The sequence below is a fragment of the Coregonus clupeaformis genome, chromosome 20 (genome assembly GCF_020615455.1).
Source record: "Coregonus clupeaformis isolate EN_2021a chromosome 20, ASM2061545v1, whole genome shotgun sequence".
NCBI lineage: Eukaryota > Metazoa > Chordata > Actinopteri > Salmoniformes > Salmonidae > Coregonus > Coregonus clupeaformis.
Window position 1 is genome coordinate 65064944 of NC_059211.1, and position 144179 is coordinate 65209122.

General features: G+C 43.9%; 3 protein-coding genes and 1 pseudogene across 3 annotated transcripts; all 4 read right to left on the reverse strand.

The window, feature by feature from the left end:
- The window catches only part of LOC123481152, a 6754-nt pseudogene extending 4560 nt beyond the window's left edge, over positions 1–2194 (reverse strand).
- Positions 2195–29046: 26852 nt separating this feature from the next.
- LOC123481514 (pancreatic secretory granule membrane major glycoprotein GP2-like) lies at positions 29047–31932 on the reverse strand. The gene is made up of 6 exons (XM_045205849.1): positions 31757–31932; positions 31196–31349; positions 30798–30949; positions 30046–30291; positions 29653–29812; positions 29047–29127 (listed from the first exon to the last, which is right to left on the reverse strand). Exons 1-6 carry the CDS (start codon positions 31930–31932, stop codon positions 29047–29049), a joined length of 969 nt encoding a protein of 322 aa, XP_045061784.1.
- A 32220-nt stretch (positions 31933–64152) lies between these two features.
- Positions 64153–80346, reverse strand: LOC123481515 (pancreatic secretory granule membrane major glycoprotein GP2-like). The gene is made up of 9 exons (XM_045205850.1): positions 80244–80346; positions 77051–77692; positions 76561–76749; positions 76209–76414; positions 67125–67276; positions 65955–66200; positions 65568–65727; positions 64680–64755; positions 64153–64546 (listed from the first exon to the last, which is right to left on the reverse strand). Exons 1-9 carry the CDS (start codon positions 80308–80310, stop codon positions 64527–64529), a joined length of 1758 nt encoding a protein of 585 aa, XP_045061785.1. The 5' UTR covers positions 80311–80346; the 3' UTR covers positions 64153–64526.
- Positions 80347–83135: 2789 nt separating this feature from the next.
- On the reverse strand, positions 83136–113069 carry LOC121532883. Its single transcript, XM_045205851.1, has 13 exons — positions 113007–113069; positions 109923–111713; positions 109460–109633; positions 106580–106723; positions 101789–101838; positions 87103–87252; positions 85707–86516; positions 85544–85594; positions 85191–85378; positions 84930–85087; positions 84496–84738; positions 83280–83439; positions 83136–83183 (listed from the first exon to the last, which is right to left on the reverse strand). Exons 2-13 carry the CDS (start codon positions 111197–111199, stop codon positions 83136–83138), a joined length of 3453 nt encoding a protein of 1150 aa, XP_045061786.1. The 5' UTR covers positions 111200–111713; positions 113007–113069.
- Between the last annotated feature and the right edge of the window lie 31110 nt (positions 113070–144179).

Genomic DNA, 144179 nt, shown 5'->3' on the forward strand with positions numbered 1-144179 from the left:
TTTACAAATCTTTGAATCTTTATTCGGAGCTGATATTTCACAGAGTTTGTGAAAAACGTGGTCACATAAAAAACGGAGGTAGATTTGACTGAAATTCTGTTACCAAACTTTGCATCTGCACAGTTCTTCCAGTAAATGTGTTTTTGTAAAAATGTCTGTGTAAATTGTTTTAAGTAGTCATTGTGCATAGAGTTGTATGGTTTGTTCAACTTTGAAATATATATATATTTTTTGGCATACATTTTAACGTAAACCGTGGAATTGCCCAGCAGCCTATAATTTTGTCTGTCAAAAAGGGGTGTTCTCTTATCAGGGGTGTTTCTATACTCTATTATATGGGGAGGCCAAGGGTGGGACCAAGAACCAGTCAAGGGTGTCCATGGGAAATCACCAAATTGTTTCATGAATAGCGATGAAAATTGGCTTAAACTACAATGCATTGTATTGAATAAGTTTCAACTGTTCATTTGTATCTGCCCTAATTTATTCAAATAAATCCATTAAAATAGAGAAAATATTCAAGTTAGATACAAGTTCAGTGGTAACTCCCCCCTCCAAGGAATTATTTTTTACCTCAAAGGAAGTTTTTGAAGCTGATTTACTGCATTTCTACACACACAAAAAAAAGCTTTAAATTTATATTTGGAGAACATCAAAAACAAGCAAGAATTACTCCAGCCGTCATCACCTTGGTTACTGTCACTTCATTCACCTCAGTTGATAAGGGACATAAATAACATTCGCGGACAAACGCATGCAGCAGGGTTAGGCAACTAGATTCAGCCGCGGGCAAATTGCCACAAAAAGAGATTTGTATTTGAAAATAACAATAATTTCATAGCTGTTCAGTGTTCCCTCCCTGCAGTGGCTCTCTCCATAGTTCTAAAGCCAGCCAGCCAATCACAGCTGTCAAATCAGCTGATTTTGACCAGTATACACCCAAACCACTCTGTTGTTTCCTAACAGGCCAAGCAGGAGAAACAAAAAAAAAAGCTGCTTTTTAACATCATTAATTATATTTATTTGTACGGACGTTTAGCTATTTATTTCATATTGTAATTCATTTTAGGGGAATATTTCATAGAAATCTGGAACACTGGACAGATATTTTAAATAGGAAGAAATAGGCTCCATCAAAAAGCCCTCTTGTTGTTAGTTAAGTCTAATTAAAATGAAGACGGCTGAAATGAATTACTGCCACCGTACACAGCACAGACATTGGTTAGGCACCACAAAATAAACCTTACAGCCAGTGGAGCCTGATGAGGGGAGGACAGCTCATAAAAATGGCCGGAATGGAGTAAATGTAATGGTATCTAAAATGTTTTTTTTTTCTCATGAGTTTGATACCATTCCATTCACTCCATTCCAGCCATTTACTCCATTCCAGCCATTATTATGAGCCGTCCTCCCCTCAGCAGCCTCCATTGATTACAGTGTAATGTAGCCTAGTTTTATTTACACCATCCCAGCAGCGCAAAAGACTTGGGAAGGAAGTACATTTTCTTAGAAATATAACTTTGCTCTGTGCCTCTCAGAGCATGCACCTCGTATAGCCTAGGCCTATAAGTCTATAAACTATGGATAATTTGATTGAGACCACACTAAAAAGCCTGTAGGCGAACTTCATATTTTGCGGCCAGTGGAGAATCAGAACTGAGGGGTGGCATCGGGCACACATCGCGATATAGCCTAATAAGCAACTAATTCTAAAACACTGACAAATGTTGAAATGTCATCAATTACAAATTACATGATCCTCCTCTGGACTAGATGTAAAAAAAAAAAACACAAAAAAAACATCCCCCTCACTGAAATTTTAAAAGCATGGCCCTCCCCATTTTCCTCCAGGTCCCCGTTCTGTAAATGTAGAACCGTCCCTTGTGATAACCATAGGCTGAGGTCAAAAGTAGTGCACTATATAGGGATTAGGAAGCCATTTGGGATAAAAGCTAATCTCTCTCCAGAATTGAAACATTGGCAATAAATCATCCTAAACTTGAGAATAAAAGTGCTGGGCAATAAATAAATAATACAGTGAGATAAAGGAACGAGGCGTCCGCTCACGGAACATGGCTGTTTTGGGTGCAGGAATAAAGCAAGCAGCAATATTCTGAGTGGAGCTCTCATTCCTTTACCTAAACGTGAATAAGCCAATCAACCCTTTACCTGAGCTGTCTGCAGTAACATGCATAAAGAACAGGAGCACCAGCAGAACACCCAGTGACATCATTCCATTCAGCATCTCTTCAGATCAGACACAGGACTGAGAAAAAAAATTACCAAGAAGTGTAAAATTGTGAGGAGCAAACTGAAGTGAAGAGGAAATTCAACAACTCTTGGAGGGCAGTGGAAACTAAACCCCCCCAAAAAATATTGCTGAATATACCAAAAACAAGATGAGAAATTTGATTAACAGCAACTCAAAGCTTGTCAAAGGTCTTACCGGTCTGGAGTGAGCCTGTGTGTGGTATTGTCTTGATGCTTACGTTATGGCCTCTGTCTCCTAGAGTATGGTAGAATGTACCAAACCTGCTTGATTTATATACAAATGCCGAAGAGGGGAGTGATCGTTTCAAAAGACCAGTGACTGACATTAAAGGTTGCCCTATTGCCTTGGGCAAGTGAACTGAGCAGTCACGCAAGTTGAGCCTGCTCCGAGGTTGACCCATTGGGCAGGTGACTTAAACAAAACAGTAGCTGGCCGTGTCTGAAATCTGTCTTGCCTACCACTTACTTAAACTACATACTGTGTACTAATCCTACTACTTACTTAAACGACATACTGTGTACTAATCCTACTACTTACTTAATATACATAATGTGTACTAATCCTACTACTTATTTAAACTACAGTGAGGGAAAAAAAGTTTTTGATCCCCTGCTGATTTTGTACGTTTGCCCACTGACAAAGACATGATCAGTCTATAATTTTAATGATAGGTTTATTTGAACAGTGAGAGACAGAATAACAACAAAATAATCCAGAAAAACGCATGTCAAAAATGTTATTGTCACAAGCTGGGCTAGAACTCCGGTCTCAGATGTGGAGAGCTGGGGGTAATACCCCTTAGCCACAGAGGAGGTGTAGTAGGACCCAAATGAAACACCCAAGGCAATACTCCAGGCAAGTAGATTTAATGTAAAAACAAAGGTTCTTCGCACTTCACAAATAGTCCAACAAAAGTTCTTCTCAGAAAGAGGTATATTAACAAAACAGGAGGCAAACAAAATAACTCCCATGGGAGAAAAACAAACTAAAGATAACTTAGAAAACCTTACTTGGAAAAACACGGTGGAACAAAGCAGGAGACACATAGCCAGGACTCAATAACCAAGTGAGAAACAAGGGGAAAACACACAGCTAAAATACACAAGGGGAAACAAGGCACAGGTGACCTGGATCAAGCTAATTAGGACACACGAGGAAGAACTAAGGCAGAGGGGAACACAGATGACCTCTAGAGGCCGGAGACAAACAGGAGGCAGGAAGCTGACAGGACCCCCTCCTCTAGGAACGACTCCTGACGTTCCTTCCAGACACCCCGGCCCCAGGGTGCGAAAATCTCGGATCAAACCTGGGTCCAGGATGTCCCTGGCTGGAACCCAGGAGCGCTCCTCTGGCCCGTAGCCCTCCCAGTCCACCAGATACTGCAGAGAGTTCTGGACCCTCCGGGAGTCCAGTATCCGGCGGACTGTGTAGGCTGGCTGGCCGTCAATGATCCTGGGAGGTGGCGGGGGTCTGCGTGGGGGTGCAAAAGGAGAAGACAAGACAGGTTTAAGGAGTGAAACATGGAAAGTGGGGTTAACTCTAAGGGAGCGAGGCAGAACCAAACGATACGAAACAGGGTTAACCTTTCTAGCTATGCGGAAAGGGCCGATGTATCTCTGGGAAAGCTTCTTGGAATCGACCCGGAGGGGCAGGTTCTTAGTGGCCAACCAAACTCTCTGACCAGCTCGGAAACTAGGGGCCGTCCGGCGGTGTCGATTAGCCTGACTTTGGTATCTCTGGGAGGTCTGAAGGAGGATACACCTGGCCTTCTTCCAGGTCCGCCTACAGCGTTGGACAAAGCGCTGGGCCGAGGGAACACCAACTTGCGCCTCTTCCTCTGGAAATAATGGAGGGTTGTAACCGAACTGGCATTCGAAGGGGACAATCCGGTGGCTGAAGACTGGAGGGTGTTGTGGGCATATTCAGCCCAAATGATGTAGGTGGCCCAAGACGTGGGATTACTGGCCGCCATACACGCAGGGTGGTCTCCAGATCCTGATTAATCCGTTCCGTTTGGCCATTAGACTCTGGATGGAACCCTGACGATAGGCTGGCTGTGGCCCCAATAAGCCTGCAGAAGGCCCCCAAAACCGGGGACGAGAATTGGGGACCTCGGTCAGAGACCACGTCCAGGGGAATGCCAAATATCCGAAGACATGGTTCATGAGGAGCTCAGCAGTCTCCTTAGCCGAGGGCAGCTTGGGCAGGGGAATAAACCGGGCAGCCTTGGAGAACCGGTCAACGATCACTAGGATGACGGTGTTGCCCTGGGATGGAGGGAAGTCCCGTAACAAAGTCCAGAGAAAGGTGTGACCATGGCCTTCGAGGAATAGGTAAGGGATGGAGCAGTCCCCTGGGGGTCGCTGGCGCGTCGACTTTCCCTGGTTGCACACCGGGCAGGCCTCAACATAGACCTGCACGTCCTTCTTGATGGCCGGCCACCAAAACCGCCGTCGGAGGAATTCCAGTGTGCGAGCACTGCCTGGATGGCATGTCAAGGGCGACTCATGACCCCACTGCAAGACGCGGGCCCGAACAGAGAGAGGAACGTACAGGCGACCCGGCAGGACCACCGCCTGGATCGGGCTCCTGGACAAGGGCTTCTCGTACCCCTCTTTCTAGTTCCCACTGAAGAGGTGCGACGATCTAGACCTCGGAATAATCGATGCCAAGGGCTTCTCTTGTACCTCGGGAGAATAGGCTCGAGACAGGGCATCCGGCTTGACGTTCTTGGTGCCAGGTCGGTAAGACAGGAGGAACTGGAATCGATTAAAGAAAAGGGACCATCGTGCTTGCCGAGGGTTCATCCGCTTAGCCTGTTGGAGATATTCCAGGTTCTTGTGGTCTGTGAGAACCTGGAACGGGTGCTGAGCCCCCTCAAGCCAATGGCGCCACTCTTCCAAGGCCAGTTTTACTGCAAGCAACTCTAGATCCCCCACGTGGTAGTTGCGCTCGGCCTCAGACAGGCGGCGAGACATGAAGGCACAAGGGTGTAATCTCCCATCCTCACCCCTCTGTGACAGGACGGCTCCCACCCCTACCTCTGAGGCGTCCACCTCCACCACGAAAGGTCTTTCTGGGTCAGGAGTCACCAGAATCGGAGCAGACGTGAAGCGGCGCTTGAGATCCTCGAAGGCCCCTGCTGCTTCCGGACCCCAGTGAATCTTGGTCCCTCCTCCCTTGGTAAGCGTCGTCAAGGGGGCTACCACTGAGCTGAAATTCTTGATGAACTTCCGATAGAAGTTAGAAAAGCCAATGAACCGTTGAACCTCCTTGACCGTGGCAGGTGTGGGCCAGCTGCGGACCGCCTCGACCTTCTTGGGATCCATCTCTAGGTGCCCGAGAGTGACAATAAACCCGAGAAACTGAGTCTGAGAAACATGAAATTCACACTTCTCAGGTTTAACATAGAGGTGATTGTCAAGGAGCCTCTGGAGAACCCGGCTAACATGCCCCTCATGCTCCTTCAGTGACCTCGAGAAGATGAGGATATCGTCCAGGTACACGAAGACGAACAGATTAAGCATATCCCGGAGAACATCATTAATCAGGGCTTGGAATACTGCAGGGGCATTGGTGAGCCCGAACGGCATCACCCGATATTCATAGTGCCCCGTGGGCGTGTTGAACGCCGTCTTCCATTCGATCACCTTGCCGGATCCTGCACGAGATGGTAAGCATTGCGGAGATCCAGTTTAGTAAAAATGGAAGCCCCTTGAAGCAGCTCAAAAGCAGTGGCCATGAGAGGAAGAGGATATCGATTCCGAACCGTGATCTTGTTGAGTCCCCGGTAATCAATACAAGGCCTAAGACCCCCGTCCTTCTTTTCAACAAAAAAGAAGCCCGCCCCAGCCGGGGAAGTAGAGGCATGGATGAGGCCGGCTGCCAAGGACTCCTTAATGTAGGTGTCCATAGCTGCGTGCTCGGGGGAGGACAAGGAAAATATCCGACCTCTAGGAGGGCAGCACCCAGGGAGTAGATCAATGGCACAGTCATACGTGCGATGAGGCGGTAAGGAAGTAGCCCGGGCCTTGCTGAACACAGCCTTGAACCGATGGTAAACACTGGGGACTAGGGAGACGTCAACAGACTCTTGAAACTGGGTACTAGGGGCTGAGGGACTCTGAAGCATGCAGGTGAGTTGGCAAGTGGGACCCCAGCTTAGAATGGTGCCAGTAGACCAGTCGATCTGGGGATTATGTCTGCATAGCCAAGGGTGACCCAGGATGATAGGATACTCGGGAGAGTCAATGAGATAGGTTTCCTCCTGCTGGTGTTGAGAGATGGTAAGTCGCAGGGACTGAGTCGCCTCTGTAACCTTTCCTGGTTCCAGAGGTCTGCCATCTAAGGCTGTAACTGCCTGGGGATGAGGAAGTAGTTGGGTAGGGATCTTAAGTTCCTTAGCCAAGGTTACATCCAGGAAATCACCTGCGGCACCGGAATCGATCATAGCCTGGACCCGATGCTGTTGGCCCTCCCAGGACAGAGTGGCTGGAATAGCCAGGACAGCGTTAGTAGGAGGAGCTCTAATTCTCCCCATCACAGCCCTCCTGTAGCTGGGCGGGGACTGGCGTTTCCCGAGCTCGGGGCAAGTGGAGCGGAAGTGGCCGGCAACCCCCGCAGTAGAGGCACCGACGCTCCCTCATGCGACGTTCCCTTTCATTGGGAGAAAGCCTGGAACGGCCTAACTGCATGCTCTCCGGGGAATCCTGGAGCAGTTCAAGAGCCGGGGAAGCTCTGAATGACGGAGTCCAAACAGGAGAAACAGAGCTGCTCCGAGGAACTTGGGACTGAGACACCTGGCGGCGAGCCGTTCTCCGCTCTCTTAGACGATTGTCAGGCGGATGGCCAAGGCTATGAGGGACTCGAGATCTCCAGCTGGTTCTCGGGTGGCTAACTCATCTTGAAGGGGCTCAGATAACCCTCCCTGAAAGCAGACCCTCAGCGCTTCATCATTCCATCCGCTCCTTGCTGCTATGGTCCGAAAATCAATGGCGAAATCTGCCGTGCTTCGGGAGCCCTGACGGAGAGACAGTAGGCGCTTGGAAGCCTCCCGCCCACTGACAGGATGATCGAACACCCGCTTGAACTCTTCTACAAATGCAGCGTGGGAGTCACAACAGGCCTCCTGGGACTGCCACACCGCAGAGGCCCAGGCGAGCGCCTTGTCTGAAAGAAGGGTAATGATGTAGGCAATCTTGGAACGGTCTGTGGGAAAACTTTTGTTTGTGGGAAAACATGTTTTTCTAAGTTATCTTTAGTTTGTTTTTCTCCCCTCGAGGTCAGACGTTTTTTGTTGTTGGCCACCAGGTTTGCACACATCTCAGGAGGGATTTTGTCCCACTCCTCTTTGCAGATCTTCTCCAAGTCATTAAGGTTTCGAGGCTGACGTTTGGCAACTCGAACCTTCAGCTCCCTCCACAGATTTTCTATGGGATTAAGGTCTGGGGACTGGCTAGCCACTCCTTTGTTGCCTTGGCCGTGTGTTTTGGGTCATTGTCATGCTGGAATACCCATCCACAACCCATTTTCAATGCCCTGGCTGAGGGAAGGAGGTTCAAACCCAAGATTTGACGGTACATGGCCCTGTCCATCGTCCCTTTGATGCAGTGAAGTTGTCCTGTCCCCTTAGCAGAAAAACACCCCCAAAGCATAATGTTTCCACCTCCATGTTTGACGGTGGGGATGGTGCTCTTGGGGTCATAGGCAGCATTCCTCCTCCTCCAAACACGGCGAGTTGAGTTGATGCCAAAGACCTCGATTTTGATCTCATCTGACCACAACACTTTCACCCAGTTCTCCTCTGAATCATTCAGATGTTGGTTGGAGCTCGAAGGGTTGGAGCTCGAAGGTGAGGGAGCATTGGGTGAGGAAACCCTGGCAAGAGCTTGGATCCCCAGAAAAGGGCTTGGGAGGTGGTAGTCGGGGCTCCGCCAACCGAGAAGGCCTGTCGTCACTGGGAGGTGACCTGGGGGAAGGGAGAGGACCAAGGAGGAGTTCAAAGAGCTGGTGAAGGGAACTCATCATTTCGGCCAGGAGTTGAGAATGTCTAGCCATCAGCTCCTCTTGTCGGCTGAGAACGGCTTCATGGCGCTGGAAAGAAGCCTCATGTCGAGTGATCACCGCCAACAGGTCCTGGGAACTGAGTGTTTCTGGGTCCATGATTGACTTGGTTATTCTGTCACAAGCTGGGCTAGAACTCCGGTCTCAGATGTGGAGAGCTGGGGGTAATACCCCTTAGCCACAGAGGAGGTGTAGTAGGACCCAAATGAAACACCCAAGGCAATACTCCAGGCAAGTAGATTTAATGTAAAAACAAAGGTTCTTCGACCTTCACAAATAGTCCAACAAAAGTTCTTCTCAGAAAGAGGTATATTAACAAAACAGGAGGCAAAACAAAATAACTCCGCGAGGGGAGAAAAACAAACTAAAGATAACTTAGAAAACCTTACTTGGAAAAACACGGTGGAACAAAGCAGGAGACACATAGCCAGGACTCAATAACCAAGTGAGAAACAAGGGGAAAACACACAGCTAAAATACACAAGGGGAAACAAGGCACAGGTGACCTGGATCAAGCTAATTAGGACACACGAGGAAGAACTAAGGCAGAGGGGAACACAGATGACCTCTAGAGGCCCGGAGACAAACAGGAGGCAGGAAGCTGACAGTTATAAATTGATTTGCATTTCAATGAGGGAAATAAGTATTTGACCCCTCTGCAAAACATGATTTAGTACTTGGTGGCAAAACCCTTGTTGGCAATCACAGAGGTCAGACGTTTTTTGTTGTTGGCCACCAGGTTTGCACACATCTCAGGAGGGATTTTGTCCCACTCCTCTTTGCAGATCTTCTCCAAGTCATTAAGGTTTCGAGGCTGACGTTTGGCAACTCGAACCTTCAGCTCCCTCCACAGATTTTCTATGGGATTAAGGTCTGGGGACTGGCTAGCCACTCCTTTGTTGCCTTGGCCGTGTGTTTTGGGTCATTGTCATGCTGGAATACCCATCCACAACCCATTTTCAATGCCCTGGCTGAGGGAAGGAGGTTCAAACCCAAGATTTGACGGTACATGGCCCTGTCCATCGTCCCTTTGATGCAGTGAAGTTGTCCTGTCCCCTTAGCAGAAAAACACCCCCAAAGCATAATGTTTCCACCTCCATGTTTGACGGTGGGGATGGTGCTCTTGGGGTCATAGGCAGCATTCCTCCTCCTCCAAACACGGCGAGTTGAGTTGATGCCAAAGACCTCGATTTTGATCTCATCTGACCACAACACTTTCACCCAGTTCTCCTCTGAATCATTCAGATGTTCATTGGCAAACTTCAGACGGGCATGTATATGTGCTTTCTTGAGCAGGGGGACCTTGTCACGAGTTACAAAGCCAGAACCCAGAAGCAGACCAGGACAAGGTAAGTTGAAACGAAGGTGAGTGTTTATTTACAAATTCACGAGTGATGCTGAATAATCCAGGGAACAGAGCGGGCGGCGTGGATGAGTTGTTGAGGGTGCAGTTGTTGGTCCAATGATGGCTCGGCAGCCGCCCGACCATCAGGCAGAGGTAGGGTGAAGGTTCCGGACGAGTGACTGCAGATGGAACAAAACGGAGGTAAGTGAACAACAAACCAACAAGGTGCAAAACAACAAAACTAACGCTAGAAGCTCTAAGACTGATACTCTGATAAACCTACTGTTCATGGCTAACGATCCGGCAGGGAATGGATGTTAGGCCAGAGCCTAAGAAGGGTGATGATCAGGACCAGGTGTGCAGATTGCTGATGGGATGCAGGTGCGGAAATCAAGAGAGCTCCCCGGAGCGTTCCAGAACCCTCGGGAAACTGGAGATCCCGAGCAGAAAAACTAGTCCACAGACAGGACCCGACTCAGACTGCCGGGATCGTTACAGTACCCCCCTCCGGGACGCCACCGGGCGGACTCCCCGGAGCGCCAGGATGGAGGCGGTAGAAGTCACGGATGAGGTCAGCATCTAGGATCTGTCGCCGCGGAATCCAACTCCTCTCTTCAGGACCATACCCCTCCCAGTCCACGAGATACTGGAAACCCCGGCCCCGCCGTCTGGAATCCATGATGCGTCGCACCGTGTAGGCAGGACCACCTCCGATCATCCGAGGAGGAGGAGGAGGAGGCGGAGGAGGCAACAGAGGACTGAGGAAAACAGGCTTGAGGCAGGAGACATGAAAGGTGGGATGGACTCTGAGCGTCCTCGGGAGTTTGAGTCGAACTGCCACCGGGTTGATCACCTTCTCCACCACAAACGGACCAATGAACTTCGGTAACAACTTCCTAGACTCAGTCCGTAAGGAAGATCCCGTGTGGCCAACCAGACCCTATCTCCGATGGTGTAGGTGGGAGCGGGGATCCGGCGACGATTCGCCTGGAGCTGATACCGGTCCGAAACTCTAAGGAGTGCCCTTCTGGCCCGATGCCAGGTCCGGTGGCAACGAGCGATATGGGCCTGAACAGAAGGCACTGAGAGCTCCTTCTCCTGAGAAGGGAACAAGGGAGGTTGGTAGCCATACAGGCACTGGAAGGGAGACATCCCAGTGGCAGATGTAGGGGAGAGTATTGTGGGCATACTCAACCCAAGGCAACTGAGAGACCCAGGAGGTGGGGTTGGAAGAGGCCAGGCAGCGTAGCGTGGATTCCATCTTCTGGTTGGCTCTCTCCGCCTGACCATTAGATTGGGGGTGAAAACCAGATGTGAGACTGACTGTAGCTCCAATGGCCAAACAGAAGGACTTCCAGACAGCAGAGGTAAACTGAGGGCCACGGTCGGAAACGATATCACTGGGCAACCCGTGGACCCTGAAAACCTCCTAACCAGGATCTCGGACGTCTCCGAGGCAGAGGGAAGCTTGGCAATTGGCACAAAGTGGGCGAACTTGCTGAATCTGTCCACGATAGTCAGAACGACCGTGTTCCCCTCAGAAGCGGGCAACCCAGTGACAAAGTCCAGGGCCAGATGCGACCATGGTCGCGGGGAATAGGAAGGGGGTGAAGTAGTCCAGAGCTGGGCCGATTGGTACCCTTATTCTGCGCACACACTGGACAGGCAGCAACATAACCCCGAGTATCCTCGGCCATGGCAGGCCACCAAAAAGCGTCTGCGAAGAAACGCCATCGTCCGAGCCACGCCAGGGTGACAAGCCATCTTGCTGGCGTGGGACCATTTGAGGACCGCAGGACGAACCGACTCAGGCACAAACAACCGACCCGGGTGGACCGTTACCGGGACCGGGCTGCGTCCGAAGAGCCGCCATCACCTCCTCCTCAATCTTCCACCTAACAGCTCCCACGACGCAGTTCCGGGGGAGAATTGTCTCGGTCTTGGACCCACCCTCCTCCGTCTTGGAGAACATCCGAGACAAGGCGTCCGCCTTGCCGTTCTTAGATCCAGGTCGGAAAGTCAGGGAAAAAATTGAATCGTCCGAAAAACAACGACCACCTGGCCTGACGGGAGTTGAGACGTCTAGCCGATTGCACGTAAGCAAGATTCTTGTGGTCAGTCCAGACAATAAACGGTTGCTCCGCCTCCAACCAGTGGCGCCACTCCTCCAAGGCAAGTTTCACCGCGAGAAGCTCCCGGTTACCCACATCGTAATTCCTCTCCGCAGGCGAAAGGCGACGTAGAGTAGTAGGCGCAGGGATGGAGTTTACTGTCCGTGGAGCATCGCTGCGACAGGATGGCGCCAACTCCCACATCAGACGCGTCCACTTCAACGACGAACTGACGGGCCGTGTCCGGTTGAGAGAGAATCGGTGCGTTGGTGAATCGCCTCTTCAAATCCAGAAACGCTCGATCCGCCTCCGGATTCCACTTGAAGCTCCTGATACTGGAAGTCAAGGCAGTTAACGGAGCGGCCACACGGCTGTAATCCCGGATGAATCTGCGGTAGAAATTCGCAAACCCCAAAAATCTCTGGAGCTGCAATCTCGTACCGGGCTGGGCCCATTCCAGAACCGCTCTAACCTTCTCCTGGTCCATCCTAATCTCTCCCCTGGAGATGATGTACCCGAGAAAGGATGTCGTGTGGGCGTGAAACTCGCACTTCTCGGCCTTCACGAACAGGCGATTCTCCAACAATCGCTGCAGAACCTGCCGGACATGCTGGACGTGGTCGGAAGGTTCCTTCGAGAAGATCAGAATGTCATCCAGGTAAACAAACACAAAGAGACCGATCATATCTCTCAGGACGTCGTTCACCATACTCTGGAATACCGCTGGAGCATTGGTCAGTCCAAACGGCATCACCTGATACTCGAAGTGACCCATCGGTGTATTGAACCCCGTCAACCACTCGTCTCCCTCTCTGATCCGGACCATGTGATACGCATTGCGTAGGTCTAGCTTGGTGAACACCGTAGCACCCTGTAAGGAGTCGAAGGCAGAACTCATCAAGGGCAGGGGATACTTGTTCTTGACCGTGATGTCATTCAACCCCGATAATCAATACACGGTCGAAGAGAGCCATCCTTCTTACCCACAAAGAAGAATCCTGCCCCCAGGGGTGATGACGAGGGACCGAAACGAGACCAGCAGCTAGGGACTCCTTGATGTAGGTCTCCAAAGCCTCACGTTCAGGGCGGGAGATACTGTATAACCTTCCCTTGGGGTAGACAGCTCCAGGGAACAGGTTGATGGCACAATCATATGGTCGGTGGGGAGGGAGTGACAGAGCCTTCTGCTTACTGAACACTTCCCCCAAATCGTGATATGTCTCGGGAACCAGGGACAAATCTGGGGGTTTAGCCTCAATCACCTGACTGGGAACCGAATGGGGACAGGCAGTCTTGAGACAGTTAGCATGACAATCAAGGCTCCAACTCGTTACCTTGCCCGTCACCCAATCGAACGTGGGATTGTGTTCCTTCAGCCAGGGGTATCCAAGGACCAGAGGAACATGGGAAGACGGCAGAATGAAGAATGAAATCATCTCCGAATGATTCCCGACAACAGCATCTTAACCGGTTCAGTCCTCATCGTGATACGTGCCAGACTACTGCCGTTCAGAGTGGTCGCTTCAATGGCTTCCGGCAATTGCTCCTTGGAAAGCCCCAGCTGTTCCACCAACTCGGCATCAAGAAAGCTTCCACCGGCACCTGAATCGATAAAAGCGTTAATCGCTAAGCTCTGATTCCTGTTCACAAGGGTAGCCGGGAAACGGGGTCTGACAGAGGTACTGAGAGGTTGAAACTGGCTCGCTAAAAGTCCTCCCAACTTTAGCGAGCCGGGCAGTTTGACGACCGCCGGGAACAAGTGGAGATGTAATGTCCCGAGCTACCACAGTAGAGGCAGCAGTTGGTCTTACGTCTATGTTGACGCTCCTCCTTGGTTAACCCGTGCCGCCCCACTTGCATGGGTTCAGAATCGGGAGAGAGGACCTCTCCACTAATCCTTTGTGGTGGAGAATGATCGACGTGTTCTGGTCCACCACCCGACCCGACTGGGAACTGAGAAGCTGATCGACTGGACGGACCCCATTGCTTCTCCCTCCTTCGCTCTCGGACTCGATTATCCACCCGAATAGACAAGGCTACCAAGCTGTCCAGGTCACTAGGCTCCGGATAGGAGATCAGCTCATCCTTGAGCTGCTCCGACAGACCCTGGTAAAAGGCCGCTTGCAGAGACTCCTCATTCCACCCACTCTCCACAGCCAACGTCTTGAACTCGATCACGAAGTCGGCCACGCTGCGAGTTCCTTGGTGGAGCGAAAACAGGCGCCTAGCTGCGTCCCTCCCTCGGACGGAATGGTCGAAGAGCTTCCTCATCTCGGCCGTGAACCCCTGGTATGAAGCCATGCAGGGGTCTTGTCGTTCCCAAACGGCTGAAGCCCACTCCAGCGCTCGACCACGCAGCAACTCAATCACAAAGGCTATCCTAGCCTTGTCTGTGGCATAAGAGTAGGGCTGTAGATCGAACACTAACCCACACTGCATAAGGAAAGAACGGCATCTTCCCAGCTCCCCTCATATTTATCCGGCGTCGGAACCTTGGGCTCACGGAAGGACACCGCTTCAGGCGCGGCAGGCGAGATGGGTGAAACCGGTAGTGGATCCTCCACCGGAAACTTCCGCTGGTTCTGGACCTCCGTCAGACCGGTAGAAAGGTTCCGAACTGCCAAGCGCGATCTCCTGTAGCTCCGTGCTATGATGGCCCAACATCTTCTCCTGATGGGTAATGGCATGGCGAACAGAGTCCAGGTCCGCTGGGTTCATTACTGGCCGGATCGTTCTGTCACGAGTTACAAAGCCAGAACCCAGAAGCAGACCAGGACAAGGTAAGTTGAAACGAAGGTGAGTGTTTATTTACAAATTCACGAGTGATGCTGAATAATCCAGGGAACAGAGCGGGCGGCGTGGATGAGTTGTTGAGGGTGCAGTTGTTGGTCCAATGATGGCTCGGCAGCCGCCCGACCATCAGGCAGAGGTAGGGTGAAGGTTCCGGACGAGTGACTGCAGATGGAACAAAACGGAGGTAAGTGAACAACAAACCAACAAGGTGCAAAACAACAAAACTAACGCTAGAAGCTCTAAGACTGATACTCTGATAAACCTACTGTTCATGGCTAACGATCCGGCAGGGAATGGATGTTAGGCCAGAGCCTAAGAAGGGTGATGATCAGGACCAGGTGTGCAGATTGCTGATGGGATGCAGGTGCGGAAATCAAGAGAGCTCCCCGGAGCGTTCCAGAACCCTCGGGAAACTGGAGATCCCGAGCAGAAAAACTAGTCCACAGACAGGACCCGACTCAGACTGCCGGGATCGTTACAGACCTTGCGGGCGCTGCAGGATTTCAGTCCTTCACGGTGTAGTGTGATACCAATTGTTTTCTTGGTGACTATGGTCCCAGCTGCCTTGAGATCATTGACAAGATCCTCCAGTGTAGTTCTGGGCTGATTCCTCACCGTTCTCATGATCATTGCAATTCCACGAGGTGAGATCTTGCATGGAGCCCCAGGCCGAGGGAGATTGACAGTTATTTTGTGTTTCTTCCATTTGCAAATCTGTTGTCACCCTCTCACCAAGCTGCTTGGCGATGGTCTTGTAGCCCATTCCAGTCTTGTGTAGGTCTACAATCTTGTCCCTGACATCCTTGGAGAGCTCTTTGGTCTTGGCCATGGTGGAGAGTTTGGAATCTGATTGATTGATTACTTCTGTGGACAGGTGTCTTTTATACAGGTAACAAACTAAGATTAGGAGCACTCCCTTTAAGAGTTTGCTCCTAATCTCAGCTCGTTACCTGTATAAAAGACACCTGGGAGCCAGAAATCTTTCTGATTGAGAGGGGGTCAAATACTTATTTCCCTCATTAAAATGCAAATCAATTTATAACATTTTGGACATGTGTTTTTCTGGATTTTTGTTGTTGTTATTCTGTCTCCCACTGTTCAAATAAACCTACCATTAAAATTATAGACTGATCATTTCTTTGTCAGTGGGCAAACGTACAAAATCGGCAGGGGATCAAATACTTTTTTCCCTCACTGTACATACTGTGTACTAATCCTACTACGAACTATTTAGCACGTACTGTTTAGTAAAAAGGTATGCAATACTTATGTCATGCAATAAAATGCAAATTAATTACTTAAAAATCATTCAATGGGATTTTCTGAATTTTTGTTTTAGATTCTGTCTCTCACAGTTGAAGTGTACCTATGATAAAAATTACAGACCTCTACATGCTTTGTAAGTAGGAAATCCTGCAAAATCGGCAGTGTATCAAATACTTGTTCTCCCCACTGTATGTATAAACTGAAGAGTCACCTGAAGCTTGAGAGGAATGGCAGATGCGTTTTGCAGTGCTGAGGCAGAGGGCTTGTAATGAGGATGACTGGCTACTACTCTGAACTGTGTGTGGTGAGCTTTCTGGCGCCCAGAGCTGCTGAGGCATTACATTTACATTTACATTTTAGTCATTTAGCAGACGCTCTTATCCAGAGCGACTTACAGTTAGTGAATACATATTTGTTTTATACTGGCCCCCCGTGGGAATCAAACTCACAACCCTGGCGTTGCAAACGCCATGCTCTATCAACTGAGCTACATCCCTGCCGGCAATTCCCTCCCCTACCCTGGACAACGCTGGGCCAATTGTGCGTCGCCCATGAGTCTCCCGGTCGCGGCCGGCTGCGACAGAGCCTGGATGGCACCCACACAAGTGGGTGCCATTTGTTGTGAAGGAGAAGAGCCAAGGGGCGGCACACAATTGGCCCAGCGTCGTCCAGGGTAGGGGAGGGAATGGCCGGCAGGGGATGTAGCTCAGTTGGTAGAGCATGGCGTTTGCAACGCCAGGGTTGTGGGTTCGATAAAATAATGTATGTGCTAACTGTAAGTCACTCTGGATAAGAGCGTCTGCTAAATGACTAAAACGTAATGTAAATGTAAATCTGGTAGTTACACGACTCAGGCTGGTTCCCAGAGTAGCCCTCTACAAGATCGTCACCAGACTCCATCTTCATCAACCGTCTCCCTGACCACCTTCCTCTGATCAAACCATGAACTGTCCCTCTCCATCTTTGGAGGATGCATGCACTCAAAGAATGGCCTGTATTTGTTGACCTAGCCTACTATAGCTAGGCTACTCATGATGATGTATTTGTTGACCTAGCCTACTATAGCTAGGTTACTCATAATGATGTATTTGTTGACCTAGCCTACTATAGCTAGGCTACTCATGATGATGTATTTGTTGACCTAGCCTACTATAGCTAGGTTACTCATGATGATGTATTTGTTGACCTAGCCTATTATAGCTAGATTACTCATGATGATGTATTTGTCGACCTAGCCTATTATAGCTAGGCTACTCAGGATTATGTATTTGTTGACCTAGCCTATTATAGCTAGGCTACTCAGGATGATGTATTTGTTGACCTAGCCTATTATAGCTAGGCTACTCATGATAATGTATTTGTTGACCTAGCCTATTATAGCTAGGCTACTCATGATGATGTTGAGATTGTTATGAAAAGCGCTATAGAATGCAATCAATTATTATACCTAAGATGGTTTATTTAGTTTAGTAGATCAAAAAGCTCTAACAAAGGCCAAGAGGCCGACACGTAATCTTCAATAGAAAAAAGGGACACTAGCAAGAGCAGTGTGCACCTTCATGTTGAAATGTTGAATGTAAAACACACCAAAAAGGACTTCACCAAAAACAGTAGACATTTTTTAAATTAATAGCTATAAATAAAATACATACAACAAACCTAAAAATCATGACTTCTAAAATGGCCTTAAGTCGTGCCTCCCTGGCAGTCACCTCCTTCTCCCGCTCCTTCTCCAGCCTCCACATCTGGACCCTTCTGGGAGGGAGAGGAGGAGATGATGACCGGTGGGGTGATGGAGTGGCAGCCCCCCCAACGCCTCATCCATGACCACATACCACTTCCAGGATGCGGTTGTGGCCTCCCGTCCCTCCTTGCTGACTCCGGTGGGTGGAGCTTTCAGCTCCTGAAAAAGATGGGAAAAAGGATAGCTTTCAGCGTCAAACATACTACCTGTAAAGCCCTGTAAAAGGTATTATGCCAATTGCAGGACATTTCTCTGGAATACTTCCACCTTTTGAACATGTCTATCTTCACACATGAATGTGCCGGTGAAGCATAGGAAATAGATGGGAAAGTGTTGTTGCTCTCTGAGAAATGGGGAACTTTGTTAGCGAAGTACAGCACAGCAATAAATGGCAATACAACATACAGTAGCGTAACGTGTATTTTTACTTAAGGTTCTCCCACATTTTTCAACCATGCAGGTGACAGCTGCCGCTCCAGCTCACACTTTGGAGTGCCAAGGTGAAACAGTAATGAGTGCAGCTTACCATTACTTTCACCATAACAGGTTATGTGCCATGAAACTAGCTAGACCCATTCAGGCTGTAGCTGTTCAGGTAGAAACTAATATTGCATAGCATTTACATTTACATTTACGTCATTTAGCAGACACTCTTATCCAGAGCGACTTACAAATAGGTGCATTCAACTTATAGCCAGTGGGATAACCACTTTACAATGTATTATTATTTTTCTTTATTTTATTTTTATTATTATAAATTTTCTTTCTTTTTTTTCTTTCTTTTTCATCTTTTTCTTTTTTTTCTTTTGGGGGGGGTAGAAGGATTATTACAATCAGCTCAACACAGATAAACCGACATGATAAATCAGGAGAACTAGAAGAAAAGAGAAGTGTTGGGACCAGCACCGCTGTAGAAATAGCAATGTAGGCTACCATGTTACTAACGTTATAGCTAGTGCATAGTGAAGTGGCAAGAGAGTTAGCTATGGCCACATGACTTACTCAAAACCTTTTGTGCGGTATTTCTCCTGCCGGTGAACAAGTGTTCACGAATTGATCGCCACTGAATTAAATGCCTGGTATTGTCATCAGACTCTGCAACAGTTTGAACACAAGCCCTGGTATTTACAACAAGTAGCTAGCTAGCTAACTAGGCTAACGTTAAATATGAAGTTGACGCTCAATTACACGTAACTCTGTAGCAAACGTTACTGTTCAAACAGTTACAGTGAGGGAAAAAAGTATTTGATCCCCTGTTGATTTTGTACGTTTGCCCACTGACAAAGACATGATCAGCCTATAATTTTAATGGTAGGTTTATTTGAACAGTGAGAGACAGAATAACAACAAAAAAATCCAGAAAAACGCATGTCAAAAATGTTATAAATTGATTTGCATTTTAATGAGGGAAATAAGTATTTGACCCCTCTGCAAAACATGACTTAGTACTTGGTGGCAAAACCCTTGTTGGCAATCACAGAGGTCAGACGTTTCTTGTAGTTGGCCACAAGGTTTGCACACATCTCAGGAGGGATTTTGTCCAACTCCTCTTTGCAGATCTTCTCCAAGTCATTAAGGTTTCGAGGCTGACGTTTGGCAACTCGAACCTTCAGCTCCCTCCACATATTTTCTATGGGGTTAAGGTCTGGAGACTGGCCAGGTCACTCCAGGACCTTGTGCTTCTTCTTAAGCCACTCCTTTGTTGCCTTGGCCGTGTGTTTTGGATCATTGTCATGCTGGAATACACATCCACAACCCATTTTCAACACCCTGGCTGAGGGAAGGAGGTTCTCACCCAAGATTTGACGGTACATGGCCCCGTCCATCGTCCCTTTGATGCAGTGAAGTTGTCCTGTCCCCTTAGCAGAAAAACACCTCCAAAGCATAATGTTTCCACCTCAAAGTTTGACGGTGGGGATGGTGTTCTTGAGGTCATAGGCAGCATTCCTCCTCCTCCAAACACGACGAGTTGAGTTGATGGCAAAGAGCTCGATTTTGACCACAACACTTTCACCCAGTTCTCCTCTGAATCATTCAGATGTTCATTGGCAAACTTCAGACGGGCCTGTATATGTGCTTTCTTGAGCAGGGGGAACTTGCGGGCGCTGCAGGATTTCAGTCCTTCACAGCGTAGTGTGTTACCAATTGTTTTCTTGGTGACTATGGTCCCAGATGCCTTGAGATCATTGACAAGATCCTCCCGTGTAGTTCTGGGCTGATTCCTCACCGTTCTCATGATCAATGCAACTCCACGAGGTGAGATCTTGCATGGAGCCCCAGGCAGAGGGAGATTGACAGTGCTTTTGTGTTTCTTCCATTTGCGAATAATCGCACCAACTGTTGTCATCTTCTCACCAAGCTGCTTGGCGATGGTCTTGTAGCCCATTCCAGCCTTGTGTAGGTCTACAATCTTGTCCCTGACATCCTTGGAGAGCTCTTTGGTCTTGGCCATGGTGGAGAGTTTGGAATCTGATTGATTGATTGCTTCTGTGGACAGGTGTCTTTTATACAGGTAACAAACTGAGATTAGGAGCACTCCTTTAAGAGTGTGCTCCTAATCTCAGCTCGTTACCTGTATAAAAGACACCTGGGAGCCAGAAATCTTTCTGATTGAGAGGGGTCAAATACTTATTTCCCTCATTAAAATGCAAATCAATTTATAACATTTTTGACATGCGTTTTTCTGGATTTTTTTGTTGTTATTCTGTCTCTCACTGTTCAAATAAACCTACCATTAAAATTATAGACGGATCATGTCTTTGTCAGTGGGCAAACGTACAAAATCAGCAGGGGGATCAAATACTTTTTTCCCCCTCACTGTATAACTTCTAGTCCTACTAAAGCACATAGCTAGATAAAGGCACAGCAGGCAGCAGGCTGCAAATCTGTTTTCAAAGATGTACAAAAACAACTTACATTTGAACACCACCGCAGAAGCTTCGCTATTCGCCATCTTCCAAGTTGTTTCCTTGAAGAGCTCCAGCTATCAACAAAGGCTCTAGCTGTGTGCAGCAGATTTTACTACATGAAAAGCAGAAATGAGTATAACATCCTGGCATTTAAAGCATACTCGATTTTTGAAAATTCATATACTATCACACTTATTTTCACATACTGAGAATGTGTCATGCACGAATGTGTCGTTTTCCCGCTATTCGTTCATTTCGGTAGAACATCCCCATTTCTAAGAGCATGGCACTTCCAGGGTTGTGGGTTCGATTCCTTCGGGGGACCAGTACGAAAAAGAAAGAAAATATATGCACTCTGGATAAGAGCGTCTGCTGAATGACTAAAATGTAATTATCAGCTGTTGTCAAAGCCAAAATGAGTATGACATCCAGGTATTCAAAGTACACTTGATTTTAGAAATGTTACATACTATATATACATTAAAAAAACCTGCATGTTCATACGGCCTACTATTTAGCACGCCACTGTGTGACCGGATTCTTTTCCCAATAGTTAAACAACCGCACCTTCTGCACATGTGCTAGTTGGGCTGCCCAGAGGTGGAACAGGCTACTCTGGTGAATTTCAAATTGTTAGGTGTTGCATAATCATTGAGAAGCAAAATAACAGTTGTATGTGGTTAAAATGCAGAATGATTGCACCAATGCAATGTGTAGACAGGGATAGGCTATATGTTACATGTGATGTTGTCATGTAGGCTAAATGCGTTTGGTTTCACCCCACATTTAGAATAAGGATATTGCAACGGTCGTCCAGCCTCTGCCTTTTCAAAAACTGAAAACAACCAAACTGCAAAGAATTCCAGTACCCTAAAACTGATCTTTCTGGTTCCTGTTTAGGTAAAATAACAGAAAATGGCAGTTGCTCAAGTTGAGCCTGCTCTGAGAATTTTCTCCTGATAACAACCAACATTCAAAGAATTCCAGCACTGGTCTTTCTGATTCTTCCCCTATGTGTAGTTGAAAGGCAGGCAATTAAATGAGTTTTTCTGTGTCAATTACATTTGATCTACATTTCAATCAGGCTTCAGAAAACAGCCTGGCGCTACTACTGCAGCAACAAAAGTAGTTAATGATAGAATTGATAAAGAAAAGGAAAGCCGCACACTCTAGGAGCTCAGATGCAATAATTTAATATCCTAATAACCAACGTTTCGACAGACAAGCTGTCTTCATCAGGGTATAATGACAAACACTGCGGGTCACTAGTTTATATAGTGTCAAAGGACACACACAGGGAGAGGATCAAGAGATTCAATCATAGAGATCATACTGCTGGTGTCCTTTACAAAGGAGGGGAGCTGTTCTGCGAGAGGACAAATAAAAAAGTCAACAAAGGTCGATAAAGGGGCTGTTACTGCATCAATGCCCGCTACAATAGGGCGCCCTGGAGGTTTTGTAACATTCTTGTGTAATTTCGGCAAAGTATAGAAAGTGGTAATTTTAGGGTGTTGAATAGCCCAAAAATCTTGTTATTTTATTCCAGAGAACAGTTTTTTGTATGTTCTGTTTATCTGTGAATTAACCAATGCTATTAGGCCACACCCGGCCATGATTACAGACACCTGCGTGTGTCCTTTGACACTATATAAACTAGTGACCCGCAGTGTTTGTCATTATACCCTGATGAAGACAGCTTGTCTGTCGAAACGTTGGTTATTAGGATATTAAATTATTGCATCTGAGCTCCCAGAGTGTGCGGCTTTCCTTTTCTTTATCAAGTGTTCTACTTCTTTATCAAGTGTTCTAGCCAGCACCTCGCCTAAATAGGTGTGCGTTTCTTTCGCCTCTATATTAATTATAGAATTGATGCCATGGACAAGAAACAGCACTATGTCTCCCTTTTCATTGATCTGTCAAAGGCTTTTGACACCATTGATCATGACATCATGTTGCAAAGACTTGTCAACATAGGATTATCTGATCAGGCAGTCTCATGGTTCAAGAGCTACCTGTCAGATAGAACTCAGTGTGTCCAGTTTGATGGCAACTCTCCAGAAGGCGGTGCCACAGGGCTCTGTTCTTGGACCCCTGTTGTTTACTGTCTATATTAATAAAGTTGGTAAAAATGTGTCAAACGCTAGTTCATGTTTATGCTGATGACACGGTTATTTATTGTGCAGCAACACTGAATAAAGGCCTTTGATGAACTGCAATGTGCCGTTACTGTTGTCCAGGCTCAGCTCTGTCAGCTGAAGTTGCTTTTCAGTTCAAATAAGACAAAGTTGATGGTTTTCAGAAAATCTAAGATGAAACCTCAGACTCTTCTATGTATAGTCACTATGCAGGACATGCAGATAGAAAGGGTATCAACTTACAAGTACTTGGGTTTCTTGTTAGATGAGTGTCTCACCTTGAAACCCACATAGAAGGTCTTGAGGAAAAAGCTTAGGCTCAAGTTGGGGGTTTATTTTATTTTATAGTCTTTCTTTTGAAGTGAGAAAGGGACTTGTTTCCACCATCTTCTTGCCTGTAATTGACTATGGTAATACCCTGTTCATGTTTGCCCCTGTGGCGTCTTTACCTGTGATGGAGACTGTGTACACTGTGTTAAAACCCCTTAGAGTCGATGTCCACGCCACTGCGGAAATGTAATTAACATCATAAAAAAATCACCATCAAAATCTGTCTGTTTAAGCCAGAGATATCTGTTTTTTTTGCATGGGCTGCTTCTCAATCCATCGCATCCGCCGATGTCGGCCTTCCGCTTCTGAAAGGTGAAAGGTGGCAGAGCTACAGCGGTGTGTGTCAGACCATGAATGGAAGTATGCTGAACAAAAATGTAAACGCAATATGTAAAGTGTTGGCCCCATGTTTCGTGAGCTGAAATAAATAGATTGCAGAAATGTTCCATATGCACAAAAATCGTATTTCTCACTCTCTGTTAGTGAACATTTCTCCTTTGCCAAGATAATCCATCCACTTGACAGGTGTGGCATATCAAGAAGCTGATTAAACAGCATGATCATTACACGAGTGCACCTTGTGCTGGGGATAATAAAATACCAGTAGTGGTATTTGTAGCTGGTCCTCTGTAGCTCAATTGGTAGAGCATGGCGCTTGTAACGCCAGGTTAGTGGGTTCGATCCCCGGGACCACCCATACATAAAAATGTATGCACACATGACTGTAAATCGCTTTGGATAAAAGAGTCTGCTAAATGGCATATTATATTATTATTATTATACCACTCTAAAATGTGCAGTTTTGTCACACAACACAATGCCACAGATGTCTCAAGTTTTGAGGGAGCGTGCAATTGGCATGCTGACTACAGGAATGTCCACCACAGCTGTTACCAGAGAATTGAATCTTAATTTCTCTACCATAAGCCACCTCCAACGTCGTTGTAGAGAATTTGGCAGTACGTCCAACCGGCCTCACAACCGCAGACCACGTGTAACTACGCCAGCCCAGGACCGCCACTTCTGGCTTCTTCACCTGCGGGATTGTCTGAGACCAGCCACCCGGACAACTGATGAAACTGAGGAGTATTTATGCCTGTAATGAAGCCCTTTTGTGGGGGAAAACTATTTCTGATTCAAATCAAATCACATTTATTTATAAAGCCCTTTTTACATCAGCAGATGTCACAAAGTGTTATACAGAAACCCAGCCTAAACCCCCAAACAGCAAGCAATGCAGATGTAGAAGCACGGTGGCTAGGAAAAACTCCCTAGAAAGGCAGGAACCTAGGAAGAAACCTGGAGAGGAACCAGGCTCTGAGGGGTGGCCAGTCCTCTTCTGGCTGTGCCGGAGGAGATTATAAGAGTACATGGCCATTAAGGCCAGATTGTTCTTCAAGATGTTCAAACGTTCATAGATGACCAGCAGGGTCAAATAATAATCACAGTGGTTGTAGAGGGTGCAACAGGTCAGTACCTCAGGAGTAAATGTAATTTGGCTTTTCATAGCCGAACATTCAGAGGTCGAGACAGCAGGTGCGGTAGAAAGAGAGAGAGAGAGAGAGTCAAAATAGCAGGTTCCGGGACAAGGTAGCATGTCCGGTGAACAGGTCAGGATTCCATAGCCGCAGGCAGAACAGTTGAAACTCGATCAGCAGCACGACCAAGTGGACTGGGGACAGCCAGGAGTCATCAGGCCAGGTGGTCCTGAGGCATGGTCCTAGGGAGAGGGGAGGGAGAGAGGGAGAGAGAGATAATTAGAGGGAGCATACTTAAATTCACCCAGGACACCAGATAAGACAGGAGAATTACACCAGATATAACAGACGGACCCTAGCCCCCTGGCACATAGACTATTGCAGCATAGATACTGGAAGCTGGGCCTGGCTCCCCATTGGCTGGGCCTGGCTCCCAAGTGGATGGGCCTATGCACTACCGGGCCCACCCATGGCTGCGCCCCTGCCCAGTCATGTGAAATTGGTCTCCATTTTGCTCTATGTCCCACAAGTTTCATGGGACTCCTCTGAAGGTAACCGGTAAAAGTTTTAAAATGAATGGAAGTATGGAGGTAGTTTTGTGCCTACCCCAAAAAATCGGGTTAAATACATGTAAAGAATATACATATATATATTTCCTGAGCTTTTTTATATCTCCTAGATAAAGGACAGACAATTCAAAAACATATTCATAATGATTTTTTAAAAACTGTCTTTTTTCCCCATTTATGAATGTGTTATTCAATGTGTTTCTATGGGCTTTAGTAGTCAAAGTCCAAATTCAATATTTTATCAAATCATTTATTTATTTTTTCGGGATACCTAAAGTTCAAAATTCAAAATCAAATAGCTAAAGGATCCATGGTATGAACATCTTAAAACAATTCCATATGTTAGCTTTGAACCCCCAAACGGCTTAGACTCTTAGGAATTAACCTGTCTCCTCCCCTTCACCTACACTGATTTGAAGTGGATTTAACAAGTGACATCAATAAGGGATCATAGCTTTCACCTGAATTCACCTGGTCAGTCTGTCTTGGAAAGAGCGGGTGTTCTTAATGTTTCGTATACTCAGTGTGAAAATAAGGATATACATTCCTGAGGCACTAAAGTAAAGGCACTAACGTAAAACTGCTAAAAATGTTAGCAAATAAATTAACTTTATATATCTGAATACAAAGCTTTATGTCTGGGGAAAATCCAACACAACACATCACTGAGTACCACTCTTCATATTTTCAAGCAAGGTGGTGGTTGCATCATGTTATGGGTATGCTTGTCATCGGCAAGAATTAGGGAGTTTTTTTTTTTAAGGATAAAAATAAACAGAATACAGCTATAAGCACAGGCAAAATCCTAGAAGAAAACCTGGTTCAATCTGCTTTCTAACAGACACTGGGTAACGAATTCACCTTTCAGCAGGACAATAACCTAAAACACAAGGCCAAATCTACACCGAAGTTGCTTACCAAGATGACATTGAATGTTCCTGAGGGGCCTAGTTACAGTTTTGACTTAAATTGGCTTGAAAATCTATGGCAACACTTGAAAATGGCTGTCTAGCAATGATCAACAACCAACTTGACAAAGCTTGAAGACTTCTTAAAATAATAATTTGTAAATATTGTACAATCCAAGTATGCAAATCTCTTAGAGACTTACAAAGAAAGGCTCACAGCTGTAATTGCTGCCAAAGGTGATTCTAACATGTGTTGGCTCAGGGGGTTGAATACTTACATTGCATTTGGAAAGTATTCAGACCCCTTCCCCTTTTCCACATTTTGTTACGTTACAGCCTTATTCTAAAATTGATTAAATTAATTGTTTTCCTTATCAATCTACACACAATACCCCATGACGACTGTCACGCCCTGGCTCTGGGGACTCTAGTATGTTGAGCCAGGGTGTGAGTTTTCATGTGTGTTGGTTCTAGTTGTTGTATATCTATGTTGGCCAGGGTGGCTCCCAATCAGAGACGGCTGTAGCTCGTTGTCTCTGATTGGGAGTCATACTTAGGTAGCCGTTAGGCATTCATTCATTGTGGTTTCTTGTTCGTGTTGGTTTGTGTTTGACCATTGACTGTCACGTCATCGTTTTGTTGTTTTTGATCGTGTGATCATTATATAAATAAATATGTTCGCATTCAACGCTGCGCCTTGGTCCTCCTCTCTTCCCGATGAGCGTGACAACGACAAAGTGAAAAGACGTTTTTAGAAATGTTTGCACATTTATTAAAAATAAAAAACAAAATACCTTATTTATTTACAAAATAGACCGCTGTACCACTCGGGAGAATATAATGACTTTTAAAGAGATTAAGAGATTGAAAACATGAAGAAAGAATATTAAAAGCAGAATTCCCCCACTTTTCAACCTCATATTAATTATCTCCAGCACGATGTCAGTATCTACGTACAGTGTGGTCCGAGATTATTGACACCCTTGAAAAAAGATGATCAATTATGACTGTATAAAATAAATAATTCAAATACTGAGCTATATTGTATGCAAAAAAAATTGGGGAATGATGTAAGGGATAAACGCAGACGTTCTGTACATTGCCTTGGAAATAATGGATGACACAGCGGGACGAGACAGAGCCGAGTTTGATTGCAAGGTGTCCCAATATCTTATTTTTTAAATCTTATTTTTTTCAACTGTCTCATTATCTGGTTTTAATGTCCATTCTAGAATGCCCTTCTAGCCAATCAGAAACTAATATTCAACAATGCTGTGGTATAAATAATGTTATACTTATACAATTGCTCAGATACAAACAAATATTTTAACAAGTCATACTTTTTCTCTCAAAAAGGTAATTAGTGACACCCCTAAAGATTCTTATCAATAAAGTAGTCAAAAATGTAGTATTTGGTCCCATATTCCTAGTACGCAATGACTACATCAAGGTTGTGACTACAAACTTGTTGGATGCATTTGCAGTTCGTTTTGGTTGTGTTTCAGATTATTTTGTGCCCAATAGAAATTAATGGTAAATAATGTATTGTCATTTTGGAGTCACTTTTATTGTAAATAAGAATAGATTATGTTTCTAAACACTTCTACATTAATGTGGACGCTACCATGGTTACGGATAATCCTATATGAATCGTGAATAATGATGAGTGAGAAAGTTACAGAGGGTCAAAGAACATACCCCCAAGACATGCTAACCTCTCACCATTACCAATAACAGGGGAGGTTAACATGTCTTGGGAGTATGGGACAAAATACTAAACTTTTGACTACATTATTTATAAGAATCTTTAGGGGTGTCAATAATTTTAACCTCTACCGTTTTGAGAGAAAAAAGTATTACTTGTTAAACAAAATATCTTTCTCTGAGCAATTGTATCAGTAAAAAAATATATAATTTCCCTTTTATTTTGGCATAAAATATAGCTCAGTATTTGAAATATTTATTTTAAACAGTCATTATTGCTCATATTTATCAAGGATGTCAATCATTTCGGACCCCAGTGTGAAAATGGCGTGTTTCTATGATCTGTGGTTAAAAAGATAAGAAGAAAGGTCCTAAAAAACAGTAGGATCTAAAGTTTAAAAAACCCAGGGTTTTTTGTAGCCAGAGGGAGGGTATATTCTTGCTCCACACCTCACCACAAATCTCATAGTATTTGAAAATCAATGTTTTTTAAAATATCTAAACTTTTGTTGATGTCATCGGGTAGAACTTTGTAACTTTTTTATTTATTTTTGTTGCAAAACTTAGAAATGTGCAGTTTTCACATATGTAGACAGTTTGTTTCCTCTTCCTAAGTCTGCTGTTGTGTGTCGTGATGATGCAGACTTCTACCAGTGTTTTTGTGGTAATACTGACGCCTACTGGTTCGTCATTGTCTTGACTGATCCCAATGAGAAAGAACCAAGCTATAGCAATGGTCCAGTACATGCCCAGTACACTTGACTGATCCCAATGAGAAAGAACTAAGCTATAGCAATGGTCCAGTACATGCTCAGTACATTATTCAAACATGAATACATTGATACATACATTTATCATCTTTATTAACACTATTAAATTGCTGCACATACAAAGCATTTTAGAGTAATAGGATTACATCATATTTTCTTTAAAATAAAAGTTATTGCTGCAGTGCAAACTAGAAAAGGGAGATGTGTGTCCAGCACATACACTTTCTGTCCTCAAGCCTTAGTTTAAGGTTCAACAATGAATTTGTGTTGGTTCAAAAATAAATATTTTCCCAATTATTCTAGCCATACAAGAAATATAAAAATAGCCTTAAAATATACTTTTTTATAACTGGATATGAAATATGAAATGGTTTGGTTTATGACATAAATGATGTATAGGTGAGATAGGTTTATGAACTTCACATAAATCATTTAGATAATTGGATGCATTGTTTATTTACGATACAGGAAGCATGACAGGGATTCAGGAAGATCAATCTTCATTTTGGGACCCTGAATGTCAAAAACAAATACACAGTTAGTTAGTTAGTTAGTTAGTTACCTGAGTGTCCATCACTGACATCAAAATAATTTGTTTGATTGACATCTATTAACTTATTGGTTTTGAGTAATAACTTATGAGGTCATACTAACAGGTGATTGGTCCGATGGTGAGTGGTTCGAGGGGGACGGAGGAGGTGACAGAGCGGTATTTCCTTTTGGCGCACACCTGAGGAGAGAGACGAGAAGGAGTCAGAGAGACCAGAGAGAGACAGAGAGACTCGAGAGACATAGAGACTCAGGAGAGTCAGAGAGACCAGTCACTGAGACAGAGAGACTCAGGAGAGTCAGAGAGACCAGAGACTGAGACATAGAGACTCAGGAGAGTCAGAGAGACCAGTCACTGAGACAGAGAGACTCAGGAGAGTCAGAGAGACCAGAGACTGAGACAGAGAGACTCAGGAGAGTCAGAGAGACCAGTCACTGAGACAGAGAGACTAAGGAGAGTCAGAGAGACCAGAGACTGAGACAGAGAGACTCAGGAGAGTCAGAGAGACCAGAGACTGAGACAGAGAGACTCAGGAGAGTCAGAGAGACCAGACACTGAGACAGAGAGACTCAGGAGAGTCAGAGAGACCAGACACTGAGACAGAGAGACTCAGAAGTGTCAGAAACCACCACACACAAAATGAGTGAGACCAGAGAGAGACCACAAACTGAGTGGATGAGCCAGCGGGAAAGATGCAGGACTCACTGGAGTGCAGGAGGTACTCCTCTGGTCACACAGGCTGAGTCTGCAGTGCAGGAAGACGTCCCGGTAGTCCCCCTGGTACAGGAACAGCAGAGCGGAGAAGCGAGCCCTGAGGGACGAGCCGCTCTCCTCCACCCTCACCTGACGGAATTCAGTCGGACATCTAGGAAACAGGGTCAGGGTTTAAGAGTTAGATAACGCATCACAAAATACACAAACATTAGGGGCCGGTTTCCCAGACACAGATTAAGCCTGGTCCTGGATTAAAAAGCATTCTCAATGGAGAAGCTCCATTTAAAGTGTTTTATAGTCCAGGACTAGGCTTAATCTGTGTCTGGGAAAACCTCCTCCATATGTTCCTTGAGTATGAACCAAGACACACACACACACACATACTTGTTCTGAATGATGTAGTATCGCATGATGTCCTCAGGGTCGGGGGATTGCGTGGCATAGCAGTCCTCCAGAACGACCACAAAACGCTCAGTCTCGGACTCCTCTACGGACACACCCACGTGCAGCACGGAACCCACCGGCAAGGTGACTCCGCCCGCTGGGTAAGCCTCTGTGAAGTTGTCGTTGCGGTACAGAGTCATGTTGGAGCCCACTTTGGAGCCCTTACCGACTTTGGCATCCTTCAGCCTGTCAAAGGGGTGAATAGGAGATTTAGTTAATAAGAGATGCAGTCAGAGATGATGAACGACAAACAAAGTGCCTTGGGTCTGACAAATGCACTTTACAGGATAAATACAATTAATAATAATAATAATAATAATAATAATAAATACACATTATTTTTGAAGCGCTTTTCAAGACACCCAAAGTCACTTTACATAGGCAAGATAATAAATGATTATTATTATTAATATTATAAGCTAACACAATTACACAGCCAGCTTCAACTGAGTATTTTCGTGGAATAACAAGAACAACCAGTACTGTGATGAGTGGACGGAGGGGCAAACCTCTTAACTATCTAAAGGATCATCAAGAAACACAGTTTTAGAGTAATAACTGTCTATGCATTAACAGAATACTGACAGTTCAACATGTGTTAGCCTACATTGTTCTACATTGTGTGTTACATTGTGTTACATTGTGTTACATTGTCCATGTTCTACATTGTTTACTGTAACGTCTCCACTTACGACAGGTAGGGTTTGATGGCCACATCCAGGCTGGTCTCTGATTCCAGAGGATAGGCACAGGAGAAAGGCACGCTCACGGGTCGGGTGAATGATACATTGCGAATGTGGTAGACAAATAAACTGTTGGAAAAGATGGCGTCAGTTCCGTTTGTCTGGGAAAAGGGGGAAAAGGGAAGAAGATTAGAAGCTAGGAGAGGACCTCTCACCAGTTCTCAATACAATTCTTGGACAATTGGATTTCAGTTAATCAATTAATCATTTTCTGTTGATGGCAACATGTCTCACATCAAGTGTTCTCTGTTGAAAGTTTTGGTGAGGAACGGGTGAACTGGTCGGGGGGGTTCTCACCTCGAGAGTGTTTCCAAGGTGCCCTCCATGCGCTCCACCTGGTACCATACCATGCCGTCACGCTCTTCGTGAACGTTGCACCGGGGGTCGGCCAGGTTAGCAGTGGTGGCGTCTAGACCAGCGGCCTCCAGGTTCGTCCTGTTGAGACCCACCTGTATCAGGCTCCGCCACACACCACCTCTGGGCGGAGCAAAACAGGCTGATCTGTAAGAGAGAAAGAGAGGGAGAGAGGGTTAAGAAAAGACAGAAAACAGGAAAGAATGTTATTCAAGAACCCCAAATGAAAAGAAGGAATTACACATTCTCATATACACTCTTAGAAAAAGGGTTCCAAAAGGGTTCTTCGGCTGTCCCCATAGGAGAACCCCTTTTTGGTTCCAGGTAGAACCCTTTTTGATTCCAGGTAGAACCCTTTTTGATTCCAGGTAGAACCCTCTAGGGAAGGGGTTCTACTTGGAACCCAATAGGGTTATACCTGGAACCAAAAAAGGGTTCTTCAAAGGGTTCTCCTATGGGGACAGCCGAATAACCCTTTTAGGTTCTAGATAGCACCTTTTTTCAAGGAGTGTACATAGGTCCTCAATCAGGTGTTTTCTGAGGACTCACTTTGCCTCTCACACCACCAGGTGACGCCATCATTGCTCACGCAGGTCTCCCCCGCTCTGCAGGTACCACACATGGCTTTTTGGGCGTAGTCATGGCAACCTGTGACTGCGTTGTTGTTGTCGATGCGATTGTTGTCTACTGGTGTTTTTGTCGAGGTGACATCTACTGGTGATTTTGTCATAGTGATGTTTCTTACGGGTGTTTGTGTTGCCGTGGTGATCTTAACAGGTGTTTGTGTTGTTATTGTGTCTTTTACAGGTGTTTGTGTTGTCGTGGTGACCTTAACAGGTGTTTGCATTATCGTGGTGATCTTAACAGGTGTTTGCGGTGTCGTGGTGATCTTAACAGGTGTTTGTGTTGTCGTGGTGATCTTAACAGGTGTTTGTGTTGTTGTGGTGTCTTTTACTGGTGTTTGTGTTGTCGTGGTGACCTTTACAGGTGTTTGCATTATCGTGGTGATCTTAACAGGTGTTTGCGGTGTCGTGGTGATCTTAACAGGTGTTTGTGTTGTCGTGGTGATCTTAACAGGTGTTTGTGTTGTCGTGGTGATCTTAACAGGTGTTTGTGTTGTTGTGGTGTCTTTTACTGGTGTTTGTGTTGTCGTGGTGACCTTTACAGGTGTTTGAATTATCGTGGTGATTTTAACAGGTGTTTGCGGTGTCGTGGTGATCTTAACAGGTGTTTGTGTTGTCGTGGTGATCTTAACAGGTGTTTGTGTTGTTGTGGTGTCTTTTACTGGTGTTTGTGTTGTCGTGGTGACCTTTACAGGTGCTTTTGTTGTTGTGGTTGTTGCAGTTGTTGTTGTGACTGGTTTTGGTGTTGTGGTGAGAGCTGCCACATCTGGAACAAGGAGTTAAACAGGAGACACAGTTATGAGGGAACATTCATCGCTCATGTTTTGAAATAACTAGTATGCTGGTATTACTAGAATCATTCAATAGGCCTATATGAATGTACTGGATGAATATGCTGAGTACCGTTGATATCTAGGGCCATAAGAAGAACATCATGGTGTATATAACCAGCTTTACTAAGCAGTAAACAGTAAAAAATAAAAGCTACAATAACTTCAATTCAAAAGGCAGAACAACAACAAGCCAAGCCCCCCTCAGAACTTGGAAAAGCAGGCGGCTAAACCTTACATGCACAATAGGCGAAGTAGCACCCGGGCGGCATGACGAACTTGTACACAAAGTAGTTCCCGGGGCAGGCCTTGACGTGGATGGGCTGAGACTGCACCCAGCAGCATACCCCTCTGAAGCTGGCGCACACTGCACTCCGGACAATCGCATCCACCTGCTGGGGGGGAGGGAACGCCAGCCACAAGGGAGCCTGGGTGCCGCACATGAACGACTCCACGCACTTGTCCGGCATGGACACGCTCTGGTTACCGATGAACATGCGGTAATAGCCATCCCAGTGGACGTTGCGGTCGCAGTGCTTCTCGCCCTCATTGTTGTTGGTGGAGCGCCACGCTTCATTCAGCACTGTGTATCTCTTGCAGGGGTCGGCGCACTGCTGGATGCCGTCGACCGTGATGCAGTCCTCCCCGTCGGCGCACTCATAAAAGCCGCAGCTGAACCGGACATGGGCAAGGTTGCTGTTGGAGGTGGGATAGGAGCGGCGGACACGGCGAGGGGCGTGGTGGTCGGCGCCGGCGTCGTTGTGGCCAGGTGTGCAGATGAGGCCGTCGCCGGAGAAGCCCTTCTTACAGGTGCATGTGATGTCACCTGCCATGAGTGAGGTGTGGTAGCAGACGGCTTGTTCGTGACACGCCTCGCAGCTGGTGACAATCGTACCTGTGGGAATTTGGGTATATATGGGTTCATCTTCTTTTTAGGTTGTGGTATCATGATACACCTGAATTGTTTTGATGCAACCATTTTTAGGTTCTGAGACTAAAGAGCAGAGAAAATACAGAAGTAAATTGTGTGGTGGGTTATATACTATTATACTGTATATAAATACTTAGTAAATACAATACTTAATACATAATACATGTATCCCTATACTGTCAACTCTAACCAAATATATTTTATCTCAATATGGCAGAACTAAAATAACACACTCAAAAAGAAAATCAAATTTAGAAAATGATGTATTGTTTGTCATATATAGTATTCATTATGTAATGTACATAACTTTTTAGATGTATTAAATATATAGTATAATTGCCTGTACCTGAGGTATGTCCAGTGCTGGACAGAACCAGTAGAGGCCCCAGCAGAGCTACCAAGATCATCCTCATCAACAGGAGTTACTTATACAGGGGCAGAAACGGGGAACACAACCTGAAGGAAAAAACACTTATTTTATTCATCCACACTTTATCCACAATTTACCTATACTGGAAAGGCAGTCACTTTTAAATGCACTCTAAATAAACGTTTGATTTGATTTAATTGTATCTATACAGGTCATCTATGTGATTTAAAATATATATATATTTTAAAATTAAATAAATTGGTCATTTAGCAGACGCTCTTATCCAGAGCGACTTACAGGAGCAATTAGGGTTAAGTGCCTTGCTCAAGGGCACAGACAGATTTTTCACCTAGTCGGCTCGGGGATTAGAAACAGCGACCTTTCAGTTACTGGCACAATGCTCTTAACCATTAAGCTACCTGTAACAAGACTGCAATAAACCACGTTAAAAAACGAATGTTATGAAACATCAAATATATACATTTTTGCATAGTAAGCATAAACATACAAATTCTCTGGAGGGTATTATAACATTTCAAACTTATAATAATAATAATAATAATAATAAAAACTTAGTCAGTTCAGATATACTCATTTCACCAAACCAACAAGATCTAACTTTGTTGAACCACACAGTATGACTAGTGATCTGAGAGGAGTACTGACTTACCAAATCTGGATGCTGCCTGCTAGAACCCACCTGTTAGCTAGTCATTTATACACTGGTTACAGGGGAGTGGGGAAACGTGACACATTGTGCAATATTCCCAGAGACAATACCCTAGCCTGGGTTCCAGTCTGTTTAGCTGTCATTCCACTCCTTGCCACTCCTTGTCACGACAAACAGTTTGGCAATGACACAGAGTACAAGGAGTGAAATGTTAGCAGAAACTGACTGGATTTCAGGCTAACAATAGGCCTGGAAGAGGTTGAATCACAACCATCAACGTTCATACGTAAGGAATGCAACAATCGCCTGATAACCATTCAAACCTGGGCTGTGATTAAGCTAAAGTCTATATGCTTTGTTGGGTAGCGTGTCAGATAAATTGGATGTTTTCAAATGGATGAAGCGAACTTAAAAGAAATCTCCAAAACCTTAAATCAACAGGACAGGTGTGGTGGCTTATTGGTGGCATTAAGGGCAACACCAGAGGATATATGAGGTGAATAATGCCTCACGATAACCCAGAGAACCACTTAACATTTGGCTGACTTCTTACCCCCAAGACATGCTAACCTCTCACCATTACAATAACAGGGGAGGTTAGCATTTTTTTTTTTGGGGGGGGTGGATATGATATTTATGCCTCTGTAACTTTCTTACTCATTATTCACATTTCATTCAGGATTATCTGTAACCATGGTAGCATCCACATTAATGTAGAAGTGTTTAGAAACATATCCTATTCTTATTTACAATAAAAGTGACTCCAAAATGACAAAATATATTATTTACCATTCATTTCTATTGGGCACAAAATAATCTGAAACACAACCAGAACAAATGTATGTATGTCATATGTCATTGCGTGCTATGAATATGGGACTAAGTACTTAACTTTTTACTACTTTAATACCCATAAGTGAATTTGTCCCAATACTTTTGATCCCCTAAAATCGGTTGACTATATACAAAAGGTGCTATAATTTCTAAACGGTTCCCCCGATATGGATCAAAATACCCTCAACTTAAAGCTGACAGTCTGCACTTTAACCTCAAAGCCAGTGAATAATTTCAAATCCAAAGTGCATAGAGCCAGAACAACAAAAACAATTGTCACTGCCCCAATACTTTTGGAGCTCACTGTACATCTACAGTTGAAGTCGGAAGTTTACATACACTTAGGTTGGAGTCATTAAATCTAGTTTTTCAACCACTCCACACATTTTTTCCTAACAAACTATAGTTTTGGCAAGTCGGTTAGGACTTCTACTTTGTGCATAACACAAGTAATTTTTTAAACAATTGTTTACAGACAGATTATTTCACTTATAATTCACTGTATCACAATTCCAGTGGGTCAGAAGTTTACATACACTAAGTTGATTGTGCCTTTAAACTGCTTGGAAAATTCCAGAAAATGATGTCAGGCTTTAGAAGCTTCTGATAGGCTAATTGACATCATTTGAGTCAATTGGAGGTGTACCTGTGGATGTATTTCAAGGCCTACCTTCAAACTCAGTGCCTCTTTGCTTGACATCATGGGAAAATTAAAATAAATCAGCCAAGACCTCAGAAAAAAAATTGTAGACCTCCACAAGTCTGGTTCATCCTTGGGAGCAATTTCCAAACGCCTGAAGGTACAATGTTCATCTGTACAAACAATAGTACGCAAGTATAAACACCATGGGACCACGCAGCCGTCATACCGCTCAGGAAGGAGACGTGTTCTGTCTCCTAGAGATGAACGTACTTTGGTGCGAAAAGTGCAAATCAATCCCAGAACAACAGCAAAGGACCTTGTGAAGATGCTGGAGGAAACAGGTACAAAAGTATCTTTATCCATAGTAAAACGAGTCCTATATCGATATAACCTGAAAGGCCGCTCAGCAAGGAAGAAGCCAATGTTCCAAAACCGCCATAAAAAAGACAGACTACGGTTTGCAATTGCACATGGGGACAAAGATCGTACTTTTTGGACAAATGTCCTCTGGTCTGATGAAACACAAATAGAACTGTTTGGCCATAATGACCATCGTTATGTTTGGAGGAAAAAGGGGGACGCTTGCAAGCCGAAGAACACCATCCCAACCGTGAAGCACAGGGGTGGCAGCATCATGCTGTGGGGGTGCTTTGCTGCAGGAGGGACTGGTGCACTTCACAATATAGATGGCATCATGAGGAAGGAATATTATGTGGATATATTGAAGCAACATCTCAAGACATCAGTCAGGAAGTTAAAGCTTGGTCGCAAATGGATCTTCACAATGGACAACCCCAAGCATACTTCCAAAGTTGTGGAAAAATGGCTTAAGGACAACAAAGTCAAGGTATTTGAGTGGCCAACACAAAGCCCTGACCTCAATCCTATAGAATATTTGTGGCCAGAACTGAAAAAGCGTGTGCGAGCAAGGAGGCCTACAAACCTGACTCAGTTACACCAGCTCTGTCAGGAAGAATGGGCCAAAATTCACCCAACTTATTGTGTGAAGCTTGTGGAAGGCTACCCAAAACGTTTGACCCAAGTGAAACAATTTAAAGGCAATGCTACCAAATACTAATTGAATGTATGTAAACTTCTGACCCACTGGGAATGTGATGAAAGAAATAAAAGCTGAAAGAAATCATTCTCTCTACCATTATTCTGACATTTTACATTCTTAAAATAAATTGGTAATCCTAACTGACCTAAGACAGGGAATTTCTACTAGGATTAAATGTCAGGAATTGTGAAAAACTGAGTTAAAATTTATTTGGCTAAGGTGTATGTAAACTTCCGATTTCAAATGTAATTGTTCTTGTCATGTTCCCTTTATCTTTCAGTGTTTTGTCTTCTGTTTGTACTATAGATATGCCTGTTTCAACTGTGCTGCGCTCACGTAATACATCTCCAATTAGGTCACGCTGAATCAGCGGATTAATAACAAGAAAAGATCTGACTTACTACCTAATGTTCCCAACCCTTTTCTCTTTGCTTTAGATTAACAACAATAGCCAGTTGTCACCATGATGACATTATGTAAACTACTCACGCTGAGGGAAAGGTGAACTGCTCCCACTCATCTAAAAACAGCCTCAAATGGCACCCTATTCCCTATATGGTGCACTACTTTTGTTTACTAAGATGGTCAAAACTAGTGCACTATATAGGGAATAGGGTGCCATTTGAGACAGAGCCATAGTGTTCCACAGGCATTGTCCCTCTCTCTATGGCTTTTAGACGATACAGGAAGTGTTTTGTTAAGTCACTTCTACATGCCTGAACAATTTGAGAGCTAGGTATTCAATGTTTAGAGTCCCTGTGAATCCACGAAACTCATGTATGAAGTTAGCACATACATTTAAAAAAAATGGTTGTACCCTTATATTTTCCGTCGAGAAGAGGGCCTGACAACACTTCTTCTCTCCCCAGGAGGCTGAAAAGATTTGGTATGGGCCCTCTGATCCTCAAACTGTTCTACAGCTGCACCATTGAGAGGATCTTGAATGGCTGCATCACCGCTTGGTATGGCAACTGTGTTGAGGCACAGATCTGAGAAATGTGATATTTCAGTGTTTTTATTTTTTAATACATTTGCTAAAATGTCTAAAAACCTGTTTTTGCTTTGTGGTATTGTGTGTAGATTGATGAGAAAACCCCCAACATTTAATCCATTTTAGAATAAGGCTGTAACGTAACAAAATGTGGAAAAAGTAAAGGGGTCTGAATACTTTCCGAATGCACTGTATATGTAAATATCTACCTCTATTACCTCGTACCCCTGCACATCGACTCAGTACCTGTAACCTGTATATATAGCCAAGTTATCGTTACTCGTTGTGTATTTATTATTACTTTCATTATTACGTGTTTTACTCTTCTATTATTTCTGTATTTTCTTTCTCTCTGCATTGTTGGGAAGGTTCCGTAACTAAGCATTTCACTGTTAGTCTACACCTGTTGTTGGGAAGGTTCCGTAACTAAGCATTTCACTGTTAGTCTACACCTGTTGTTGGGAAGGGTCCGTAACTAAACATTTCACTGTTAGTCTACACCTGTTGTTGGGAAGGGTCCGTAACTAAGCATTTCACTGTTAGTCTACACCTGTTGTTGGGAAGGGTTCGTAACTAAGCATTTCACTGTTAGTCTACACCTGTTGTTGGGAAGGGTTCGTAACTAAGCATTTCACTGTTAGTCTACACCTGTTGTTTCCGTGACGAATAAAATGAGATTTGTTATGTTTTGTTTTATTGTTATGTCACTTCTACATGAATAAAGAATTTGAGAGCTAGGTATTCAATGTTTAGAGCCTGTGAATCCATGAGAAGAGCTCATGGATGAAGTTAGCACATACTTTTAAAAAATGGTTTCACCCTTATAAGGGAGTCAAATAACATTTAAGCCTGATCAATCAATTAGAAAACCTTAGTAAATAACTTACTAAACACCTTAGCAACGGGCCTACGACCAAATATGGTCATGTCATGTAGCCTTCTGTACATCATAAAATAAATGGGTCTGGCATTCTCAAAATAGGGCCAACAAAAAATACATGAACCCTTTAATTGATGAAGAAGGAAGCATCACCCTCTTAATGACTTAAGTCCTGCTGTTTAGTCACGTTAACTGTGAAACATTAAGTAGAAAATAAAAGACATGAACAAGATGAAATTCTATCAGAACCTCAGCTTAACCCTAGCTCTGCTTAACCTTACGTCAACAGACATTGATATAATGACACAACAGACTGATATAATAGTAAAAGGTACAGTTCACTTTATTATCTCATCATTGTTCAGATACAGAAGCTCTCTGGTGTCCCATTGCAGGGCTGTTTGGTTCACTCTGGCCATTTGGTCCCTAGAAGACAAACAGTGAAAAGACAAGGTTACCAGTGAGGTGTGTGTGTGTGTGTGTCTGTGTGTGTTAGGGCTGGGAACTGCCAGGGACCTCACAATACGATATTATCACGATACTTAGGTGCCGATACGATATGTATTGCAATTCTCACCATTTTCACGATTCTCCAGGTATTGTGATTCGATACTGCGATTTTATTGCGATTTGATGTTCCAAGCATATTGCTCACTATATATCTGCAGCAGAGGGACAAGAGAGAGCCATGATCAGTCATGGAAATAAAAGTGTTGAAAACATGTTGGCTCACTATTTAAAAAGAAGATGGAGAAAAAGCTATAGGATGAAAAATACAGGCATTTTGGTGGAGGTACAGTCGACTAGCGCTGCTAACGCTATCTAGCAAAAGAAGTGGAGCCAAAGTATCAATTTAAGTCAGATGTATTATATAATGTTAATGTGGCTTATCATGACAGCTTGAGTTGTGGTCCAGTGTGGCTCAGTTGATAGAGCATGGCATTAGCAACATCAAGGATCATGGGTTCGATTTGAATGTAAATGAAAACCAGGAAACAGAAATGAAAAATTACATTTGGCAAACAGTGTGTAAACATATCATATTTCTCACAGGTAGGTCTGACGGCTACATCCAGGCTGCTCTCCAGGGGATAGATACAGGAGAAAGGAAGGCTCACTGGTCGAGTGAGGGAGTCAGAAGCTTATTAAACAAATAAGCTGTTGGATTAGTGTCGTAGAAATTCTTACTCAAAGGGAAGAGAGACTGCAAATTCTTCAAACAACAACTTTATTATAAGATTTGCAAAAATGGAGCAGTTAACCATGCACTGTTGAAGTGCATGGTTAAGGCCCAATGAATCATAGCTGGGTCTCAGTTTTTATAGAAAAAGTACAACCTCTTTTGACTACGTGGCTGTTAGCAGATGTGCAGAAACAGGCCCTGGGAACAGAGTTGTAAAAAGTAATTTAACTTGTCTGTGTAGATCAATATAGCTGATATCGCCACCATTTCTCTGTTCCTCCCTGCACTTCCCACATAGCTAAGTTCCTGCTGATTGTAAACACAGGAGGTCACATACTGCGGTCGCACCCAAACGGCTCATAAATCTGAACGCTCAGATTCATGACTAAGTCACACAAGACAAGCTTGTATTGCCAAAAAACCATAGCATCAATCAATGGACAATTCTCTAAGTAGAAAAACAGCATCGTATGTCTAATTAATTAATTTCCTCCACAGTAGACAGCTTGGCTGGCGTTGGTCTGGAGAAAAGACAAAAGGCCATAAGATAGATTTATTATTTGCATAGTCAGTTACTCCTCCATTGTTGCATCATCTTTTGCATAGTCAGTTACTCCTCCATTGTTGCATCATCTTTTGCATAGTCAGTTACTCCTCCATTGTTGCATCATCTTTTGCATAGTCAGTTACTCCTCCATTGTTGCATCATCTTTTGGCACAAATTGAGGTAATTTGTTCACACTTCCAGAGTGTTCCAACCTGGTACCACACCGTGCCGTTAGCCTCCTCTGGGTCGGCCAGGTAAGAAGAGGAAGCGTTCAGACCAGCAGCCTCCAGGTTAGCCCTGTTGAGACCCACCTGTACCAGGCTCCGCCTACACACTAGCTCTGGGGCTGCGATAGGTTGCCCTTTAAGGGGACAGAAGGGGAGTGGAGAGAAAAGTTGAAAGAGAGGGAAAGAGAAAAAGATGGAGAGAAGGTTACTATCAGCCAAGGTGAGCATGCCTACTGTCAAAAACACACATAGGAAGTTCTGCCCACACACCATCTCTGGAGCTAAACGATAAACTCAGCAGGTAAAAAACACCAAAAAATTAAATAATAATAGTTACATCAAATATTACAAAATACAAAAATTATATCAACAGCTTAAAGTGAAACTGACAGCTTTTTAGCTACTTTGCAGATATGGAACTTTTTTTTATTTTTTTATTTCACCAGGTAAACCAGTTGAGAACAAGTTCTCATTTACAACTGCGACCTGGCCAAGATAAAGCAAAGCAGTGCGATAAAAACAACAATACAGAGTTACATATGGGGCAAAACAAACAAAGTCAAAAAATACAACAGAAATACATATAATATACAGTGTGTGCAAATTTAGCAAGTTATGGAGGTAAGGCAATAAAATAGGCTATAGTGGCAAAAAAAAAATTACAATTAGTATTAACATTGGACTGATAGATGTGCAAGAGATGATGTGCAAATAGAGATACTGGGGTGCAAAATAGCAAAATAAATAACAATATAGGAATGAGGTAGTTGGGCGGGCTAATTTCAGATGGGCTGTGTACAGGTGCAGCCCATCTGAAATTAGCCCGGGTAGGCAGTAGGAACGGAATGATCTCAGCTAGACTGCTAGTTTGATTGTATTGACACTCCCAGAGTTACATTTGTCAATTTTAATATCAGTGAAAAATATCAAATTCATAGTTTATGCTACAAAACCATCTTTATAACAGGTTTTTGAAATAGGTTCTATTTGACTCCAAATTCGATGATGTTGTTGGCAGAATAGATGGATGCAGTTCAATGCATGGTTAATATAATTCACCAATACATGTATTGGTAGTCCAACAAATATTGCTGTTGTATATCAAATCAAATCAAATCACAGCTAGCCTGCTACATTGTTTGCTTCTCCCAGCCATTGGGGATGCACTGTTTCAGTTTCAATTACTCAATATTTTGGACGAAAATTGACAAATGTAACTCTGGGAGTGTCAATACAATCAAACTAGCAGTCTAGCTGAGATCATTCCGTTCCTACTGCCTACCTTGCTGCAGGGTCGGCCATTGCCTGTCCCCCAAAAATATTTAAATATTGATAATTTATTTGACAGAGACGGGCGCTGACCAAAAGATGCACGTTTATAATTAGCATAATAACAACATCTCCATCAACATATGTCGGTTTAAACTAGAAATATCAGTTTTCAATCCACCGCATCTGCCTATGTCGCACTTCCGCATCTGCGGTGAAAGGTGGCAAAGCTAGAGCGGTGTTTGTCAGACCATGAGACATCCCGAAAATCGGTCTTCTCACGATAACGTCTGTAGCATCTGAACGGTTTGGCCTACGAACATCCGAACATCACACCTGCGGGACAGGTACAGGATGGCAACAACAACTGCCTGAGTTACACCAGGAACGCACAATCCTCAACCTCCCGAGTGGCGCAGTGGTCTAAGGCACTGCATTGCAGTGCTAGCTGTGCCACAAGAGATCCTGGTTCGAGTCCAGGCTCTGTCGCAGCCGGCCACGACTGGGAGACCCATGGGGCGGCGTACAATTGGTCCAGCGTCGTCCAGGGTAGGGGAGGGTTTGGCCGGCAGCTATGTTCTTGTCCCATCGCGCACTAGTGACTCCAGTGGCGGGCCGGGCGCAGTGCATGCTGACTCGGTTGCCATTGGTATGGCTGGCTTCCGGGTTAAGCGGGCAGTGCGGCTCAGCTGGGTTGTGTTTCGGAGGATGCACGACTCTCGACCTTCACCTCTCCCAAGTCCGTACGGGAGTTGCAGCGATGGGACAAGACTGTAACTACCAATTGGATACCACAAAATTGGGGGGAAAAGGGGGTAAAATACCCACACAAAAAAAAGGAACGCACAATCCCTCCATCAGTGCTCAGACTGTCCACAATAGGCTGAGAGAGGCTGGACTGAGGGCTTGTAGGCCTGTTGTAAGGCTGGTCCTCACCAGACATCACCGGCAACAACGTCGCCTATGGGCACAAACCCACCGTCGCTGGACCAGACAGGACTGGCAAAAAGTGCTCTTCACTGACGAGTCGCGGTCAGGGGTGATGGTCGGATTTGCGTTTATCGTCAAAGGAATGAGCGTTACACCAAGGCCTGTACTCTGGAGGGGGATCGATTTGGAGGTGGAGGGTCCGTCACGGTCTGGGGCGGTGTGTCATAGCATCATCAGACTGAGCTTGTTGTCATTGCAGGCAATCTCAACGCTGTGCGTTACAGGGAAGACATCCTTTGTTTTGTGAATTTCTATCTCTAATTCAACCTACGCTTGAATCATTACCAGAGGTTGTAAGGCTCTGGTTTTAATCATAAATGATTCAAGGTCCATAACCACGAAGAAGGATTTTTTGTATTTTTATTCATGGAGAGCTCTGGCGCCAAAAACACATACATACTGTTTTTATACCTCTTGACAAACAAAGGCACTATGCTCCTCCCACCTTTAGGTGGCTTTCTTAAACAGTTTCCGCCTTCTCCTTCACCCTTGAATGTTTAGTACCCCCTCTGTTAGTGGGTTGACACTACATGATAATTCGAATATCGTATACACATTTCTACTGTATTTGGGGTGAAATCCTTTAGTCATTATTCTTAATACACAAATTAATCTATCATCCTTCCTGCAGGCTCATCCTGACATGACCCTCCAGCATGACAATGCCACCAGCCATACTGCTCGTTCTGTGCGTGATTTCCTGCAAGACAGGAATGTCAGTGTTCTGCCATGGCCAGTGAAGAGCCCGGATCTCAATCCCATTGAGCACGTCTGGGACCTGTTGGATTGGAGGGTGAGGGCTAGGGCCATTCCCCCCAGAAATGTCCGGGAACTTGCAGGTGCCTTGGTGGAAGAGTGGGGTAACATCTCACAGCAAGAACTGGCAGATCTGGTGCAGTCCATGAGGAGGAGATGCACTGCAGTACTTAATGCAGCTGATGGCCACACCAGATACTGACTGTTACTTTTGATTTTAACCCCCCCTTTGTTCAGGGACACGTTATTCCATTTCTGTTAGTCACATGTCTGTGGAACTTGTTCAGTTTATGTCTCAGTTGTTGAATCTTGTTATGTTCATACAAATATTTACACATGTTAAGTTTGCTGAAAATAAACGCAGTTGACAGTGAGAGGACGTTTCTTTTTTTGCTGAGTTTATCTCGGGTTTCTGCGTCTGGCGAATTGGAATGGAAAGTTGGCGGGTGCACAGTGCACTGTTAGGATGCTGGATTGCCCTAAAGTAAATTGATGTTTCGCACAAATTATATAATTACTTCTGTCTAAATAAAATCATTCAAAAGACTTCACCAGGGCATCATGACTTAGCCACAGAGGATCATATGTTTTTTTTTTTTTTTATAGCTGTGGATTGTTTCAAATCACAAGTGTGTAGGCCTATGCTTATTTGGGAAGAGAATTTGGGTAGTGCACGTGGCATTAGGTCTAGCTCATTGAGTTGCGGCTGTCAATGAAACGCGTCTAAAATATGTGTGAAGATAATGTGTCTTGAGCATAATTGAAAATGTTGCATCAAGAAGAAGGGGAGGGGGGTGTGGCGAAGATATGGTGCGTCTCTGTCCAGAACGCATGAATATGTAGGAAATTGCCCATTTGGCAATGTCTCATTTCTGATTGTCTTAACTCACCACATACACCACTAATAAGTAAACATTGCGCATGATAGTCCCTCAGTATTTGAAAAATCTTTCCAACACTCCCGGTCTCGATAATCACCAAGCCTCGGTTTGAAATAGCAAAATATGATCCGATGATCCCATATCCAGTGGAAACGTCATAAAAAATAGCTGTCTGTCCCGAGCTCAATGGCGCAGGAAACTCTGAGGGCCCGGAATAGGCTAGTTGATACAATGTTGCAAGTTCGCTAGCAACAGCTTCGGGCCAGACCCAGTGATGATTTGATGATACAATGTTGCACTTCACTAGCTCAAGTCAAGACAGATAGAAAGGGAGGAAGACAGGTGGAGTAGAGAGATGAATGTGATTGAAAGAACCAGAATTTTCATCAGGATATTTTCTACTGTTTTTATGTGTTTACTTAGTTGACAATGGAAGTTATAGGCCTACTGCTGCATTGGCCATAGGCTATTTCTGAGTTCTATGCTCTCATTTATTTTGCCACCAATGGCAAATTGATCACAGTGTGTCAATGTGTCTATATGAGGGTGGTTAGTTTAATTTGAACTTTTAGATACCCCCAAGACGGCTGGCTATCTCACTGGCAAATTCTTCCTGACATTTTTCCTGTCAGAGGGGCGCTAGAGAGCTGACTACCTGGCTAGAGCTGGCTACCATAGCTGTCAGTTGAACGAGTATAGTGACAGGGTGGCGCTCTTGAGGAGTCTCACTGACATGTAGTTACTAATATGAACACAGTTGGGCACACGTGAGTAGCCAGTTGTTTTTGATTACCTACTTATACCATAGAAGAAGAAGCTAATGAAAATGGCACATTGTTATTTTTAAATTTTGAATGTATTGTTCTGGAAGAGACTGTTGTTTTAAACCTCAATGGAAGAGACAGGGCAGGATTTGGTAGGTACGGTTAATTGAAAGCTAAAGTAGTTATTTAATTAGATGTCAATACAATTAAAAGGCAGTGCTAGGATGAATTCTCTGTAGAAAATGGTAAGTTAATGTAATGTAAATGTCAAGTGTATGAAAATCAGTGTACATGAACAGCAACTAGCTAGCTATGTTATTCTACTGTATCTAGCTAACGGTCATTATACATAGCTACAGGCTTTGTCTCTTAGTAACTATAGCAACCCATTTAAAGACAGCCATCTTGTTTGCTTTTTGCTGGAATTTCAATAAAAGTATCCATCCAATTTGTGACAGATTTTCATGCGAATATTTTAAAATCTGCATAAAACAATATGCACATTTTTCCACCAGAGATGTTTCCATCAAACATACTTTTTGCAGATAAAAAGCTGTGCGTGATGACATAGTGCACATAAAATAACTTTTGCCGTTGAATTCCCATAAAATACAAGTTAAATGGGTTTCCATCGCATTCTTCCATCGCATTTTGTCACAAAAACTGGTCTTGGCACATGCGCTGTAGCCAACAGCTCACAGATACAGTGCGGGTAGGCTTCCTTCATTATGAGATTATTATGAACAAGAACGATATTATTTATATTTGTCAAACGGCAGCCAAGCATCGATCATCATGTCACCAGAATAAGACCCTCGATATTTATTGGAAAGGAGCATCAAGCTCATCACCGTGCACATTCACCACCCTGTGAAGTTCATCTTCATTTATTTCATCTGTAGCGTAATAAACTGCATGCTTTCCCGAGTTGTAGTCGGAGGACCACACAACATATAATCGTGTGACTCCAAGTTTACTCGGATATGATGGTTATATCAATATTTGCGCATAAAAGAGTTTCCACTGCCATTTATCACATAATGTATAATACAGACACAAAAAGATCCCACCACGTCGAACTAACAAATTGTCTGTCAGCATTTATAAAGTTGTACCAGCATTTCATGCTTCCATCAGCCCGGTCGTGACTTTTTTCATGTGTCAGGTAATTCATCCACATGAAATGGAAACTGTGGCTCTTTACCTGAATTGTTAGGATTTTCTTGTGATCACAACACTACTTATTTTGCTCAAATAGAGATAGAATTAAATTGTGTTTTCTTTGAAAAGAGGGGCTTGGCTGAGATGAAAAATACATTAAGGGGAAAGGATCCACAGAGGCTGAATATCTCTTTAACCTGCCAAACTCAGGACATTGAATGCTACCTGAATTGACTCAGAAAAGTAACATAAATTAGCTTACAGTATCACAGCGAGGTCAAACAGGTGTGTGTGTATTAGTCAGTCAGATTGTCCAGTGTCCACAGCAACACTATTATTCCCTACACCAAGTGCATGCTTTCACTAACCCCCATATTTTCTCCATCTCTCCTTCCGGAGGGCCTGAGGCTCTTGGACTGCAACTGAGGACACCCTGGCCTGACACCTGGACGTGCCTGGCCCAATCCACCTGGCCCCCCTCTACCTGCTACCTGCCTGGCCCAATCCACCTGCCCCCCCTCTACCTGCTACCTGCCTGGACCAATCACACCTGGCCCCCCTCTACCTGCTACCTGTCTGGCCCAATCCCATCTGGCCCCCCTCTACCTGCTACCTGCCTGGACCAATCACACCTGGCCCCCCTCTACCTGCTACCTGCCTGGACCAATCCCATCTGTCCCCCCCTCTACCTGCTACCTGCCTGGACCAATCACACCTGTCCCCCTCTACCTGCTACCTGGTCCAATCTCACCTGGCCCCCCCTCTACCTGCTACCTGGCCCAATCCCATCTGGCCCCCCTCTACCTGCCTGTTGCTGCCTCCACTGGTTCTTTCTCCCCCTCAAGTCACTCACCCAGAAACTTGGATTCCATTACTTACCATGACATCTTTATGAAAAGCCATCTGACCATAGGGTCTTGAATGTATACTTTTATACAGTTTGTATCTCTGTAGAATAGCAAGTCAAATATAGATTAGTGCAAACTGGAAGTTTGACTTCTTTCCCCAATGATTTCTTAATGCTGAGGCATTTAGTCAGTTGTCAGTTATTCCATAACAAGGCTAGATGAGTGTGAATGGCAACAACACCACACACAACTGCAATGTAACTAATTAACCTCATTGGTACATGACTGTTCAGTGTGTTGAATAGTCCAACAATGAAAATATGGATTTCTTGGCTGAATTAAGGTTTTATTAAACCTTCAAAAAGGACACACATACACAATAAAGGAAGTTTATAAAATAAAGTCATTGACAGGAAAAGTAATTTACTACATCAAGTATAGTCACAGACTCTCCTCTTCATTTGCTTAACTGGGGGAATGGGATGGAGAAATGATTTACAATAGGCAGGGTGGGGCTCAACAGGAGGAATGGGATGGAGAAATGATTTACAATAGGCAGGGTGGGGCTCAACTGGCAGAATGCGTCCCAAAGGGCACCCTATTCCCTGTAACTTTTCTCTGTATAGAACCCCACCGTGGAGGTGTCATAATACCCATAAAACCTAGCTGTCAAACAGGAAAATGGTTCCAATTGTTTTTCAACCATTCATTTTTCCCATACTTAAAATAAGGGCTGTGTTTCGTGTAGGCTTAGCCTGGCGTGATGTTTTGATAACTGTGTAAATCTCTCTATGACAAGGTGACTTTTATCAATATATATTCAGCTCTATTTACTCTCAGAATAGAAAATGCTAATTAGCATCAAAGTAAACATCATGCAAGACTACAAATCCCTGCAAGCTCCTGCACGTCATCTCTAGCTGACACCTTTGCTAACAGGTATTGTGACAATTTAAAACTTGCCCAAGACAGTTCACAGAATTGTCAATTTAAAGAAATGTAGCCAATTTATTCATTACTACATTTAGCAAACAGATAGTTAATCCAGAGATTCTTACCTTTACCTCGATTCGGTAGTCTCGTCCCGATCATGTCATTTGTAGTTTTTTTATAATAGCCACATTAGCAGCTAATTAGCATTTCATTTGTTGGGGGTAAATACAGGCCAATATATTGATAAAAAAGTAACCTTGTCCTAGAGAGATTTACACGGTTATCAAAACGTCACGCCAGGGTAAACCTACACGAAACACAGCCCTTATTTGAAGTGTTTCTAAGATCCCTTATGGGAAAAATGAATGGTGGAAAAACGATTGGAACCATTTCCCTGTTTGACCACTAAGTTTTAAGGGTATTATGACTCATACTGTAGTACTCTATAATACCAATTGTCCACCCCTCTCCTCATGGACATCCAAGCATTGGATAGGTGTAAGCATTGGCTTGAGCTACTTTACACCATTGTTAAAATTTGCAAGTCCACACTTTGGGAGAAGGACAGACAATGTTAATGGTCACACACCTTTGAGTCATTATTAAGAAAGGGTATTCTATAAAATGACAAATAATTGACAGAAGTTATTTCAGTAGTACTGTAGGTAAGACAATGGCTCCAGAGCTGTATAGGTTAATTATGGGGGGGTGGGGCAGGCACATCCAGGTGTCAGGCCAGGGTGTCCTCAGTCATGGTCCAAGAGCCTCAGGCCCTCCGGAAGGAGAGACAGAGAAAAAATGAGGGTTAGTGAGAGTATGACTAAGACCATGGTACACCACATACACTGGGGCTAGAGAATAATCAATAGTGTTGCTGTGGACATTTGATAATCTGACACACACACACACACCTGTTTGACCTCGCTGTGATAGTGTAGGCCAGGGCTGCCCAACCCTCTTCCTGTAGATCTACTGTCCTGTGGGTTTTCAGTCCATCCCTCTTCCTGGAGATCTACCGTCCTGAAAGATAATCAGCCTCTGGATCCTTACCAACATTTATTTCAATCTTTGTTGAGTAAAATAAGGTGTCTCGCTTCAGTCCTTGTTAAGTTTTCACTTGTTGTTACCAGGTAAATAACCAACAACCATGGATAACCACAAGGAGAATAAGGTGAGGAAACAGTCCATGTCAGCCAGGGCCATCTTTTTAAAGAAACACAATTTATTTAAATCTATAGTTGAGTAAAATAAGTAGTTTTGTTCTGGTCACAAAATAATTCAGAAAAATTGCGGTAAACAGCGCCACACTCAGGCAGAATGTTATATTCTCAACCAGGCCCAATTTTTCAAAGAAACACAATTAGATTTACATTTTAGTCATTTAGCAGACGCTCTTATCCAGAGCGACTTACAGTTAGTGAGTGCATACATTTTCATACTGCCCCCCCCCGTGGGAAACGAACCCACAACCCTGGCGTTGCAAGCGCCATGCTCTACCAACTGAGCTACAGGGAGATTCTATCTCTATTTGAGCAAAATAGTGTTGTTTTGGTCACAAGAAAATCCTAACATTTCAGGTAGAGAGCCCCAGTCAGGCAAAACAATATATAAAAATGTTCTATCATAAAGTGAAACAATTAGTTTCCGTGGCTGATATGGCTGCTACTTAGAAATACTATAACAGTAAATGAATAGATGACATTCTCTGCTACAAACCTGTCTCCATTATATCAGCTTAGTTTATACAGACCCACCGCGGACCTTTGACAAATACATCTCCATGTGAAAAGGCGTCCCATTGTCTGTTTTGTCAACGAACTCAATGTATTCCAAACACTGGTGGTAACCTGATGATCCCAATAATTTAGGTAGCCTAGTAAACGATGCCCCCCTCTGGTATGTTCTAGTGCGAACTGTCTGAGACTCCTTGTTTCCCTGTTAACTACTCAAATATATTTGACTTAAATCACCACACTGGCTCAAATTAAGCAATGCATAAGGTGAATGTAAAACAAAGCTATCTTGAACATCAGTGTCATTTAATAAATATGCATGAGTGTTACAGTTGTATGAATTTACCACAATGCATAAAATATCGCAATGCAATATTAGCTTCACAGTGAAACACTACTATTGTGGGTATTTATCGTTCTTAAACAGGTAGCAAAATATCTTATTTCGTATTTTTTTTGGTGTCAGCTTAATTCACTAACAGAGAAAATCGATACTATTACTTGTTATTTGTGTTAAATATTCCCATTCTGGGATAGTTGTTGTTCCTCTTCTTCTGTAAAGGTTTATGGCAGACTACACCTATTGGTGTATTGCCACCACCTACTGTATGGAATATAAAAAAAATATATATATATATATTCCATTGCGGGAGGACGCGGGGGGGACCCGACATAATACAAAATACAAAAATAAATCAAACCATCCCACTCCTTCAGTCACAGTTCAAATTACATTCCTACACAGGACGGATCATTCATCGACAGGATTCCTTGCAATGCCTGTTCCGAAAAATTAGTGAGTCCGAAAAAAAGCTCAGCCGCACTCACAATTATGCCCATTTTCTCAGATTTCCTCTCCGTTTGCGTTGTGCAGTCGATAACCAAAGTAATAAACGCTACAAAGTCCACCTTCTTAACATGCAACATTTCATGATCCCTCTGTTGATATTATCCATTGTCTCCACTCCTTTCTTCCACTCTTCTCACCGCCTCCGGATAGGACACATTCTGGACAGTCCTTATTCTTGCCACCTCGGTCTCATTCACCGTAACAGGACACTTCAGGAATTCGGGTGCATGTTCACCACCACAATTGCAGCATTTAGGCTCAGGTGGCATATAATACTCCTTCAGTCTACATACACTTGACACATGACCAAATCATTTACATTTCTCACACTGCATGGGTTTGGGCACGAAGGCTCTCACAGGGAATCTCATATAACGAAGGGAGAGACTCTTCATCAAAAAACAATAGAATGGATGGAGCGGGCTTCCACATGCAGGTCAGTTGTTGTGCTCCAACCACTTGATCCAATTATTGATGTATATCCTTTGCATTTACTTCTAGCGCCACACCCTTGATAGGCGCCCTGCTTCGAAGATCCACACACGACACATTCCAATCCGACATCTTCTTGAGGCGCAGAGCACGCTCCTTCTGTTCCATAGAAACACAAAAAACCCGAAATAAGCCAACTTCTCGTTACTCTCATCGACGCCACCTCATCCAACGCATCCACAATTTTAATAGAGACTTCAAACGGATCTCCCAGGTAGCAACATCGATCCAAAACCCTTATTCCAACCAAAAAATAATCAGAACTAGGCTTGGATTTCCTAGTTTCCATTACCACTTTATTTCTCTTATTTAATGTTGCATTCGCCACTGTCATCCAATTCTTCTCACTCTCATGTCCACTGGACACGCCATCTGATTCAAACCAGTGTTGCCAACTCCTCAGTAAGGAAAGTAGCTATTGGCTGTCCTAAAAGTCGCTAGAAGACGTCATCACCTAATTTGCATAATTGGCCATGTGCATGTAATTGTGATGGACGCTGTAGGAGAGAGGAAAAACGTTGTGGAAGAGACAAAAAGTGAGTAAAAAACACCCTACATTTACATCCCGCCCTGAATGTAAGCCAGGGCGGGATCAGCCAGCGGCGGCATCCCGCATGCGCGATTCATTTGCAGTCTGGACGTGGAGGGGTGAACATCTCCTGCTCTAACTGCAGCTGGGAGGGACTGCTGCGCGAGGACTGGGCTGCCTGTGAGTGCTTTGGGACGGGGGTGGGGCCCACGGCAGTACCCGCTGCAGCACCCGCTGCTCGTTGAGAAGAGTAAGAACGATACGTGCTTTCACGTCAGTCTCCAAAAGTCTCCAATAACACCAGAAAAAGTCGCTAGATTTGTCGCTAGTCGCTTTTTGAAAATGTGTCGCTAGAAGGGTCTGAATACTTGCTAAATATAGCGACAATGTCGCTAAGTTGGCAACACTGATTCAAACAGAACATCCGCTTCCGCCATTTTCCCAACCAGCTAGCTCTCCCTTCCTCCTCCAGTCCGATCCCACCGGAGGACACGGTTCTGGGATAGTTGTTCACTGAATTGCTAGCACTATTTGCTCATGCTGCTACATTGGCTACAATATAAACAGACGTACCTAGCTAGCATGAAAACTAGCTTTTGTTGACGCCGGCCGCGTGATGATGCAGTTTCCTGTTTAGGTTGGAGGTCACGTCGAAGTACATTTAAAATGTAACAGATTTTAAGCGATCTGCGTTTTCCGATACTAGACAGTATACTCTCTGGTTGGTTAACATGTGTGCACAATGTGGGATGCCAGGACTGGTGGTTAGTAGACCGGCGACATCGAGCACTGGAGGGAGGGAGCAGGAGTAGGTATGACAAGAACAGGAGAATGCAAGTGCGCATTTTGGAACACAGCCAATGTTTTTAACATGTTTTAACTTTTGATGATGTCATCAGGTAGAACGTTTTAAATGTATACATGTATTTGTTTCTACAAAATGTAGAAATGCGCCGTTTCCACATATGTAGACAATGGTATTGTGCTGGAAATAATGAAAATGAGGTTGAAAAGAAGTGGAATTTTCCTTTTAATTAATTAATTGCGTAATTCATTGGAATTATAACATTTGTTTCCTCGTTCTAAGTCTGCTGTTGTTTTGCCGTGACGATGCAGACTTCTACCAGAGTTTTTGTGGTAATACTGACACCTACTGGTTCATCATTGTCTTGACTGATCCCAATGACTACAGCCGAGCCAGACTACTGCCGAGCCAGACTACCCGAAGGGAACTCGTACAACGCTCGCAATAGCTTTAGCTAAAGGAAAGTACTTATTCCCAGTGTGTGAGTGTGATCAGTATAGCCCCTCATTGTGCTTCTAGTGTTTCCCCGCCAGCTGCTGTCGGGAAACACCGACTCAACGCCGAAAACTTCGGAACTCAAGAACTCAGATACCTGTGTCAACACCTGCTACCAACTAGCCAGCTAGCTAGCTAGGTTGCAATGGAGCCCACTTCGCCTGGAATAGCTAATGAACGTTTCCAGAGCTGTAGAAGCTGTGTTTATTTTACGCTCTTGTCCGGGACAATATTGACAATCCGGAGTTCCAGTGCGGAAATTGTTTGCTAGTGGAGGACTACAGGAATGAGGTGGCTATGCTTAGCAAACAAATCTCAATTTTGCACTAATTTATGGGGGAAATGCAAATGAGAACTTCCTCGTTCTCAACTCCTATGGCAGGACGCCGCTCGGGCCTGATGGATGTTTCCCAGCCTTGTCATCTGTCCCTATCCGAATGGCCTGTGCTACCTGGAACTTGCCTGCCAAGGAAGTCGTCTCCATCTGCATCTCCTCCTCCATCCTGTAGTGAAGTAGACGGAGAACAGCAAGAAGGTTGTTCCAATCAGCACTGGTCCCATGTCACAAGTCGTGGGATACTGCTAAGCGGACCGGAGTGACTGAAAGAGGTTCGGAGCAGATTGACATAAGGAATAGCTTCGCTGCACTGGTGCCTGATCTACCTGCGCCTTCATCGCTGGGACTGCCTGTGTCAGCGACAGCGGTGCTTACTCCAACTAGGCTGACTCCAGCAGCAGCTTCGTCGTACGAGTTCGGCTCTGATATGAGGTTTTTATAGTGTTATGATGTCATGTCATAATATCGTGGGGACCAGGTTAGAGTTACTACTACTACATTCCGTTATGTCAAAGGAGATTACTGATGTTTATGATAGCATGATGGATGGACAGGATATACTGACTTGGGGTAAAGAGTAATAACATCAAAGAATGGGAGTGCCCATGATGATTACCAGATGTTTGTGGAGAGACTTGTAACAGAGTGTATATATATAGAGAGTGGATCTTTGTTCTGGAGAGAGGGAGATGAATGAGGCAAAGCTCTGTTATTCTGTTATAACTAACCATGCACATATTAAATACTAATATGAACTCCCCATCAAAAGTGTCTAAGTACATCATTACATTCGTAATCACTTGATACCCTAGAAACTCATCATAACAGGCTCCTTTCCCTCTCTCTTGTCTGCCGGCTGTGGGAGGTCTGGACCTATCGCCGTGAGCGGCGGGCGTACACTATCCTCGTTCTCGTTGTCCTGGGAAAGGCTCAACGAATTGTTGGAGGGGTGGGAATGGGTGGATTTCTCAATTCCCTTCTGCGGCCGTTGTATTGGGCAGTCCAATGGTGAGACATGTCTCTGTCCCTGAAGCAAAAACTTTGTGCTATCCAGGAGCATGAGTACAGGACATCAATAAGCTGCTCCCAAACATTCTAAACCAGCATCAGGACATTGAGTCTATCATAGTTCATGTGGGATTCAATGACTTTTAAAGAACTGATTGTTGGTGTCAAGAAGTGACCCAAACACCCCATAATATTTGTGTCACGAGTTACAAAGCCAGAACCCAGAAGCAGACCAGGACAAGGTAAGTTGAAACGAAGGTGAGTGTTTATTTACAAATTCAAGAGTGATGCTGAGTAATCCAGGGAACAGAGCGGGGGGGCGTTGATTAGTTGTTGGGGGTGCAGTGGTTGATCCGATCATGGCTTCGGCAGCGCCGACCACCAGGCAGAGGTTGGATGAAGGTTCGGACGAGTGACTGCAGATGGAACAAAAACGGAGGTAAGTAAACAACAAACCAACAAGGTGCAAAACAACAAAACTAACGCTTAGAAGCTCTAAGACTGATACTCTGGTAAACCTACTGTTCATGGCTAACGATCCGGCAGGGAATGGATGTTAGGCCAGAGCCTAAGAAGGGTGATGATCAGGACCAGGTGTGCAGATTGCTGATGGGATGCAGGTGCGGAAATCAAGAGAGCTCCCCGAGCGTTCCAGAACCCTCGGGAAACTGGAGATCACGAGCAGAACAACTAGGTCCACAGACAGGACCCGACTCAGACTGCCGGGATCGGGCACAGTACCCTCCGACGAACGCCACGGGCGGACTCCCGGAGCGCCAGGATGGAGGCGGTAGAAGTCACGGATGAGGTCAGCATCTAGGATCTGTCGCCGCGGAATCCAACTCCTCTCTTCAGGACCATACCCCTCCCAGTCCACGAGATACTGGAAACCCCGGCCCCGCCGTCTGGAATCCATGATGCGCCGCACCGTGGGCAGGACCACCTCCGATCATCCGAGGAGGAGGAGGAGGAGGCGGAGGAGGCAACAGAGGACTGAGGAAAACAGGCTTGAGGCAGGAGACATGAAAGGTGGGATGGACTCTGAGCGTCCTCGGGAGTTTGAGTCGAACTGCCACCGGATTGATCACCTTCTCCACCACAAACGGACCAATGAACTTCGGGTAACAACTTCCTAGACTCAGTCCGTAGAAGGAAGATCCCGTGTGGCCAACCAGACCCTATCTCCGATGGTGTAGGTGGGAGCGGGGATCCGGCGACGATTCGCCTGGAGCTGATACCGGTCCGAAACTCTAAGGAGTGCCTTTCTGGCCCGATGCCAGGTCCGGTGGCAACGACGAATATGGGCCTGAACAGAAGGCACTGAGAGCTCCCTCTCCTGAGAAGGGAACAAGGGCGGTTGGTAGCCATACAGGCACTGGAAGGGGAGACATCCCAGTGGCAGATGTAGGGAGAGTATTGTGGGCATACTCAACCCAAGGCAACTGAGAGACCCAGGAGGTGGGGTTGGAAGAGGCCAGGCAGCGAAGCGTGATTCCATCTTCTGGTTGGCTCTCTCCGCCTGACCATTAGATTGGGGGGTGAAAACCAGATGTGAGACTGACTGTAGCTCCAATGGCCAAACAGAAGGACTTCCAGACAGCAGAGGTAAACTGAGGGCCACGGTCGGAAACGATATCACTGGGCAACCCGTGGACCCTGAAAACCTCCCCTAACCAGGATCTCGGACGTCTCCGAGGCAGAGGGAAGCTTGGCAATTGGCACAAAGTGGGCGAACTTGCTGAATCTGTCCACGATAGTCAGAACGACCGTGTTCCCCTCAGAAGCGGGCAACCCAGTGACAAAGTCCAGGGCCAGATGCGACCATGGTCGCCGGGGAATAGGAAGGGGGGTGAAGTAGTCCAGAGCTGGGCCGATTGGTACTCTTATTCTGCGCACACACTGGACAGGCAGCAACATAACCCCGAGTATCCTCGGCCATGGCAGGCCACCAAAAACGTCTGCGAAGAAACGCCATCGTCCGAGCCACGCCAGGGTGACAAGCCATCTTGCTGGCGTGGGACCATTTGAGGACCGCAGGACGAACCGACTCAGGCACAAACAACCGACCGGGTGGACCGTTACGGGACCGGGCTGCGTCCGAAGAGCCGCCATCACCTCCTCCTCAATCTTCCACCTAACAGCTCCCACGACGCAGTTCCGGGGGAGAATTGTCTCGGTCTTGGACCCACTCTCCTCCGTCTTGGAGAACATCCGAGACAAGGCGTCCGCCTTGCCGTTCTTAGATCCAGGTCGGAACGTCAGGGAAAAAATTGAATCGTCCGAAAACAACGACCACCTGGCCTGACGGGAGTTGGAGACGTCTAGCCGATTGCACGTAGCAAGATTCTTGTGGTCAGTCCAGACAAAAACGGCTGCTCCGCCCCTCCAACCAGTGGCGCCACTCCTCCAAGGCAAGTTTCACCGCGAGAAGCTCCCGGTTACCACATCGTAATTCCTCTCCGCAGGCGAGGCGACGAGAGTAGTAGGCGCAGGGATGGAGTTTACTGTCCGTGGAGCATCGGGCTCGACAGGATGGCGCCAACTCCCACATCAGACGCGGCCCACTTCAACGATGAACTGACGGGGCCGTGTCGGTTGAGAGAGAATCGGTGCGTTGGTGAATCGCTCTTCAAATCCAGAAACGCCGATCCGCCTCCGGATTCCACTTGAAGCTCCTGATACTGGAAGTCAAGGCCGTTAACGGAGCGGCCACACGGCTGTAATCCCGGATGAATCTGCGGTAGAAATTCGCAAACCCCAAAAATCTCTGGAGCTGCAATCTCGTACGGGCTGGGCCCATTCCAGAACCGCTCTAACCTTCTCCTGGTCCATCCTAATCTCTCCCCCTGGAGATGATGTACCCGAGAAAGGATGTCGTGTGGGCGTGAAACTCGCACTTCTCGGCCTTCACGAACAGGCGATTCTCCAACAATCGCTGCAGAACCTGCCGGACATGCTGGACGTGGTGGAAGGTTCCTTCGAGAAGATCAGAATGTCATCCAGGTAAACAAACACAAAGAGACCGATCATATCTCTCAGGACGCCGTTCACCATACTCTGGAATACCGCTGGAGCATTGGTCAGTCCAAACGGCATCACCTGATACTGAGGTGACCCATCGGTGTATTGAAACCCGTCAACCACTCGTCTCCCTCTCTGATCCGGACCATGTGATACGCATTGCGTGGGTCTAGCTTGGTGAACACCGTAGCACCCTGTAAGGAGTCGAAGGCAGAACTCATCAAGGGCAGGGGATACTTGTTCTTGACCGTGATGTCATTCAACCCCGATAATCAATACACGGTCGAAGAGAGCCATCCTTCTTACCCACAAAGAAGAATCCTGCCCCAGGGGTGATGACGAGGGACGAACGAGACCAGCAGCTAGGGACTCCTTGATGTAGGTCTCCAAAGCCTCACGTTCAGGGCGGGAGATACTGTATAACCTTCCCTTGGGGTAGACAGCTCCAGGGAACAGGTTGATGGCACAATCATATGGTCGGTGGGGAGGGGAGTGACAGAGCCTTCTGCTTACTGAACACTTCCCCAAATCGTGATATGTCTCGGGGAACCAGGGACAAATCTGGGGGTTTAGCCTCAATCACCTGACTGGGAACCGAATGGGGACAGGCAGTCTTGAGACAGTTAGCATGACAATCAAGGCTCCAACTCGTTACCTTGCCCGTCACCCAATCGAACGTGGGATTGTGTTCCTTCAGCCAGGGGTATCCAAGGACCAGAGGAACATGGGAAGACGGCAGAATGAAGAATGAAATCATCTCCGAATGATTCCCGACAACAGCATCTTAACCGGTTCAGTCCTCATCGCGATACGTGCCAGACTACTGCCGTTCAGAGTGGTCGCTTCAATGGCTTCCCGCAATTGCTCCTTGGAAAGCCCCAGCTGTTCCACCAACTCGGCATCAAGAAAGCTTCCATCGGCACCTGAATCGATAAAAGCGTTAATCGCTAAGCTCTGATTCCTGTTCACAAGGGTAGCCGGGAAACGGGGTCTGACAGAGGTACTGAGAGGTTGAAACTGGCTCGCTAAAAGTCCTCCCAACTTTAGCGAGCCGGGCAGTTTGACGACCGCCGGGAACAAGTGGAGATGTAATGTCCCGAGCTACCACAGTAGAGGCAGCAGTTGGTCTTACGTCTATGTTGACGCTCCTCCTTGGTTAACCCGTGCCGCCCCACTTGCATGGGTTCAGAATCGGGAGAGAGGACCTCTCCACTAATCCTTTGTGGTGGAGAATGATCGACGTGTTCTGGTCCACCACCCGACCCGACTGGGAACTGAGAAGCTGATCGGATTGGACGGACCCCATTGCTTCTCCCTCCTTCGCTCTCGGACTCGATTATCCACCCGAATAGACAAGGCTACCAAGCTGTCCAGGTCACTAGGCTCGGATAGGAGATCAACTCATCCTTGAGCTGCTCCGACAGACCCTGGTAAAAGGCCGCTTGCAGAGACTCTCATTCCACCCACTCTCCACAGCCAACGTCTTGAACTCGATCACGAAGTCGGCCACGCTACGAGTTCCTTGGTGAAGCGAAAACAGGCGCCTAGCTGCGTTCCCTCCCTCGGACGGAATGGTCGAAAAAGCTTCCTCAGCTCGGCCGTGAACCCCTGGTATGAAGCCATGCAGGGGTCTTGTCGTTCCCAAACGGCTGAAGCCCACTCAGCGCTCGACCACGCAGCAACTCAATCACAAAGGCTATCCTAGCCTTGTCTGTGGCATAAGAGTAGGGCTGTAGATCGAACACTAACCCACACTGCATAAGGAAAGAACGGCATCTTCCCAGCTCCCCCTCATATTTATCCGGCGTCGGAACCTTGGGCTCACGGAAGGACACCGCTCCAGACGCGGCAGGCGAGATGGGTGAAACCGGTAGTGGATCCTCCACCGGAAACTGGCGCTGGTTCTGGACCTCCGTCAGACCGGTAGAAAGGTTCCGAACTGCCAATGCGATCTCCTGTAGCTCCGTGCTATGATGGCCCAACATCTTCTCCTGATGGGTAATGGCATGGCGAACAGAGTCCAGGTCCGCTGGGTTCATTACTGGCCGGATCGTTCTGTCACGAGTTACAAAGCCAGAACCCAGAAGCAGACCAGGACAAGGTAAGTTGAAACGAAGGTGAGTGTTTATTTACAAATTCAAGAGTGATGCTGAGTAATCCAGGGAACAGAGCGGGCGGCGTTGATTAGTTGTTGGGGGTGCAGTGGTTGATCCGATCATGGCTCGGCAGCCGCGACCACCAGGCAGAGGTTGGATGAAGGTTCCGGACGAGTGACTGCAGATGGAACAAAACGGAGGTAAGTAAACAACAAACCAACAAGGTGCAAAACAACAAAACTAACGCTAGAAGCTCTAAGACTGATACTCTGGTAAACCTACTGTTCATGGCTAACGATCCGGCAGGGAATGGATGTTAGGCCAGAGCCTAAGAAGGGTGATGATCAGGACCAGGTGTGCAGATTGCTGATGGGATGCAGGTGCGGAAATCAAGAGAGCTCCCCGGAGCGTTCCAGAACCCTCGGGAAACTGGAGATCACGAGCAGAACAACTAGTCCACAGACAGGACCCGACTCAGACTGCCGGGATCGTTACAATTTGGCCCTCTGCCCTCCCTAAATCGTGGCATTGAACAGTTCAGCAGACTTTTAGCCCTCCATAACTGGCTACGAGACTATTGCAGCTCTGTGGGTGTAATATTTATTGACAATTTTGATACCTCCTGGAAACAAAGCTCGTATTATAAGGAGGACGGGATCAAATCATTATAAGGCTGCGTTGAGACAATGACTTGTCAATGACCCAAGCCCAGCTCATTTAATCCCTACCATTATGTTGCTGAGTTGTCATAATGCTTCAGCAAATGTACATTATCCCAGGGGCGCTGGAAGACACAATGTAAGTAACCTAATTTAGTAATCATGTGCCTATGAACCATAATTATACTGTTAGCACTGAGACAGTGTGCCCTAGCAGGAAGTCCACTGTGTGCAGCTCACCCTGCACTAACATAAATAACCTCAGCATGTCTACCTCTGCTAAGCTTCCCAGTAAAGCAATAAAAACAGTCAAGCATCCCAGAAAAGTGCTAAAAATAGCCCACATTAACATATGTAGCTTAAGAAACAAGGTTCATGAAATCAATAATTTGCTAGTAACAGATGACATTCATATTCTGACAATCTCTGAAACTCACGTAGATAATACCTTTGATGATACAGTGGTAGTAATACATGGTTATAAGACCTACAGAAAAGACAGAAACACCAAAGGTGGAGATGTGGCCGTTTATATTCAGAACCACATTCTTGTAAAGCTTAGAGAGGATCTCATGTTAAATACTATTGAAGAAATATGGCTACAGGTTAATCTGCCTCACCTAAAGCCCATTCTGGTGGGAAGCTGCTATAGACCACCAAGTGCTAACAGTCAGTATCTGGATAACATGTGTGAAATGCTTGATCATGTATGTGATATCAACAGAGGTATATTTTCTGGGTGATTTAAATATTGACTGGCTTTCATCAGAAAGCTTTAAACTGTAACTAGTGCCTGCACCCTGGTTCAGGTTATCAGACAACCTACCAGGGTAGTTACAAACAGCACAGGAATGAAATCATCAACATGTAGTGATCACAACTTTACTAATGCTGCAGAAAATAGCTTGAAAGCAGTATCCAAATCCATCGCATGTAGTGATCTCAATATAGTAGCCATATCTAGGAAAACAAAAGTTCCAAAGGCTGGGCCTAATATAGTATATAAGAGGTCATATAAGAAGTTTTGTAGTGATTCCTATGTTGTTGATGTTAAGAATATTTGTTGGTCTGTGGTGTGTAATGAGAAGCAACCAGACGCTGCACTTGACACATTTATGAAATTGCTTATCCCAGTTACTAATAAGTATGCACCCATTAAGAAAATGACTGTAAAAACTGTTAAATCCACGTGGATTGATGAGGAATAAAAAAGTTATGGTTGAGAGGGATGAGGCAAAACAAATGGCAAATAAGTGTGGCTGCACTACCGATTGGCAAAAGTACTGCAAATTGAGAAATCATGTGACTAAACTGAATAAAAAGAAGAAGAAACTACACTATGAAACAAAGATAAATTACATAAAGAATGATAGTAAAAAGCTTTGGAGCACCTTAAATGAAATTCTGGGCAAAAAGGCAAACTCCGCTCCATCTTTCATTGAATCAAATGGCTCATTCATCACAAAGCCCACTGATATTGCCAACTACTTTAATAATTTTTTTCATTGGCAAGATTAGCAAATTTAGGCATGACATGCCATTAACAAATGCTGACTCTACACATCCAAGTATATCTGACCAAATTATGAAAGACAAGCATTTTAATTTTGAATTCTGTAAAGTGAGTGCCGGAAGAGGTGAACAAATTATTGTTGTCTATCAACAATGACAAGCCACCGGGGTCTGACAACTTGGATGGAAAATTACTGAGGATAATAGTGGACGATATTGCCACTCCTATTTGCCATATCTTCAATTTAAGCCTACTATAAAGTGTATGCCCTCAGGCCTGGAGGGAAGCAAAAGTAATTCCCCTACCTAAGAATAGTAAAGCCTCCTTTACTGGCTCAAATAGTCGACCAATCAGCCTGTTACCAACCCTTAGTAAACTTTTGGAAAAAATGGTGTTTGACCAGATACAATACTATTTTACAGTAAACAAATTGACAACAGACTTTCAGCACCCTTATAGGGAAGGACATTTAACAAGCACGGCACTTACACAAATGACTGAGAGAAATTGATGATACAAATATTGTGGGGGCTGTTTTGTTGGACTTCAGTGTGGCTTTTGACATTATTGATCATAGTCTGCTGCTGGAAAAACTTGTGCTATGGCTTTACACCCCCTGCTATATTGTGGATAAAGAGTTACCTGTCTAACAGAACACAGAGGGTGTTCTTTAATGGAAGCCTCTCCAACATAATCCTGGTAGAATCAAGAATTCCCCAGGGCAGCTGTATAGGCCCCTTACTTTTTTCAATATTTACCAACGACATGCCACACGTCAGTTACTACAGCGACTGAAATGACTGCAACACTTAACAAAGAGCTGCAGTTTGTTTTAGAATGGGTGGCAAGGAAAAAGTTAGTCCTAAATATTTCTAAAACTAAAAGCATTGTATTTGGGACAAATCATTCACTAAACCCTAAACCTCAACTAAATCTTGTAATGCATAATGTGGAAATTGAGTAAGTTGAGGTGACTAAACTGCTTGGAGTAACCCTGGATTGTAAACTGTCATGGTCAAAACATATTGATACAACAGTACCTTAGATAGGGAGAAGTCCATAATAAAGCGCTGCTCTGCCTTCTTAGCACTATCAATAAGGCAGGCCCTAGTTTTGTCACACCTGGACTACTGTTCAATCGTGTGGTCAGGTGCCACAAAGAGGGACATTGCAATTGGCTCAGAACAGGGCAGCACGGCTGGCCCTTAGATGTACACAGAGAGCTAACATTAATAATATGCATGTCAATCTCTCCTGGCTCAAAGTGGAGGAGAGATTGACTTCATCACTACTTGTATTTGTGAGAGGTATTGACATGTTGAATGCACCAAGTTGTCTGTTTGAACTACTGGCACACAGCTCAGACACCCCCGTACACCCCACAAGATATGCCACCAGAGGTCTCTTCACAGTCCCCAAGTCCAGTACAGACTATGGGAGGTGCACAGTACTACATAGAGCCATGACTACATGGAACTCTATTCCACATCAATGAATTCATGCAAGCAGTAAAATTAGATTTAAAAAACAAAAATACACCTTATGGAACAGAGGGGACTGTGAAGCAACACAAACATAGGCACAGACACATGCATACAAACACACGACAACATACACACTATACACACACGTACACATGGATTTTGTGTTATAGATATGTGGTAGTAGAGTAAGGGCCTGAGGGCACACACTTAATGTGTTGTGAAATCTGTTGTGAATGTATTGTAATGTTTTTTAAATTGTATAACTGCCTTATTTTTGCTGGACCCCAGGAAGAGTAGATGCTGCCTTGGCAGCAGCTAATGGGGATCCATAATAAATACACATACAAAATGAGAAAGAACTAAGCTATAGCAATGGTAAAGTACATGCCCAGTACATTATTCGTACATTAATACATTAACACATTGATAAATACATTTATCATCTTTGTTAACACTATTAAATTATTGCACATACAAAGCATTTTAGAGCAATATGATTAAATACAATTTTATTTCAAATAAAAGTGCTTGCTGCAGTCCAAACTAGAAAAGGGAGATGTTTGTATTGCTATAATCCCAACTATATGTCCATTTATTTTCACATATCAAACATTAGTGTCCAGCACATACACTTTCTGTCCTCAAGCCTTAGTTAAAGGTTCAACAACAAATTTGTCTTTGTTCAAAATAAATATTTTACCAATCATTCTAGCCCTATGAGGAATATAAAAATATCATTAAAAGAACATTTCTAATAACTGGATGTATGTCAAATATGAAATATGAAATGGCATTGTTTATCATAAATGATGTATAGGTGAGATAGGTTTATGAACTTCACATAAATCATTTAGATAATTGGATGCATTGTTTATTTAGGATACAGGAAGCATGACAGGGATTCAGGAAGTTCAATCTTCATTTTGGGACCCTGAAAGTCAAAAACAAATATACGGTTATTTATTTAGTTATTTATTTGGTTAGTTAGTTATTTACCTGAGTGTCCATCACTGAGATCAAAACCATTCATTTTGATTGACAACTTATAAGGAGGTCATACTCACAGGTGATTGGTCCGATGGTGAGGGGTTCGAGGGGGACGGAGGGGGTGACAGAGCGGTATTTCCTTTTCAAGCACACCTGAGGAGAGAGACGAGAAGGAGTCAGAGAGACCAGAGAGAGTCACAGAGACCAGAGACTGAGACCAGACATTGAGACAGAGAGACCAGACCCTGAGACAGAGAGACTCAGGAGAGTCAGAGAGACCAGACACTGAGACAGAGAGACTCAGGAGAGTCAGAGAGACCAGACACTGAGACAGAGAGATCAGAGAGAGTCAGAGAGACCAGACACTGAGACAGAGAGACCAGACACTGAGACAGAGAGACCAGACACTGAGACAGAGAGACCAGACACTGAGACAGAGAGACCAGACACTGAGACAGAGAGACCAGATACTGAGACAGAGAGACCAGGGCCCGTATCCACAAAGCCTCTCAGAGTAGTAGTGCTGTAGTAGTAATTTCACCTTTTAGGTCATAATAAATAAGACTATATGGACAGGTGGGGACCTGATCCTAGATCAGCACTCCTACTCTGAGATGCTGTGGATACAGAAAGACTCAAGAGAGCCTCAGGAGAGTCGGAGAGACTACACACAAACTGAGTGAGACCAGAGAGAGACCACAAACTGAGTGAGACCAGAGAGAGACCACAAACTGAGTGAGACCAGAGGGAGACCACAAACTGAGTGAGACCAGAGGGAGACCACAAACTGAGTGAGACCAGAGAGAGACCACAAACTGAGTGAGACCAGAGAGAGACCACAAACTGAGTGAGACCAGAGAGAGACCACAAACTGAGTGAGACCAGAGAGAGACCACAAACTGAGTGAGACCAGAGGGATACCACAAACTGATTGGATGAGCCAGCAGGAAAGATGCAGGACTCACTGGAGTGCAGGAGGAGCTCCTCTGGTCACACAGGCTGAGTCTGCAGTGCAAGAAGACGTCCCGGTAGTCTCCCTGGTAGAGGAACAGCAGAGCGGAGAAGCGAGCCCTGAGGGACGAGCCGCTCTCCTCCACCCTCACCTGACGGAATTCATTCGGACATCTAGGAAACAGGGAGGGCCAGGGTTTAAGTTAGATAACGCAACACAAAATACATAAACATTAGGGGCCGGTTTCCCAGACACAGATTAAGCCTGGTCCTGGATTAAAAAGCATTCTCAATGGAGAAGCTCCATTTAAAGTGTTTTATAGTCCAGGACTAGGCTTAATGGGAAAACCTCCTCCATATGTTCCTTGAGTATGAACCAAGACACACACACACACACATACTTGTTCTGAATGATGTAGTATCGCATGATGTCCTCTGGGTCGGGGGATTGCGTGGCATAGCAGTCCTCCAGAACGACCACAAAACGCTCAGTCTCTGACTCCTCTACGGACACACCCACGTGCAGCACGGAACCCACCGGCAAGGTGACTCCGCCCGTTGGGTAAGCCTCTGTGAAGTTGTCGTTGTGGTACAGAGTCATGTTGGAGGCCACTTTGGAGCCCTTACCGACTTTGGCATCCTTCAGCCTGTCAAAGGGGTGAATAGGAGATTTAGTTAATAAGAGATGCAGTCAGAGATGATGAATGACAAACAGTGCCTTGGGTCTGACAAATGCACTTTACAGGATAAATACAATTAATTGTTATTCTTATTATTAATAATAATAGTAAATACACTATTTTTGAAGCACTTTTCAAGACACCCAAAGTCACTTTACATAGGCAAGATAATAAATTATTATTAATATTATTATTAATTTTAATTATTAATTTAATTAATTTTTAATTTAATTAATTTTTTTATTTAGCAGACGCTCTTATCCAGAGCGACTTACAGGAGCAATTAGGGTTAAGTGCCTTGCTCAAGGGCACATCGACAGATTTTTCACCTAGTCGGCTCGGGGATTAGAACCAGCGACCTTTCGGTTACTGGCACAACGCTCTTACCCACTAAGCTACCTGCCGCATATTATAAGCTAACACTATTACACAGCCAGCTTCAACTGAGTATTTTCGTGGAATAACAAGAACAACCAGTACTGTGGTGAGTGGACGGAGGGGCAAAACTATTAACTATCTAAAGGATCATCAAGAAACACAGTTTTAGAGTAATAACTGTCTATGCATTAACAGAATACTGACAGTTCAACATGTGTTAGCCTACATTGTTCTACATTGTTTTACATTGTTCTACATTGTGTTACATTGTCCATGTTCTACATTGTTCTACATTGTGTTACATTGTCCATGTTCTACATTGTTCTACATTGTGTTACATTGTCCATGTTCTACATTGTTCTACATTGTGTTACATTGTTCTACATTGTGTTACATTGTTCTACATTGTTCTACATTGTGTTACATTGTGTTACATTATCCATGTTCTACATTGTGTTACATTGTGTTACATTGTCCATGTTCTACATTGTTTACTGTAACGTCTCCACTTACGACAGGTAGGGTTTGATGGCCACATCCAGGCTGGTCTCTGATTCCAGAGGATAGGCACAGGAGAAAGGCACGCTCACAGGTCGGGTGAAGGACACGTTGTGAATGTGGTAGATGAACAAACTGTTGGAGAAGATGGCGTCAGTTCCGTTTGTCTGGTAAAAGGGGGAAAAGGGAAGAAGATTAGAAGCTAGGAGAGGACCTCTCACCAGTTCTCACAATAATACAATTCTTGGACAATTGGATTTCAGTTCATCATATTCTGTTGATGGCATCATGTCTCACTAGCCTGAGTACCTGTCTCTTAGCGAACACTCCACTCGTTGCCACTCCTTGTCATTGCCAAAGAGACTGGCCTTTCGACAATCTCAATGCTCAGTGTGCAGTCGTATTTATGACGCAGTTGCTGATTGGTAGTTGGAAAATAACTAATATTTTCCATGACACAGTAATGGTACATGGGGTGCGTGCAAATTTGGCGCAATATAGAATTAGAATCTTAAGAACAACAACAAACAATGCAGTTACGACCTGCTGCAGTAATTGCCTTGTGGGAAGGCAGTGTCTATCATATGAATAGAAAGGGTGTCTCCAGTCAATTCAATAGAGCTCGCCAGCTTGTAGTCCTAAAACCCGTTAACGATTTACCTCTGGTTCGTTCAGCCATCCCTATGGGAAAAAAGGAATTTGGAAAGAATACGGTTTTGGAATAAACGCTGAAAATAAGGTCTTAGGTTGACACAGGCTTAGGAGATCTTATACGTTTTGTTCTATCAGATAATATCAGTCAGTTAACATGACCTTTACGAATTATGAAGACTTTGTGATTGATGTGTTTTTTTATTACTACATAAATTCTACTTTAGGAAACTTTCTGAATGGACATAGAGATAATTAGCGGACTCGCACATGACTGTAAGTCGCTTTGGATAAAAGCGTCTGCTAAATGGCATATTATATTATTATTATACAGTGCCTTCAGAAAGTATTCACAACCCCTGACTTTTTAAAACATTTTTGGTGTTGCAGCCTGAATTTAAAATGGATAAAATTGAGATGTTTTGTCACTGGACTACACACAATACCCCATAATGTGAAAGAGGATTTATGTTTTTTGAAATTGTAACAAATTAATTAAAAATGAAAAGCTGAAATGTCTTCAGTCAATACTGTAAGTATTCAATCCCTTTGTTATGGCAAGCCTAAATAAAGTTCAGGAGTAAAAATGTGCTTAAAAATTCACATGATAAGTTACATGGACTCAGTGTGTGAAATAATAGTGTTTAACATGATTTTTGAATGACTTACTCATCTCTGTACCCCACACATACAATTATCTGTAAGGTCCATCAGTCGTGCAGTGAATTTCAAACACAGATTCAACCACAAAGACCAGGGAGGTTTTCCAATGCCTCGCAAAGAAGGGCACTTATTGGTAGATGGGTAAACATTTAAAAAAGCAGACATTGAATAGCCCTTTGAGCATGGTGAAGTTATTAATTACACTTTGGATGGTGTATCAATACACCCAGTCACTACAAAGATACAGGCGTCCTTCCTAACTCAGTTGCCGGAGAGGAAGGAAACCGCTCAGGGATTTCACTATGAGGCCAATGGTGACTTTAAATAAGTGATAGGAGAAAACTGAGGATGACTCAACAACATTCTACATACTATAGTTACTCCACAATACTAACCTAGTTGAGTGAAAAGAAGGAAGCCTGTACAGAATAAAAATATTCCAAAACATGCATCCTGTTTACAACAAGGCACTAAAGTAATACTATAAAACAATGTGCCAAAGCAATTAACTTTAGTCCTGAATAGAAAATGTTATGTTTGGGGCAAATCCAATACAACACATTAATGAGAACCACTCTCCATATTTTCAAGAATAGTGGTGGCTGCATCATGTTATGGGCATGCTTGTAATCGTTAAGGACTGGGGAGTTTTTCAGGACAAAAAGGAATGGAGCTAAGCACAGGCAAAATCCTAGAGGAAAACCTGGTTAAGTCTGCTTTCCACCAGACACTGGGAGATTAATTCACCTTTCAGCAGGACAATAACCTAAAACACAAGGCCAAATCTACACTAGAGTTGCTTACCAAGAAGAACGTGAATGTTCCTGAGTGGCCTAGTTACAGTTTTGACCTAAATCAGCTTGAAAATCTATGGTAAGACTTGAAAATGGTTTTCTAGCAATGATCCACAACAAATTTGACAGAGCTTGAAGAATGTTGAAAAGAATAATGGGAAAATGTTGCACAATCCAGGTGTGGAAAGCTCTTAGAGACTTACCGAAAAAGACTCACAGCTGTAATCGCTGCCAAAGGTGCATCTACAAAGTATTGACCCAGGAGTGTGAATACTTATGTAAATTAGTTATTTCTGTATTTCATTTTCAAAACATTTTCAAACATTTCTAAAAACATATTTTCACTTTGTCATTATGGAGTATTCTGTGTAGATGGGGTGAGAAAAAAATCTATTTAATCTATTTTGAATTCAGGCTGTAACACAACAACATGTGGAATAAGTGAAGGGGTATGAATACTTTCTGAAGGCAGTGTACACCCTAAAAGGAACCATCAATCAAAGCCACCAGCGCACCTCAGACACCCTCAAATTACATTTCTCCTTTCCGAAAAAGGTATTCAAAACCTAGGCTCACCTTCAAATCTTGGCTGTAGTCCATCAGAAAGTAGCCTAGGCTACATTGTAGCATAATGCTAAAATAATGTTGCCTATCAAATTAATTGACAAGGAAAGTTTGAAGGGGGGAGAGAGGTACAGCTATAGTATTGCTAAAGACGGTTATGTAATGATTATCCCAGCATGTGCTTTATTTCAGAGGAAGATTGTCACGGGATTCGTTTTTTACAAAACTGCCCCCTGTAAGTCGAAGGAAAAAAAATCATTCAGTTGAGTCTATGACGGAAGCCTGGTGGTTTTTATTTTAGGCGTAAAGATATTTCAACATCATGTCTAGACGATAGAAGGGCCTTTTAAAAAGGCTGCCATGATCACTTGTGCTTCTAATGTGTAAGTGTCCCCATAGGTGTAATATTTAAATGTAGGAAATGTTAGAAGCCCCCCCGTCCTGCTGATGTGAGCTGCTGGACAACGCACTTGATATGCGTTTACGGAAGAGAACGTGAACTTTCCATTTCCAAAAATGAGCTCAGTGGGAAATGGGGATTCCCTGCTTTGCAATCTGATGGCTACGTCAACAGCCAATGTTTCATTAAATAGGCCTAGGCACTATCCTTTTTTATTTACATTACATTTCAGTCATTTAGCAGACGCTCTTATGCAGAGCGACTTACAGTTAGTGAGTGCATACCTTTTTTTTTTCATACTGGTCCCCCGAGGGAAACGAACCCACAACCCTGGCGTTGCAAAAGCCATGCTCCCCAAAAACTGAGCTACACTATATATTTTATTTTATTTTATTGCACATTTAATTAAACTGACGCATTTGGCGATGTTCAACTTCAATTCATTGGCACAACACGCGCGTCAGCATGGCACAGGTGGTGGTCGCCTAAATTCACTGTAGACTAGGCCTAATATATAGGCTAGCATACGAATGGTGGATTAGTAGTTGTCACGATCGCTTAAGGAGGAGGACCAAGGCGCAGCGTTGAAGGTGAACATGTTTAATAATAATAATGATGATGATCAACCGATCAGAACAACAAACGAATAACGTGACGTCTACGGTTTAACACAAACCGAAATGAACAAGAAACCACAAACACAACGTGAAAGACAGACAGTTAAATATGGCTCCCAATCAGAGACACCCAGCTGACACTCGTTGCCTCTGATTGGGAGTCACTCACCAACATAGAAAATTAAACATAGAATACCCACCCTGGCTCAACATAACATTGTCCCCAGAGCCAGGGCGTGACAGTACCCCCCCCTAAAGGCGCGGACTCCGACCGCGCCAAACAACAACAACAGGGGAGGGACCGGGTGGGCACTCCGCCTCGGCGGCGGATCCGGCTCCGGACATGACCCAGGCACGGGTTGTGCTGGACTGACGAAGCGCACCACAGACTTGGTGCGGGAAGCAGGAATGGGCCGGACAGGGCTGACGAAACGCACCACAGACTTGGTGCGGGGAGCAGGAATGGGCCGGACTGGGCTGGCGACGCGCACCACAGACTTGGTGCGGAGAGCAGGAATGGGCAGGACTGGATCGGCGACGCGCACCACAGACTTGGTGCGGAGAGCAGTAATGGGCCGGACAGGGCTGACGAAACGCACCACAGACTTGGTGCGGGGAGCAGGAATGGGCCGGACTGGGCTGGCGACGCACACCATAGGCTTTGTGCGTGGAGCAGGAACAGGCCGGGCTGGGCTGGCGACGCGCACCACAGACTTGGTGCGGGGAGCAGGAATGGGCAGGACTGGATCGGCGACGCGCACCACAGGCTCGATGCGGGAAGCAGGAACAGGCCAGACCGTACTGGGGACACACCACTGGCCCTACGCAGGGATCAGGAACGGGCCGGACCTGACTGGCAACACACGCCAGTACCTCTCGCCGTGCCTCCACACTCTCCCTCTCCTCTGTGACCAGTGGCCCCCTTAACCTGGCGGCCTCCCTCTTCACACCCGCTGGACCGCTCCATCGCGGCCTCCTGCTGCCCCGTCGTCCCACGTCGTGAGCCCCCCTAAAAATTTTCGGGCGTCTCTCCTACCCGTGGACCAGGTCTCCATGTCCCTCGCCAGCCGTTCGCCCTTCTGCCATAATGTCAAGCCCTTCTCTTCCTCACTCGGCTTGACCCAGTCGAGAAGGCGAAGGAGATCTGTTAGGGATCTCCCTGGCGATGGCTCCTCGACTCGCTGCTTGGTCCAGTTTTGATGGTTTCTTCTGTCACGATCGCTTAAGGAGGAGGACCAAGGCGCAGCGTTGAAGGTGAACATGTTTAATAATAATAATGATGATGATCAACCGATCAGAACAACAAACGAATAACGTGACGTCTACGGTTTAACACAAACCGAAATGAACAAGAAACCACAAACACAACGTGAAAGACAGTTAAATATGGCTCCCAATCAGAGACACCCAGCTGACACTCGTTGCCTCTGATTGGGAGTCACTCAGCCCAACATAGAAAATTAAACATAGAATACCCACCCTGGCTCAACATAACATTGTCCCCAGAGCCAGGGCGTGACAGTAGTCCAGCCTATGAATTATCTTCTAACTTACACATCTGTTCTGGCAATTAAAAGTATTGATTGGGGACTTATTTGTAACAGGTTTTTCTGGGTGATTTGTGATGTTTTATTTGTGCTTCTCATGACTGTGTTTTTGTGTGTATATATACAATACCAGTCAAAAGTTTGGACACACCTACTCATTCAAGTGTTTTTCTTTATTCTTATTATTATTTACATTGTAGAATAATAGTGAAGACATCAAAACTATGAAATAACACATATGGAATCATGTAGTAACAAAAAGTGTGTTAAACAAATCAAAATATATTTTATATTTTATATTCTTTGCCTTGATGACAGCTTTGCACACTCTTGGCATTCTCTCAACCAGCTTCAAGAGGTAGTCACCTGGAATGCATTTCAATTAACAGGTGTGCCTTCTTAAAAGTTAATTTGTGTAATTTCTTTCCTTCTTAATGCGTTTGAGCCAATCAGTTGTTTTGTGACAAGGTAGGGGGGTACACAGAATATAGCCCTATTTGGTAAAAGACCAAGTCCATATAATGGCAAGAACAGCTCAAATAAGCAAAGAGAAATGACAGTCCATCATTACTTTAAGACATGAGGGTCAGTCAATACGGAACATTTCAATAACTTTTTAAGTTTCTTCAAGTGCAGTCGCAAAAACCATCAAGCGCTATGATGAAACTGGCTCTCATGAGGACCGCCACAGGAAAGGAAGACCCAGAGTTACCTCTGCTGCAGTGGATAAGTTCATTAGAGTTACCAGCCTCAGAAATTGCAGCCCAAATAAATGCTTCACAGAGTTCAAGTCACAGACACATCTCAACATCAACTGTTCAGAGGGGGACTGTGTGAATCAGGCCTTCATGGTCGAATTGCTGCAAAGAAACCACTACTAAAGGACACCAATAGGAAGAAGAGAACTGCCTGGGCCAAGAAACACGAGCAATGGACATTAGACCGGTGGAAATTTGTCCTTTGGTCTGGAGTCCAAATTTGAGATTTTTGGTTAAAACCGCTGTGAGATGCGGTGTGGGTGAACGGATGATCTCAGCATGTGTAGTTCCCACCGTAAAGCATGGAGGAGGAGTAGTTATGGTGTGGGGGTGCTTTGCTGGTGACACTGTCTGTGATTTATTTAGACTTCAAGGCACACTTAACCAGCATGGCTATCACAGCATTCTGCAGCGATACGCCATCCCATCTGGTTTGGGCTTAGTGGGACTATCATTTGTTTTTCAACAGGACAATGATCCAACACACCTCCAGGCTGTGTAAGGGCTATTTGACCAAGAAGGAGGGTGATGGAGTGCTGCATCAGATGACCTGGCCTCCACAATCCCCCAACCTCAACCCAATTGAGATGGTTTGGGATGGGTCGGATGGCAGAGTGAAGGAAAAGCATGCAACAAGTGCTCAGCATATGTGGGAACTCCTTCAACATTGTTGGAAATGCATTCCAGGTGAAGCTGGTTGAGAGAATGCCAAGAGTGTGCAAAGCTGTCATCAAGGCAAAGGGTGGCTACTTCGAAGAAACTCAAATATAAAATATATTTTGATTTCTTAATTACTACATGATTCCATGTGTTATTTCATAGTTTTGATGTCTTCACTATTATTCCACAATGTAGAAAATAGTAAAAAATAAAGAAAAACCCTTGAATGAGTAGGTGTGTCCACACTTTTGACTGGTACTATATATTGTGGAGTGGTTGAAAAACGAGTTTTAATGACTGTATATACAGTTGAAGTCGGAAGTTTACATACACTTAGGTTGGAGTCATTAAAACTCTTTTTTCAACCACTCCACAAATTTCTTCTTAACAATCTATAGTTTTATCTATCTATTTTGTGCATGACACAAGTAATTTTTCCAACAATTGTTTATAGACAGATTATTTCACTTATAATTCACTGTATCACAATTCCAGTGGGTCAGAAGTTTACATACACTAAGTTGACTGTGCTTCTAAACAGCTTGGAAAATTCCAGAAAATGATGTCATGGCTTTAGAAGCTTCTGAAAGGCTAATTTACATCATTTGAGTCAGTTGGAGGTGTACCTGTGGATGTATTTCAAGCCCTACCTTCAAACTCAGTGCCTCTTTGCTTGACATCATTGGAAAATCATAAGAAATCAGCCAAGACCTCAGAATTGATTTTTTTGACCTCCACAAGTCCGGTTCATCCTTGGGAGCAATTTCCAAACGCCTGAAGGTACCACGTTCATCTGTACAAACAATAGTATGCAAGTATAAACACCATGGGACTACGCAACCGTCATACCGCTCAGGAAGGAGAAGCGTTCTGTCTCCTAGAGATGAACGTACTTTGGTGCGAAAAGTGCAAATCAATCCCAGAACCACAGCAAAGGACCTTGTGAAGATGCTGGAGGAAACAGGTACAAGTATCTATATCCACAGTAAAACAAGTCCTATATCGACATAACCTGAAAGGCCACTCAGCAAGGAAGAAGCCACTGCTCCAAAACCGCCAGAAAAAAGCCAGACTACAGTTTGCAACTGCACATGAGGACAAAGATCGTACCTTTTGGAGAAATGTCCTCTGGTCTGATGAAACAAAAATCTAACTGTTTGGCCATAATGACCATCGTTATGTTTGGAGGAAAAAGGGGGATGCTTGCAAGCCGAAGAACACCATCCCAACCGTGAAGCACGGGGGTGGCAGCATCATGCTGTGGGGTGCTTTGCTGCAGGAGGGACTGGTGCACATCACAAAATAGATGGCATCATGAGGAAGGAAAATTATGTGGATATATTGAAGCAACATCTCAAGACATCAGTCAGGAAGTTAAAGCTTGGTCGCAAATGGGTCTTCCAAATGGATAATGATCCCAAGCATACTTCCAAAGTTGTGGCAAAATGGCTTAAGGACAACAAAGTCAAGGTATTGGAGTGGCCATGACAAATCCCTGACCTCAATCCTATAGACAATTTGTGGGCAGAACTAAAAAAGCGTGTGCGAGCAAGGAGGCCTACAAACCTGGCTCAGTTACACCAGCTCTGTCAGGAGGAATGGGCCAAAATTCACCCAACTTATTGTGAGAAGCTTGTGGAAGGCTACCCGAAACGTTTGACCCAAGTTAAACAATTTAAAGGCAATGCTACCAAATACTAATTGAGTGTATGTAAACTTCTGACCCACTGGGAATGTGATGAAATAATTAAAAGCTGAAATAAATAATTCTCTCTACTTTTATTCTGACATTTCACATTCTTAAAGTAAAGTGGTGATCCTAACTGACATAAACAGGGAATTTTTACTAGGATTAAATGTCAGGAATTGTGAAAAACTGAGTTTAAATGTATTTGGCTAAGGTGTATGTAAACTTCCGACTTCAACTGTATATAGAGTGTATAATGTGTATATTTATGTTGTATTATACAGGGCCCATTTGAAAAAAATACCTAGATCTCATTATGTCCTCCATGTTAAAATAAAAATAAAACATCTGTATTCACTGTTCCATTCCCAGACAGTAGTTTTACAGTAGTTTGGTAACTTATTTTGAGCAATTAAAAATATAGATATATATTAGAGGAAATAAGTACCTTGCTCTTGCTTACTGGATATAAAATAGGCTAGCTACAACCTTCACAATGAACTGGCGGGGAAGTTTGAATGGCGAGAGCTTCTCTGGTGTGATGTGATCACATTGACTGATGAACAAAATACAATAAATGGAATGTTAATATTTGAAGATTGACAAAAGGCCAGTGTCTTTGGCAATGACAAGGATTGGCAAGGAGTGAAATGTTAGCTAAAGAGACTGGTACCCAGGCTAATGTCTCACAGCAAGTGTTCTCTTTTTAAAGTTTTGGTGAGGAACGGGGTGAACTGGTCGGGGGGGGGGGTTCTCACCTCGAGAGTGTTTCCACAGGTGCCCTCCGTGCGCTCCACCTGGTACCATACCATGCCGTCACGCTCTTCGTGAACGTTGCACCGCGGGTCGGCCAGGTTAGCAGTGGTGGCGTCTAGACCAGCGGCCTCCAGGTTCGTCCTGTTGAGACCCACCTGTATCAGGCTCCGCCCACACACCACCTCTGGGCGGAGCAAAACAGGCTGATCTGTAAGAGAAAAAGAGAGAGAGAGAGAGGGATAAGAAAAGACAGAAAACAGGAAATAATGTTATTCAAGAACCCCAAATGAAAAGAAGGAATGACACATTTTCATATGCATAGGCCCCTCAATCAGGTGTTTTCTGAGGACTCACCTGGCCTCTCACACTGCCAAGTGACTCCATCATTGCTCACGCAGGTCTCCCCCGCTCTGCAGGTACCACACATGGCTTTTGGCGTCATCGTGGCAACCTGTGACTGTGTTGTTGTTGTGGTGCGATTGTTCTCTACTGGTGTTCCTGTTGTTGTGACTGGTTTTGGTGTTGTGGTGAGAGCTGACACATCTGGAACAAGGAGTTAAACAGGAGACACAGTTATGAGGGAACATTCATCGCTCATGTTTTGAAAGAACTAGTATGCTGGTATTACTAGAATCATACAATAGACCTATATGAATGTACTGGATGAATATGCTGAGTACTGTTGATATCTAGGGCCATAAGAAGAACATCATGGTGTATATAACCAGCTTTACTAAGCAGTAAACAGTAAAAAAAAAAGCTACAATAACTTCAATTCAAAAGGCAGAACAACAATAAGCCAAGCCGCCCTCAGAACTTGGAAAAGCAGGTGGCGAAACCTTACATGCACAATAGGCGAAGTAGCACCCGGGCGGCATGACGAACTTGTACACAAAGTAGTTCCCGGGGCAGGCCTTGACGTGGATGGGCTGAGACTGCACCCAGCAGCAGTCCCCATTGAAGCTGGCGCAGACTGCACTCTGGACAATCGCATCCACCTGCTGGGGGGGAGGGAACGCCAGCCACAAGGGAGCCTGGGTGCCGCACTTGAACGAATCCACGCACTTGTCCGGCATGGACACGCTCTGGTTACCGATGAACATGCGGTAATAGCCATCCCAGTTGACGTTGCGGTCGCAGTGCTTGTCGCTCGCATTGTTGTTGGTGGAGCGCCAGGCGTCGTTCAGGACCGTGTAGATCTTGCAGGGGTTGGCGCACTGCTGGATGCCGTTGACCGTGATGCAGTCCTCCCCGTCGGCGCACTCGTTGAAGCCGCAGCTGAACCGGACATGATTAAGGTTGGTGTTGGAGCGGCGGACGCGGCGAGGGGCGTGGTGGTCGTCGGCGGCGGTGTTGTGGCCAGGTAAGCAGACGAGGCCGTCGCCGGAGAAGCCCTTCTTACAGGTGCATGTAATGTCACCTGCCATGGGCGAGGTGTGGCAGACGGCCTGTTCGTGACACGCCTCACAGCTGGTGACAATCACACCTGTGGGAATTTGGGTATATATGGGTTTATCGTCTTTTTAAGTTAAGGTATCATGATACACCTGAATTGTTTTGATGCCTCCCTTTTTAGGTTCTGACACTAAAGAGCAGAGAAAATACAGATGTCAATTGTGTGGTGGGTTATATAATATTATACTGTATCAAAATACTTAATACATACAATACTTAATACACAATACATCCCTATACTGTCAACTCTAATCAAATCTATTTTATCTCTTAATATGGCAGAACTAAAATAATACACTCAATAAGAAAATCAAATATACAAATTATATATAGTTTATATCATATATAGTATTCATTATATAATATATATATATAGTTTTAGAACACCTACTCATTCAAGGGTTTTTCTTTATTTTTACCATTTTCTGCAATATAGAATAATAGTGAATACATCAAAACTATGAAATACCACGTGGAATCATGTGGTAAGCAAAAAAGTGTTAAACAAATCAAAATTCTTCAAAGTAGCCACCCTTTGCCTTGATGACAGAGTGATGGAGTGCTGCATCAGATGACCTGGCCTCCACAATCCCCCGACCTCAACCAAATTGAGATGGTTTGTGATGAGTCGGACCGCAGAGTGAAGGAAAAGCAGCCAACAATTGCTCAGCATATGTGAACTCCTTCAAGACTGTTGGAAAAGCATTCAAGGTGAAGCTGGTTGAGAGAAAGCCAAGAGTGTGCAAAGCTGTCATCAAGGCAAAGGGTGGCTTTTTGAAGAATCTAAAAAATACAATATATTTTGATTTGTTTAACACTTTTTTGGTTACTACATGATTCCATATGTGTTATTTCATAGTTTTGATGTCTTCACTATTATTCTACAATGTAGAAAATAGTAAAAATAAAGAAAAACCTTTGAATGAGTAGGTGTGTCCACACTTTTGACTGGTACTGTATATAAAAAAAACTGAAATATTACATTGACATAAGTATTCAGGCCCTTTACTCAGTACTATGTTGAATCACCTTTGGCAGCAATTACAGCCTCGAATCTTCTTGGGTATGACACTACAAGCTTGGCACACCTGTGTTTGGGGAGTTTATCCCATTCTTCTCTGCAGATCCTCTCAAGCTCTGTCAGGTTGGTTGGGGAGCGTCACTGCACAGCTATTTTCAGGTCTCTCCAGAGATGTTCGATCGTGTTCAAGTCCGGGCTCTGGCTGGGCCACTCAAGGACATTCAGAGACTTGTCCCGAAGCCACTCCTGCGTTGTCTTGGCTGTGTGCTTAGGGTCATTGTCCTGTTGGAAGGTGAACCTTCGCCCCAGTCTGAGGTCCTGAGCGCTCTGGAGCAGGTTTTCATCAAGAATCTCTCTGTACTTTGCTCTATTCATCTTTCTCTCGTTCCTGACTAGTCTCCCAGTCCCTGCCGCTGAAAATAATCCCCACAGCATGATGCTGCCACCACCATGCTTCACCGTAGATATGGTGCCAGGTTTCCTCCAGACGTGACGCTTGACATTCAGGACAAAGAGTTCAATCTTGGTTTCATCAGACCAGAGAATCTTGTTTCTCATGGTCTGAGAGTCCTTTAGGTGCCTTTTGGCAAACTCCAAGCGGGCTGTCATATGCCTTTTACTGAGGAGTGGCTTCCGTCTGGCCACTCTACCATAAAGGCCTGATTGGTGGAGTGCTGCAGAGATGGTTGTTCTTCTGGAACTATGTCAGAGAGACCATTAGGTTCTTGGTCATCTCCCTGACCAAGGCCCTTCTCCCCCGATTGCTCAGTTTGGCTGAGCGGCCAGCTCTAGGAAGAGTCTTGGTGGTTCCAAACTTCTTTCATTTAAGAATATAGATTTTCTATTGTGTTTTTGACTGTACATTTGTTTATCCTATATGTAACTCTGTGTTGTTGTTGTTTTTATCGCACTGCTTTGCTTTATCTTGGCCAGGTCGCAGTTGTAAATGAGAACTTGTTCTCAACTAGCTTACCTGGTTAAATAAAGGTGAAATAAAAATAAATAAAAAATAAAGAATGATGGAAGCCACTCTGTTCTTGGGGACCTTCAATGCTGCAGAAATATTTTGGTACCCTACCCCAGATCTGTGCCTCGACACAATCCTGTCTCGGAGCTCTATGGACAAATCCTTCGACCTCATGGCTTGGTTTTTGCTCTGACATGCACTGTCAACTGTGGGACCTTATATATACAGATGTGTGCCTTTCCAAATCATGTCCAATCAATTGAATTTACCACAGGTGGACTCCAATCAAGTTTTAGAAATATCTCAAGGATGATCAATGGAAACAGGATGCACCTGAGCTCAATTTCGAGTCTCATAGCAAAGGGTCTGAATACTTATGTAAATAAGGTATTTCTGTTTTTTATTTTTAATACATTTGCAAAAATGTCTAAAAACCTGTTTTTGCTTCGTCATTATGGGATATTGTGTGTAGATTGATGAGGAAAAAATGAATTTAAATCAATTTTAGAACGAGGCTGTAACGTAACAAAATGTGGTAAAAGTCAAGGGGTCTGAATACTTTCCGAATGCACTGTATAGTATAATTGTCTGTACCTGAGGTATGTCCAGTGCTGGACAGAACCAGTAGAGGCCCCAGCAGAGCTACCAAGATCATCCTCATCAACAGTAGTTACTTATCCAGGGGCAGAAACGGGGAACACAACCTGAAGGAAAAAACACTGCTTTTATTCATCCACACTGTATCCACCATTTACCTCTACTGGAAAGGCAGTCACTTTTAAATGCAAGTTTGAATTTATGTAATTTGACTGTATCTACACAGGTCATCATATTGTGATAAATATATATATATATAAGGAGATCTGTCACAAGACTGCAATAAACCACATGTTACAAAACATAAAATACAATAATAGTAGTATATTAACATGTTCTCCATGGTATTATAACATTTCAAACACAGTCAGTTCAGATATACTCATTTCACCAAACCAAAAAGATCTAACTTTGTTGAACCATACAGTATGACTAGTGATCTGAGAGGAGTACTGACTTACCAAATCTGGATGCTGACTGCTAGAACCCACCTGTTAGCTGGGCATTTATACACTGGTTACAGGGGAGTGGGGAAACGTGACACATTGTGCAATATTCCCAGGGACAATACCCTAGCCTGGGTTCCAGTCTGTTTAGCTGTCATTCCACTCCTTGCCACTCCTTGTCATGATAAACAGTTTGGCAATGACACCGAGTACAAGGAGTGAAAATGTCAGCAGAAACTGACTGGATTTCAGGCTAACAATAGGCCTGGAAGAGGTTGAATCACAACTACAGATCACAACTACAGTAGGATCTTAATTTGATCACTCTTTTTTGTTGCTGTGAATTTCCCTGCACAGCAGGAAATTCAAACTTTTAGTGTATTTGAGTTTTAAAAAGGCTTCTAAAGTTTGTCATTTCAACTTAGAAATGTCAACCCCTACAAAAATGTGCATTAATTATAATCCACATAATAATTCACATTTTCTGTTGATGCAGGATTATTTTCCTGCTGTAGCAAACTGGCTCAAATTACGATCCTACATCTGTATCAATGTTCATATGTATGGAATCCAACAATCGCCCGATAACCATAAAAACCTGGGCTATGATTAAGGTAAAGTCTATATACTCTGTTGGGTGGCGTTGGATAATTTGGAGGTTTTCAAACTAATGAAGCGACAGGGCGTGTGTGTGGTGGCTGATTGGTGGCATTAGGTCAACACCATATGATTTATGAGGTGAATAATGCCTCACAATAACCCAGAGAACCACTTAACATTTGGCTGACTTCTTACCTCTCATGCTCTGCTATAAAGACAATGTGCAATGGGTTGTAGGTGCTCTTGGATAGGGCTACACCCTTATTTTATTGTTATTTCCACCCTTCTTCAATCCGTTTTTTTGTCCTTTGTTTGTGCTATAGATATGCTTGTTTCAACTGTGCCGTGCTGACAGGCAGGCTACCGCTAAGTGTTCTCGCGATTGTTCCCTTTATCTTTCAGTGTTTTGTCTTCTGTTTGTACTATAGATATGCCTGTTTCAACTGTGCTGCGCTCACGTAATACATCTCCAATTAGGTCACGCTGAATCAGTGGATTAATAACAAGAAAAGATCTGATTTAATACCTAATGTTCCCAACCCTTTTCTCTTTGCTTTAGATGAACAACAATAGCCAGTTGTCACCATGATGACATTATGTAAACTACTCACGCTGAGGGAAAGGTGAACTGCTCCCACTCATCTAAAAAGAGCCTCAAATGGCACCCTATTCCCTATATGGTGCACTACTTTTGTTTACTAAGAGGGTCAAAAGTAGTGCACTATATAGGGAATAGGGTGCCATTTGAGACAGAGCCATAGTGTTCCACAGGCATTGTCCCTCTCTCTATGGCTTTTAGACGATACAGGAAGTGTTTTGTTAAGTCACTTCTACATGCCTGAACAATTTGAGAGCTAGGTATTCAATGTTTAGAGTCCCTGTGAATCCATGAAACTCATGTATAAAGTTAGCGCATACTTTTTTTTTTTTTTAATGGCTGCACCCTTATAAGGGAGTACAAATAATATTAAGCCTGATCAATCAATTAGAAAACCTTAGTAAATAACATACTCAACACTATAGCAATGGGCCTACGACCAAATATGGTCATGTAGCCTAATAGTTGAAGAAGGAAACAACCTTCTCTGTAAATTATTTAGGTCCTGCTGTTTAGTCAAGTTAAGGTGTGAAACATTAAGTAGAAGAAAAAAATAAAGAACATAAAAGCCAGGAACGAGATTAAATTCTATCAGAACCTCCATTCACAGGTGTTGGATCTTAATTTGACCAGCTTCTAACAGCAGGAAAATAATCCTGCCGCAACAGGAAATGTGAATTATTGTGTGGATTATAATTAATTGACATTTTTGTAGGGGTTGATACATTTTATTATGGCAAATCAAATCTGAAATTTGGTAATTACAAACTTTACATGCCTTTTTATACCTTGAATACATTACAAGTTTGAATTTCCTGCAACAACAAGGTGATCAAATTAAGATTTAACATCTGTAACCCTAACTCTGATTCGCCAACAGACCAGACAACAGAGAACAGCCATTGATATAATGACACAACAGACTGATATAATAGTAAAAAGGTTCACTTTATTATCTCATAATCGTTAAGATACAGAAACTCTCTGTTGTCCCATTGCAGGGCTGTTTGGTTCACTCGGGCCCTTTGGTCCCTAGAAGACAAACAGTGCAAAGACCAGGTTACCAGTGAGGTGTGTGTGTGTATGTGTGTGTCTGACTGCGCCAAGTTACTTTGAGGTGAGTGTGATGATATCAAAAATACTCACAGGTGATTGGTCCGACGGTAAGGGACTCTTGGGAGGCCGAGGTGGAGACAGAGCGGGATATTCTTCTACCACAGATCTGAGGAGAGAGACCAAAGACAGTCAGAGAGAACAGACCCTAAGGCAGAAACACCAGGGAGACACCAGACACTGCAGCAGAGACACCAGACACTGAAGCAGGAACACCAGGGAGAGACTCAGCAGGACTAGAGAGAGAGAGAGACTGTGGAGGAGTTGAGGACTCACTGGAGTGCAGGAGGAGCTCCTCTGGTCACACAGGCTGAGGCTGCAGTGCAGGAAGACGTCCCGGTAGTCCCCCTGGTACAGGAACAGCAGAGCGGAGAAGCGAGCCCTGAGGGACGAGCCGCTCTCCTCCACCCTCACCTGACGTTGGTTACTAGGGCACCTGTGACCGAATCATTTTCACGCAGTGCATAGAAAAACTCTATTAAATACAGTGCCTTCAGAAAGTATTCACACCCCTTGACTTTTTCCACATGTTGTTGTGTTACAGCCTGAATTTAAAATGGATTAAACTGAGATGTTGTGTCACTGGCCTACATACAATACCCCATAATGTCAAAGTGGAATTATGTTTTTTGAAATTTATACAAATTCATTAAAAATTAAACGCTAAAATGTCTTGAGTCAATAAGTATTCAGCCACTTTGTTATGGCAAGCCTAAATAAGTTCAGGAGTAAAAATGTGCTTAATAAGTTATATCCCTTTGAGCATAGTGAAGTTATTAATTACACTTTGGATGATGTATCAATACACACAGTCACTACAAAGATACAGGTGTCCTTCCTAATTCAGTTGCCGGAGAGGAAGGAAACTGCTCAGGGATTTCACCATGAGGCCAACGGTGACTTTAAAACAGTTACAGAGTTTAATGGCTGTGATAGGAGAAAACTAAGGACGGATCAACAACATTGTAGTTACTCCACAATACTAACCTAAATGACCGAGTGAAAAGAAGGAAGCCTGTACAGAATACAAATATTCCAAAACATGCATTCTGTTTGCAATAAGGCACTAAAGTAAAACTGCAAAACATTTGGCAAAGAAATTAACTTTATGTCCTGAATAAAAAGCGTTGTGTTTGGGGCAAATCCAACACAACACATCACTGAGACCCACTTTTCATATTTGATTCTAACATGGTGATTCTAACATGTATTGACTCAGGGGTGTGATACTTATGTAAATTATGCATTTTATGCACATTTTCAATAAATGTGCATAAAATAACAACAACATGTTTTCACTTCATCATTATGGGTTATTGTGTGTAGATGGTTAAGAAAAAAATAATATTCAATCCATTTTGAATTCAGGCTGTAACACAAAATGTGGAATAAGTCAAAGCATGAATACTTTCTGAATACTAAATGTAAATATTCATGCAGAAAAACTGTTTTAGTAAATGGTCACACACAACTCAAGAAAGCATGGACAGACCTGTTCTGAATAAGGACGTATCGCATAAGATCATCAAAGTTGGGGGTGTGAGTGGCGTAGCAATTCTCCAGAATAACCACCAACTGGTCGTCTGTCTCGTCTACGGACACGCCCACGTGCAAGGCCGAGCCCACTGGCAGGAGGACTTCTCCAGGTGGGTAAGGCTTTGTGAAGTTGGTGTTTCGATACAGAGACATGAAGGATTTGGCCTTGGCACCTAAACCTGAAACTCCACCCTCCGTTCTGTCGAGAGGTGAACATGAAGCAACCAGAGATTAGACAGCCTCATCCTTTGGAAGTCAGATTTAGTATATAATGCTAAGACTAAATGTAGTTTATAATGACAGCTTGTGTTGATGATGAAGTTAGATTAAATGAAAAACAAACAGTTTGGGAGAAGTAGGCCTACAAAAAGACAAAATCCTATTTCTCACAGCAGGTAGGGTTTGATGGCTACATCCAGGCTGCTCTCTGTCTCCAGGGGATAGGCACAGGAGAATGGAAGGCTCACGGGTCGGGAGAGAGAGTCGTTTCTTGTATTAAATGGGTAAACAAATAAGCTGTTGGAGTAGACAGCATGGGTGGCGTTGGTCTGGAGAAAAGACAAAAGGGCATAAGATAGATCCATTACATTGTCAGTTACTCCTCCAGTGTTGCATCATCTCTTGGGACAAATTGAGGTAATGTGTTCTCACCTCCAGAGTGTTTCCACAACGTCCCTCCCTGCGCTCCACCTGGTACCACACCGTGCCGTTGGCCTTCTGGTGGGCGGAGCACCTGGGGTCGGCCAGGTGAGCAGAGGAAGGATCCAGACGTCCGGCCTCCAGGTTAACCATTTGAAGGCCCACCTGTATGAAGTTCCGCCCACAGACCAGCTCCAGAGCTATGAAATAAACGCAGCAGTTTACATAACAAAACCCACACAAATTAAAGATATATTGATTAACTCCTAATCTTTGCTGTTGGTAGTGTCTCTGTTGGGTTAATGTTTGCGCATCTTTATTTTCATTTTTCTTTAACACACACCTCCATTTGATCTTATCCTCACTCATGCAGGTCTCATCGTTTCTACAGGTAGAACACACCTTGGTGTTGACATCTGGGAGGACAGGAGGGATAGGGGTAATATATTTGGTGTGTGATGGAGTGCATTCCAGACAGCTTGAATATTCTTTATGTCCTTAAGAATCAGAGATGAGCATGGTACATACCTGCACAGTAGGCCAAGTGGCAGTTTACTGCAGGGACAAACTTGTAGACATAGTAGTTTCCATAGCAGGCTTTGACATGGATGGGACCTTGTTTAAATGAGCAGCAGCCACTTGCCCAGTTCCCACAGACGCCCCTCTGAACCACACTGTTTGACAGCTGGGGATGGGGATCTGTGAGCCACATGGGGGCGTGGGTTCCACACATGTACCTCTCCACACACCTCTCTGGCATCTGAACACTGGTGTTCCCCAGGAACAGGCGATACCAGCCCTGCCAGTTGACAGACATGTCACAGTGCTCGCCATTAACTGCACCGTTGTTGGTGGTGGACCGCCAGGCATCATTCAGTACAGTGTAGAACTGGCAGGGGTCTGCACAGAGGGATGTTCCACCAACACTGATACAGTCCTCTCCCACTGGACACCGTCTCCCCCCACACTGAAACTGCACTGAACGGGAGTCAGAACGAGGACTGGTGCGGAGGTCGTCTTCAGGAGGCACGAGGCAGTCGAAGGATCCGGGGGTGTTCTCACAGACCTGAGGAGGGGTGCAGGGTCGGTTGGGGAGGGAACACTCATCCACGTCCACACAACCCAGCTCCGAGGACCAGCGGTAACCTTGACGACAGCAGGAGCCGCCAGCGCAGAGCTGGAGGTCGTAGCAGGTGATGCCGTCGCCAACAAAGCCTGATTTACAGTTGCAAGTGACTAACTTGGATGAGGAAGACTCGACCTCGACCTCATTGGTGAGTAGAGAGGCATGACAGGTGGCATGCAGGTGGCAGGCCTCACAGCCGGTGACAACAGAACCTGTGAAGGAAACAACTACTATTGATTTTCCTTGAGTTATGGCCATGGCTAATATCAAGGAGTTAGACACCACTACAGGACAGTACAGCAACAGGAAAACATTAATATAATAATAATAATATAGAGACCACAATGGAAACAAGTCTCTTGACTTTTTTGGGTATGTATCCTAAACTATTTTAGGTATCTGTTGCCTGGAGTAACATTTAATGTATTTTGAATGAATTGTCAAATCGAATATAATAAAATAAAATGTTAATGCTGTGATAAAAAAAAGGTTTGCAGATGTAAACAGAGATAGGAACAGGCGATACCAGCCCTGCCAGTTGACAGACATGTCACAGTGCTCGCCATTAACTGCACCGTTGTTGGTGGTGGACCGCCAGGCATCATTCAGTACAGTGTAGAACTGGCAGGGGTCTGCACAGAGGGATGTTCCACCAACACTGATACAGTCCTCTCCCACTGGACACCGTCTCCCCCCACACTGAAACTGCACTGAACGGGAGTCAGAACGAGGACTGGTGCGGAGGTCGTCTTCAGGAGGCACGAGGCAGTCGAAGGATCCGGGGGTGTTCTCACAGACCTGAGGAGGGGTGCAGGGTCGGGTTGGGGAGGGAACACTCATCCACGTCCACACAACCCAGCTCCGAGGACCAGCGGTAACCTTGACGACAGCAGGAGCCGCCAGCGCAGAGCTGGAGGTCGTAGCAGGTGATGCCGTCGCCAACAAAGCCTGATTTACAGTTGCAAGTGACTAACTTGGATGAGGAAGACTCGACCCTCGACCTCATTGGTGAGTAGAGAGGCATGACAGGTGGCATGCAGGTGGCAGGCCTCACAGCCGGTGACAACAGAACCTGTGAAGGAAACAACTACTATTGATTTTCCTTGAGTTATGGCCATGGCTAATATCAAGGAGTTAGACACCACTACAGGACAGTACAGCAACAGGAAAACATTAATATAATAATAATAATATAGAGACCACAATGGAAACAAGTCTCTTGACTTTTTTTGGGTATGTATCCTAAACTATTTTAGGTATCTGTTGCCTGGAGTAACATTTAATGTATTTTGAATGAATTGTCAAATCGAATATAATAAAATAAAATGTTAATGCTGTGATAAAAAAAAGGTTTGCAGATGTAAACAGAGATAATCTTGTCTAGATGCACTTTACTCAACTGCATGTTGTTCAACCTTACCGGAGCTATCAGCTGTGATGGCGGGTATCAGCATTAGGAGTAGTACGCCTGGCGTTATCAGAGGATGACCCATGTTACTGCTCGTCATGCCTCGAGGTTGTAAAGAACTAGATTTCATAACAAAAAAGAAAAACATGGAAATAATCTTATGACTCCTCTAATAATCTATACATCCCTCAGATTTCTTGAAGCACAACATTCCCTATTATGTAACAATAGCCTTTCCCGCTGTCAAATGGCCTGGTGGCCTCGTGGGTGGAATGTTATTCATATTTTTTTAAAATAATTTAATAATTAATAAACATTATTTCAAAAACCCCGAAGAAAATCTAGTGTTTCTATGTCAAACAGTTTTGTTATATTTCAGTCTTCTGTGACGTATATAAAGTGTAATATTGGGATGCAAACTCAAAATGTAATACATTTCAACTCTATACCTGACCGGGTACAGGTGTCTTCTTGTTTTAAGCCCATAACCATGTGTGTGAGGTGTATACTTTTGTTTCAAAGTAGATTTGTTTAAGACTACCAAGGAACACTCTGTGGAACCCTGATTTAGCCCACTGCAGTAAAAGGTTAAACAATAGTGTATAACTTGAATGCACACTTCACTTCTAACTGATGCATTTAACGCAGCTCCAGATTTGGTTGCATGGCTACTTTTAAAGTGCACGAGACCGCTAAACCTTTCATGATTTCTCTCAATTGCGTAAGAAACTTGTAAACTTACCTTGTGTGGTTTGATGATGTGAACTGTCAATCTCTCTGTTTTTCTGACATTATATACCCTGCCAGCACTATGGGGGGGGGTTCCAGACAGTGATGTGGAGTATGATATCATCACTATTGTATATCGTTTCTGGGAAACAGTAAATTGGGGTCATCAGATTACAGCAAAGCAATATTTAACCTGACCTCAAACTAGAAAGTTAGACTGACTGTGCCTTTCATTGTGTTATCTCTGTGTTATCTCTCTTCAATAAAAGTCAGTGTGCCAGGGTAAGGGGGTATTGGTGTTTGATATTACCGCTCTAAAGTTGTTTACGTGTCTTGGAATTGATAAAGCACCTTGACAGAATAATTATTAATGACTAATTATTACACCCTGAAACTGTGCGAAATGTGTTAGAAATGTGTGAGTGTAGGACCAGTAAAGACTATGACATTGAGCTACTATTTAGCAATGTGAGTAAGAGTTAGACCAGATAACAAAGGACAAGGAGAACTGGCTACAGACAACTGAGAAACCAAGATAAAGAGGCCTCCCAATTTAGGGAGGAGAGAAACGGTTAGGCTTTTTAAGGAGTATGAGGACGGCGATAACTAAGGAATGCATGTGTGTGTGTATGTGTGTGTGTGTGTAAATGTGTGTGTGTGTGTGTGTGAACTGATGGTCAGGAGAGCAGTTTTAAAGTGGAAAACTACAGCCCGCCTAAAGAGGGGAGGGATTTTTGTATGACATATGAGTATAAAAGATGGACTCTGAAATTGTGATGGCAGAATTCTCAATGAATAAATCTCTGACTATGCAGACCGGGACTCTGTTCGTTTCTTAAATCCAAAAGACTTACAACCTTTTGGGAGACGCACAGAGACACTGAAATAGTTTGTTAAATAATTCACATAACACACCTTCTCTTGCCTCCCATAAACCAAGATCGACCCTGGCCTGAGGGATATGTCACAAAGCGTGTGTGGTTTGATGATGTGAACTGTCAATCTCTCTGTTTCCCTGACATGATATGCTTTGGACAGGATAGAGAGGAAATATGGGAGGATTTATTGCTGAAAAAGCAGTGGGTCGGATTCGAACCCATGCTGCAACGGTATGAATGTATTCCAGAGGCAGACACTTATACCACCCTACTCCACGTGCTTGACTTCTTCTATGGTTTAAGCACCATCCCGTCTCTGATCCCATTCTACCTGTGTCCTCCCAACCTGTGACCTCCCTTCCTGTGACCCGCCCTCCACTGGATCTGCACAGGCTTTCCTGTCCTGTTGGCCCTGGTCCCCCCTTCCCCTAATTCCACCCATGATCGCTAACGGATGGAGCCCTGCTTCCCCAGCCCAGACCCTAACTGTCATATACTCTGAACTACTGTCTGACCTAGATGGTCAGAGGGTAAGAAGCAGGAATTGTTACTCACCAAAGTAACAGTGTGGTCAAAGACTTAGTAATTAGTTGTAGTCACGATCTGGTTACCTATAACTCAAAAAATATATATGTTTTGGAGTTTTTAAATATTATTTTCTGATAACTTCGGAACTACCCACAATCCACTATTGCCACCGTCATTAAGAGAACCTACTCTGCTACCGAGTTTGTATGCTAGCTCACTAGCTAGCTCGAGCTGGCTAACGTTAGCCACTAGGCATGCATTCCAGACAGAGGGTTGGCAGTGGTGACCTACAATCCACCAATCACAAGGAAGTGTGATGTAAACAAGCTATCGTATTACCAATCAGCATGCATTCCCCATATGTGGAGCATTCTGCACGTTCAGCTTCAACAGGCAGGCTCTGTTAAAAAAAAAATCTGTCAGACTTCAGAATTCTGATTGGTTCTGATCGATTTTATATAATAGCTCGAAGAAATTGAGGTGTAACTTTGCTAAGCTTTAACCTTATACTGCCAAGAATGTGCAAAGCTGTCATCAAGGCAAAGGGGGGCTACTTTGAAGAATCTAAAATATATTTTGATTTGTTTAACACTTTTTTGATTCCATATGTGTTATTTCATAGTTTTGATGTCTTCACTATTATTTTACAATGTAGAAAATAGTAAAAATAAAAACCCTTGAATGAGTAGGTGTGTCCAAACTTTTGACTGGTACTGTATATTGATAAAAGTCACCTTGTTCGAGAGAGATTTACAGTTGAAGTCGGAAGTTTACATACACTTAGGTTGGAGTCATTAAAACTCGTTTTTCAACCACTCCACACATTTCTTGTTAACAAACTATAGTTTTGGCAAGTCGGTTAGGACATCTACTTTGTGCATTACACAAGTTTTTCCAACAATTGTTAACAGACAGATTATTTCACTTATAATTCACTGTATCACAATTCCAGTGGGTCAGAGGTTTACATACACTAAGTTGATTGTGCCTTTAAACAGCTTGGAAAATTCCAGAAAATGATGTCATGGCTTTAGAAGCTTCTGATAGGCTAATTGACATCATTTGAGTCAATTGGAGGTGTACCTGTCGCTGTATTTCAAGGCCTACCTTCAAACTCAGTGCCTCTTTGCTTGACATAATGGGGAAATCAAAAGAAATCAGCCAAGACCTCCGAAACATTATTGTAGACCTCCACAAGTCTGGTTCATCCTTGGGAGCAATTTCCAAACGCCTGAAGGTACCACGTTCATCTGTACAAACAATAGTACGCAAGTATAAACACCATGGGACCACACAGCCGTCATACCGCTCAGGAAGGAGACGCGTTCTGTCTCCTAGAGATGAACGTACTTTGGTGCGAAAAGTGCAAGTCAATCCCAGAACAACAGCAAAGGACCTTGTGAAGATGCTGGAGGAAACAGGTACAAAAGTATCTATATCCACAGTAAAACGAGTCCTATATCGACATAACCTGAAAGGCCGCTCGGCAAGGAAGAAGCCACTGCTCCAAAACCACCATAAAAAAGCCAGACTACGGTTTGCAACTGCACATGGGGACAAAGATCGTACTTTTTGGAGAAATGTCCTCTGGTCTGATGAAACAAAAATATAACTGTTTGGCCGTAATGACCATCGTTATATTTGGAGGAAAAGGGGGGTTGCTTGCAAGCTGAAGAACACCATCCCAACCGTGAAGCACGGGGGTGGCAGCATCATGCTGTGGGGATGCATTGCTGCAGGAGGGACTGGTGCACTTCACAAAATATATGGCATCATGAGGAACGGAAATTATGTGGATATATTGAAGCAACATCTCAAGACATCAGTCAGGAAGTTAAAGCTTGGTCGCAAATGGGTCTTCCAAATGGACAATGACCCCAAGCAATCTTCCAAAGTTGTGGCAAAATGGCTTAAGGACAACAAAGTCAAGGTATTGGAGTGGCCATCACAAAGCCCTGACCTCAATCCTATAGAAACTTTGTGGGCAGAACTGAAAAAGCGTGTGCGAGCTAGGAGGCCTACAAACCTGACTCAGTTACACCAGCTCTGTCAGGAGGAATGGGCCAAAATTCACCCAACTTATTGTGGGATGCTTGTGGAAGGTTACCCTAGATTTGACCTAAATTAAACAATTGAAAGGCAATGCTACCAAATATTAATTGAGTGTATGTAAACTTCTGACCCACTGGGAATGTAATGAAACAAATAAAAGCTGAAATAAATCATTCTCTCTACTATTATTCTGACATTTCACATTCTTAAAATAAAGTGGTGATCCTAACTGACCTAAGACAGGGATTTTTACTAATTTAAATGTCAGGAATTGTGAAAAACTTAGTTTAAATGTATTTGGCTAAGGTGTATGTAAACTTCCGACTTCAACTGTACATGGTTATCAAAATGTCACGCCAAGGTAAGCCTACACGAAACACAGCCCTTATTTGAATTGTTTCTAAAATCCCCTATGGGAAAAATAAATAGTGTAAAAACAATTAGAACCATTTCCCTGTTTGACCGCAAGGTTTTATGGATATTATGACACCTCCACTGTGGGGCTCTATACTGCATACATGCTAAATAGCATGCGAAGATGAGTACATAGTATGCAGTTTAAATATGGTGTACGCTAGTATGGGTATTCGGACACGGCCCTTGTCTTCTTCTTAACTGCTCTGAGGGTAATACAGTGGGGGAAAAAAGTATTTAGTCAGCCACCAATTGTGCAAGTTCTCCCACTTAAAAAGATGAGAGAGGCCTGTAATTTTCATCATAGGTACACAGGGTGAGATCTTGCGTGGAGCCCCAGATCGAGGGAGAGTATCAGTGGTCTTGTATGTCTTCCATTTCCTAATAATTGCTCCCACAGTTGATTTCTTCAAACCAAGCTGCTTACCAATTGCAGATTCAGTCATCCCAGCCTGGTGCAGGTCTACAATTTTGTTTCTGGTGTCCTTTGACAGCTATTTGGTCTTGGCCATAGTGGAGTTTGGAGAAATCTTGCTTGTTTGTAGGTGACCAAATACTTATTTTCCACCATATTTGCAAATAATATGGGTCCTGATCTGGCTATGCCGTATGGCTGTAGGCTACACTAGTTCATTTAGCAGACAAGATTTGCTTAGAATTCCGTGCCATTATTTTATATTATTTAATAGTATGAAGAATACAACTGAACATAGGTGAATAAAATAGAAAGGATATTTTCTCCAAACGATTTGAGGGACTGCGCACATGCAGCTATTCTGTATTGAACGGTTAACAAAGAAACAGATCTTATTATGCATAATTTAGAGTTATTTATGCAACTTTAGTTGTGATACAAACATTGGGCTATTGTTTAGATTTTTAATGCATTGTAAGGCTGCATGATGCGACTCTAATGATGATTTGAAAACAGTTGCATGAAAGGCATGAGCTCCGCTTTGTTTTTTTGTGCAGGCTGTACACACTTCATCAGTCTCTCATTCACAGTTTGACAAGCACTTGATAATGCCTCGGATTTCCCGGCAGCATCCCCTTTGTGTGGCCGTAATGCCCCCTAAAAAAATGTATGCCTTTTGCGGCCAGTGGCCGTTGTGCCCTTGGGCTGAATATAATAATTATAATTCCCTTCTCCCGGCTGCATGCTCCTAAGCACCTCTCCCTCACATGGCTCTCTCAGATAGCTCAATTCTCATTAGCCAATGGCCGTCATGTGATCGGGTCTTTCTCACAGGCTACAAGTGAACGCAACTGCGCACGTCCTTATCCAATTCCGAGGCGCATATTGAAGATATTGGAAGAACTGTCCACATTTACTTTTAGTCAGCCAACACGATGAGTGTTGGCTGACTAAGCTGTTTTTAAGCAATGAGGCTGACGCAACAGATCAGAACGTTTAGCTTAAAATGTTGATAAACTATTAGGCTATTTCTTCACATTATAAGCGCAGCAATGTGCACCCGGCAGTAGGCTATAAGCGCAGCAATGTGCACCCGGCAGTAGGCTATAAGCGCAGCAATGTGCACCCGGCAGTAGGCTATAAGCGCAGCAATGTGCACCCGGCAGTAGGCTATAAGCGCAGCAATGTGCACCCGGCAGTAGGCTATAAGCGCAGCAATGTGCACCTGGCAGTAGCCTATAAGCACAGCAATGTGCACCCGACAGTAGGCTATAAGCACAGCAATGTGCACCCGGCAGTAGGCTATAAGCGCAGCAATGTGCACCCGGCAGTAGGCTATAAGCGCAGCAATGTGCACCCGGCAGTAGGCTATAAGCACAGCAATGTGCACCCGACAGTAGGCTATAAGCGCAGCAATGTGCACCCGGCAGTAGGCTATAAGCGCAGCAATGTGTACCCGGCAGTAGGCTATAAGCACGAAGGTTGTCTTTCCATATGCTAAATAACATAAGTGTGAAATTTGTTTTGATTTAGACCATCATTGTCTAAAAAAATACATGTAATCTATGCACTTAAATAGCGTGGTTCATTTTCATGCCAGCCAGGTAGGCTGCACTCCTGTTGTAAAGAGAAGCAATGTGCTTAATATTAGGAAAGTTAAGAAATAAATGTAGTAGGCCTAGATGATGGGATCCTCCTCTTTTTAATAGAGGCCATCACTCTGTTTACTCAAGCCATTGCATAGCCTATCGAAAATGTTGCGCAACATGAGCTCATGGGCTCTCATGAAGTGTTTTGATTAGATTTTCGAATACATTTGCGTTGATGTGAAAGTGATTAGAGGGGTTAATAGAGTGCTGAGTACCAGGCAGTTAGCAAGTTTGGTAGGCTACTAATGAACATCAGCAGCATCAGTGGAAGGTTTTTTGGGAGGAGGTAGAAGTTAGTAGGGATTTATTAACATGATTGATCACACACTCCAGCACACTAGGTCGTGGCATGCACCTTAAACGTTTGTCATTTTTGCTGAGTTTATATACACTACCCGTCAGAAGTTTGGACACATCTACTCATTCAAGCGTTTATCTTTCTTTTTAAAAAAAACAATGTTATGCATTGTAGAATAATAGTGAAGACATCAAAACGATGAAATAACACATATGGAATCATGTAGTAACCAAAAAAGTGTTAAGAAAATCAAAATATATTTTCTATTTGAGATTCTTCAAATAGCCACCCTTTGCCTTGATGCAAATGTATTAAAAATAAAAAAACATAAATACCTTATTTACATAAGTATTCAGACCCTTTGCTATGAGACTCGAAATTGAGCTCTGATGCATCCTGTTTCCATTGATCATCCTTGAGATGTTTCTACAATTTGATTGGAGTCCACCTGTGATAAATTCAATTGATTGGACATGATTTGGAAAGGCACACACCTGTCTATATAAGGTCCCACAGTTGACAGTGCATGTCAGAGCAAAAACCAAGCCATGAGATCGAAGGAATTGTCTGTAGAGCTCCGAGCCAGGATTGTGTGAGGCACAGATCTGGGGAAAGGTACCAAAAAATGTCTGCAGCATTGAAGGTTCCCAAGAACACAGTGGCAATCATCATTCTTAAATGGAAGAAATTTGGATCAACCAAGACTCTTCCTAGAGCTGGCCGCCCGGCCAAACTGAGCAATCGGGGGAGAAGGGCCTTGGTCATGGAGGTGACCAAGAACCCGATGGTCACTGACAGAGCTCCAGAGTTCCTCTGTGGAGATGGGAGAACCTTCCAGAAGGACAACCATCTCTGCAGCACTCCACCAATCAGGCCTTTATGGTAGAGTTGCCAGACAGAAGCCACTTCTCAGTAAAAGGCACATGACAGCCCGCTTGGAGTTTGCCAAAAGGCACCTAAAGGACTCAGACCAGAGAAACAAGATTCTCTGGTCTGATTAAACCAAGATTGAACTCTTTGGCCTGAATGCCAAGCGTCACGTCTGGAGGGAACCTGGCACCATCCCTACGGTGAAGCATGGTGGTGGCAGCATCATGCTGTGGGGATGTTTTTCAGCGGCAGGAACTGGGAGACTAGTCAGGATCGAGGGAAGATGAACGGAGCAAAGTACAGAGATATCCTTGATGAAAACCTGCTCCAGAGCGCTCAGGACCTCAGACTGGGGCGTAGGTTCACCTTCCAATACAACAATGACCCTAAGCACACAGCCAAGACAACGCAGGAGTGGCTTCGGGACAAGTCTCTGAATGTCCTTGAGTGGCCCAGCCAGAGCCCGGACTTGAACCCGATCGAACATCTCTGGAGAGACCTGAAAATAGCTGTGCAGCGACGTTCCCCATCCAACCTGACAGAGCTTGAGAGGATCTGCAGAGAAGAATGGGAGAAACTCCTCAAATACAGGTGTGCCAAGCTTGTACCGCCATACCCAAGAAGACTCAAGGCTGTAATCGCTGCCAAAGGTGCTTCAACAAAGTACTGAGTAAAGGGTCAGAATACTTATGTAAATATGATATTTCAGTTGTTTTATTTTAATAAATTTGTAAAAACCTGTCTTTGCTTTGTCATTATGGGGTATTGCGTGTAGATTGATGAGTAAAGAAAAAAAAAAGCTAACCATTTTAGAAAAAGGCTGTAACGTAACAAAATGTGGAAAAAGTAAAGGGGTCTGAATACATTCCGAATGCATTGTATACTGCCACAGTAGTCTTTTTAATCTTTGCCAGTCTCCCGAGTGGTGCAGTGGTCTAAGGCTGTGCCACTAGAGATCCTGGTTCGAATCCAGGCTCTGTCGTAGCCGGCTGTGTCCGGGAGACCATGGGGCCGCGCACAATTGGCCCAGCGTCGTCCAGGGTAGGGGAGGGAATGGCCGGCAGGGATGTAGCTCAGTTGGTAGAGCATGGCGTTTGCAACGCCAGGGTTGTGGGTTCGATTCCCACGGGGGGCCAGTATGAAAAAATAAAATAATGTATGCACTCACTAACTGTAAGTCGCTCTGGATAAGAGCGTCTGCTAAATGACTTAAATGTAAATGTTTCTCGATGAGCAGCTCTGGTTGTAGATCCTTGTTCCTGGAGAGCTACCGTCCTGTAGGTTTTCGCTCCAACACCACTTGTACCTAATCTGATTCATTTTATCAACCAGCTAATTATTAGAATCAGGTGTGTTGGAATGAAAACCTACAGGACGGTAACATCTCCAGGAACAGGGTTGGAGTGAAAACCTACAGGACGGTAACATCTCCAGGAACAGGGTTGGAGTGAAAACCTACAGGATGGTAACATCTCCAGGAACAGGGTTGGAGAGCCCTGACATATATGCACCTCCATGCAGTAGCAGCTGGTGGGTGCTTAATTGAAGAGGATGGGCTCCAGTGGAGTTAATGGAAAGTTACCGAACACATGGAAAACATGGTTGATATTTTTTGATGCCATTCCACTCACCTCAACCCCAGCCATTAAACCAAGCCCATCCTCCTCACCACTCCCACCAGGTACCTCCACATACACATCAGTGGCGTTTAAGATGAGGGACGATACATTTTATTTCTATTACAGCCTATTGGGGCTAAGGAACAAAGAGCCAATATCTTGCAATCGATGTCCTAGCATTACATTATTGAGTTTATCCTTAGCTCAGAGTTGAGTTGAGGTTTGTCTTTGTATATATATGAAATAAAAAAACTAAACTAAAAAACAGATTACATCAACAACAGTTGGAAGTATGTCATTTCTGATGTGTATAGTGCAATTAGCAACTATCAATAATACCTACCAAATTATAGGCATATAATCAATCAAATAATTACTCTAAAACGAGGAATGCATTACCTAAATTCAACTAATATCATTTATTATTCACAAAATAATTGACACTCAAACAATTATGGTGAATATGAAGTACATGATACATTAGAGAATAAAACACAGTAAATGACTTTCACCAATAGGCTAAAACTTAACGTGGTAACACGTGTCTTCAGTTCAGAACAATCTCTAAGAGAACAAACTGTGTGTCTGATACACAGGAGCTTGGTAGCAAGTTCTCAAAGTATGAACAAATTCACTTCCCTTTTAACCAAATTCAAGTTGGACTGCACCCTCAACCTGAATTAGCATTTCTTAGCAATTTGCTATTAAAAACAAAAGATGGGAAAACACACCCAGATTCTAATCTAATCAACGCAATTGTGTAATGTTATGACCAGACAACAGGGATGTGCCTGATAACCAGTCAACCCAACATACAATTTCAATCCAGTCACTTAAAAAATACATCAACCAGAAAACATACAATGCAAGACCTATCAAAATGGGCAGCTCTTGAAACAAATCAAACACAACAATTTAAATTCACATAGTAACATTATGTAACATTTAGTCAATTCATCAGTCATCACACCTCTCCTGGCGTCTGTGACCCCAAGACTTCTGTGAGAACATTGTCGTATATGATGAATGGTGGCAATCATCGCTGTCAACAAAAGAGTCCATCCATGCTGCATCGTGTCAGAAGTTTTTATTCATACCACGAGGTTACAGCATAGATTACAGACTCGCGAGGTCCGGAGAGCAGTGTCCTCCAATTCTAATGTCTGCTCTGTCCTATCTTCTTCGTGTACCCCTATTTATAACCAATGCAACAAGATGGGCTCCCTCTTCTGGCCAGTTTTACAATACACTTCCTGTCTATTATATGTTACATTATACTAAACATTGCCTTTTGATACTAACATAACCAACATTCCATTTCTTCATGAAAAACATTTAAAACAGTCATAATTTCCATACACTACAACATCTCATCCTCGAGATTTCCACGGCAAAAGGTGTGACTCTCTCCTGTGAGATGCAGATATACAGCCATCCATTCAGACAATGCCATATTGAATGAACACACCAAGCTGGCGTCAGCAAGTCACATCTTCATCACTGGCCTTCATCATCGTTCACGCTCTCTATTTTTTCACTACAATCTCTCAATCTGGGGTCGGTGGGGCTTTAAAGTGAAGTTCAAACTTTAATTGTATGAATATAAATGACTTGAGACTGATGCATTCCTTAACTGTGTTTTTTTGTTTTTGTTTTTTGCTTCTATACTGAACAAAAATATAACCGCAACATGAAACAATTTCAAAGATTTTACTGAGTTACAGTTCATATAAGGAAATCAGTTGATTGCCCCCAAGACATGCTAACCTATCACCATTACCAATAACAGGGGATATTGGAATTTTTTGGGGGGTGGATATGATATTTATGCCTCTGTAACTTTCTCATTCATCATTATTCACGATTCATTCATGATTATCTGTAATCAGGGTAGCATCCGCATTAATTTAGAAGTGTTTTGAAACATATTCAATTCTTATTTATAATAAAAGTCACTCCAAAACGACAAATTAAAGCTGACAGTCTGCACTTTAACCTCATAGTCATTGTAGCATTTAAAATCCAAAGTGTAGCATTTAAAATCCAAATTGCTGGAGTACAGAGCCAAAACAACAAAACATGGTTCACTGTTCAAATACTTTTGGACCTCACTGCCTTGAGTTATTGAGCTTGACAAAATGACAAATGTAAATAGTTCATTTTGATTGTACACATTTTGTGGCATAGGCCATTGGTTCCCATCAGGGCCCAGTTTCCCAAAAGCGTCTTAAGGCTAAGTTAATCATTAGAACAATAGGATCCCATAGGCCTAGGGAGGTACTCAAGTACTATTTGAGAAGGTCCAGTCACACACATTTCCTAGGTGGCAATTCTACACATTTTGCATAGGGCAGATACATTTTTTTGAAGTTCATTTCCTGAAATCGACAAATTTTTTCCATGTCTTATGTGTGCCCGACCACGTTTTGTTGTTGTTGTTGTTGTTGTTGTAGTCGTGACCCGCAGTCCATATTGACCCCGTTCTGAGTAGTAGAGTATGGGGGTTATAGGCTATGTGTCGGGGAGAAACATTTGATTACGAGTATCAAGTGTGATAAAACAAATACAAGTATGAGGAGATTGGCACACCCCTAGTGCATAGTCATGATATATCTGGATTGGCACACCCCTAGTGCATAGTCATGATATATCTGAATTGGCACACCCCTAGTGCATAGTCATGATATATCTGAATTGGCACACCCCTAGTGCATAGTCATGATATATCTGAATTGGCACACCCCTAGTGCATAGTCATGATATATCTGAATTGGCACACCCCTAGTGCATAGTCATGATATATCTGAATTGGCACACCCCTAGTGCATAGTCATGATATATCTGAATTGGCACACCCCTAGTGCATAGTCATGATATATCTGAATTGGCACACCCCTAGTGCATAGTCATGATATATCTGAATTGGCACACCCCTAGTGCATAGTCATGATATATCTGAATTGGCACACCCCTAGTGCATAGTCATACACCCCTAGTGCATAGTCATGATATATCTGAATTGGCACACCCCTAGTGCATAGTCATACACCCCTAGTGCATAGTCATGATATATCTGAATTGGCACACCCCTAGTGCATAGTCATGATATATCTGAATTGGCACACCCCTAGTGCATAGTCATGATATATCTGAATTGGCACACCCCTAGTGCATAGTCATGATATATCTGAATTGGCACACCCCCTAGTGCATAGTCATGCTATATCTGAATTGGCACACCCCCTAGTGCATAGTCATGCTATATCTGAATTGGCACACCCCTAGTGCATAGTCATGCTATATCTGAATTGGCACACCCCTAGTGCATAGTCATGCTATATCTGAATTGGCACACCCCTAGTGCATAGTCATGATATATCTGAATTGGCACACCCCTAGTGCATAGTCATGATATATCTGAATTGGCACACCCCTAGTGCATAGTCATGATATATCTGAATTGGCACACCCCTAGTGCATAGTCATGATATATCTGAATTGGCACACCCTAGTGCATAGTCATTATATATCTGAATTGGCACACCCCTAGTGCATAGTCATGATATATCTGAATTGGCACACCCCTAGTGCATAGTCATGATATATCTGAATTGGCACACCCCTAGTGCATAGTCATGATATATCTGAATTGGCACACCCCTAGTGCATAGTCATGATATATCTGAATTGGCACACCCCTAGTGCATAGTCATGATATATCTGAATTGGCACACCCCTAGTGCATAGTCATGATATATCTGAAGTCATGATCACTGTCAACAACAACATTTATCTGTTACAATGTCCATATCTGAAGTCATGATCACTGTCAACAACAACATTTATCTGTCACAATGTCCATATCTGAAGTCATGATCACTGTCAACAACACCCCATCGTGTCACATGGTTGGGTTAGAACTGGAGTGTGACTGTGTTTCCATGGAGACCCAGCTGTTCCTCCAGGACACAGGAAGCTACTCAGGACACAGGAGCCCTCCTCATTAGAAACACCAAACCCTGGGTAGAGGGGCTCAGTGAATGTGTTCTGGAATGTGTGCAGGTGGGTCATTGTGTCAGAGTAGACCCTGTAGAAGGACAGAGTGCCGGCCGGCCAGTCTAGAAACACTCCTACTCTGGGGGGTGGGGGGGAGGAGGACTGGTCTCTCTGGGGTTGAGGAGGGTTGATGAGGGGCTGACTAGGTATAACAGTCTCTTCATTATTGTGGAGGGCAGAGTAATTATCCCCCCTGCAGATCAGACTCCAGGACTTGTCATTGTATCCAAGCTGAGAGCCAAGACCTTTTCTGATGATGCCTTTATATGTCACTGCTATTCTAGCCATCGCATTCTCTACCTCCCAGTAACAGCGTTGAGTCAGACCCTCTCTACACAGCACTTGGGGATGCAACTCAAAAGGTTTGTGTGTGCTGTGTTTGGGTCCAGTGTGAGATCACATGCATCTGTAGACAAGAGGGCAGGTTAGAGGAGAGATAATGGGCTGGATCAGAACTTTGTGTGTATGTGTATGTGTATGTGTATGTGTGTGTGTGTGTGTGTGTGTGTGTGTGTGTGTGTGTGTGTGTGTGTGTGTGGGGGGGATTCCTCAAAACAAGCAAACCTACATTCCTTCAGCAGCTGTGGTTTTACCCAGAACTCTTCATTATGGTCCACACTGTGGGAGAGACAGAGGAACAGAGTGAGGGACACACGCCTGTATGAAGTGTAGTCTAGTCCAGCCTGTATGAAGTGTAGTCTGTGGTCCTCTGTAGCTCAGCTGGTAGAGCACGGTGCTTGGAACGCCAAGGTAGTGGGTTCGATCCCCGGGACCACCCATACACAAAAATGTATGCACGCATGACTGTAAGTCGCTTTGGATAAAAGTGTCTGCTAAATGGCATATTATTATTATTATTAAAGTCCAGCCTGTATGAAGAGTAGTCTAGTCCAGCCTGTATGAAGTGTAGTCTAGTCCAGCCTGTATGAAGTGTAGTCTAGTCCAGCCTGTATGAAGTGTAGTCTAGTCCAGCCTGTATGAAGTGTAGTCTAGTCCAGCCTGTATGAAGTGTAGTCTAGTCCAGCCTGTATGAAGTGTAGTCTAGTCCAGCCTGTATGAAGTGTAGTCTAGTCCAGCCTGTGTGAAGGGTAGTCTAGTCCAGCCTGTATGAAGTGTAGTCTAGTCCAGCCTGTGTGAAGTGTAGTCTAGTCCAGCCTGGAGGAAGTGTGGTCTAGTCCAGCCTGTATGAAGTGTAGTCTAGTCCAGCCTGTATGAAGTGTAGTCTAGTCCAGCCTGTGTGAAGTGTAGTCTAGTCCAGCCTGTCTGAAGTGTAGTCTAGTCCAGCCTGTATGAAGAGTAGTCTAGTCCAGCCTGTATTAAGTGTAGTCTAGTCCAGCCTGTGTGAAGTGTAGTCTAGTCCAGCCTGTATGAAGTGTAGTCTAGTCCAGCCTGTATGAAGTGTAGTCTAGTCCAGCCTGTATGAAGTGTAGTCTAGTCCAGCCTGTGTGAAGGGTAGTCTAGTCCAGCCTGTATGAAGTGTAGTCTAGTCCAGCCTGTGTGAAGTGTAGTCTAGTCCAGCCTGTATGAAGTGTAGTCTAGTCCAGCCTGTATGAAGTGTAGTCTAGTCCAGCCTGTATGAAGTGTAGTCTAGTCCAGCCTGTGTGAAGTGTAGTCTAGTCCAGCCTGTCTGAAGTGTAGTCTAGTCCAGCCTGTATGAAGAGTAGTCTAGTCCAGCCTGTGTGAAGTGTAGTCTAGTCCAGCCTGTATGAAGTGTAGTCTAGTCCAGCCTGTATTAAGTGTAGTCTAGTCCAGCCTGTATGAAGTGTAGTCTAGTCCAGCCTGTATGAAGAGTAGTCTAGTCCAGCCTGTATGAAGTGTAGTCTAGTCCAGCCTGTATGAAGTGTAGTCTAGTCCAGCCTGTGTGAAGTGTAGTCTAGTCCAGCCTGTATGAAGAGTACTGTAGTGCAGCCTGTATAAAGAGTAGTCTAGTCCAGGACTGTATGAAGTGTAGTCTAGTCCAGGACTGTTTGGCATTCTGTTTTCTGGTCAGAACTCTAGTACAAATAGTACAAATCTTTCAGTCTAGCAGAGAGAAACTTCATTCCGGAGTCTCCTGGGTGATTACTGTGTGATACCATTCCCCATTCACTACATGAATCCAGTCCTTGTTATTGCCCGTCACTCTGTAATAACCTGCTATTCACTGTGGCAGTGTATTTATACAGTCCCCCTCTACTCCCTGTTATTGGAACTGCCTATTGATAGTGTTCTATTCATTATCATCCATTCACAGTGTTCTATTCATTATCATCCATTCACAGTGTTCTATTCATTATCATCCATTCATAGTGTTCTATTCATTATCATCCATTCACAGTGTTCTATTCATTATCATCCATTCACAGTGTTCTATTCATTATCATCCATTCACAGTGTTCTATTCATTATCATCCATTCACAGTGTTCCATTCATTATCATCCATTCACAGTGTTCTATTCATTATCATCCATTCACAGTGTTCTATTCATTATCATCCATTCACAGTGTTCTATTCATTATCATCCATTCACAGTGTTCTATTCATTATCATCCATTCACAGTGTTCTATTCATTATCATCCATTCACAGTGTTCTATTCATTATCATCCATTCACAGTGTTCTATTCATTATCATCCATTAACAGTGTTCTATTCATTATCATCCATTCATAGTGTTCTATTCATTATCATCCATTCACAGTGTTCTATTCATTATCATTCATTCACAGTGTTCTATTCATTATCATCCATTCACAGTGTTCTATTCATTATCATCCATTCACAGTGTTCCATTCATTATCATCCATTCACAGTGTTCTATTCATTATCATCCATTCACAGTGTTCTATTCATTATCATCCATTCACAGTGTTCTATTCATTATCGTCCATTCACAGTGTTCTATTCATTATCATCCATTCACAGTGTTCTATTCATTATCATCCATTCATAGTGTTCTATTCATTATCATCCATTCATAGTGTTCTATTCATTATCATCCATTCACAGTGTTCTATTCATTATCATCCATTCACAGTGTTCTATTCATTATCATCCATTCACAGTGTTCTATTCATTATCATCCATTCACAGTGTTCTATTCATTATCATCCATTCACAGTGTTCTATTCAGTGACACTCTTCTTCTATTATTATATCCATTACATTCATGTTTATTGTATTTATCCATGGTTCTATTCTGTTTTAGACCATTCCTTTCCTCGTCTCTCTAATAAGACTTTGGTGTCAGTAGAGTCCCATAATGTCAATAAAGTCCTCTGTTTGGAATACTCTGGAGGTTGCCTTGTCTCTCTAATAGGAGATATAGTGCATTCAGAAAGTATTCAGACCCCTTCACTTTTTCCACGTTTTGTTATTTTACAGTCTTACTCTAAAATGGATTGAATAATTTTTCCCCCTCATCAATCTACACACAATACCCCATAATGACAAAGCGAAAACAGGTTTAGACATTTTTGCAAATGTATTAAAAATTAAAAACGGAAATACCTTATTTACATAAGTATTCAGATCCTTTACTATGAGACTCGAAATTGAGCTCAGGTGCATCCTGTTTCCATTGATCATCCTTGAGTTGTTTCTACAACTTGGAGTCCACCTGTGGTAAATTCCAATTGATTGGACATGATTTGGAAAGGTACACACCGGCCTATATAAGGTCCCACTCTTGACAGTGCATGTCAGAGCAAAAACCAAGACATGAGGTCGAAGGAATTGTCTGTAGAGCTCCGAGACAGTATTGTGTTGAGGCACAGATCTGGGGAAAGGTACCAAAACATTTCTGCAGCATTGAAGGTCCCCAAGAACACAGTGCCCTCCATCATTCTTAAATGGAAGAAGTTTGGAACCACCAAGACTCTTCCTAGAGCTGGCTGCTCGGCAAAACTGAGCAATCGGGGGAGAAGGGCCTTGGTCAGGGAGGTGACCAAGAACCCGATGGTCACTCTGACAGAGCTCCAGAGTTCCTCTGTGGAGACAAGATAACCTTCCAGAAGGACAACCATCTCTGCAGCACTCCACCAATCAGGCCTTTATGGTAGAGTGGCCAGACGGAAGCCACTAATCAGTAAAAGGCACATGACAGCCCGCTGGAGTTTGCCAAAAGGCACCTAAAGGGACTCTCAGACCATGAGAAACAAGATTCTCTGGTCTGATGAAACCAAGATTGAACTCTTTGGCCTGAATGCCAAGCGTCACGTCTGGAGGAAACCTGGCACCATCCCTACGGTGAAGCATGGTGGTGGCTGCATCGTGCTGTGGGGATGTTTTTCAGCGGCAGGGACTGGGAGACTAGTCAGGAACGAGAGAAAGATGAACGGAGCAATGTACAGAGAGATCCTTGATGAAAACCTGCTCAGGACCTCACACTGGGGCGAAGGTTCACCTTCCAACAGGACAATGACCCTAAGCACACAGCCAAGACAACGCAGGAGTGGCTTTGGGACAAGTCTCTGAATATCCTTGAGTGGCCCAGCCAGAGCCCGGACTTGAACCCGATTGAACATCTCTGGAGAGACCTGAAAATAGCTGTGCAACAACGCTCCCCATCCACCCTGACAGAGCTGGAGAGGATCTGCAGAGAAGAATGGGAGAAACTCCCCAAATACAGGTGTGCCAAGCTTGTAGCGTCATACCCAAGAACAGCCTCGAGGCTGTAATCGCTGCCAAAGGTGCTTCAACAAAGTACTGAGTAAAGGGTCTAAATACTTATGGAAATGTGATATTTCCGTATTTCTAAAAAAACGTTTTTGTCATTATGGGGTATTGTGTGGAGATTGATGAGGGGAAAAAACAATTTAATCAATTTTAGAATAAGGCTGTAATGTAACAAAATGTGGAAAAGTGAAGGGGTCTGAAATACTTTCCGAATGCACTGTAGGTGTCAGTAGAGCCGCAGGCCAGCTTATTCTGGAAGTTCTACTTCACAGTGATCAATCATTTCACAAGTGCAAAAATACCAGTGTGCAGACAACTCTGGCATTCCTGAAGAATACTGGAATACTGAACTTAGAGTCTCAAATGTGCAGTTTGGATCCCCCAGTCCAGCAGAGAGCAGCTTCACTCCTGAATCCTGCAGGTCATTGTGACTCAAGTCCAGCTCTCTCCGGGGAGAGGAGTTTGAGCTGGATGCTGAGGCCAACGCTTCACATCAATTCTCAGTGAAATAACATTGATTTAGCCTAAAGAAGTCCTGCCATTACAAAGAACATGTTGCATGACAGGAAACAAATTAGGCTGCAAAATGTCAGAACAAACAAACAGTTTGTGGTTCAAATAGGATAGAGTACAAACAAACAAAAACTAGATTTGCACAGTAACTGTACTAACTTGAGTTTCTCCAGTCTACAGTGTGGATCCTCCAGTCTAGCAGAGAGCAGCTTCACTCCGGAGTCTCCTGGGTGATTGAAGCTCAGGTCCAGTTCTCTCAGGTGGGAGGGGTTTAACCTCAGAGCTGAAGCCAGAAAAGCACAGCCATCCTCTGTGACATGACAGTCAGACAGCCTGCAGAGAGAAGCCACAATGTTTTTACATGGACTGCTGCCCTCAAGTGGTAAGACCATAGAACTGTTGCCTGCACATTGTAAATATGGTACTGGAACTGACCATGTACAGTTGAAGTCGGAAGTTTACATACACCTTAGCCAAATACATTTAAACTCAGTTTTTCACAATTCCTGACATTTAATCCTAGTAAAAATTCCCTGTCTTAGGTCAGTTAGGATCACCACTTTATTTTAAGAATGTGAAATGTCAGAATGATAGTAGAGAGAATTATTTATTTAGGCTTTTATTTCTTTCATCACATTCCCAGTGGGTCAGAAGTTTACATACACTCAATTAGTATTTGGTAGCATTGCCTTTAAATTGTTTAACTTTGGTCAAACGTTACGGGTAGCCTTCCACAAGCTTCCCACAATAAGTTGGGTGAGTTTTGGCCCATTCCTCCTGACAGAACTGGTGTAACTGCGTCAGGTTTGTAGGCCTCCTTGCTCGCACACGCTTTTTCAATACTTCCCACAAATTGTCTATAGGATTGAGGTCAGGGCTTTGTGATGGCCACTCCAATACCTTGACTTTGTTGTCCTTAAGCCATTTTGACACAGCTTTGGAAGTATGCTTGGGGTCATTGTCCATTTGGAAGACCCATTTGCGACCAAGCTTTAACTTCAAGACTGATGTCTTGAGATGTTGCTTCAATGTATCCACATAATTTTTCTTCCTCATGATTCCATCTATTTTGTGAAGTGCACCTGACCCTCCTGCAACAAAGCAACCCCACAGCATGATGCTGCCACCCCCGTGCTTCACGGTTGGGATGATGTTCTTCGGCTTGCAAGCGTCCCCCTTTTTCCTCCAAACATAACGATGGTCATTATGGCCAAACAGTTCTATTTTTGTTTCATCAGACCAGAGGACATTTATCCAAAAAGTACGATCTTTGTCCCCATGTACAGTTGCAAACCATTGTCTGGCTTTTTTTATGGCGGTTTTGGAGCAGTGGCTTCTTCCTTGCTGAGCGGTCTTTCAGGTTATGTCGATATAGGACTCGTTTTACTGTGGATATACATACTGTTGTACCTGTTTCCTCCAGCATCTTCACAAGGTCCTTTGCTGTTGTTCTGGGATTGATTTGCACTTTTCGCACCAAAGTACGTTCATCTCTAGGAGCGGTATGACAGCTTCGTGGTCCCAGGGTGTTTATACTTGCATACTATTGTTTGTACAAATGAACGTAGTACCTTCAGGCATTTGGAAATTGCTCCTAAGGATGAACCAGACTTGTGGAGGTATACACATTTTTTTCTGAGGTCTTGGCTGATTTCTTTTGATTAACCCATGACGTCAAGCAAAGAGCCTGAGTTTGAAGGTAGACCTTGAAATACATCCACAGGTACACCTCCAATTGACTCAAATGATGTCAATTAGCCTATCAGAAGCTTCTAAAGCCATGCCATTATTTTCTGGATTTTTCCAAGCTGTTTAAAGGCACAGTCAACTTAGTGTATGTAAACTTCTGAGCCTCTGGAATTGTGATACGGTGAATTATAAGTGAAATAATCTGTCTGTAAACAATTGTTGGAAAAATTACTTGTGTCATGCACAAAGTAGATGTCCTAACCGACTTGCCAAAACTATAGTTTGTTAACAAGAAATTTGTGGAGTGGTTGAAAAAACGAGTTTTAATGACTCCAACCTCAGTGTATTTAAACCTCCGACTTCAACTGTATATAGTATGCTTACTAACTTTACTGTGTTCTTCTTATTTCTCGTGTGATTTTCTTCTACCTTGTTATTTCTAGTATTACATTGTTATTAATTATTGCATTTTGGGGTTTTGAGTTAGCAAGAAAGGCATTTCACTGTACTTGTGCACGTGACATTAAAACTCGAAACTTGATGTTGTCTGCTTTCCTTTACGAAGATGTGTTTACCAGGGCCGGCCCTACTAATAACGTGTGTTTACCAGGGCCGGCCCTACTAATAACGTGTGTTTACCAGGGCCGGCCCTACCAATAACATGTGTTTACCAGGGCCGGCCCTACCAATAAGATGTGTTTACCAGGGCTGGCCCTACCAATAACATGTGTTTACCAGGGCCGGCCCTACCAATAAGATGTGTTTACCAGGGCCGGCCCTACCAATAAGATGTGTTTACCAGGACCGGCCCTACCAATAAGATGTGTTTACCAGGACCGGCCCTACCAATAACAGGTGTTTACCAGGGCCGGCCCTACCAATAAGATGTGTTTACCAGGGCCGGCCCTACCAATAAGATGTGTTTACCAGGGCCGGCCCTACCAATAAGATGTGTTTACCAGGGCCGGCCCTACCAATAAGATGTGTTTACCAGGGCCGGCCCTACCAATAAGATGTGTTTACCAGGGCCGGCCCTACCAATAAGCGACATACAGTAAGTGGTCACTTTGGGCCCCGTGGACGGAACTCAGTCGGGGTGTCAACTTGAGAGTATGAATAGTAGAATACACAAGATGGAATTTCTAAATGTGGTTGTGCATTAGCAGTTTTACTCTTGTTATGTCAGTCAATGTCAATCACTCAATTAGCGCATGTCAGCAAAACATTTTTTTAGATAGCTGGATAGACTAACTTACTTATCAATCTAAACCTTGTAATATATTGATTTAGCCTAAATAGGTAACGTAATCACAAACATGTTGTATGACAGTAAACAAAGTAGGCCTCAAAATGTGAGAACAAACAAACTATGTGTCGTACCTCAGTATCTCTAGTTCGCAGTGTGGATCCCCCAGTCCAGCAGAGAGCAGCTTCACTCCTGAATCCTGCAGGTCATTTTGACTCAGGTCCAGTTCTCTCAAGGGTGAATTTGCGGATCTTAGTGCATCGGCCACTGTTTCACAAGTCTCATTTGTGAGTCTACAGCCAGCAAGTCTGAAAAATAGGGAAACAACAAAATAAAGATTTAATCCTGAATAGAATAACTGTACAATAACAGTTCAAAACATTCTATTTCACAGACATGCCATTCAAAATAAACTAACCACCATGAAATAACATAACATAATATCCCCAAAACATAACAAAATAACCCCAACAATATAATTAATTGAACAAAAAATATTTACATATCCATTTGAATCCCAATACTAAAATCAAATGTCACATTTGATTGTGGAAGTATAATTTATTCTATTGATATGTATTTCACTAAAATACTCACAAAGCCTTTCTGCAGCATCTCACAGCTGGGACCAGTCTATTACGCTTCTCCCATGATGCTTTGTATTTCCTCAGGTCAAACTCATCTAGTTCCTCCCCTGACTTTAGAAGCACAGAGGCCAACGCTGAGCAGTGATCTGCTGTGAGTTTAACTGAACTTTTCTTTTTATCCTTATGTGAGAGGTATGCTTGAATGTCTTCATTCAATGACTTGTCTCCCATTTCAATCAAACAGTGAAACAGGTTAATGCATCTTTCAGGAGAGATGTCCTTTGTTGGCATGTACTTGAGGTATTTCCTCATTTTACACATTGCTTCAGCATTATTCGACCTTGTCAGTAGGCCTTCCAGAAGCTGTTGATTGGACTCCAATAAGAAGCCATGAAGGAAGCGGACTAAGAGGTCCAGATGTCCATTCTCACTTTGTGAAGCTTTTTTCACCACTCTTTTTAGGAAAGTATGCACTTTAGGCCGACCTCTGAACTTGACATTGATGAAATACTTCAGATCATTCATTTCATTGCTTATGAAACAATGAAACACAAAAAGAGATGCAAAAAACTCCTGGATGGTTAGGTGGACAAAATAGTACACAATCTTACTATAAATCACTTCCTCTTTTTTTAAGATTTCTGTGAACATTGCAGAGTATAGAGATCCTTTCCGTTCCTCATCAGTGATGCCACATTCTTCCAGGTCCTTTTCATAAAACATTTGAGCCTTCCCCAGATGTTTAAATGCCAGGTGCCCGATTTTTAAAATTAACGATCTGTTTTGTTTCAAGACTTTCTGTGGATTTGTGTGATTCGTCTGGTCCTTGAAGTCAGTCAAGGTGACTAAGAAGTGTGTGTACATGGCAGTCAGAGTTTCAGGGACTCCACTGACTTTTTCGCTGAGCATTTTTCCAAGAATCATGGCAGCAATCCAACAGAAGATGGGTATTTGGCACATGATGTGGAGACTCCTTGACATGGTCACATGTGAGATGATTCTTCTGGCCAGCTTCTCATCCTTGACTTTCTTCCTGAAGTACTCTTTTTTCTGTTCATCATTGAACCCTCGTACTACTGTCACCTGGTCGATGTGCTTACAGGGGATCTTATTGGCTGCTGCTGGTCTGGAGGTTATCCAGAGGAGAGCTTCAGGAAGCAGATTTCTCTTGATGATGTTTGTTAACAACACATCCACTGATTGTTCATCTGTTATTTTAAACAAAGTCTCGTTATTCTTGAAATCCAATTGAAATCTGCTTTCATCAAGACCATCAAAGATGATCATTACTTTATAGGTATCATATAGCAGACCATCAAGTTCTTTGAGAACAGGATGGAAGCTTCTCAGAAGACTATGAACACTGTCAGATCTTTGGATCAAATTCAGCTCCCTGAAAGGAAGGACAAAGATGAAATCTATATCCTTATTGGCTTTTCCTTCTGCCCAGTCGAGGATGAACTTCTGCACAGAGAATGTTTTTCCAATGCCAGCGATGCCCTTCGTCAGCACAGTTCTGATGGGTCTCTCTTCTCCTTTCTCTTTTCCAAGTAAGGGTTTGAAGATGTCATTGCAGTTGATTGTGTCTGCTTTTAGATGGGATGTATCCTCAAGCTGCAACACTTCATGTTCACTATTGACTATTTCACTCTCTCCATTTGTGATGTAGATCTCTGCGTAGATGTTGTTGAAGACTTCTGGGTCCCTTTCTTTTCCAATACCCTCAGAAACACATGTATACTTCTCCAGCAGTTTTGCTTTGTGTTTCCTTATGACTGTTGAGACATGATCTTCTGCATGCCTACAAGGATATAAATACAACATCAGTGATTGGCCCTGTTTATATGTGGTATTAATATGTGTCCTTTGTACTTTTCAAGGTAAGTGCACAGATGAGGACGCAAAACCCTGAGCTGACAGGAGCGGACGTTTGATTGAAACGGAAGGCATACATTAGGCTTAAAGGGATAGTGTGACATTTTGGCAACTAAGCCCTTTTCTACTTACCCAGAGTCAGATGAACTCATAGATAACATTTTAGTGTCTTTGTGCAGTTTGAAGGAAGTTGAAGGTTCTTTCTGGAGCCATTGCTTACAGCTTTAGCACAATGACTGGATGTCTATAGTAACAGCTAGTCAAAATGTCGCACTATCCCTTTAAGAAAGACTGTGAAGGGACATGGAAGGCACAATGAGCAAATGTAGAGAGGATCCTTTAAACAAGGATAAATCCTCTTCAAGGCTGTAGAAAGACTTTTGAAAAGTGCCTTTAAGCAGGACTGCAATATTTGTTTGTGTTTGTGTGCATGCCTGTGTGTTGGCAGTTTATTGATATCCAGGCTATTGAATGGCAACCTCCAGGACGCGGAAAAGGATGCATTCTGTCCATTATGTGGTGTGAACACATTTGGGACAATTAGGATGTTTGCTAAAGCCTAGCAACATTCTGCCTCACTAGGGGCAACATTCTGTCTACACATTGTAATGCCAGGTGTAGGCTAGATACAATATGCCCAGACTTACAGCTATATTATTAGGTCTCATGTATAAAAGGGGACTTAGACACTGCAATGAACGGCTAAAAGCAGCGGGTGACTGTAGTGTAGCGATCACCTGATGGGTGGAGAAGAACAGTGGCTGTTTGAGCTGATACAACATGTAGAATTGTCAGGAAATGAATACAAAATGATGGACAATATTGTGGTCAGAGGCAATAGAATGGCTACCCGTTTCTTTTAACCGTTCGTCGTCGAGGTGTGTCTGAACTCTTAGATAATGTAATTCACTCTGTCTGGATGAGAGCGTCTGCTAAATGACTAAAATGTAAATGCAATAATCCTTGTCAACGCATTGATTCCAATTGTCTATTGATGCAATGTTAAGCTAGCTATCATTACAAGAATCAGGCGTGAGCGTCTGTCTGTTCATCCATCTTTATTAAACAGAACCCTAACTTCCTGTTCTGCCAGCATGTCATTACTTCTATCACAGATTAATATTGATAAGGAAAGATACTTGGGCTAAGCTGTGTACATACTGAACACATTTCAATGTAATTTGCTCCACAGTGTCGTAAAAAATATATGTTTTCTTACCCTTGATGTGTGAGACTGGTTTGTTGGGCCTGTGGTAGGCACTCTGCATAAATAACAAAGAGAATGTTGCTTAGGATTCAAATATGTATACCAATCATTAACCAATCACTTGGATGTGTTATGGAAGCTATTAATATGCCATTTAGGAGACGCTTTTATCCAAAGCGACTTACAGTCATGCGTGCATACATTTTTTGTGTATTGTAACAATAAAACAGTCTAACTGAATTTATTTTGCTCATGTGATCACAAACAACTCTGTAAAACCTTATGAAACAAATTAATGTACTAATGATTTGAAGTTGGACAAAAAAAAAAGAGAATCATATATTTTAACTTATCTTATAATAATAACAACTTATAAATTGGCCCATTTTAACATAAAATCGTTTCAAATTACAATGCTAAATATTCAGATTTTTATTATTTTTGCCCAATGACTGTATATAAGAAATGGACAAAGCCGTGGATCTTTACATACAGTACCAGTCAAAGGTTTGGACACACCTACTCATTCCAGGGCTTTTCTTTATTTTTACTATTTTCTACTTTGTAGAGTAATAGTGAAGACAACAAAACTATGAAATTACACATATGGAATCATGTAGTAACCAAAAAAGTGTTAAACAAATCAAATTATATTTTATATTTGAGATTCTTCAAAGTAGCCACCCTTTGCCTTGATGACAGCTTTGCACACTCTTGGCATTCTCTCAACCAGCATCATGAGGTACAGTGAGGGAAAAAAGTATTTGATCCCCTGCTGATTTTGTACGTTTGCCCACTGACAAAGAAATGATCAGTCTATAATTTTAATGGTAGGTTTATTTGAACAGTGAGAGACAGAATAACAACCAAAAAATCCAGAAAAACGCATATCAAAAATGTTATAAATTGACTTGCATTTTAATGAGGGAAATAAGTATTTGACCCCCTCTCAATCAGAAAGATTTCTGGCTCCCAGGTGTCTTTTATACAGGTAACGAGCTGAGATTAGGAGCACACTCTTAAAGGGAGTGCTCCTAATCTCAGTTTGTTACCTGTATGAAAGACACCTGTCCACAGAAGCAATCAATCAGATTCCAAACTCTCCACCATGGCCAAGACCAAAGAGCTCTCCAAGGATGTCAGGGACAAGATTGTAGACCTACACAAGGCTGGAATGGGCTACAAGACCATCGCCAAGCAGCTTGGTGAGAAGGTGACAACAGTTGGTGCGATTATTCGCAAATTGTAACGATCCCGGCAGTCTGAGTCGGGTCCTGTCTGGTGACTAGTTTTTGTGTTCGTAGTCTCCAGTTTCCCGAGGGTTCGGGAACGCTCCGGGGAGCTCTCTTGTTTTCCGCACCTGCATCCCGTCAGCAATCTGCACACCTGGCCCTCATCATCACCCTTTTTAGGCTCTGGCCAAACATCCAGTTCCTGCCGGATCGTTAGCCATGAACAGTAGGTGTACTGTGTATCAGTTCAGAGTATCTTGCGTGAGTTTGTTGTTTTGTACTTTGTTGAGTTTTTGTGTCCTTACCTCCGTTTTTGTTCCACCTGCAGTCACACGTCCGGAACCTTCACCCCACCTCTGCCTGATGGTCGGCGGCTGCCGAGCCATCACTGGACCTAGTGCTGCACCCCCAACTACTCATCCACGCCGCCCGCTCTGTCCCTGGATTACTCTGCACCTTTTGTTGTTATCCGAATAAACCCTCACTTTCGTTCAACTCTCCTTGTCCTGGTCTGCTTCTGGGTTCTGGCTGAGGGAACTGTGACAGAACGATCCGGCCAATTATGAACCCAGCGGACCTGGACTCAGTTCGCCATGCCATTACCCAGCAGGAGAAGATGTTGGGCCATCATAGCACGGTACTACAGGAGATCGCGTTGTCAGTTCGGAACCTTTCTACCGGCCTGATGGAGGTCCAGAACCAACGCCAGTGTCCGGTGGAGGATCCACTACCGGTTTCACCCATCTCGCCTGCCGCTTCTGAAGTTGTGTCCCTCCGTGAGCCCAAGGTTCCGACGCCGGATAAATATGAGGGGGAGCTGGGAGGATGCCGTTCCTTCCTTATGCAGTGTGGATTAGTGTTCGATCTACAGCCCTACTCTTATGCCACAGACAAGGCTAGGATAGCCTTTGTGATTGAGTTGCTGCGTGGTCGAGCGCTGGAGTGGGCTTCAGCCGTTTGGGAACGACAGGATCCCTGCATGGCTTCATACCAGGGGTTCACGGCCGAGATGAGGAAGCTCTTCGACCATTCCGTCCGAGGGAGGGACGCAGCTAGGCGCCTGTTTTCTCTTCACCAAGGAACTCGCAGCGTGGCCGACTTCGTGATCGAGTTCAAGACGTTGGCTGTGGAGAGTGGGTGGAACGAGGAGTCTTTGCAAGCGGCCTTTTACCAGGGTCTGTCGGAGCAGCTCAAGGATGAGTTGATCTCCTATCCGGAGCCTAGTGACCTGGACAGCTTGGTAGCCTTGTCTATTCGGGTGGATAATCGAGTCCGAGAGCGAAGGAGGGAGAAGCAATGGGGTCCGTCCAATCGATCAGCTTCTCAGTTCCCAGTCGGGTCGGGTGGTGGACCAGAACACGTCGATCATTCTCCACCACAAAGGATTAGTGGAGAGGACCTCACTCCCGATTCTGAACCCATGCAAGTGGGGCGGCACGGGTTAACCAAGGAGGAGCGTCAACATAGACGTAGGACCAACTGCTGCCTCTACTGTGGTCGCTCGGGCCATTACATCTCCACTTGCTCCCGGCGGTCGTCAAACTGCCCGGCTCGCTAAAGTTGGGAGGACTTTTAGCGAGCCAGTTTCAACCTCTCAGTACCTCTGTCAGACCCCGCTTCCCGGCTACCCTTGTGAACAGGAATCAGAGCTTAGCGCTTAACGCTTTTATCGATTCAGGTGCCGATGGAAGCTTTCTTGATGCCGAGTTGGTGGAACAGCTGGGGCTTTCCAAGGAGCAATTGCCGGAAGCCATTGAAGCGACCACTCTGAACGGCAGTAGTCTGGCACGTATCACGATGAGGACTGAACCGGTTAAGATGCGGTTGTCAGGGAATCATTCTGAGATGATTTCATTTTTCATTCTGCCGTCTTCCCATGTTCCTCTGGTCCTTGGTTACCCCTGGCTGAAGGAACACAATCCCACGTTCGATTGGGTGACGGGCAAGGTAACGAGTTGGAGCCTGGATTGTCATGCTAACTGTCTCAAGACTGCCTGCCCCCATTCGGTTCCCAGTCAGGTGATTGAGGCTAAACCTCCAGATTTGTCCCTGGTTCCCGAGACATATCACGATTTGGGGGAAGTTTTCAGTAAGCAGAAGGCTCTGTCACTTCCTCCCCACCGACCATATGATTGTGCCATCAACCTGGTTCCTGGAGCTGTCTACCCCAAGGGAAGGTTATACAGTATCTCCCGACCTGAACGTGAGGCGTTGGAGACCTACATCAAGGAGTCCCTAGCTGCTGGTCTCGTTCGTCCCTCGTCATCACCCCTGGGGGCAGGATTCTTCTTTGTGGGAAAGAGGGATGGCTCTCTTCGACCGTGTATTGATTATCGGGGTTGAATGACATCACGGTCAAGAACAAGTATCCCCTGCCCTTGATGAGTTCTGCCTTCGACTCCTTACAGGGTGCTACGGTGTTCACCGCAAGCTAGACCTACGCAATGCGTATCACCTGGTCCGGATCAGAGAGGGGGACGAGTGGTTGACGGGTTTCAATACACCGATGGGTCACTCGGTATCAGGTGATGCCGTTTGACTGACCAATGCTCCAGCGGTATTCCAGAGTATGGTGAACGACGTCCTGAGAGATATGATCGGTCTCTTCGTGTTTGTTTACCTGGATGACATTCTGATCTTCTCGAAGGAACCTTCCGACCACGTCCAGCATGTCCGGCAGGTTCTGCAGCGATTGTTGGAGAATCGCCTGTTCGTGAAGGCCGAGAAGTGCGAGTTTCACGCCCACACTACATCCTTTCTCGGGTACATCATCTCCAGGGGTGAGATTAGGATGGATCAGGAGAAGGTTAGAGCGGTTCTGGAATGGGCCCAGCCCGGTACGAGATTGCAACTCCAGAGATTTTTGGGGTTTGCGAATTTCTACCGCAGATTCATCCGGGATTACAGCCGTGTGGCCGCTCCATTAACTGCCTTGACTTCCAGTATCAGGACCTTCAAGTGGAATCCGGAGGCGGATCGAGCGTTTCTGGATTTGAAGAAGCGATTCACCAACGCACCGATTCTCTCTCAACCGGACACGGCCCGTCAGTTCGTCGTTGAAGTGGACGCGTCTGATGTGGGAGTTGGCGCCATCCTGTCGCAGCGATGCTCCACGGACAGTAAACTCCATCCCTGCGCCTACTACTCTCGTCGCCTTTCGCCTGCAGAGAGGAATTACGATGTGGGTAACCGGGAGCTTCTCGCGGTGAAACTTGCCTTGGAGGAGTGGCGCCACTGGTTGGAGGGGGCGGAGCAACCGTTTATTGTCTGGACTGACCACAAGAATCTTGCTTACGTGCAATCGGCTAAACGTCTCAACTCCCGCCAGGCCAGGTGGGCGTTGTTTTTCGGACGATTCAAGTTTGCCCTGACGTTCCGACCTGGATCTAAGAACGGCAAGGCGGACGCCTTGTCCCGGATGTTCTCCAAGACGGAGGAGAGTGGGTCCAAGACCGAGACTATTCTCCCCCGGAACTGCGTCGTGGGAGCAGTGATGTGGAAGATTGAGGAGGAGGTGCTGGCGGCCCTTCGGACTCAGCCCGGTCCCGGTAACGGTCCACCCGGTCGGTTGTTTGTGCCTGAGTCGGTTCGTCCTGCTGTCCTCAAATGGTCCCACGCCAGCAAGATGGCTTGTCACCCTGGCGTGGCTCGGACAATGGCGTTTCTTCGCAGACGCTTTTTGGTGGCCTGCCATGGCCGAGGATACTCGGGGTTTTGTTGCTGCCTGTCCAGTGTGTGCGCAGAATAAGAGTACCAATCGGCCCAGCTCTGGACTACTTCACCCCCTTCCTATTCCCCGGCGTCCATGGTCGCATCTGGCCCTGGACTTCGTCACGGGGTTGCCCGCTTCTGAGGGGAACACGGTCGTTCTGACTATCGTGGACAGATTCAGCAAGTTCGCCCACTTTGTGCCTATTGCCAGGCTTCCCTCTGCCTCGGAGACGTCCGGGATCCTGGTTAGGGAGGTTTTCAGGGTCCACGGTTTGCCCAGTGATATCGTTTCCGACCGTGGCCCTCAGTTTACCTCTGCTGTCTGGAAGTCCTTCTGTTTGGCCATTGGAGCTACAGTCAGTCTCACATCTGGTTTTCACCCCCAATCCAATGGTCAGGCGGAGAGAGCCAACCAGAAGATGGAATCCACGCTACGCTGTCTGGTCTCTTCCAACCCCACCTCCTGGGCCTCTCAGTTGCCTTGGGTTGAGTATGCCCACAATACTCTCCCCTACATCTGCCACTGGGATGTCTCCCTTCCAGTGCCTGTATGGCTACCAACCTCCCCTGTTCCCTTCTCAGGAGAAGGAGCTCTCAGTGCCTTCTGTTCAGGCTCATATTCGTCGTTGCCACCGGACCTGGCATCGGGCCAGAAAGGCACTCCTTAGAGGTTCGGATCGGTATCAGCTCCAGGCGAATCGTCGCCGGATCCCCGCTCCCACCTATACCATTGGAGATAGGGTTTGGTTGGCCACACGGGATCTTCCGTTACGGACTGAGTCTAGGAAGTTGTTACCAAGTTCATTGGTCCGTTTGTGGTGGAGAAGGTGATCAATCCGGTGGCAGTTCGACTCAAACTACCGAGGACGCTCAGAGTCCATCCCACCTTTCATGTCTCCTGCCTCAAGCCTGTCTTCCTCAGTCCTCTGTTGCCTCCTCCGCCTCCTCCTCCTCCTCCTCGGATGATCGGAGGTGGTCCTGCCTACACGGTGCGTCGCATCATGGATTCCAGACGGCGGGGCCGGGGTTTCCAGTATCTCGTGGACTGGGAGGGGTATGGTCCTGAAGAGAGGAGTTGGATTCCGCGGCGACAGGTCCTTGATGCTGACCTCATCAGGGATTTCTACCGCCTCCATCCTGGCGCTCCGGGAGGTCCGCCCGGTGGCGTTCGTCGGAGGGGGGTACTGTAACGATCCCGGCAGTCTGAGTCGGGTCCTGTCTGGTGACTAGTTTTTGTGTTCGTAGTCTCCAGTTTCCCGAGGGTTCGGGAACGCTCCGGGGAGCTCTCTTGTTTTCCGCACCTGCATCCCGTCAGCAATCTGCACACCTGGCCCTCATCATCACCCTTTTTAGGCTCTGGCCAAACATCCAGTTCCTGCCAGATCGTTAGCCATGAACAGTAGGTGTACTGTGTATCAGTTCAGAGTATCTTGCGTGAGTTTGTTGTTTTGTACTTTGTTGAGTTTTTGTGTCCTTACCTCCGTTTTTGTTCCACCTGCAGTCACACGTCCGGAACCTTCACCCCACCTCTGCCTGATGGTCGGCGGCTGCCGAGCCATCACTGGACCTAGTGCTGCACCCCCAACTACTCATCCACGCCGCCCGCTCTGTCCCTGGATTACTCTGCACCTTTTGTTGTTATCCGAATAAACCCTCACTTTCGTTCAACTCTCCTTGTCCTGGTCTGCTTCTGGGTTCTGGCTGAGGGAACTGTGACACAAATGGAAGAAACACAAAATAACTGTCAATCTCCCTTGGCCTGGGGCTCCATGCAAGATCTCACCTAGTGGAGTTGCAATGATCATGAGAACGGTGAGGAATCTGCCCAGAACTACACGGGAGGATCTTGTCAATGATCTCAAGGCAGCTGGGACCATAGTCACCAAGAAAACAATTGGTAACACACTACACCGTGAAGGACTGAAATCCTGCAGCGCCCGCAAGGTCCCCCTGCTCAAGAAAGCACATATACATGCCCATCTGAAGTTTGCCAATGAACATCTGAATGATTCAGAGGAGAACTGGGTGAAAGTGTTGTGGTCAGATGAGACCAAAATGGAGCTCTTTGGCATCAACTCAACTTGCCGTGTTTGGAGGAGGAGGAATGCTGCCTATGACCCCAAGAACACCATCCCCACCGTCAAACATGGAGGTGGAAACATTATGCTTTGGGGGTGTTTTTCTGCTAAGGGGACAGGACAACTTAACCGCATCAAAGGGATGATGGACGGGGCCATGTACCGTCAAATCTTGGGTGAGAACCTCCTTCCCTCAGCCAGGGCATTGAAAATGGGTCGTGAATGGGTATTCCAGCATGACAATGACCCAAAACACATGGCCAAGACAACAAAGGAGTGGCTCAAGAAGAAGCACATTAAGGTCCTGGAGTGGCCTAGCCAGTCTCCAGACCTTAATCCCATAGAAAATCTGTGGAGGGAGCTGAAGGTTCGAGTTGCCAAACGTCAGCCTCGAAACCTTAATGACTTGGAGAAGATCTGCAAAGAGGAGTGGGACAAAATCCCTCCTGAGATGTGTGCAAACCTGGTGGCCAACTACAAGAAACGTCTGACCTCTGATTGCCAACAAGGGTTTTGCCACCAAGTACTAAGTCATGCTTTGCAGAGGGGTCAAATACTTATTTCTCTTATTAAATTGCAAATCAATTTATAACATTTTTTATATGCGTTTTTCTGGATGTTTTGGTTGTTATTCGGTCTCTCACTGTTCAAATAAACCTACCATTAAAATTATAGACTGATCATTTATTTGTCAGTGGGCAAACGTACAAAATCAGCAGGGGATCAAATACTTTTTTCCATCACTGTAGTCACCTGGAATGAATTTCAATAAACAGGTGTGCCTTGTTAAAAGTTAATTTGTGGAAATAATTTTCTTCTTAACGTGTTTGAGCCAATCAGTTGTGTTGTGAGAAGGTAGGGGTGGTATACAGAAGATAGCCCTATTTGGTAAAAGTCCATATAATGGCAATAACAGCTCAAATAAGCAAAGAGAAATGACAGTCCATCATTACTTTAAGATATGAAGGTCAGTCAATCTGGAACATTTCAAGAACTTTGAAAGTTTCTTCATGTGCAGTCGCAAAAACCATCAAGCGCTATGATGAAACTGGCTCTCATGAGGACCGCCACAGGAAAGGAAGACCCAGAGTTACCTCTGCTACTGAGGATAAGTTCATTAGAGTTACCAGCCTCAGAAATTGCAGCCCAAATAAATGCTTCACAGAGTTCAAGTCACAGACACATCTCAACATCAACTGTTCAGAGGTGACTGCGTGAAATCAGGCCTTCATGGTCGAATTGCTGCAAAGAAACCACTACTAAAGGACACCAATAATAAGAAGAGACTTGCTTGGGCCAAGAAACACAAGCAATGGACATTAGACCGGTGGAAATCTGTCCTTTGGTCTGATGAGTCCAAATTTGAGATTTTTGGTTCCAACCGCCGTGTCTTTGTGAGACGCAGAGTAGGTGAATGGATGATCTCTGCATGTGTAGTTCCCACCGTGAAGCATGGAGGAGGAGGTGTGATGGTGCTTTGCTGGTGACAGGGTCTGTGATTTATTTAGAATTCAAGGCACACTTAGCCAGCATGGCTACCACAGCATTCTGCAGCGATATGCCATCCCATCTGGTTTGCGCTTAGTGGGACTATCATTTGTTTTTCAACAGGACAATGACCCAACACACCTCCAGGCTGTGTAAGGGCTATTTGACCAAGAAGGAGAGTGATGGAGTGCTGCATCAGATGACCTGGCCTCCACAATCCCCCGACCTCAAACCAACTGAGATGGTTTGGGATAAGTTGGACCGCAGAGTGATGGAAAAGCAGCCAACAAGTGCTCAGCATATGTGGGAACTCCTTCAAGACTGTTGGAAAAGCATTCCAGGTGAAGCTGGTTGAGAGACTGCCAAGAGTGTGCAAAGCTGTCATCAAGGCAAAGGGTGGCTACTTTGAAGAATCTCAAATATCAAATATATTTTGTTTAACACTTTTTTGGTTACTACATGATTCCATATGTGTTATTTCAAAGTTTTGATGTCTTCACTATTATTCTACAATGTTGAAAATAGTAAAAATAAAGAAAAACCCTTGAATGAGTAGGTGTGTCCAAACTTTTGACTGGTACTGTATGTAAAGACTCAACGGCGCATTTGAAGCCAAGGAAGTCGGGTTAAAATGGCGTCTCATGGAAACATAACATGCGCAGTCAAAGATGCTGGATAAATTAAGATAGTTCACTGAGGCTTTCTACCTTTGAAAAACATGGTCAGTTCGGGTCTACTTAACTGGGTGTGTCTCCCATAGACACCAATAGTAGCTGGGTCTGGTCTACTTAGTTCATTGGGGTTTCATTGAACCAAAAAACAACCCCCCCCACAAAAAAACAGGGAGTGGTCTGTCTCGCTTCCTTTTCAGTCTCTGGCGCAGTTTGAGCTACTCCAGGAAGTGACATTGCAGGCGTAGCTCAGTGCTGCCCCCTCTGGAGTATCTCAATTTGAAGGCCAACCGGCATTCTGCAGGCTGCCATTATCCTTATTTAGCAACTAAATTATCCTTATAACTTATTCTGTTTGCGATTTTAAAATAATCGATTGAAGGAAATACATCTGGTGTATTAGAAACAATTATTGGTTCCATTATTGTCTTCAATTTATTTATTTACTTACACGAAGATTGCCATTTCCCCATCCACTATAACGGGAGATTCTGTTTTCTGCAAACAATGCCTGCAGTACCGCGGTCGGACTTGAACTTCATGGCTTCAATGAGAAGGGGCAGTTGTTCTCCACTAATTTTACCTACATTTAACTAGACGGGTATCCTACGAAGCAAGCTAGATCTACTCATGGTTTTCTAAAGCTAACCAGCTTCAATTAGCTTCACATCCCAGCTCAGGCTTCATCCATACTACGACGGTGGATACTGCTCATCCGGCTGTCGCTAACTCTAGCAGGCTTGGAACTACACGTGCATGTGTCATGTGTCTGGTTGAAAGCCAAACTCTTCATTGAGACAATGTTGAAACCATAAATCCATGGGTGAGTCAGTGCCACATTTTCATTTGTGCCGAAATCAAAATGAAGGAAAAGTTATCTTGCAAATTCAGCAGGCTACGGTGTGAAAGATGCTTTTAGAAACGCAGTCTTTGTCTTATTATTTATTGTTAATGCCGTCTTTGGTGTGCTTATCAATGTACGAGGAACTTTTTCTTCACTCTTATCGATAAAATAATTGTACTAAGTCATACAACATTTGTACTGTGCGTGAAGTTTCAACTGCATTCTGTCCTTACTACATAATGTGATAGGTATATTACAATTGTACTATTTTTTAACACAAAAAACATTTGATTAATAAAATATTTAATCAGTCGTCTTCCTCAAATAAAAAGGATGATGATGCAATCTTTACAAGAGGGAGGGAATCTAATTGAATTGGTCCTCAACTCGTGGCTCAGTCATTTCATTCAGCGTATGTGTAGTTAGCCGTGAGTTGGCCTGCCCCGAAGCAGGTTAGTTCTGAAAGATTTGTTACCATAGAAATGTACCAGGCTAAAGGTGAGTGGTTATACTACGTTGAACTCAGAATTGACCAAAGTTACCCCGCTAACTCCTCAAACCAGGTACGTAGGATACCTCTCAGGTAAAGGGGCAATCTGCAGTTCAAACAACAACAAAGTGGACATCCAGCCACTGTTTTTGGTAAACAGCTGAGAGATGGGGCTGGAGAAATGTAACTACTCTCAAATTCATAGACAGAGGAGAGCTATGGATGCAAGGACTGATCAGCCATGAGATCAAAACTATAATTGTAAAAAAAATGTTGAGGCAGTGTTTGTTTACGAAATATGGAGTAAAACAAGCGTATATTTTGGGTTGCCAGGGACAGTTACACTAAGCTCACAAGGCATTTATAAGTTATATTCTTCAAGAATAAAAGGGTTTATATCATTAATTTGAATTTATAAAAATGTATGTAGCAATCACAGGTTGCCCATTTAAGTAACTAGAACATTCTCTTCTATAATAACAAGCTGAAAACCAAAAAAAACTGCACACTTTGAACCAATTGTAAAGTCTTCACCTGGTGTAAATCTGGCCCCTAGACTACAGAGGCCTCATTTGAGTAATTGTTTCTCTTTTTTTACTTCTCACAGCTATGTCCAGAATTATTCACCTTTGTTCTGAGCCTGCATAGTGATGGTGATGTCTCCTCCTACAGTACAGTTGTTCATCACTGGGGCATGTATAGTGCTTCCATCCTGAGCTGTGAAGTTATACTGGTGTCTGTTCACACACAGAGACAGAGACAGAGAGAGAGACAGGAGAGAGAGAGAGAGAGAGAGAGAGAGAGAGAGAGAGAGAGAGACAGAGACAGAGAGAGAGAGAGAGAGTTCCAGAGTTGTTAGACTTATGAATGTGTGCTGTGCTGGTAAAGAGTCTTAGAGAGGTCACACAACATAACAGGAAATAATCATGTTAACAGGAATGGTATATGATGTAATGTCTTAATATGTCTTACCTCTCTGAACAGTTTTTACTTGTAGTTGGGTTACTGGATTGCTGTGTAGTTTCCATAGGTTCAGCATCCCCATCTGTGTCCAATACATTGCTTTCCATTCCCCTGTAACCACAGCAAAGAGTTACTGTAATTCTGTGTCAGATGAGGTTGCATTTAAAGGTATATTTGCTAACATTGATTCTCTCTCTCTCTCTCTCTCTCTCTCTCTCTCTCTCTCTCTCTCTCTCTCTCTCTCTCTCTCTCTCTCTCTCTCTCTCTCTCTCTCTCTCTCTCTCTCTCTCTCTCTCTCACACTCTCTCTCTCTCTCACACTCACTCTCACACACACACACACACACACACACACACACCGACCTCAACTGGAGACCTTATTTAGAAATGTAATAAAACAATTTGAAGGTAGCTCAGCAGGTAGGGATGGGGATTTGGGATCAGGCACCAGCATAGGTACAAGATCGAATCCTGGCTACGGTAGATTCTTTTTTTTTTAGGTGAGACCAACCTGTCTTCCCATTGTTATTCCAATCATTTGTTTTATTTTAGTGTAGTCTATGATAATCTTTTGTCTTCAGCATTCTAAATAATACCACGGATGCACCTGGAGGCAAAAAGGGTAAATAGGATGTGGGATGCGAACCCCACATACTAACTAAATTGAGTTTACCACACACACACACACCTATCCATTGCGCCATTTTGGACGCAAAGGGAAAACTATATAAAACAAAGGGTTCAGAAAGTCTCGGTTTACCGTCACTAATTAAAGTGCAATTTACCTCGGATCGCGTCTGGCTAAGAACCCAAGAATGAAGGTTATGTATGTAACCACGGTTATGTGAGCTATTGGAACACTCCATTTTTTTTTTTTTTTTTACATTTTAGTCATTTAGCAGACGCTCTTATCCAGAGCACCTTACAGTTAGTGAGTGCATACATTTTCATACTGGCCCCCCGTGGGAAACGAACCCACAATCCTGGCGTTGCAAGCGCCATGCTCTACCAACTGAGCTACAGGGGAGCTCCAATATGGTATCCCTCCGCGCGGCAGGATACATTCTGAGTAAGAATTTCAGATTAGCCCCGTGTACTGGGTCGTGCTGCGGCTGACCCCTTTAAATAGCTGCCGCTGCACTACTTCCACGTCGTGTTATTTTCGAGGCGCTGTAGATCACCGACAAAAGAGGATTGGAGTGATCTAATAGCTCACAGAACCATCTAGCTGTTATGTGAGTTTCTAAGGGAAACTAGGATGCAACATAACTATAGTAAACCCAGCTATATACTGAAACCCTCCGTGTAATAGAGCTGAGTTGTGAGTTTCCAAGGGAAACTAGCTAGGATAGTTACTGTATGTAGCCTACTGTAAATAGTGCAACAGAAAAACTACAGTAAACCCAGCTAGCTACACACTGTGTGGAACAACAGTAGTGTAATAAGAGCTGTCAGTTTCCAATGAAGGGATAGTTACTGTCTGTACTGTAAAGTAGTGCATCAGAACTATACTAAACCCAGCTACACACTGAAACCCTCAGTGGAATAGAGCTGAGATGGGAAACTATGATAGTTACTGTCTGTACTGTACAATAGTGTAACAAAAAAACTAATCGCAACCCAGCAACTGTGTGAAAAAAACAACAGCGCAATCTCACTATGGTTGGGCAAACATAAACTCAGCCTCAGTACTGGAAAATGAAGCTAACAGTGTAATATTCCTGTGTCTATAGTATACACTGCGCAATACTGTACGATAGTATAGAATGGGACCTACAGTATCAGCCTTAGTCTCATACACTATCTGAAGGAGATGAGACACGAATGGCTGTAGCTTTTCCTTGTGGAAAAATTATTAAGCCAACAGTGTAAACTACCTGGCCGTGAAGGGCCAGGGCATTCTACCTCACACGTTTATAGCTTATTTATTGCTTTATACGTGTGGGTCGGCTGTAACTCACGCCATGTTAATGGCTAATCTCTTGCTATATACGTGGGGGTTCAGGTTGGTATTACTTAGGGGAAAGTGTCTTTATAACCGTGCTTAGTCCTGTAGTGGTCACCTCTCGTTAAGATAGCTACTTTGCATAGGCCGTTCACCGTGGGACACACAGGAGTCTAGGCAAGATGGCTGTGAGAGATGAAACGTGGCGCGCCTCACGACACCCACCTCACTCTCAGGGGAGAACCGCTGGAGCGAAACTCCCAATCTTGCGGGGTAGGTGTGTTCCGGGGTACAGACAAGTCACACAGAAAACTAAGACAAAACCTCAGCGCCGCAATACTGGTAGAACAAACCGAGTATCGTCCAGGTTGGTACACTGTCACAAGCAATACAAACAAGGACGAAACCCAAACGAGAGCACCCAGGTGGAGAGGATAGCTAGCTAGATGCCACTGGACATATGGGATCATCAGATCGGGATAGTTTGCTCTTTCGCACCGAGGCTTGGTGATTATCGAGACCGGGAGTGTTGTAAATATTTTTCAAATACTGAGGAACTATCATTTGCAATGGATGTAAAACAAAACTGACTTCGTTGACTTACTCTGTGTGAGGTGAAGAAAAGATGATTGCGAAGCTCAGTCATACATTGTAGAACGGACACTCCTACATATTCATGTTTTCTGGGGAGAGACGCACACCCCTCCCCTTCTTCTTGATGCAACATTTTAAATTATACTCAATACACATTATCGTCACACATTTTAGACGCGTTTCACTAACAGCCACAACTCAATCACTTAAATCTATTGCCATGCGCGCCACCAAATTGTGGGCTTCCCAAACACAGTATATAAAAAATAAGCTAATGATCCTCTGTGGCTAAGTCATGCTTCCTGGTGAAATATTTTGAATGATTTTATTTAGACAGGAGTAATTATATAACTTTACGGCAATCCAGCATTCTACCAGTGCACTGTGCACCTTAATATCCAATAAGCAAGAGGCTGAAACCAGAGTTCTGTATAATGACGAGATGCTCATGTCTCCGCCCTAACAATGGGAGTCTTTGTCCCAAAGGTGGGAAAGGCAGGCGACAAGCTTTGGTCTGCATATTATGGCCATAGAAACGCATTGGGCTTATTCTGGACAGATTTTGGCGAGTGAGTCCTCTTCTCTTCCTCACTGCTGAAACTGTCACCAGAGAAAGCATCTGAGCGAGCGAAACAGCGCCCCTCTATTTGTAGCCCATATATCTCATGCTTTCTGGCCAGAAATAGTATGACATGCCATACTATTTTGGTCCAGACAGAATCAGATACATGGTCTACACATATAGAGACAGAGGGGCGCTGTTTCGCTCGCTCGGATGCTTTAACTGAGATTGATGTCTGTCCGCACGAGTCTCGGTCAAATAAATGATAAATATTTCAATATTTTATTTGGACGGGCAAGGAGTTACGGTAGAGCTGAAATGGTTGGATGGAAACGTGGTTAGTGATAGAGGTTCCGCTTGTGATGTTAAATTGCTGGTGCAGATGCTCCGATTTCTAAACGACTTGGAGCACAGACTAATACAGAAAAAAGCAGTACTTTCAATGTGTGAGAAGAGGGTCAACTGCGTGTGTCTCACGGCCAGTGCGTTGTCAGCTCTGGCCTCTATAGGCCTCATATTCATCTGGTGATGAAATCATTGAATCACCAGACTTCCGCTTTCATTTTACATTTTCATCAAATCGTATTTGTCACTTGCGCCGAATACAACTGGTGTAGACCTTACCGTGAAACGCTTACTTACAAGCCCTTAACCAACAATGCAGTTAAAGAAATATAATTAAGAAAATATTGACTAATTAAACTAAAGTAAAACAAATAATAATAATTACACAATAAAATTACATAACAATAACGAGGCTATATCTTCTAAACATAAATAGTAAGCCAAGATGAATATTAAGCCTACTATAAGATACCTTCCAAGTCAATATATGTCAGTGTTTATTGAAGGAAGATTCTTACCTTTTTGTTTACAGAAGTTAACTTTTCTCAGAGTAGTGTCAGTTGAACTTCAGGAAGTGGCTTTGTGTCTGTGACGCGTCTTTCTTTTCCCCAACGCAGTTAAGCCAAAACCACGCCCCGTTATTCAGAGGAGTGTTCTACAACGCTTTGAGCGCTCTCTAAGTCCGGAAGTGAATATCATGTAGCGCGAAATTTCAGTCACTGATTAACATTTGCCTTGTATTTCAAGATTGAAAAACATTTCAGTCACTGAATAATAACATTTGCCTAAATCCTTAATACATACATATTTTTTTATATGCCAGTGGCTAACCACTCCCCTTGAGCATTTTGTCTTTGATTGAGACAGTAGGAACTTCAAGGGGAACATCATTTTACTTCACATGTGCTTTATTCACTTTGGGTGAGAACTATTTGCATACACTGAGTCAGACAACGTGTGATGTCTAATTTCTGATGGCCTTTTACTTTTAGCATGTGAACAGTGTGGGTGCTCAGAGCCACTGTTCTGGCTTTTTGGTCGTCCAGTCGTGAGACGCCGTTTTGTACCAGCCTTGGTGGAACGACGGGCAACAGCTGTAGGCTGACAGGGAATCATAGGGCCTGGTCTTCTGGCAGCTCTTCGGAGTGCTGTTGCGCTGTTGGCCGCTGGGCTGATGTGAGACTTCCCAAAGCAATGGATGGCTGACACAAGCCTTGATGGACTGCCTTTAATTGCATTAAATCGCTTCGCCATTGCCACCAGTGCTTCACTAAAGATGTCATCGATACTCAGCCTGTTGAGGTCATCCAGCATTCCAGCAACCAGGTCAGTTGGTGATAATTCAGAGGATATGTCTGTAAAATAAACAAACATATCGTTTTGGTGCAATGTAAAATTCTAGGAATTCATCACATTGTTAGGGGACATACAACTGAAATTACAGAAAATGTGTCACTGTCAAAATAATGGCAGTACTGAATGTGAACTGCTTAGAAGTACAGTTCACTTACCCTCATCATTGTCACTGGGCACAGACTGTTGGTCAGAGGCACTCCGTTTGTTCCTCCAAGCAGGTGGCCATGTCTGCAAGTGAACATAGAAACTACTAAGATACGACTACTAAGGTACAATGCGCAATGAAGGTTGTATATTTGGATGGTTCAACTGCACTCAGTATGGATAACAACACCATATAGCATTATTTTGAAACAACAGTAGAAAACGATAACCCAAACAGAATACAAGTGAATACAATACTTTTCCTGTATTCATTCATGAAGATCTACTGTAAATCTTGTGTTGGCACCTGTAACCAGCCTAAACAGAAGGGGTATTGTATTTATTATCTGACAGTCTGCATGCCTAACATTTGCTCTATCCCATCGACGAAATATCATTTGACCCACTTCAATCAATACCTTGTATGTCCTTTCCTGGGTCTTGTTACGCTGAGCCTCCATGTCACTCCAGTGTCTCTAGTCTTTAGAAGCCACTCATGTAACTCCTCAACAGAATTCACTCCTAGGCGTAGGCTCAATTCAAAAGTTGAGTGGTCTCTCTGAGTAGGTCTCTCCACAAGTGAACAAATATTATATTTGTACCCAGGGGGCTGCCAACTCTAAATAGGAAAACAATGTAACTTGATGTGTTGTGTGCTATAGTCAGAGCAACTTAAACAATTTTATAGAAATGATTAGCTAATAAATATTTGAGAAATTATGAATAGTAAGCATTTTACCTGATAATAGACTACTAATGATAATATAACAACTTTAAATACCAAGCTAGTAACGTTAAGTAGCCTAGGTTAACTTAGCTGATCATTGAAACTCTGAAAAAAAAAAAATACATGGGCAAATGTTACCAAACATTTTAATAATAGGCCTGCATTACGGTAGGCAGCTAATTGTTAAATGACACTTTCCATCCTTACCTTGGAAGGTCACTGTCTCTCAGGGGGGTGTGTTCATCCATGTCTCTCAACAGGCTGTGAGGCAACGGTTGTCGGGAGCCAACAAACGCTAGCCAATTGGAGCGTAGTAGAACGCCTCTCTGAATAACGGGGCGTGGTTTTGACATAGCCTAGTTGGGAAAAAGAAAGTGCGTCTGTGACAGCAAAACATTTGAAGAAGCAGGAAACCACACCTAGCTGGGTTTGTTAAAGAGACAGAGAAGGAAAATGTCCCGCATCTCAATCTTTCGCGAAAACACGTTTTTTTTTAATTCTTCAGATTTCATGCCAAATGTGTCCTAAAACAATATGCAGAATTGAACAAATGAGCTTGAGCTTGGAATAAGGTTGAATGATTGGTTGATTTTCCCCCTATATCAAAATTCCAAAAATAACCTAATTAAATTGGTTAAATTAACAGAGATTCTTAAGTGGGCCATTTATATAAGGCTATCGGTATTACTGGGCTATATCAGCCAATAGGCTCGACATAGTTTGAAGAGAGCTGAGTTGGAGAGACTCGTACTTTCACTAGAGCTACGTTTTATAGCCTAACGTTACCTTTTAGGAGTGGGACGATTTTCAGACGGAGACATATGATCAATATGTATTTCTAGGCAATGTAGTAAACTATAGCCTAATCATATTTAGGAAGTACATTTCCTTGGGAAGATAACTGCCCCATGCTTCTCCACCCCATGCATAGGCAGCCTACTCTATTTAATTGAGACCACACATATACTAGGCGCACTTGATCTCGCGCACTCAATTGAGAGGAGAAGTAGGCTAGATAACTTGAAGCAGCGAATTCTGAGGGTGAATAATGCGACAAAGATGTCATTTTAGTACAATAGGTAGGCCTGGCCTAATCCATACAAATCAGAAAGACGACAATTTCCAAATAATCTGCGGGACAACAAAAATATCTTCATCCCAAAGTTGTCTGATCTGACTGCCCGCGCAGCCTGGTCTCATAATCTACAATCGGGATACTCAAATAGTTTGATATGTTACGTGTGGTATTGTTACATAAAACAGATGGTTATTTAAGGCAAAAACGAAAGTAGGGTGGGTGGATGGTTGTGAGTTCGAATATCATGGTCAGCATGAAATTGAATTGCTAATTTGCTAAGTGAGGCTTATTTGATCGAATTAAAGTTTTCGTAATGTTTAGATTGTTACGAATTTACTGATAAGTGGACGCCAGTGGCACTGATAAAAAAACATTTAATATCGGAGTTGTCTGTTGTTCACGTGCATATCTGCCCTCTCATTGGCTAATGTTACGAATTTACTGATAAGTGGACGCCAGTGGCACTGATAAAAAAACATTTAATATCGGAGTTGTCTGTTGTTCACGTGCATATCTGCCCTCTCATTGGCTAATCCCGCCTCCTCCCTCCTGCCTTCCACCTTTTGAGGACATTTATTCCCATCGTTAGAGCAGACAGTCCAATATCTTGCCAATATAATAGATTATTTTTGCTGTCGGGAGGAAGGGTCTAGAGAAATCAGATTTTGTTTTTCATTTAGTTAAAAATGTACAATACTATATAACAATCAGGCAAAATCACAGCATAAAGCCACAACACAAAGATAAAATAATAACCATAAAGTAAAAAGATTACGGATTTATATTACACTCTACTGCGCTCGTTTTGAACAACGTAAACTGCGAAGGCGGAGTTCGTTGTTGTATTTTTTTTCTCAGACTCCACCCCTATTCCGAGTCTCGCTGTCAGTTTTGAGCAGGGCATTCGGCGTTTGCCGCCAGGCTCCTCAATTGCCAATCAATTGAAACATCCGCTCACCCAGGCAAGAACCGGGCGTCATGCTCGCTCACTGTCACTGAGAGAACAAGAAGTAGCTAAATGTCAGCAACCCATTTGAAGACGTAGGAAACAAGGCCTGCTATTGGCTGAGATTGTGCAAGATACAGATAATAAGAAAGAAAGAAAGAAAGAAAGAAAGAAAGAAAGAAAGAAAGAAAGAAAGAAAGAAAGAAAGAAAGAAAGAAAGAAAGAAAGAAAGAAAGAAAGAAAGAAAGAAAGAAAGAAAGAAAGAAAAAGACAGACAGACAGACCAAGAGATAAAATATTCTCTCTTGCTTCAGAGGATGTGCTTTGATTTTGTCGCCCTTGTGCTTTTTGTGAGGCTTTCTACTTTGAATATTTTTTTTAACGGTAATGTCCAAAATGCATCAAATATTAAGGCAATGTCCAAAATACATCAAATATATCCCGTCTGTTTAATATTTTTTCACAATACAATGTAATGTATAGTAATCTACTGTATTCAGCTTATACAGTATGATACTGTTGATTATACAGTAATTTACTGTGACAATTACAGGATTTGTTTTACAGTGTACATATGTAGACTGGAGGAGGCTGTCTAGAGAGGAGAGCAACAGTGGTATTGAGCCACTGGAGCGCGCTCTCCCTCAATCTCAGGCTCAGGCTGTCTAGTGACACCACATGACCCCTGACAGACTACAGTGAAGTCTTCTCCCAGGTATATTAAACACTGAATCCTGGGGAAACATTATGGGCGACATTTTCAAGGTGCAAAATATTTCTTAGCAATTCTCAATGCTGCTGTGAAGTGACTATTCATGCAATGCCATGACTTTGACTTCGATTTTACTGCCGCAAAAACAGGAAGTGACTATGGCGCCATTTTAGTTGTGCAAGAGAGCGCGGATCTGTGATGAAAATACCTGTTTTACACCACGAAAATGGTGCCCTAAGTTTGCAAAATAATGCAGCCCATGTCAGCTAAGTGGTTTGACACTTCATTCAGATAGTAATGAAATACTCATATGGGGTTACTGAACACAATCAATTGAATTAATAATAGAAAGTGTTGATTATTTGGCCTTGGGGAGAGCACATCGCATGAAAGAAAACCTAGCGCTGCAGGAAGGGGTGCTGGAAGTGCCGCAGATAAATTGAAATACATTTGCCAAATTATATAAATACTCACCGTCTCTATAAAAAAAATAAACTGAATTAAACTACACCAGCATAATTTAGCTAGAGGATCAATCGTTTATATATAAAAAAAAATGGCTGTAGATTGTGTTTTGTCCCATTTATGAGAGCATAGGCCTAGTCTACAGTCGGGAATCCCGCTATTAGGCAGCCGCAAATATAAAACAGCTGATTGTTGAGTTGTCGCTGTCAATGAACATCAGGCAGCAGCTACAAGGTATTTCGCAATACAATTGCGGGAATAATCTGTTTGAATAGGTGAGTGCCACTGGAAAGATGGTGGACTATAATTTCCTCATATTGTAGGCCTAAAATCTGTGTATCCACTCATTTCATTGGCCTATGCTATTGGTTGCATTTAAGACATGGGTCGTTCGTTTTATTGATCTCAGTATGTAAATGTCAGAGTAGCTCGTCATTTTGATCATTTGTGTGATATAAAAAACATTTATTTAAATGTCTCCAGTCATGTAAAATGATGTCGAATTGCTGTAAATGATTTTAGAAAGCACTTATTTTCTCAGACCCACAAACCCCTCAGCCCCTGGTCTTCAGGACTGAGCCCCAAATGTTATGAAACTCTGGTGAAGGCCCGGAGTATAATTTTCATCGTCAACTAAAAAAAATACATAGGCCTAAAGTCGGCAAATAAAAACAGTAGAAAATATCGTTAAAAAAGTATGGTTCATTCAATCGCATTCATCTCTCTACTCCACCTGTCTGCCTCCCTTTCTATCTGTCTTGACTTGAGCTAGTGAAGTTCAACATTGTATCATCAAATCATCACAGGGTCCGGCCGGAAGCTGTAGCTAGCGAACTTGAAACATTGTATCAACTAGCCTATTCCGGGCCCTCAGAGTTTCCTGCGCCAGTGAGCTCTTGGACAGATAGCTATTTTTAATGACGTTTCCACTGGACATATGGGATCATCAGATCGGGATAGTTCGCTCTTTCACACCGAGGCTTGGTGATTATCGAGGCCGGGAGTGTTGGAAATATTTTTCAAATACTGAGGAACTATCATTTGCAATGGATGTAAAACAAAACTGACTTCGTCGACTTACTCTGTGTGAGGTGAAGAAAAAATGACTGAGAAGCTCAGTCATACATTGCAGAATGGGAACTCTCCTACATATTCATGCATTCGGGGGAGAGACGCACAATAACCTCCCCTTCTTCTTGATGCAACATTTTTTATAACATATCACAAATATTTTAGACGCGTTTAACTGACAGCCGCAACTCAATCAGCTAGACCTATTGCCATGCGCAACACCAAATTGGCTGCTTCCCAAACACAGTATAAAAAAAACAAAAAAAACAAGAAGCTCTGTGGCAAAATCATGATTCCTGATGAAGTATTTTGAATGATTTGATTTAGACAGGAGTAATTATATAATTTTGGCGAAACATCAATTTACTTTAGGGCAATCCAGCATTCTACCAGTGCAATGTGCACCCGCCAATTTGCCAACTTTCATTTCCAATTCGCAAGAGTTCTGTATAATGACGAGATGCTCATGTCTCCGCCCTAACAATGGGAGTCTTTTAACGCACTGACTATACGATGAACTAATTAGAGAAATAAAAGTAGTGCTTTTGTTTGTCTAGTGACAGTGGTACATGCTGATGAGACAGGTACTGAGTTTACTGACAGCACCAGTGGAGGCTGGTGAGGGGAGGACGACTTATAGTAATGTCTAGAATGGAATGTATCAAACACATATAAATATATTGGTGCTTTACTGATAAATACACATAGGCTCATTTCCCAGTCAAGTGGAGTAAAAAACACTGAATAAGCAAAGCTTTCTAAAAGTGATAAACTGTCTCTTTTTGTTCAAGCCAGTGTTACATTCACAGTAGAAAAATTATTGAATGACTGAACGGATGTACAGACGGAATGACCGACAAACAAACAAAAGAATGAATGAACAAACAGATGATTGAACTAACGAACAAACAAATAAATCAATAAATGAATATACAAACAAAAACAAATTCAAAATATATTTTTTTTGTGAATAAAATGAATGAATGAAAGAAAGAACAAACAAATTAATGAATTATTGAATGAATAATAAAAACTAATTAACAAATTAACGATCAAATAAATGAATGAATTAAAAACACAAATGAGTGAAAACATTAATAAATGAAAACATGAATTCATGCTTTGCCATACAGATCAGTGACAGTAGTAGACTATGTAGCAGAGTGTTTAATGGTGCAGTACATCTACAGTGGGGAGAACAAGTATTTGATACACTGCCGATTTTGCAGGTTTTCCTACTTACAAGCATGTAGAGGTCTGTACTTTTTATCATAGGTACACTTCAACTGTGAGAGACGGAATCTAAAACCAAAATCCAGAAAATCACATTGTATGATTTTTAAGTAATTAATTTGCATTTTATTGCATGACATAAGTATTTGATACATCCGAAAAGCAGAACTTAATATTTGGTACAGAAACCTTTGTTTGCAATTACAGAGATCATACGTTTCCTGTAGGTCTTGACCAGGTTTGCACACACTGCAGCAGGGATTTTGGCCCACTCCTCCATACAGACCTCCTCCAGATCCTTCAGGTTTCGGGGCTGTCGCTGGGCAATACGGACTTTCAGCTCCCCTCCAAAGATTTTCTATTGGGTTCAGGTCTGGAGACTGGCTAGGCCACTCTAGGACCTTGAGATGCTTCTTACGGAGCCACTCCTTAGTTGCCCTGGCTGTGTGTTTCGGGTCGTTGTCATGCTGGAAGACCCAGCCACGACCCATCTTCAATGCTCTTACTGAGGGAAGGAGGTTGTTGGCCAAGATCTCGCGATACATGGCCCCATCCATCCTCCCCTCAATACGGTGCAGTCGTCCTGTCCCCTTTGCAGAAAAGCATCCTCAAAGAATGATGTTTCCACCTCCATGCTTCACGGTTGGGATGGTGTTCTTGGGGTTGTACTCATCCTTCTTCTTCCTCCAAACACGGCGAGTGGAGTTTAGACCAAAAAGCTCTATTTTTGTCTCATCAGACCACATGACCTTCTCCCATTCCTCCTCTGGATCATCCAGATGGTCATTGGCAAACTTCAGACGGGCCTGGACATGCGCTGGCTTGAGCAGGGGGACCTTGCATGCGCTGCAGGATTTTAATCCATGACGGCGTAGTGTGTTACTAATGGTTTTCTTTGAGACTGTGGTCCCAGCTCTCTTCAGGTCATTGACCAGGTCCTGCCGTGTAGTTCTGGGCTGATCCCTTACCTTTCTCATGATCATTGATGCCCCACGAGGTGAGATCTTGCATGGAGCCCCAGACCGAGGGTGATTGACCGTCATCTTGAACTTCTTCCATTTTCTAATAATTGCGCCAACAGTTGTTGCCTTCTCACCAAGCTGCTTGCCTATTGTCCTGTAGCCCATCCCAGCCTTGTGCAGTCTACAATTTTATCCCTGATGTCCTTACACAGCTCTCTGGTCTTGGCCATTGTGGAGAGGTTGGAGTCTGTTTGATTGAGTGTGTGGACAGGTGTCTTTTATACAGGTAACGAGTTCAAACAGGTGCAGTTAATACAGGTAATGAGTCGAGAACAGGAGGGCTTCTTAAAGAAAAACGAACAGTTCTGTGAGAGCCGGAATTCTTACTGGTTGTTAGGTGATCAAATACTTATGTCATGCAATAAAATGCAAATTAATTACTTAAAAATCATACAATGTAATTTTCTGGATTTTTGTTTTAGATTCCGTCTCTCACAGTTGAAGTGTACCTATGATAAAAATTACAGACCTCTACATGCTTTGTAAGTAGGAAAACCTGCAACATCGGCAGTGTATCAAATACTTGTTCTCCCCACTGTATGAGGTGTCTACATCTGTAGGGTGAGTGTCTGGGTGGTTACTAGCATCAGAGTCTGTACTGAAGGAGACAGTATTATAGTGGAGACAGGCTGGATCTCTGGGGAAGTTGACAGTAGCATAGAGGAGACAGGCTGGATCTCTGGGGAAGTTGAGAGTAGCATAGTGGAGACAGGCTGGATCTCTGGGGAAGTTGACAGTAGCATAGTGGAGACAGGCTGGGTCTCTGGGGAAGTTGACAGTAGCATAGTGGAGACAGGCTGGATCTCTGGGGAAGTCGACAGTAGCATAGTGGAGACAGGCTAGATCTCTTAGGAAGTTGATAGGTGCATAGTGGAGACAGGCTGGATCTCTGGGGAAGTTGACAGTAGCATAGGTCACACTGTCTTGAACCTATGTTACGGACCAACGTTGGAGTAGATGTCATCTGGACGAGGATTGGTTGCCGTGGCATAGATGGTGGTGATGTCACAGGCTGTATCTGGGTTCTGATTGGTTGCTGTGGCGTAGATTGGGTTAGTGATGGTTCCTATGTCTGGATCTTGGTTGTCTGTCATGGAGTCAGGAACCAACGGTCTGGCAGAGTGTTTGGCTGCTGAAGAGGAAAACAAACAGATTTTATTTATAAAAGCTATATTTATTTTCTGACATGTTTATGAAAAATAATAATAATGATTGCGTGTGATAACTACTGTACCTGTTGGTCTCCTGTCTCTGTCTCTCCTCTGTCTAAAGAACATGAACAGCAGCAGACCCAGCAGTAGTAGAACAACACCCAGACCAACACCAGAGAACATCACATCACCTAGAACACCCAGACCAACACCAGAGAACATCAGATCACCTAGAACACCCAGACCAACACCAGAGAACATCAGATCACCTAGAACACCCAGACCAACACCAGAGAACATCAGATCACCTAGAACACCCAGACCAACACCAGAGAACATCAGATCACCTAGAACACCCAGACCAACACCAGAGAACATCACATCACCTAGAACACCCAGACCAACACCAGAGAACATCAGATCACCTAGAACACCCAGAGACAGTACACAGGCATAATGTTCCAGTGATGCTACATTTAGCTAGTCTCTACTGTACTGTACTTCTGTGCTTCTTCATTTCAGAGGGAGGGAAGAGGGAAGACAACATTAGACAGAGAAACAGGTGGGTGTTGAGGAGAGCAGAAATAAAGATGAAATGTTAATGATGAGATATCAATAGGAAGAGCCAGATTATTCAATCTAATACCAAGTATCAGGCACAGTCGGTGTGTTTTTGTTGTGATTCATTCTCATTCACTGTCTGGAGGAGGAAGATGCAATGGCTAGTTTCCACCACAAATTGGTGTATCTTTACATTCAAAGTTGAAGTTTATAAGGGTTTAATGCTAGGTAGTTGTATTTCATGTAACAGTTTGTTGCTTGGTAGTTGTAGTCCATTTTATAAATGGTACTTGGTAGTTGTAGTCCATTTTTATAAATGGTACTTGGTAGTTATAATCCATGTTACATTATGGTACTTAGTGGGTGGTGATGTTGTTACCTTGTGTTCTAGCCATGTCTGTGGGTGGTGATGTTGTTAGTCCTACTGTTCCATTGGTCCTATCTGTTGGAACATATGAGTCAAATAAATTAGGTAGGGAGGGAGGGAGGGAGGGAGAGGGGGAGAGGGAGAGGGAGAGGGAGAGGGAGAGAGAGCCTGTGCCTGTGCCTGTGTACTTGTTTATGTGTGTGTGGTTTGGGGTGTGTCTTTCCGAGGCTGACAGCAGTAACCACTCTGTGTGTTTCAGAGGAAGTGATGTTAACCTTGGGGCCCTGATGCTCTTATTGTCATAAACACACAATGACTATAACTACTAGCCTCTAAATACAGCACCTCTCTGAGTACAGTTACAATACTAAAGATAATGACTATAACTACTAGCCTCTAAATACAGCACCTCTCTGAGTACAGTTACAATACTAAAGATAATGACTATAACTACTAGCCTCTAAATACAGCACCTCTCTGAGTACAGTTACATGTTGAACAGGTTATAGGGACTAAATAACATGGTTAATATTAGTGACTGGGGGAGAGGGAGAAGTGAGGGGGGAAATGAGAGGGGGAGATGTGGGGGGGGGGGGAGCAAAAGGAAGACAGAAAGAGAGAGAGAAAGAAGTCAGAGGAGAGAGAGAGAGAGAGAGAGATATGTAGTTCTACAGGTAAGTGTGTAGGCTATAGAGAGCAGTTCTACTGAGGGTAATATACCTGCAGTGGAGTTTGAGGAGTCAGTTACCATGGTGATGTTTGTTGATGGGTGTGTCGTGGAGAGGAGAGGTCTGGAGGTGACGGAGCCAGGGTTGGGAGGAGAAGGAGCTGTAGAGAGAGGCAAAGAGAGAGAGAGTGAGCGAGAGAGTCAAGGAGAGAGTGAGACAGAGATATAATGCATCAACAACATTTACATTTTACATTTACGTCATTTAGCAGACGCTCTTATCCAGAGCGACTTACAGTTAGTGAATACATTTTTTTTTTTTATACTGGCCCCCCGTGGGAATCGAACCCACAACCCTGGCGTTGCAAACGCCATGCTCTATCAACTGAGCTACATCCCTGCCGGCCATTCCCTCCTCTACCCTGGACGACGCTGGGCCAATTGTGCGCCGCCCATGAGTCTCCCGGTCGCGGCCGGCTGCGACAGAGCCTGGATTCGAACCAGGATCTCTAGTGGCACAGTTAGCACTGCGATGCAGTGCCTTAGACCTCTGCGCCACTCAGGAGACAAAAATATATAATGTGCAAAATGTAATCATCTACATAAACACACTAATAGAAACTCTTAGACACCAACCTCTCTCCACAGTTATCCTGACTTCAGTCTTGTGATACCCCCACCATGTGTTTATTTCACACCAGTAGGTCCCTGAGTACTCTAGGGTCAGGTTAGTGATGGTCACAGTGAAGACTCTTCTCTCTGTGTCGTCATACAGAGAATATCTCCCTTTATGAGTCCACGCTGGGTGTTGATGCCTTTGGGTTTTGATGACATCAACCCGGTAGGCCCAGATCCCTTTTGAGAGGTACTTCTGGTATGTCTCAAACCCCCGTGCATAAGGACACTGAATGCTAGCATTTCCTCCTTCTGTCACTCTCTTTGTGATCACTCCTGACACCACACAGCTCACAGCTATGACACAACCAAAGAAACAGATTCACATCATCTCTACAACATCAGTTGCCCATTGTCACCATATTTCACAGAAAGTCAGGTAATGGAGATACTTGAGTGATATGTAGAGAATGTTTAATAATCTGGGGCTGAGTGATACAGTACATTTATGTGTTCAGGACTACAGCAATACAGTAAAACAGTGTTCAATGATATAGTAAAGTACAGCATTGATCACTGTCACATATGCCAAGAATTTAGTGCTGCGTTCAGTGAGTAAAACAGTTCAGTATGAGGTGTGTATTAATGTAATACATTCTAATAGTAACAGTTCAATATGAGGTGTGTATTAATGTAATACATTCTAATAGTAACAGTTCAATATGAGGTGTGTATTAATGTATTGAGGTCTGATAGTAACAGTTCAATATGGGGTGTGTATTAATGTAATACATTCTAATAGTAACAGTTCAATATGAGGTGTGCATTAATGTATTGAGGTCTGATAGTAACAGTTCAATATGGTATAATAATAATAGTACTCACCACAGAGAAGTCTGATGCTGACAGACATGAGATTCCTCATTCTACTCTCTGGCTTCCCTCCTATGTTGTCAACTTTATACTGTTCTCCTCTCACTCCAGTCCTCTACCAGTCACTACCAGTCTAGTCCCAGATACTCAGACTCTCTACCAGTCACTACCAGTCTAGTCCCAGATAGTCAGACTCTCTACCAGTCACTACCAGTCTAGTCCCAGATACTCAGACTCTCTACCAGTCACTACCAGTCTAGTCCCAGATACTAAGACTCTCTACCAGTCACTACCAGTCTAGTCCCAGATACTCAGACTCTCTACCAGTCACTACCAGTCTAGTCCCAGATACTCAGACTCTCTACCAGTCACTACCAGTCTAGTCCCAGATACTCAGACTCTCTACCAGTCACTACCAGTCTAGTCCCAGATACTCAGACTCTCTACCAGTCACTACCAGTCTAGTCCCAGATACTCAGACTCTCTACCAGTCACTACCAGTCTAGTCCCGGATACTCAGACTCTCTACCAGTCACTACCAGTCTAGTCCCAGATACTCAGACTCTCTACCAGTCACTACCAGTCTAGTCCCAGATACTCAGACTCTCTACCAGTCACTACCAGTCTAGTCCCAGATACTAAGACTCTCTACCAGTCACTACCAGTCTAGTCCCAGATACTCAGACTCTCTACCAGTCACTACCAGTCTATTCACAGACACTCAGACTCTCTCACAGTCACTACCAGTCTAGTCCCAGATACTAAGACTCTCTACCAGTCACTACCAGTCTAGTCCCAGATACTCAGACTCTCTACCAGTCACTACCAGTCTATTCACAGACACTCAGACTCTCTCACAGTCACTCCTAGCTATGAACACATCTCTATTCACGTTTTAGAGTTCTGGCAGCTGTTAAGTCCAGCCTCTCTCTCTGGATCGAAATCGTCATTTCCTCTTTCTCTACTGTATGTTGATATCTGGGGTTTTCTTCCATGTCAGTGTGTGTGTGTTTTGTTTTTAGACACACACACACTTATATTTGGGTGTTTGTTTGTATAAATATAAATTAATATGGACACCTGGTTAAGGTTATCTTTTTGTTATACAATGGTTGGGTATAATCCTGGACGCTGATTGGTTAGAACATAGAGAGAGAGAGAGAGAGAGAGAGAGAACGCGTACTTGATTGTGTGTGTGTGGTTTGGGGTGTGTCTTTCCGAGGCTGACAGCAGTAACCACTCTGTGTGTTTCAGAGGAAGTGATGTTAACCTTGGGGCCCTGATGCTCTTATTATCATAAACACACAATGACTATAACTACTAGCCTCTAAATACAGCACCACTCTGAGTACAGTTACAATACTGAAGATAATGACTATAACTACTAGCCTCTAAATACAGCACCTTTCTGAGTACAGTTACATGTTGAACAGGTTATAGGGACTAAATAACATGGTTAATATTAGTGACTAGGGGAGAGGGAGAAGTGAGGGGGGAGATGAGAGGGGGAGATGTGGGGGGGGAGCAAAGGAAGACAGAAACAGAGAGAGAAAGAAGTCAGAGAGAGAGAGAGAGAGAGAGAGAGAGAGAGAGAGAGAGAGAGAGAGAGAGAGAGAGAGAGAGAGAGAGAGAGAGAGAGAGAGAGAGAGAGAGAGAGAGAGAGAGAGAGAGAGAGAGAGAGAGAGAGAGAGAGAGAGAGAGAGAGAGAGAGAGAGAGAGAGAGAGAGAGAGAGAGAGAGAGAGAGAGAGAGAGAGAGAGAGAGAGAGAGAGAGAGAGAGAGAGAGAGAGAGAGAGAGAGAGAGAGAGAGAGAGAGAGAGAGAGAGAGAGAGAGAGAGAGAGAGAGAGAGAGAGAGAGAGAGAGAGAGAGAGAGAGAGAGAGAGAGAGAGAGAGAGAGAGAGAGAGAGAGAGAGAGAGAGAGAGAGAGAGAGAGAGAGAGAGAGAGAGAGAGAGAGAGAGAGGCCTACAGGTAAGTGTGTAGGCTATAGAGAGCAGTTCTACTGAGGGTAATATACCTGCAGTGGAGTTTGAGGAGTCAGTTGCCATGGTGATGTTTGTTGATGGGTGTGTCGTGGAGAGGAGAGGTCTGGAGGTGACGGAGCCAGGGTTGGGAGGAGAAGGAGCTGTAGAGAGAGGCAAAGAGAGAGAGAGTCAAGGAGAGAGAGAAGAGATACAGAGAGAGAGAGAGAGAGAGTCAAGGAGAGAGTGAGACAGAGATATAATGCATCAACAAAAATATATAATGTGCAAAATGTAATCATCTACATAAACACACTAATAGAAACTCTTAGACACCAACCTCTCTCCACAGTTATCCTGACTTCAGTCTTGTGATATCACCACCATGAGTTTATTTCACACCAGTAGGTCCCTGAGTCCTCTAGGGTCAGGTTAGTGATGGTGACAGTGAAGACTCTTCTCTCTGTGTCGTCATACAGAGAGTATCTCCCTTTATGAGTCCACGCTGGGTGTTGATGCGTTTGGGTTTTGATGACATCAACCCGGTAGGCCCAGATCCCTTTTGAGAGGTACTTCTGGTATGTCTCAAACCCCCGTGCATAAGGACACTGAATGCTAGCATTTCCTCCTTCTGTCCCTCTCTTTGTGATCACTCCTGACACCACACAGCTCACAGCTATGACACAACCAAAGAAACAGTCTAGTCCCAGATACTCAGACTCTCTACCAGTCACTACCAATCTAGTCCCAGATACTAAGACCAATCTAGTCCCAGATACTAAGACTCTCTACCAGTCACTACCAGTCTAGTCCCAGATACTCAGACTCTCTACCAGTCACTACCAGTCTAGTCCCAGACACTCATACTCTCTACCAGTCACTACCAGTCTAGTCCCAGATACTCAGACTCTCTACCAGTCACTACCAGTCTAGTCCCAGATACTCAGACTCTCTACCAGTCACTACCAGTCTAGTCCCAGATACTCAGACTCTCTACCAGTCACTACCAGTCTAATCCCAGATACTCAGACTCTCTACCAGTCACTACCAGTCTAGTCCCAGATACTAAGACTCTCTACCAGTCACTACCAGTCTAGTCCCAGATACTCAGACTCTCTACCAGTCACTACCAGTCTATTCACAGACACTCAGACTCTCTACCAGTCACTACCAGTCTATTCACAGACACTCAGACTCTCTCACAGTCACTCCTAGCTATGAACACATCTCTATTCACGTTTTAGAGTTCTGGCAGCTGTTAAGTCCAGCCTCTCTCTCTCTCTCTCTCTTTCTCTCTGGATCGAAATTGTCAGTTC

What these genes read in the sequence shown, in the direction of transcription:
- LOC123481514 (XM_045205849.1), bottom strand. Translation starts at nt 31,932, where the DNA reads ATGACAAAATCACCAGTAGATGTCACCTCGACAAAAACACCAGTAGAC. An exon ending in GTCACCTGGTGGTGTGAGAG is followed by an intron (nt 31,350 to 31,756) that starts GCAAAGTGAGTC and finishes TCTCTCTTACAG; the next exon opens with ATCAGCCTGTTTTGCTCCGC. An exon ending in ACGAAGAGCGTGACGGCATG is followed by an intron (nt 30,950 to 31,195) that starts GTATGGTACCAG and finishes CCCTTTTCCCAG; the next exon opens with ACAAACGGAACTGACGCCAT.
- LOC123481515 (XM_045205850.1), bottom strand. Translation starts at nt 80,310, where the DNA reads ATGAGGATGATCTTGGTAGCTCTGCTGGGGCCTCTACTGGTTCTGTCC. An exon ending in GGAGCTCCTCCTGCACTCCA is followed by an intron (nt 64,756 to 65,567) that starts GTGAGTCCTGCA and finishes CTCTCTCCTCAG; the next exon opens with GTGTGCTTGAAAAGGAAATA. An exon ending in CACCATCGGACCAATCACCT is followed by an intron (nt 64,547 to 64,679) that starts GTGAGTATGACC and finishes TTTGACTTTCAG; the next exon opens with GGTCCCAAAATGAAGATTGA.
- LOC121532883 (XM_045205851.1), bottom strand. Translation starts at nt 111,199, where the DNA reads ATGATCATCTTTGATGGTCTTGATGAAAGCAGATTTCAATTGGATTTC. An exon ending in GTTGTGGAAACACTCTGGAG is followed by an intron (nt 85,088 to 85,190) that starts GTGAGAACACAT and finishes TCTTTTCTCCAG; the next exon opens with ACCAACGCCACCCATGCTGT. An exon ending in TACGTCCTTATTCAGAACAG is followed by an intron (nt 83,440 to 84,495) that starts GTCTGTCCATGC and finishes ATTCGGTCACAG; the next exon opens with GTGCCCTAGTAACCAACGTC.